This window comes from Corvus cornix, chromosome 2 (genome assembly GCF_000738735.6).
Source record: "Corvus cornix cornix isolate S_Up_H32 chromosome 2, ASM73873v5, whole genome shotgun sequence".
NCBI classification, from domain to species: Eukaryota; Metazoa; Chordata; class Aves; order Passeriformes; family Corvidae; genus Corvus; species Corvus cornix.
In genome coordinates this window covers 105592771-105726739 of record NC_046333.1, presented here as the reverse complement: position 1 = coordinate 105726739, position 133969 = coordinate 105592771, and the positions used below count along the sequence as shown (strand labels likewise).

General features: G+C 41.6%; 1 protein-coding gene across 1 annotated transcript; it reads right to left on the bottom strand.

Annotated features, from left to right (window-relative positions):
• Window positions 1-18782: 18782 nt before the first annotated feature.
• Window positions 18783-111988, bottom strand: COLEC12 (collectin subfamily member 12). Its single transcript, XM_039549336.1, has 10 exons — window positions 111846-111988; window positions 100161-100211; window positions 34704-34826; window positions 28442-28540; window positions 24922-25968; window positions 23013-23501; window positions 22756-22892; window positions 21905-22014; window positions 20064-20209; window positions 18783-18894 (listed from the first exon to the last, which is right to left on the bottom strand). Exons 1-10 carry the CDS (start codon window positions 111850-111852, stop codon window positions 18875-18877), a joined length of 2229 nt encoding a protein of 742 aa, XP_039405270.1. The 5' UTR covers window positions 111853-111988; the 3' UTR covers window positions 18783-18874.
• Window positions 111989-133969: the final 21981 nt, after the last annotated feature.

Below are 133969 nucleotides of genomic sequence, written 5' to 3'. Positions count from 1 at the left end.
ACAAAGCTTGGGGAGAAGGATGTGCCACTGAGAGTGGACACAAAAGAATGCAGAATTTACAGGCCACCAGAACATTTGGCAGAACTCCCGAGATAAGGATGGAATTAACAAAGGCAACGCGGCAACTCTGGTGAAATCAGCTTGAGCTAGGTAAAAGGTAATTCTGACAGGGAGATTGCAACCACCTACTTATGGACCACCAACTCAAGAAAAGGCCTGACCATATGACTAATTAGCATGAGAATTGAGGGAATTATTTAACCAACATAGGATAGAATACAAATGAATAAGAGAACTATGTAACTTGTAGCCAATGAAAATCAATGCCCTTGTCTGCTAAAATGTATAAATAGTGAAACATTTTTGTAGTAGGCGTGCTTGCTTTGTGGATTTGCCACCCAGCACCCCTCTCTGCTCACAACTGGAAATAAATCAAATATCTTGACTCAGTGTGTGGATTGGCCTCTTGAATATCAGGTGAAAGAGCCTGCAACAACCTGAGCCTCCTTTTCTCCAGGCTAAGCAACCCTAGCTCCCTCAGCCATCAGACTTGTGCCCAGACCCTTCACGTTTCATTATTGCCAAAGTGGAAATGGTTTTTTTTCTGATAAGCACTCCTAGGCCACAGTCTGCCACCATTTTCAAAGTATCACTGAAGTAAGAATGATTAGGGATTTTTATATTGTCAGTCAAATCACCTCCGTGCTCACAATTTACAGGTTGAGCAATATCCTATGGATACCTCCTCAGTGACAGAAATATTTCCAGAAGAAATTACACTTCTCATGATCATAGAATCAAAATCATAGAATTGTTTGTGTTAGAAGGGAGTTTGGTGTCTGGCCAAAAGCTCAGGTACTGCCAAACTCTTGTTCATAGGTGGGAAGAAGCTCCAACATCAACTATCCTGTTCATATGGGAAGAGGCAAATAATATTAAAATTAAATTTATTGTCATTATTAAATGCAAATATTTAAAATAACGCATGAAAGGATAGATGAGTGTGTGGGGTTTTTTTTGGTGTGGTATGGCTGTAGTTAGCTTTTTGTACCGGGAGAGGGAAGTGTTTTCCCAGAAAAGGAGGATGCAGTGTGAGGGGCAGCTTGAGCCGCGCTTGGGTGGCTGGTTCCAGTCGCTGCTCCGCTAATGGGGAGATGGAGGCACCCTGCCAGCCCAGAGTTTGTCACCTCATCTATAATTGAAACCATTGTTTGACGCTGCCTAAAAAATGTGGGCTGTGCCAGAGCCATGCCCATTCATTTCAAATCATGGGGAAAGGGGCTTCATAACATTGAAAATAGGCTCCACATGATCTGTCTTTTTGAATGAGTCACCTGCACGTGCTGTGAGACTTGCTGAATGTTGTTCATTCAGGCTTGGGAGAAATTCTACTTTCCTCCCACCCCCCCATTTCTCATCTCTTATTAAATCATATTATCAGCTGAATAAAGGGCCATTCTAAATGAGTAATTTGAGATTATTCTAGCCCCCATCTCTTGCTGTATGAAAGACAACCAAAGAAGAGCTCTCTAAATCGGTTATAAAGTTTTTAAACTTTAAAAAGATGGTAGAAAGTGAAAGTAGAAGTGTTCCAAGGAGATACTGTCAAAGGAAATGGTCTTTTTTTGACTATAGTTATTCCTTAAGCCAAGACTAATGTTTTATATGAACAGAGAGGACTGCCAACATACTGAAAAAAGCAGTACAGTATATTTGTTAATGAGTACAACATGCCTGAAGACTTTTTTTCTTGGGGTAGGAACAAATGAAGAGGAAGAACAATGTTACTACTGCGATTTAATAGTGTTTTATAGCCACCTCTTGTTTGATACCGATTTTTTCCTGTTTGGAACGGTGCTTGTTACTTTCTCATGGATCTCATGCCGAGGGGGGATCAACACTGGGCTGTTAGTGCTCGTGTTGGGTTGTGGATAAATGAGACTGCAGTGCCTGAAAAAGTTCTCACTCCAGCAGCTGCTGTGCAGCCAGGGCAGAGACTGCCCCTTCAACAGCAATGTCAGCAGCGTGGCATTTCTGCTTGCCACGTGGTCTTGTCACCCTGCAACATCTGACAACATTGCTTAAAGCCATCCTCATCACCTCCTTAACAGAGGTGCCAAACTGTGCTCTGGGCTGGCAGGCAACAAACTGGGTTTTGGGATCAAAAGCTCAGTCAGAGGAGTAGTGCTGTGTACCTGTAAATTAAAATGCCACAATTATCCTGGATATTAAGAAGAGTCACTGTCCTAAATTAGCTAGCAGTATGTTAGAAAAAGCTGTGTCTTCTAGTATGTGCTAGGTGGGAAGCTAAGGGGGGGAAAAAAGGAGTAAATATTGCTTTATATAGAAATATTGTAAGCAAAATAATGTTTTAGCCCAGATTTGAATGCTATCACCAGCTGAAAGCTCAGATGGATGAAAGCAATCAGCAGCAACAGTATGTCAGGACACCTCTGTACTCAGAGCTCAGTTGATAGAACAGATGTTCTATCATCTTATGTCAAGAGGCTGTGTAGTTGGAATTACAAAAAAATTCACCCAGATGCTGTATTTTGGAATAAAATCCTATTCCAAGACCAAATTGAGTTTCCATTTAAGTTTCTGTTACCATTCCTACAGAAGGGCATGTTTGGAGACTCTGAAGCCTCCCATCTCTGATGGCAATAGGGCTTAGTGCTTTGTTCTCCCTCTGTCATTGCCCACCCTTGTGCTTAAGTGCTTTTCTTCTCAACCCACTTCCTTCCCCATCGCCCTGCACACCCTCCAGTGTGGAAGTACAGGCATTAAAGCTGGATAAATTGCCTTAGTAGGCTGGTTAAAATAGCTTACCTGTTACTTCCAAACCAGTCATGGGAAGTTGCACAAGGCAGTTTTATCTTTTAAACGATGATGAATACAAGGTGTCCTACCTTAGGCACTTAATTTTAAGGTGGCATCCTGCCAGCCACTGTAGCTTGTTACTGATGGTGCGATACAATTAATAATGTGTGGACTGATGAAAGAGAAGCTAGATTAACACAAAAAGTAGCCCCTCAGGAAAACTTAAATAACATTTTTATAAAGTGAATAATAGAGAATCCTTCTGCATTTTATTATTGTATTACACTCTTCACCAGAACATACATATAATTTTTATGTTTGTTAAATCTCATGATGATGTTCTGGTGCATTTAATACTTTCAGGATTTTATCTCGATTTATTGAATAAATTGCTGGGGAATATATACCATATGATCCCATTCCCTCATACCAGTTACAGCAGACATGTTTCACTGATACGTTTTGGTGGCATTTTTCAAATAATTTGGTAAGAGTGCCTAGAAAGGGTTCATTTACCTCAATTCACCTAGAAGACTGCTTCACATGTGAATCTGAGAATGATTAATTTTTCTACTCTTCATCTTTTTTCTGGGACATGTGACTTGCTAGCATAGAATACCTGGAATACTGCCAGGTATTATACTTTATTTATATAAATTTATATCTGCACATAGGTGGAAATATGGTCACAAATGGCAATGGTTGTCAAATCACCCACTAAGGACTTTAACGACTGAGAGCAGGGATTTGACCTTAGAGTCAAAACCTTGCAGAAGTGTTTACTGTATATTGTTTGCTTTATCCCAATGCAGAGAATGTGTCTTTTTCTTTGCCAAAAGAATTTAACAAAATTAGTATCTGTGTGCTACTAATACTACAGAAATCTGGCTTTTTTCAAAAGCAAGGTGTCACACATTTGGCTGCTATTCACAAAAATCATGCTATCAGCAGCTCTTTTCCTCATGTGGCAATATTTTTTGGATTCTAACCTAACGATACTACTGTGATTCCAGCAGAGAACTTGGATTAGTTGGACATTTTTTAGCTAGAATTTCCTTACAACATACCTCTCATTTTGCACATACTCTGACATGGAACCCCTTTAATTTAATTCATGAGTGCTTTAGAATGCCAAACTTAGTTATTAAAGAATGCAGGAAGGCATCTTCTGGACCACATGCCTATGTTTCTATACCACAAGTGCCTGAGGTTACTTTCACATCTGCCATTGGTATGGATGCTGAAGTATGTTGTTGTTTTGTGATTATGCTACTGAAAAATGATACCATTTTTGTAGATTCAGGTCCTGTGGATTGCACTACTGAAGCTCATTCCTTCCTCCTTGTCATCTTCTTTTTGCCCTTCCTTGTCAATATTCAGAAAAAATACAGCTCTGCCCCTAAGAACTTCTAGTTTGAATATACACATAAAAAAACATATAAAAGCCAGTGGAAGAGGTAGGCAACTAATTCTGATCATAAGCCAAGAAAGATCATAAGTCAAAGAAAATGAGCTTTTCTTTGACTATAAATTTGAAATGAGAGAGCAAAGATACTCAGCAATCCAGGCTTGGGGTAATAAGGAAGAAGTCATAAAAGTGAGAATCCCAGAAAGACACAGGTAAAGAGAGCGAGTGTGATGACCCACCCTTAAGGGGAAGGAAGTGGGAGTAAGATGTAAGAAGGGGTCAGAGTCATGAGTGCTGGAGTGGTCTCAGTGGAGAGGGAGAGAAGGAACCTTTGGAGGAATAAAAGAACCTAAGCAGGGAGAGCCAATCTTAGCTCAAATGTTCAGCCTGCTTTGGAAGAAATCTACCATGCTGCAAATGTTTTTAATTTGGGTGCCCGATAGTTCTCTGTGTGGGGCTTGGTTAATGAGGAAATGGTCCCTACCAGTGTTTAGTCCAGTCCAAATAACCTCTGATGGTCACATGCATAGGCAAGAGGAAAAGAAGGAATCAACTCTTGTAGTTCAAGCTACAGAGATGCAATCAGGAAAAGCTCTGCTGAGGCTGTGTAGCAGGAGTTCATCCAAAAATCTCCCCAAAAGGCAGATTATCTGGGTGAAGTTTTTATATCAGAAGTTGTTGCAATGTCAGCTGCTGTATCTCTTCTGTACTTCAGCACAGGGCATAATTTACAAGAGAGGATCCTCTAGTCTAGTTGCTGCATGATCACTATGTGCTGCACTCACATGGTGGTTCTCCTTAACAAAGAGTGAAGAAAAGAAAGAATGGAAAAATATTTTAAAAACTGTACTGAAATTCAGTATAATATCTTAAAATATGTAAGGCCTACAGCTAACAATTTTATTAAAGTACTTGGAAAAAAACCCAAAAAGCATAGGGAGGACTAGCAGGGAATTAGCAAACTGTATGTGTCACATCTCCCAGCTCACTTTATGAATATGTTCATCTGTGTTTGGGTTTTGTTTTGGGTTTGGTTTTTTTTTTTTTTAACACTGCACAACCCGTAAGTTCTCCATACCCAAATGGAAGTTTGTAAAGTACCTTGCTCTTTGTGGACCTGTGTTTCACCTCAGCCTGCTGCTCTCCAAATGTCATTCTAGATTTTCCCTTACCTGGGGGTTTTGTGTCCCCCTCTCAGATGGATTGTGGCTGGAAACTGCCAGCTTACGGCAGCTGATGACATTCTTTAAGAGACATCTGAAGACAAAGTGGAAAAATCCAGCCATGTCTGTGTGTAAATTCTAACTAAGGCATGTGTCATTGATAAACTTTGCTATTGGGACTCTCTGTTATACTTTATTTATATCAACTTAAAGCCTGAAAGAATGTTGCTTTGGCTGCCTTTCAAAACCTGAGAACTGAGAATATGTGGATTCATTGAAAGGGAAATTAGTCACTCTTATTGCTTTAGAGAAACCAATCACTTTAAAATCCCTGCAACATCAATATGCCTCCCCATGATATAAATGCCCCAGAGGTTTTCTTGTTTTGAACAGTTCCTTAGTGCAACTATCTACTAAAACACAGTTCCATACTGAACTATGGAAAGGCATTTGGAAGTATAGCTTGTTCAATCAAAACATCTGAACAGACTTGGAATCAGCAGAGTGTTTACATTTTTGTCAGTTATCTCCAAGTGCTCGCTACTATTAGAAGCTGTCTTTTTCCAGGCAGCCTTGCTTGTCATACAGTACTGGAGAAAGCTCATGAGGAGACCCAGTGTCCTTTAACGTTGCAATTTGTAGCAAACCTAAGGCTTTTTACCCTCGCTTTCACATGCACAATCACCTTCACCAAGGTGAGCTGTTCTCTAGCTGAAAGAAGACAGTGCAGGCCAGAAGATCAAGTGTTATTGCCATGGTGCAACGCACTATGGTGATGCAACCAAACTCCTTTCCAAGGGCTCCTCGTATCCTATGTGACCATAACATGCGATGAGCAGGTTTCTGAGACTCTGTTATGGAAAGTCCTCTCTAGTCTCCCAGCAGGAGAACAACTAAGTGACAACAAACGAACGAAGAGAATGCTAATACTCACAATGGCAAAATGGCATTGACTGAGATAGCAAAGCCCTCTTAGACTCTGAGACTGCTCAAAAGATGTCCTTAGTCATCACTGGGCAGAGTGGTAAGGCTGTTTTCTTCTTGCATCCCTCCTAGATGAAGAGCCTGAAGCAAAGCTCTTGAACATCACTCCTATAAAAGATGTGGGAATGGCAGGCTCAGATGCATTGAGATGGAAGGTGTAGAAGACCTACTAATCTGTATTCAATTTTATATCTCATAGATAGCTCTATTCCTTCAGTAAGGCCTGGATCCCAGTCATGTGTGGAACTAGGTGAGGAGCCCAGCCTTCATAAACACATCTTCTGATAAAATGAAAGGGTGATTCAGGATTTAGGTGAGAGAGTGACACTGTGGTAGTCTGTTGTCCTTACAGAGAGCCTAGGACAAGTATGCCTATCTCTTAGGCACTCAGTTAAGTACTATGAATTAGGTGGGATGGATCTCAATGACAGAAATAACTTCATGATCTCCCCTACTGCTCTTGTGCTGTGTTCTGGCAAGTGGAGCAGACCAGCATCCTGGCAGGATGATTGCACGCACCCACCCTTCAGCAGGCTGCAGCCTAGGAGTAATGGCTAAATTGACTTGCTCAAGATAATCCCAGATCTGTTGCTTTTCCAGATGACTCCTGACCTTAGATGCTTCTTACAAAACTAAAGACAAATTTGATCAACCTTCTCACTTCTTCTGGGACTTGGTTGTGGTCCTGAGACAGAACCATGAACCTGGTTGCAAACTGCATGTATCAGGAGGTATATCTAGCACTGTAGTATCTGCAGTGTCACTGTGACTCCTCTCCTTAGTTAGCTGGTTCCTCACACTCTCACAAGTCTGGACTCTTTGCATATTCACAGTCATTATATTAACAGTTTCACTTTCCTCACAACATTTGGTATTGAATTCTTCATAACGAGACTTGAATTCTCAAACTATTCTAATAGTTTGGCATAGTTACTGGCCACTGGACTTTTTATTGTTGAGGAATTTCACAATTTTGTAATTAAAACAAGAGGGTTTGTATGGCAGCGTAAGATACTCTGAGCCTCTGAGCTATGGTTTTGGATTTTAAATCAGTTGTTGGAGCTTGTGCTCAGAGCTGTGACAGCAACAGATTCATAAAAACAATTCAGGAACAAGGTTTCACTAGGTCATTGTTAATAATACAGTCTGCTAGCATATATTTGAAGCATGCAGGTAGCTCCAAAGAAAAATTACTAGACAAGTTCCTGTGCTTTGCTGAACCTGGAATCTGGGCAAACAGCTGAAGGAGAGCATTTGCTACCACACGAGAAAATTCTCCTGGCTCTTGGGGAAGAAGTTGAAGGGGGAGGACACACTGGAAGTAGTTTCACTTTCTTTACTTTCCTTTGACTCTAAGTGTCAATTTAAGTGATATTATGGTACATTTTCTCCTTGTTTTCAAGTTGTTTTACTCTCCTTCAGATCAGGTAGGAGGAAAAAAAAGAGAACTCATTACATGGAGAAATATGTGCAAAGAGTTGCCTAACACACCAAGTCAGTCCACCAAACAAAAGGGAAAAATATATTTCCCCCTGAATTTTTTAGAGTAGGATTAGTAATCTGAGGTGCCCCTGTACTTCACAGCAGTAGGGATGCTCAGGTAACAGTGTGGTTTCTAACCTGAAGATAAAATACCCAAATGACAAAATTTAATACCTGACTACAGCTTTATATCAATCACATTGTTTCTTGTTATATATAGCTCACCTACTTAAGTTTCATATATAAATCACTTCCCTGAGTTACCCAAGGGAACAGTAATAATTTTCCAAAGTATTCACCTGAAGGTTCCTAAGATTATTCAGGTATCTATTAGACTCTAGAGAGACTAAATATAGCCACATGGAGCCTTCCTTTAAAATCCAGGGCTGGAAGACTAATTTCTGTTTCAACAACAGGCAGCAGGGCCATTTTCTTTGTGAAGCTGTGGATCTAAAAATGTTTTAAAACCTCTGTGGCTTCTTCACATGAGAAAAGTGTGTATCAGAGAAAGAGGTGTTGCAAGAAAGGCCATCTGAGGCAGAGCAAGCAGTACACACAAATCTTATCCCAGATTTTTGAGCTGAGAGCATTTGGCAAAGGAGAAATTGAGAGGTGCTGGTGGTGGGATCTTCCTGGAGTAATGGTGATGCTGTTAGCAGCCAGTCAGTGTTGCCATATCTCACTACTTCTGTGCCCCTGTTCCCACAGGTAGACCCAGCCTTGGTTCTGCAGTATGTATGGCAACAATGCAAGTTCATGTTTTTCCTCTATAGATATAGCACAACATTTTTGCCACTCTTACAAAAGGAGGGATAGAATCGACCTCAAAGAGTCCTGTTCTTAAATCCTACCCCCTAAATTATTTTGCCTGTCCATTCAGTATAGACCTTCCATTCACTGCCTTATGTGAAGTGAAGCAGTAATTGTTTGGGTCAGTTGCTGTTTTGTAAATGAGGCAAAGGGTGGTTTGCCTTAGTCAGTTACAAATATCTTGTGAACTAGTGCGTTTTTTCTGTGTGTTTATATTTCTACTCCATCTTTCAGCCAACTTTCTTAAAATATTTTGCAGGTGTTTCTGTGGGAATACTCACAAAACCTTTCTTTGGTTGAAAAAATTCATTAGCATCTGTAGTGAATAGTGAGAGAAGCTGGGGTAAAGAATCTTTCAGACATTGATCAATGGGACCAATGATCTGATTAAAGCCAAGCAAAAATTTAAGTGATTTACCACACCAGGCCTTTAGATCTTTGCCAAATGTCATCAAGAAAATTGGTGGTAGTACCCATATCTCCTACAGCTCTGCCAGGCTCACATTTTAATTATTATAGAAAACTACTGTTTTATTTAGTAAAAAACAAAATCTGACAAGCTTGGAAGAAAAATGAACTGGTTTTGTGGCAGATGGCTACACATAGAAATCTTGTGTGACAGCAGCAGGACTGACTCTGGTTGACTCCCCTGGAGAAAGGACTCTATAGAATGAGTGTATTTGCAGAGAATCTGTGAATAGAGGGATGGACATCTGCTGAGTAAATCCTCTGTTGTCAGGCTATAGAGTTTTTAAAACACGAGGCAAATTTCACCTGATTTCCTGAAAGGTGAAAAATATTGAGATCCTCTAACTTCTGTTGCCTAAACCACAGTGGCATTCAGTAATTCCCTATTAGGCGTGGGATGGTCCATTTTAAAACTCACAGCCACAGTATGAGCACTACTAGAAAAAACTGCTTCTCTATTAAATTCAAATGCTGATACCACAATGCTCTCTAAGTTTTTTTCTTCTGTCTCTGGTTGGCATGTAAATGACATAATTTGCTCTATTAGTTGCAGGATTAGAAGGCAATTTGAAAGTCCTTTAGCTGATGTTTCAATTAATATATTTTCCAAGTGCACTTACTTCATGCTCTAGAATTTAATGTTCATGCCATTATAGTTGTTATTATACAGACCACACTAAATCAGGTCCAGGTTGTGTGTGGTGCTGGATGGTGTTAGTGGTGTGTCTGGTGAGCACTCTTTGCTGTCACCTAATGATGCCACAGGTATTGTGATGCCACATCTACTGCTGAGATGTTCACACCGTGGTGTATCTGACACAGCCTGAGACTATACCCTTGGCAGCGGGAGAAGGTGGCCCTGAGCAGTAAAGCACTTAGGAGTAAATGCCTGAATAAATCCCTTCCTCCTGCTTTTTCTTTCTCCTGCAGCAATCTCTTTTGAAGAGAAGTAATGGGTCTGATTCTGTCCTCCCACAGGTTTTTTACTTTGTATCCTTTCAGAAGTGTCATCTCATGTGAAGGAGAAGTGTGTGGTGTGTGCTCTTTTCCGGTGCCTGACAGCCCTGGTCACACTGACAATAAACTACAACAAATACTATATTTTCCCTAAGCTTTACTTATCACATATTTTAACTAATGATCAAAGAATTTACCTGTTCTAGGCTTAGTGTAGTTTCTGGTTTTGTTTTTGCTTTTATTTTCCCAGGAGAACATCAGATTCTTCTCCTGATTTCTTCAGCTTCTTTTTCAAAATGTTCAAAAATTAGGGCTGAACCTTGCAAGGTGCTGCATGTGCATTGGAAAATACCTGACCCAGTGTTATCTGTGGTCTTTGAGCATGGGAACACCTCTGGCTGCAGCATCAGCGGTGGAGGGGGAGAGCTGCCTCCAGCAACTGGTACAAGAGCCAGGTACTTCTCAAATGGTGATAAAACTGTCAAAAGAAACAAGGCTTGCCTGGGCTTCGGGAAGCTTGTTCTTGGCTCTCCACGTGCATGGACTGTCATTCCTCATCCCATATCCATGGCATGAGTAGCCCAGAGCATAGCCAGAGTGCTGTGGGAGTCAGTTCCAGATGGGTTTGTGCAGCCTATTACATGGTGTACACTCATTTTCACTGTCTCTCTGTGCTTGGAAAGAGAGCAGCATTCCTGGCTCTTTTTCCTAGTTTCACAGCCGTATATTCATACATATTTTTACCCTGGCTGGTGTGATCACAAAGGAAATAGTGCAGTAGCCCCTCAAATTGAAGGAAAAGAGCAAATCAAAGCACATCAGTCACCTGAGCCAGAGTCCCAGCTACCAGAGGGTTGGGAAAAATGCCATGCATGTGATTTTGCTGCATGTTAAAATAAAGGGAAGGGAAACAAAAAAATATATCACCATGTCCTTTAAAAATCTGTACCTACAGAGTTGAAGCAACCACAAGTGATGCTGTACAGATGGTTTTACTCTTGCCAGGGAGAAGTGCAGTGAGGCCAGAGTCTTTTAATCTGTCATATATATAACTCAAGATTTACAGTTAGAATCAGACTTGAAAATGTAAATGGCTTTTCAATTGCAGAGTCTGATCCGTCACAAAGGCTTTCATTCAAATCTTTGTCTGGGTAGAACAACAGCTGTTCTGCCTGTGGTTTTTCTTGTTTTATTTTATTTTTAGAATTTTGTCATATGTAAGATGCCACAAGATAGACACAGACTGGGAGACCTCGTGGTGATGTCTGAAATAAATAAAGTGCTCTCCTTCTACACAGAGAGAGTTAATTCAGCTAGTGAAGAGTCCTAATAACCAGGACTTTTGATCACCCTCCCACTCCTAACATGGCTAATCTGGATAAAATGGTATGCAGAGATCCAATCTGCCTTTGAAATTAGTTTTTTTCCATGAAATCACCAGCTGGTGACTGATGAGAGTCCCCAGCTTTTGCATCTTAAAGTTAAAAACTGGGGAAAATCAGTGGTTGGTCATTTAAAAATGCTACCTTCAAAGCAAATTCAAGGGTATTTGGAATTGAAGTGTCTCTGGTGTTCAAATTCAACAACTGTCTGTTTATAAAAACTAAGGTACCTCCTTTTTGTATCCTCTTTTTCAGCATGTGTACATTTCTGCACCTTTTGTTCATTAAAGTTTGTTTATCAAAGATCCATGTTTGACTTCATAAAGTGCACCTGTTCAAATGTCAATACCAATGAGAATTTAGTATAGAAACAGGAGCTGCGAGTCCAAATACTGCTGTGGACCTATTTTCCAGACAGTGTTTTGTTGCTTGGAGACCTACTGTATGTTCTTGCTTTTGTTCTCTCTTCCAAAGTTGAGTTTCATATTTCTAATACAGACGGAAAACTAGAAAATATTCTGTGTTTCAAAACTTGTGTAGGAGGAAAAGGACATGTAGGAAAAACCAACCAACCACCAAAACAAAAGCCTCGACCCAGCTCCCAGAAGACCTGGAGCCACCAGGAATTTTTGTTTGTGCTGGGAAAGTATTACATGACTTCAGGCACCAACTGAATGATATGCCTCTCTTGCAAGGCAGGGATGTGTTCTCTTCACAGCCAAGAATGGGAATTATGAGAACTATGACACTGCCCAGTTGTATGTTTCTGAGAAGAGACCTCCTCTGTGGTTGATCTTACTAGAAACCACAATGAGGACATCAGTGTTCATTATCGTCCTCAATCATTCTCCATATTTTTCTCTTCTACTCCCTGAGCTGTCCCTTTCTCTTTTCCTCTGTTTCCCTTCTGTCATCAGCTCTTCTCTCTTTACCTTTTCTCTTTCTTATCTCCTACAGTTTCTTTGAAACACAGCAGGAAACACGGTTGCCCCAGCCTGTCAGAAGATGGACCAGTGACGAGGCTGTGCCTGTAGTTAAGTTTGCTTCTACAAGTAGATAGCATGAAGCTGTCTGTTCAGATATCAGTTCGTGCTGTTATCACAGGCAATAATCCAGGAACATTATTTGCCTGCTACAGTGAGATACTGCAATGCCAAGGATGCTTTGTCTGATTTCCACTTCCAGGCTTTTATTTTGACATAAAAAACCAAAGTGGACAAAAATACATTGTTGCCATTCAGAAAAATAATTCATCATCCGTTTGATATGAGTGCGGGTAATAGAGATGGAATTAAAGAAATGTCATCTTTGCAATATGCCCAGACTTTTGAATGAGAGGGATTCCTGAACAAAATTCTTCCAAAGTCATATTTCAGACTTGCAGCTTCTATCAGCTGGACCTCTTGCAGGGCTGGCAGGAGCATGACTGCAAATACAGGGAGTTTGGAAGCAATCCTTAGAGCCTGGAATCACACTGATGCCTGAGCTGTGGATTTGTGCCTTGGCAGGACAGATAGAAAAAGTAGAAGTCACATGCTAATCTCTGAATTGGAGATTTTAATCTCTTGAAGATCAAGAACCTAAGTATAACCTGAACTTAGATTCTGCTCTGGTGCAAACCCAGAATAAGTGTGCTTAAGCTCAGATATACAGAGTGATTTTTCAAATGCCTTATAAAATGTGTTACTGCCTTATAAAAAGCCAAGCACTTGTAACCTACTCTAATTTAGTGGGAAACCACTCTTTATACCCATTTTGTTGCTCTCTTTCCTCTTGCAACACTAACAAAAAAGAGTATGGAAACTTCCACCATTCAGCAAGATGCCCAGAGTGTCCTCAGATAATCCCTTGTGGGCCTGGGCGGTGGGATCAGAGCCAGGCTCTGTCATCAGGGCTCCCCAGCTGGTCAGAGGGATGTGTTTGTTCCCAACCATCCCTTACTGTGTCTCAAGATGAATGGCTCCACACTGACCACTACAATTACTTGACAGTCCCAGGAGAGATGCTATTTAAGCTAAAGGACAGCACTGGAAACAGAACAAATGTGTCTAAATGGGACATAATTGCATTCACACTGGTTATTAAAAGAAGATTCCTAATAAAGTTTTTGAAGAGCAGCCAAAATGATTTAAGGAACAAAGCAACCCCTAATTATTTTTGAAGTGTAAGCTGGTATGTTTTCAGGAAGATTTGTTGAAGTTGAGCTGCAGAGGAGTCAAAGGTCTCAGCAGTCCTTAACCTTCTTGTTTCTGATCAAGGGGGTCTCCTGGTAATTTAGTGTCAGGTGTTAACTGTTACCCACACAGGACATTGCTCTACTCTGCTGCTGTTCCTCTGCTGTGATCACACTGAGCTCTGCTCTACAAAACAGCAGCAGAAATGTCTGCCTTCCATATGCAGGGTGATGGGGGAAGGACACCATTCTGTTTAATTCAGCACTGAAAAGCTCACTCCCCTCCTTGAGGTGTATAAAAAATAATTTGCTCTATGCCAATTTTGGTTTCACTGGAAAAAGTCACTTCTAAAAATCACCTCCCCAATAAACAAAAATCTCCAAAACAAGACATCAAAATGAATCATATTCTTGAAAATCTCCTTTTTCTTCCAGTCACAAAATGGGGCTGGCAATACTAACATGCCTCTGGGAAGTTCTCTGGGTAAGAAAATCCTCATGGCATGCAAGATCTTCTCCAAAAAGAGCATTATTTGCCTAGTAATTTGCTTTTATTGTTTTGGTCTAAAAAAACCCCAAAACATCTCCACACAAACTTTGTAGCAGTACACTGAGTTTATTTTGAAAAAGAAATCAAAGAATGTTTTTTCATCTCTGAGCCAGATGGGAAGAAAAAACAAACGTATTCCACCATATGAAAGAAAACAGATGAGAACTTTCAAAAAAGTTTTTAGCCAGTTTTTGTTTTTTTTTTTTTTTTTTTTTTCACTAGACAGCATGAAAAAAATGAGGTGGAGCTGGTGAATGAACAAATAGGCTCTGGTTTTAAGAAGGCCTGGTTTCTGGGGAGCAAGGGTTTTGTCTGTAAAGCAGTGTATCATCGCATTTATAGATGCCAAGGCTATCTCTGAGTGTAGGTAACACTGGGAACTTCCTCCTCCTGCTCCTGCCCAAGCCCTGGAGAGATCGGAGTGTCCCAGCTGGGGGAGTGCCAGGCATGGGCAGCTGCCCCACTGCTCGACTCTCACGTGTGAGCCCTGACACCTGCACAGGGCAGCACAGAGACCGCTCCAGGGACAGCCAGGTGGTCATGGAGGAACCTACATCTCTGGGGTGCACAGACACCAGCAGAAGTGAGGGAGGAAAAAAAAAGTCAGTCTGGAGGCTGGGGCTGGAGACTTTTTGTTCCCTTTGGATGCTACAGATGTGTGAGCTGCTGTGCTCTTAGGCAAGGGGGCTGCACTGGGGAAAAGTGGTTGTGTTTTCTCACGTGAGAGTGGACTCGGCCACCTTTCCCCTACTCCCTGCAGAGCAGTTTCTTCCCACAGGCAGTGGCTGCTCTCTGACCAGCTCCTCGCCTTGCCAGTGATCAGACACCAGTTCCTGCTACTTGCTAAAAGCAGAGTAGCTACTGCCAGGAACAGAAAATTAAAAGAGGAGGTCAGCCATCTGAGAGAGAGAGGAATAGCAAGACCAGATTGGCCATTATAAACAGACAATTTAAGCCATCATAATGGCTAATGTGAGGACTGATGATACTCAATTCAGGCTGTCCTTCACCGGGGGGCCCATCTGAGGTGCTTGGTGTGCTAGGACAGTAAGCAGCAAAGGGCTTCAGCCCTTCTTAAAGGTCTTGTTCAGATCAGACCTTTGAACCCATGTTCCTAGCCCCTATGTGCTGCAAGAACAAGGCACTAAAATTGCAATTACGGGATAAGATAGCCCCGGTCAGGCGTAGAACTAGGATGGTGTAAGTGAAAAGCAAAGCTTTAATGGAAAAAAACTTCATCAGTTTGATTTTTAATACATACGAATGTTCTGGCTCCACATCTCTCTGATCTCCACATCCCTCTTTGTTACACACACATGCACAAAGTGAACAACATTCATCTCCATGTCTCCGCTTAGTGATTCCTTTATTAGAACATTTGCAAGTATTAATTATAGACAACAAAGGAAATGAGAGTTGAGATTTATAAGCTCTAATCAGCTGAAGGCATTTCCAAATAAATTAATGAAACGAGTCAGAAATGACATTAAGAAATCCAGAACTGAATGTAAATCACAGTGACTTTGTACCTTCTCTGCCTTTCCCTCTTTTTCTTCTAACAGTCCCAGTGCTTGCCAGGGTATACGGACTTGAATTTAATTTTATGTAAAACAAGAAGGGTGATGGCAATGTGTGCTCAGTATTACAAGTTACAATACTCATGCATAAGAAGGAAAGCCAAAACTCAAGCTGGGACAAAATAATTTGCTATCACTTAAAACTTTCCATACAACCCACATTATTACTCAAAGCATACAGGAAGATTTGACGGGGATGTTTTCCCCTTAAAGAGTGGCAGGTCTGATTTTCATGACAACATCTTGGCCCATTCTGGTGACCTGCTTGCATTCCTACCAATCTGTCCTTTCTGTGACAGGTTCCTGAGCTGTCTTAACACTCTCTTGTCCTAACACTCAGTGATTTCAATCCTTGTTGCCATTGGACACCTCTGTTTCCTTCCTGCAGGAATACTAGGTCAAAAGGCTGGTCTGTCTCAGCAGGCCTGGCTGCTCAGGCCATATTTTAAGGATGACTGGGCACGTCAGGCACGCAACTGCAGCATCCCTCTTCATCCAGTTTTGTATAACAGCTGCAGTGTGTGGTTCAAGTGTGTGAACAGAAGGTATGAGCCCAGTCACATTTCATTTCTCAGTGTCCTCAGCTTGTCATTCCTCTGACTGTAGGACACTAGATAACTCTTGGATAATCTGATCTCATGTATTTACCATCACTGCTGGTGCTGAAGGAAGAGAAGGATGAAATCTGGGCAAGGAAGCAATACAGCTTGAGCCTAAACAGAGGTTTCTCATTCACTTCTTTTGGTGACAGAAGTCTGTGGCATCAATAAAAAGCATGAAGAACACAATTTTATGTGGCAGATGCTCAAAACTTATAAATAAGCCAACATTCAAAACAAAGGTAGCAGTGCTTCCACTTCAGTGTGGCTCTGCAAGGCTCCACTCACCAGGGTGTGTGAGGCTCTCTGGGCATGCAAAATACTAGTTTTGTACCTCATTACCCAAAAATAGCAGTTTAACATTATCTCCACAGACATTGTGTAAATATAAACACTACAGCATGTGTTTACAAGGCAACTCCTTGGTACAGCATGACAGTGCATGGCAGAATCAAGTTGTATTCAAAACCTTATGAAAAAGCCAAAAGAAAAGTCTTATGAAATCCAGACTGTCTGAAGACAAGCCCTGCCTCCATGATGGTGACACATGGTTTCTGCAGCTGCAATACACAGACCTTTCACTTTTAATTAAGCAGATGCAATTTTCAGGTTGTTCCTGTCTCATATCTAATTTGTACCCACAGGGCAGATTCCCAAATGTAACATTTTGTGTATTTTGAAAGAAAATTATAATTGAAATTTAAAACACTGGAGGGAGTTTGAGATGTAGAGAAAAAAACGCCTTTAACTGGTTGATCTTAGGAGCAATATTTGAAAATCTTAAGTACAAAATCTTGTCTCTTTCCAACAGAGCTGGAATATTTCAACAAATTTATCTGCATTCAGCCAAGGTAAATGGCAAGTCATGAGGCAATGGAAAAACAGTTCTCCTTCCCAAGAAGCCAAAACAACTTCCTTCATTGTAGAGCATGTGGCGATGAAAAGAGTACAAAAACTGGAAACAAATACCAAGATTTCTGCTAATGAATTAACCCGCTAATTTTTAAAATTCCTGATAAGCAACACTGCTGCCTAGACAATGGCTCATGGGACTGTGGAGGAAACTGGCTGGGTAATGATATCATCTCTTTCTGCTTTGCAGCATATTTTATTTTCTACTTTGTTTGGGAGAGAAGTACTGGTCCAAGAAAACAGAGAGATTGATTTTCAAAGCAGTTTGGAGAAGTGCAAGTTTATTAGACTTTTCTGAGTACGGCATGTTTTTCCCACCAAATCTTGAAATCTGTCTTAAAAACAAACATATTTCAGTGTGTGCAGCTTCTTTGTTTCTCTTTTCATAAAGTCTCTCACCTGGGCTTGACCTGCAGTATGTGTGGCACCTTTTCGGGTGGATTTCCTTACGAGAAGGGGGAAGGAATGAAAACATTTCAAAATCATTCTTTAAAATTGGAGATTTACTTCCATTTCTCAGGCATTTTCTCCTGAGTGGAAGGAATGTAGGATGGCAAGATAGCAGGCAGGCAAGCAGGCAGGCCGAAAAGAAGGAAGGCAGGCAAGCCGAAAAGGACAGAAGGAAGGAAGGAAGGAAGGAAGGAAGGAAGGAAGGAAGGAAGGAAGGAAGGAAGGAAGGAAGGAAGGAAGGAAGGAAAGAAGGAAGGGAAGGAAAAGCTTTTATTAAAATTGTCTTTCCATAGTATCCCAACGAAACACTGGCTGTGATCAGAGCTATAATGAGTATCTAGTCCTTAGTCAACTTAATTGTTACACATGCAGACTAGACTGCATACAGTAAGGAAAACACTATCTAAAATCTGCTTTAAAAGTTATTTAACCAGAACAAATCATCTGGGAAAGTAAAAATATTTCTAACTGGAAAAATATTTCTCTATAGCTGAGCTAGGCCTCACAGCAAACCTTAATGAATTATTAGTACCTTTATTGTTTTCTTTGGCCCCTGTGCACTATATTTGTAAAAAAAGTCAGTAAAAAAGAGAACAATTGTAAAAAGCAAATATTTTGTACAAAAATACAAAGTTTTAAAAGCTCTTAAAAGTATATTCCATATTATTGATAAGAGTTGGACTATATATATATATTTATATAAAATCTATATATTCGTGTATCTGTATAATTTTCCTACATTTGGGATTTTAGCAAATGAAGCAACTGTTCACACAGTTGCTTTATATGTTTTTCTATATGAGTGACCAACAGTCTTACTCAGATTGATAGAATGTCTTTTCTCAGAAGACACAAGTTGCTTATGGATGTGGTTACTGGTTGGGAAGAAAATCTAAAACAGAATTAGTCCAACACTATTTCCTGATGCTGTGGGTCAAAAGGCCTTAAATAATTACAGGATGCTGGAGAAGAGTTACTGCTGAATTCCTTGATGCTTTTAAATCAGTTTTCAGTGCTTGCTTTTTTCTTTTTTCATATTTTTTTTTCGATTTTGGAAGTCAGTGTTGCTCTCTCCCAGGATTTTCTTCTTCTTCATGTAAGTTTCCTTAATATGAAGGTATCTGTAAAGTCACAGCCTATTATACTCCAAGTATTTGCCCTACAGTATGAGAAAAAAAAAGAAAAACAAAGAGAAAAAAAATCCTGTAAAAAGCCTGTGAAGATTAAACAAATTTCCAAAAAGAAAACTTACAGAGATCAAGGTATGTTAAAAATTTGAGCAGACTCATATTCAGATCCTGTAGGTCCTGGAGGATAAATATTTGTAAACCTTGACGTTTTCTTAAAATAACAAATGTATGTAGGAAAACCAAGGTAAATTATATTGTTACTTACACACGGTCCTTCAATCTGGACCTCCAAACAGAGTTATACACACAAAGCTTGTTCAGCAGTTTGTTTTGTCTTAGGGGGCTATGGATGGGATGTAATTTTGGCTCTAGCTGACATTTATGTCTGCCTTCACTGAAATTCAGCTGACAAGTTTCCAACTGGAGCAGCCAGGCACCCTTGGCAAAGCAATGTTTAAACAGGTTGTATGGAGGAGATAACGTTTCAGGCAGAGCCCCACCATGAACACAAACAGCAGCTTTGACCACGTTCTGTGATGATGGGGCAGGGCTCTATGCAGCCATGGGAACCACCTGCCCTCTGCTCCTGCAGAAATGCCTGTGTCAACAGAAAGACATGCCCTGTGGCAAACACCTGGCTGACTGCTGGGCCACATGGGCACTTTATGAGTCCTTCACTCCAGCTGCAACAGAGGAGATGCTTATGGCCTGTGGACCCAGCTTCTCAGTCCCATGGGACATCTCCTGGCAGCAATGGGAATTTTAAGATCTCCTTAGCAGTCACCAAGTGCCTCCTATTGCACAAACTTTCAAAACAGAGTCTTTTTGGTTTCTGAAGGCTGGTGCCTGAGCCACCCTAAGGCCACCTTTACTTTGTTGTGTGGCCACTGAGCCTATAAAAACAGCTTCCAGTGTGGGTAGGATCTGGAGCATGTGCCAAATCATGCCCAAAATTTTAGGCATGTGTAAGGCCTACAGGAGATGGTCAAGATGCTGAGCATGCCATGTCATTGAGGCTGCTTTTTCCAAGTGCAATAAATCCAGCACTTGCATCTGGATCTGACTAGAAGTGCTTCACATGTGATTCCCCCTCTTCCTCAACAAGGCACTGCTGTAGCATTTAGCCAAGATCTCACCTCTAGCTGTAGCACATTTACTATGGGCAAGATGAAATAATCCGACCAAGGGCCTTGCTTACCTTTGTCCATGTCTTTTTCACAAATGAAATTGTTAATATCTTCACAGTAGAAGTCATTCCAGAGCCCAGCATAGATCAACCCGGCGCAATCTTCCCCTGGCCCGTGTCCATGATTCCAGTTATCAGGCTGCCCGATTTTCCAGTTTCTTTCCACCAAAAAGCAAGAGATATGATTGCACAACACAGCACACATGGCAGGTTTTCACCACAAGAAATTAACAAAAACATCATGAGATCTGTTCTGAACGGGAAATTCACATTGAAACAAACAATACATGACTCTTGCTGAAAATGGAAAACAGATGTATTACAGAGAAGGGAATCTATTTGGCCTCAGGCTGCCAAGACTCAGAGACCTAAATTTAGACCAATGAACTTTATTTTAGTTTCTGAGTGTACATCCACACACAGTGGGAGTGCTCCATGCTCCATGTGGATTGCTCCAAGCCTGCAAAACCTGCACACTGCATTCCTGGTGGCAGATGGGACTGAGAAGAGCCCATGGGCTCAAAGGTACTGCCAAGATGGCAACAGCCTGCCCTTGCTCACTGCAAAGGCACTCAGCCCTCTGACTGTACAAAGGTGGGCATCTTGGGAGGAACAGCAAAGATGCACGTGTTTTAGGGACACAGGCTCAGATGGGAAGGGAATTCTACTGACTTACAAGGAATGCACAGAGTATATTTACAGGCATCTTTTGAGAACATTAGCTTTGATGGCGAAATTGAATGCAGCAAGTAAGAAATCTTACAGCAAGTGTTTCCTCATCCTGTTTTTGTTTAACGAGTGAGAAATGCTTCCAAACTCAGGACTTAAAAGCTCAGTTTTCCTGAAGAAACAGGTTGTTGAGGGGAGCTTGTGATTGCTGGCTGACACAGTCCATGCTCAGCTAAAAAACATGCCTGCCTGACACAGAGTGTCCAACCAGGCACCTGGGAGGACACACAGCTTTCCAGAAGTAATGAAATGCTCCAAAAATCTGTAACTAACAGCTCTGAGGTTACAACAGAGCACCTAAAACCACAGTGTAGTGGAAATCTACTAAAAGCAGTGGCTGAAGTGGGAATCCATCACAGTGCTGCCATAAAGAGGAAGAAAGATGAAAACGGGAAAGGAGGAAAAGAGGAAAATATCACGGCTCATTTGAAATGAATCTGACTTTTTCCATGTTTTTCATCTAAATGAACACCAATGAGATCACAGCTAATCATTTCATAACATCTGACTGACTGTGTAGCCTGTTTTTCTAAAGCACAGCATGCTCAGATCTATAAACTCTTTAGTCTACTCCTCAGTATTAAAAATTTGGGTGGTTGCAATCTGTTCCATTTAGAACAAATTAGGTGTAGCCCTAGGATTCCTGGAGAGCTGCCAATTCAGTTTTCAGCTGGCCAAAGCATAGACGCCCTCATTTCATGCATTTTCCTTATGTTTAATGCTTTCCACTTGGATTTGGGCTCTATCTAAAGACTGGTCATTTTTTATCAGAACGAGTACTCTATTTATAGCCAGTTGTAATGCAAATAAGGAAAATTCAAACCAAAACAGTAAAACTGTCTGTGCTTTCCATCTCTACTTCGTAATAAAAGTCAGGAGCAAACGTTTTGGCAAGAAACACTGCGCTGCGTAGTTATGTGATTCTTTCATTCAACATTCAGTTTTCTTCCTGGCAAGGAAAGGAATCCTTGTGCATGGAGTAGGGAGAGAGAGAAAAAGCCCAGCACCCCCAGTAACAAATTAAATTATTGGCATCTACAACCATCTGGATCCATTGGATAGTTTCAAGATGGTGCTTTTAGAAGTGTTAGCAAGAGTGGTAGCACTGCTTTTTGTTTACGTACGTGTAAACTGGTAAGGATCCATCCAGCCATCTCCATTCATTTTCCTTCTCTGAATCTGTTAGTCCAATCCAGAAGCTGCCTTTCCCAAAAATCTGCCTTTTTATCCATTGCTGTGAAAGAAAGATCTTAGTCCGTAACAAGGATGGCAGTCTTTGGAGCCAATAAACTACACTGGTTTCATAAGCCTCTTGTTACCAAAATAAAGAGGGCCAGAGAAATTTTTCTAAGCTGAAGGTATGTTTCAGGAGTTGGCCTTGGGATGTGTTGCCCAGACTAGAATCCCTTGAAGTGTTTGCAATGAGGTAGAGAGAGCTAGGCATGAAAATCAGGTTGACATGAAGTCACAGCTAATGTCTTATAGATACAAATCGAAAAAAACCCAAATAGTAAGCAGCTGTATCTTGACATCCCCACTGCCATGTTGAATAGTATTAAAAATAAAGTTAGATTTATAGTCAGATTAAAAATACTTTTGGGTCACACTAGTCCTGGGCTGCATGTGTCAAATCAGATAACTTAAAATTAAATTATATTCACTGCTGTAAAAGATACTGATAATATACAAGGCATAATGGATTCCATCTTTAAAGGTTCAAAACTCCTACAATTCTTAGCAGCTTTTCTGACTGCTCTGTCCTCACCACTTTCAGCATCAGCTCTGCTCACACTGCCCTTCTGCAGATGGAGAAGCTGCTGATCAGGCAGAGGGTGGACAAAATTCTGAGTCAATCAGTGTGTTTACTTCTACTATATGAAGTCATGATGCTCTCAGCTTCCCACTATCTTGTGGTTTCTACATGTTAAACAACTTCAAACTCCCTCCTTGAAAACCAGAAAGAGAAGGCAATTACCTGCTCCTCTTTGTTGTTGATGATAACCAATTGCGATTCTTTCTCTTCACAGAATAACTTTGCCTCTTCAAAAATTTCTCTTTCAACTGAAAAGTAGTAGCACTTTTCTGTATAGTTCTTCCAATGGGGAGAACAACCTGTGGTGTGAATTTTTGGTGTTAAGCCCATTCTTGGTAACTCAGCAGAGCAGTAATAGGGTCAGTAATAAATGGAGGAACCCATACCCATCTACAGCATGCAGTATGTTCATGGCTTACCATTAGCCTCGGGTACGGATGTAGGTTCACTCTGTAGTGCCATTGGCATCCCTGGACCTGGTGGCCCTGGCGGGCCAGGTGGGCCCTTTGGACCGGGCAGCCCAGGGACTCCAGGTAGTCCAGTTAGTCCTCGTGGTCCTGGTAACCCTGGCTGTCCCACAGTTCCTTGCAGGCCTTGAAGTCCTGGTGGGCCTTGAGGTCCTGGTGGACCATCCTTGCCTGGAGGCCCTGGTGGCCCTGGGTCTCCACTTGGTCCAGGCAGACCCGTCTTGCCAGGAGAACCTCTCTGACCTTTGGAGCCAGGCGATCCTCTTGAACCTTTCCCTCCTTTTTCTCCTGGTGGCCCGGCTGGCCCAGGTGGGCCCTTCTCACCTGCAGGTCCCGGTGGTCCAGGCTCTCCTTTCTCTCCTTTCTGTCCTTTTAGGCCAGTGGGGCCAAGAGGACCTTGAGGGCCTCTGTCACCTTTAGGTCCCCTTGGACCAGGAGGGCCTGAAACAATGTAAGCATGCAAAGTGGGGATATGCACAGAAAACAAAACAAAAAGCCCACATGGGGTGGGATTGTTCAATACATCTCAGACCAACACCACTGGATATTTAACAACACAGAAACTGGGTTAACAGCTGTTTTCACCAGTGCTTGTAACAGTGCAGCTGCTTTCCAGGCCCTATATACTGTTGTTCATTCCTTGACCTCCACAAAATACAGGATACAGAAAATACTCTGATCCACCCAGCCATGTGAACTGGACAGTGACACTGTGCCCCAGGTGACCAGCCAAGGTGCCAGTCCCTAAAAGACTCTGTGCACTAGTCTATACTAGTTTATGCACTAGTCCTGTGTGTTGGTGGTCCTGTTTCCTCACTCTGCCACGCTCCCTTCTCCTTCTAGTCTCACCTCTCTGCTCTTAGACCCAGCACTTTTTCTCCTGATCCTGTTTGTTGGTCTTTCAATAATGGGGGGTAAAAAAGAGACAAAATGATGGATAGTGAGCAACAGGCCAACTGTGGGAAAGGCCAGAAATTGCAAATTGGCCAGCTCTAACAAGACAGGGAACAATAACCCATGACAGGAAATGGCAATACTGTGACAGCAATAAACAACAAAACAATTTGGGATTCTGTTCATGGATGAGCAAAACCCTCGTCAATACCTTCCCACCCCTGGCACCAATGTACATAATTCGAACTCCTCCAGAGATAGACTTCCAAGCTGGAATCATTTAGGCCTGGTTGAAATGAGAACAGTTAAGGTTATGGACATATAATCTTGGCTTTAATGCAGCCTTAGTTTATTTGGAGCAATGGATTTATATTTGTGATTGGAGTTTTAGACGGGTTCACATCAGATTGGAAATATGAGTGTTCTTTTCATTTGGGATAATATTTGGCTGGGAGAAACCTCCTAAACCTGATGCTATTTATTTCTGGAGAAAATGAAATATCTCAGGATTAAAAACTAAGCAAAGTAGGATGTTTTCTGGCAGACTAACAACTGGCTTAAAGTGAAATAGCAACTTGTTTTTCAGTAAGGGTGGACCTTTCTGGGAATAGTCCAACATATATTTTTTAGCCATTTCCTCCTTACTGGGGATTGGTTTCTTGAGGTTCCACACCTTCACTCGCTTATTTTAGAAAACTAAATCAAAAGCAGATCCTGTCAGTCAGTCAGACAGAATAAAATTTTGCTAAGTCAGAACCTTCTTTCATAACATCCCCATTTTAGCTATGTAAAAAAGGCATAGAAAAATTAGTAAGGAAAATTCAAGCTACATGTACATTTCCAAAGTTTAGGATTAGATAATGGAAAACCCCAGGACTCTGGACCAGCATGCACTAACTTCCACAGAACTAAAGAACTAATGCAAGCAGGAATTCAGCACACACACATCATTAGGGAAGCTGCATACCTTGTAGGATAGTGAAGTTCTTGATGAGCTGGCCATGTTTGGAATCCACCAGCTTCATTTCTTCCATGATTACTGACAAATTGGCAACTTCAACATCTAACCTTGACCTTATCAAATCCTGTTGCACCTTGAGAGATGTAGAGTCTATGCGAATATTGGCTAGCGTGCTGTTCATAAAAATCAGCTCATCTGAGTGTTTACTTAAGGTGTCTGTACAAGTTGTCCTGACCTCATTGAGATTGCTTGTCAGCGTCCGTAGGTGATGAGCAGTGTAGCTGATGTTGCTGATGATATTGACTATATCAGTTTCAAAGACCTGGAATCTTTCTTCTAGATGGCTGAATTTGGCAGCAGTTCTGTTTTCATATCCTTTATGCTGTTCCTGGAGATCCTTTAGACTTTGTTCATTGGCTTGGGCAACTGTGGTGATGTTCTCCATCTGCCCACTGAAGGAGCTGAGCTGATTGTTCATGTCTTCAAGCGTATCATTATTGGCTTTTGCCATTGCTGAGTTGTTGGCAGCCAAAGACTGTAAATTTTGTACTTTCTCCTTTAGCCAGTCGGTGTCCTTCCGGGCCTGAAGGACAACCTGCTGCAGATTTTGAAAGTCACTCTTGATTCTCGATATAGCCAAGCTTGTGTCTTCCATTGACTTTTGTAGGACACTGATAAGATTTCTTTGCTGTATTTGAGTCAGGTTTAAGTTGTTCAGGTTCATGATGACCACATTGTGAGAATGCACTTGGCTTTGCAGATTTGTTTGTATATTACTTGTGTCTTGTTGAAGATCATTGATATAGCCAGTATATGCTTGAAGAGTCTTATTGACACTGACGATCATGAAAGAGTTACTATCTAAGGCACTTTTCATTTGGTTCTGTCTATCATCTAATATATTTCCAGACTCTTGCAGCTTCTCCAGTGTATCTTTGTTTCTGGTAGTTTTCTCTGCAATGTCATGAAGCTGCTGACGAAGAGCCAGAATGTCAGATCTGAAGCTGGACAGTTCAGTGTTAGTATTCAAGGCTTTTTGTCCAGCCTGGTCATCTGTTGTACAGGAAAAAAAACAAACCAGAAAGGCTTTAGGGTTTTTTTAAAAACACAGTATAAACCAGCACAGAGTATTTTAAGAACAGTCAGGTTGTCAAACTGTTCAACAGAATTTCTATGCTATCTTTTCCAGAAAAGAGAAACCACTGAGCAAAGTTCTACCTCTAAACAGAGAAAAAAAAGCAGAGAGGAATTGATGAAGACCTTGTGTCTTGATGAAGAGAACAAAACGGTGATTCTGTCATCACAAATGGGAAAAACCACAGTTAGAGCATATGCAGTCAAGTAACACTGTGTTCTGAATGAAAACTGAATGGGAAACAGAATTCAAAACATTAAACAGGTATCAGCAAGTGTAGATTTTAAAGTTACAACTGGATTTTGCTGAAAGCTCAGAAGTTTTTTTTAATCTGTTCATGTTTTCTTCCTTCTTTTCACTGCAGGTACAATACCTTCATTGTGATTTAGTACATGTAACTCCAATTTTTTAAATCTTGGGTTTAGTTTTACGTAAGTTTTAAAACAATCTGAGTTAGAGACAAAAGCTTTGCCAGCAGGCTACTTCAGATATATCAGGATAAGATATATTTCTGGTTTTCTCTCTAATACATTACTATTGCTTTTAATGACATTTATTTTTCCATTATTGTTTCCTCATGTTCTGAGTTTGAGGAAGACAAAACCTTTAATCTTTGAGAAACATCTCTGCTTGTGCTTACATTGCCCTATGGAATACTTCTGGAAGCTTGTCTGAGTATGATAAAGCATTTGAGATTGCACAGCCTATCATCCAGGACAGAGAAGCCAAGGAAATAAGCAGTCAACACTTGCTTTCAGGGAAGACTCCCTTGCTTGACCTCAATCACTTCACTAGCCTGCTCACAGTCCATTTATTTTTGTCCTCATCTAAGTGTAGCTATATTTATGAATTACACAGTCTGAAGTCCATAATTTCAGATTATGCTAAGAGAGAGCAGTATGGTTTTTATAAATTACAGTGAATACAGCTGTGTATGGAGCTTTGTTTGGTGTGATTGAATGAGTCATGATGGCAAATGTCAAATGATGGCTTGTGAGACTTCAGCCTGAAGTGTTTATGGAGTCTTTTGTGGACGGACATCTTCCTGAGCACAGTTCCTCTCCCTGCTGCTTGTCTCACTCCCAGATCTTCTCAGCTCTGACTCTATGTTTACCTCTTGGCTATAGCTCAAATTCTACTGTGTTCCTCACACAGCTCTGACAACTGCCAGGTCCACATACAGCTAATCCCTGAAGGCCTGTCTTCCATTCACCACACGCTGTTATCCTTCTGGCCCTACAGCTGTTCTCTTACCTTTGTGTCCCCTACTCAAACTGCCCCAGAACTTTCCTAACTGCCTCCATGGCAAAGCCACTTAAATGGGAACTGATGATCCTGAGCATCTCACTGAGCATCCATCCAGCAAGTGTGTAAAAATGTGTGGTCATGAATGAAGCAAAGGTGCTCCAAGTTGTGAAAATTTAATCAGCTTGATATAATAACCCACACAGAAGCCAAGTGTAACACTTCTGTAGATGTGCCAGTAAGAGAACATCACACTGAATTACCCCATGTCTTTGAACTAAATGCAATGTGCAAATACTTTGGAAGCCAGCTTCTTTTTGGGGGAAAAAAGTTGTAAAAATTTATAATCAAGCTGTAAGCACGTAAGTTTTCCTAGAAACGCACGTCTCAATATATGGTTTATGAAACTAGACAAAATTTATTTCAAGAATCACATGCATGTATGTGTATATTAATACTTCTACAATAAAAACTGTATGTCTGTGGCCAGGAAGAAAGGTAAAAATGTACACTTAGAGAGTAGAATCGTTATCCATGATTTTTTTTTACATCTTCCTGCAAATTGAAAACTTTGATAGCACTTGGGAAATCCAAACACATAACAATCTTATGTCCTGTATTCCCTTACGTCCTGTATTCCCTGAGATGATCAAGAAACATTTTGTGGAAGTAATCCACTCCCCTCAGACATAAGAATTTTGAATAGCTGATTATTTGTGTACCTTGTAAAATGGCCTTCAGTTTTGAATCTTAATTGCTAAAACACCATCAAGATGACTGGGTGACAGATTCTCATTTTATGTAGAATCCCTTGTGCTGTGGAACAGCTTCTGCTATGTTTTCTATCTCTACTTCAGAGAAGGTTCTCTCCTGAGGACAACATTTAAGTGTCTGTTTATTTAAGTAGAAATGCTTTCAGAGTGAGTTCAGTGGAAATTGTAAATTTTGAAGTATTCTTAAAATGCTCTCCTAAGTAGAGCTGATCTGAACTCATTTTAAGGACTTTACCAAGTATTTGAGAAACTGGAATAGAAGTGCTGTATCTTGTCATGGGCAGAGATTTTTCAGACACATTTCCTGCCTCCATCTGCCAGGAGAACACCCCAGATCCATAACACAAAGGGGCTTTGCTTGTGTGTAGATTACCTAATTTCTTCAGATCACTCTCCACTTCTGTGAGCTTTTCTGTGTATCTTCTGTGGGACGTTTCCAGGCCACCTGTCACATTGTCCATTTTTTCTACAACTAGGGGAAAGAGAACAGTATGTTATGGAAAGAAGAAAAGGGAAATGATTTAAAAAGTCTAGTAAACACTAAAGCATACAAAACCTCACACCACTACCATCAAACAGTAAAAAAAGAAAACACCTTAAAATTGCCTTGCTTGTCATTACACTCTGCTGCTGCTCTGTGAAATGTTGGAAGGATGAGCTCCTACTTGCTGGTGGACCCAGAACTCTTCCACTTCTTCAGTCTGCCAGCAGTCCCTAGACATTTTCTTTTGCCCATGAGCAATCTCTCTCCTGAATGAGGAAATCCCTCTTTGTGGGTTTTCCTCATGAACAAAGTCCTTTTCTTTTAACAGTATTTCCACGCTTCAAGCACAGTGCTGTGGCAAAGGCAACCTCGTTGTTAAAGGCTCAGACATATGAAAAGAAGACTTCCTTTAATTTTGTTATGAGCCATTTCTCCTTAAAAAGAACTTCTTTTTCTTGTGCCTTTTCATCATTAAAAGTTGCCACCTGGATAGCAAACTTAGGACTGAGATAGTGAGATAGTAACTACTAAACGTTTTGGGGGGTTTAAACATATTGATAATGGTACAGATCACTCAAAACAGTCTTGAAACGATTCTGTCTCGTTAAGATTGAAAGGATGGTCATTCAGGAAGCGCAGATTTATGACTGATCTGCAATTTATTTTTAATGCCTGAGTACTTGTCGCTGAGACATTCAATTATTTGATGAAATTAATATGGGAATGGAAAAAGCAGAGCAACAAATAAACAGCCCGGGGTGGCTTCCAGTGGCAAAAATGTGAAATGCTTGCAAGGTTAGAGGTGAAAGCCTACAGCTTTCACACCAAACCTTGTCTAATAGCCTTTTGTCTTCAAGCCACAACCAGGGGTAGAAATTGCTTCTCATCATGAGATTATTTAGTCCTTTTGCTATACTGGGAGCAGAATGGGCCTGTAACAACCCTGGGAGAGGCTACATGATTTATTGAGCCAGCTCCCTCTTTCAAACAGTAGAAATAGCGTTTCCCATGTTTTGCAACATGTTTTGTAAACCTGTGTGGGGTAGGGGGTTCCACTCTTTCTGTCTGTGAAATGATCTGCAGCTTGGAAAGAGTCTCATAGAAGTTGTTGCTATGTAAAGATTTGGGTTTTCACAAGAAGTGAAATTTAAGGATCTTTTGTGGCTCATAAGCAACCACATGAATCCCAGACCTTTACAGTGTAGTCCATCAGGTGCTTCTTCTTTATTAACTTTTACCTTTGTTTTTCTGATTCTGGGTACCACAGTTACACAGAAGGCTTTTACTGCTTCCCAAAAACCAACAGGAGAAAAAACAGACCAAGACTATCTGATGCAATGGCACTAAGGTGAATGAAGTTACAACTGGAGAAAAGTCTCAGGGTCTTCAGAGAGACCAGACATCCTTTGGTGAATTACCTGCCTGCTCCATTCTAGGCTGCTAAAAAGGCAGTAAAACAGAGACTTTACTGTGTGTGCAAAGTCAGAGTGTGGCTTTCTGTAGTTGAGATGATGACAGATCGCTTGCTAAACACCAGACCCAGGCTACAATAATGGCTTTGTTTTTTCAGAGGGACAGTTGCTCAATACCTTCTGCTTTAGAAAGAATTCTTCTCCCCATTATAGCACTAATTTTTCTCTGGTTCTTCTGCCCATTAAAGTTGTCAAAAGGCTGTATGCCATTTTTCCTAAATAAAACCAGAGTTGATTCTCTGTTTGTCCTACCCAGCTGTATTCCAGGCTGGAGCCCCGATCAGCAAAGGTCCTTCAGCTACTTCTGACACTCCGCTGATGCATGTATACACCAATGTATCACATGCAGTGAGCGTGAGGACCATACTTGGCTTTTCCTTCTGGCTCTTGGCAGCTCCTTGTTCAGTCTGTGGTGTTCTCCTTTGGCTACAGATAGTCAGTGTGAAGGGCATGGCTCACTCTGGGCATTTAGAGGGACCTGATGAAATCATCTGCATTTAAAAAAGCAGGCCTAATTCAAGTGTTTCTGCTGAACCTGTGCCTTGACTAGCAATGTCACATCACCTACGGCTCTTGTTAATTCAGATTTAGTGTAATATTCAACTGTTTTCCCCAGTTATGCAACACACTTGGAGTCAGCAAATAAATATATATTATCAGTAATTAAATGAAAAATGTAATTTCTTCTTTTTGCTGTCCAAATGAATACCAGTTTGTACTTCAGATCTGAAGTCTGTAAAACTCAGATTTTATACTATCACATAACAAGTATGTTTTCATACACTGAAAATGTATGAATGAAATCTAACACTGGAAACTTGGGTTAAAATACCACCCTGAAGAGTCCAAAGCAAATGAAAACAGTAGTAATCCTATCAATAAGTAGTTGTCTGGCAGTTAGATGAGACTGAACAGTAGTAATTATACAACAGCATATGGTATTTTCATTGCTCAAAGTGAAAAAAAACCCAAACCACCCAACTCCAGCATCAGAAACAGAAGAGGTCTCTGCAAACGTGACTGCAGTGTTAGCTCAAGGCCTAAGCTGCCATCCCATAGATACAAACCAATGCATGTATTTGCTTTATACAGGGGCGGGATCTTAGCCTCCATGGTCAAACAATCATGGGTCTGGGGAACTTGATCCCCTGCCCAAACTCCTTCCCAAAGCAAGTTGTAGCTTATTTGCTTTTCTTGCTACTGCCCTGCAAGTGGAAAGGATGAACTTGGGAGAGAATGAGTAGAGAGAGGCCAATGTTGGGTTTTGCTGCTCTTGATGTCAAAATAGGTCGTATGGACCGATGTCCTGTTACTGGGAATGCCTTTCCTTCCCTGATAGCAGCTCCCACCACCATCTCTGGATGGAGCCTTCAGTGGTAGGTGAGCACGTGGAACACTCTCAGAAGTGAAAGTCAGCATCTAGTGAGTGTCCCAGGCTTGAATAGTCACTTTCCACCTTCTCCAGAAAAAGGCAAAGCAGGCAGAGCATCTGTACTATCCCTCACAAAAGGCCACTCTGCTGCTCCCAACAATCTGCCTGCTCTTAAATAGGCAAAGTTGAGTATGTCCTAAACTTGTTTTTGGTTAGCTTCACCTTAATTCACAGCTTGGTCTCTCTGCATTGTCATCTCAATTTCTGACAAGGTCACAGTGGAAAATGTGGTGAAGATCCTCTAAAGGAAGCCAAAATTTCAAGAAGTTGCTGACCAGAACAGTGAGGACTGTCTGCATCTAAGCCACTACGACAAAATGTGCCATCTCACCAGGATGTGCTGGCCCCAGGTAATGGCAGGCAAACTATGTCTGGGAGACAGATAAAAGAAGTAGATTAAAGTCATGGTGGGCATTACTCAAGAAACTTAAAAACAAGGACTAGAGAATAAAAACTACCAGAAATTCAAGCTGCAAGCACTCCCTTACTGGAACAGGAAGATCATTCATCTTCAGTAGACTAATCTGAGACTGGTTGGTGCCAGAAAAATTATAACTTTGTATTTTTCATTTAGTTTAATAAAGTATGTGCAAAAAATTACAGATTTCTTTACTAATGTTTTAAACAATAATTTGTCTTTTGAAAGCAGAAGAATAGTAAACCTGCCTTGTTATTCCTTCATGTTTTGTTTCCTTGTTATTCATTCATGTTTTGGTTTCAGGTTTCTCCAACATACTATGTAATTTTTACCACTAGTTTGCAGGTCTGTTCTGTGTTGACTTTGCCTCCCATTGAGTTACTTTTTTGCTTGCCATATTTAATCCAGTGATTAGTAGTTTTAATGTTTTAAATCACAAAGGATATCTAAATGCAGTGTAGGAAATGAAAGTTTTAAAAGTAGTTTTGGGCTTTATAAACATTAAGTGTGGAGGCAAATTTAATGGAAACTTAGCTAGGAGACTAAAAGAATCTCTGATGCCAGCAGAATTCCTTCTTTCAGTGTAATATTGCAGTAAAATAGACAAGCCAAACTCTGATGTAGAGAGGAGAGTTCAAGAACTCTATCCTTTTAGTCTGAGTTTTGTTCCTTCTATAAGGCCTAATTTCTTCTTAACAATCAAAAATATTGCAGTAATTCATTTGAATATATACAGTCAGCTGGGGTTTTACCTATCTTATGTTTTACCTGCAAATTAGCACGTAGGCACCGTGAAGACAAAGCCCTTAAACTGCAGGTACAAAGTGCAAAATTAATGCCTGACATATGACCATTTGTTCCTTGGTGTTACAGAAGGAATACCTTGAATTCAACAAGACCAACAAGACTTTTGTCTCTTTGCCTCTTTCCCTTAGCATTCAAATGTTGCAGTCATCAAGATGGTGAGCAGTGGAGCAGTGGTCACCAAAGTGTCTTAGGGTCTGTGAGCAAGATATGCATTATCCACCTTCCTACAATCCTTTTAACATTTATTTGTGGAAGAGAGATTATTTTGTCCTTCCCCTGGATAGCTGTGATTTGGTACTGCTAAGACAGAAAGACTCATCCCTGGTGAGTGACTGCTCATTCACAGAAAGTTTAGAAATGAGTGAAGCAAAGATTGAGCATCAAGAAGAGAGCAAAGCCTGGGGAAAAGATGGTGCTAGGGGCCCCCATGGAGAAAGAAGCTTGAAAACTAGATTGAAATGAGGAAGACAAACTCCTTCTCCCAAAGTCTTGGACAGTTTCCTTATTGCTACTGCTTCCTCCACACATGCAATCATTTGCCAAAGCAAAATAAAGAGCAGTAGTCCCTCCAACTTGATACGCTGATTCTGATGCTGAGTGAGGTCTGACTCTTCTGGTAAGCCCCAGAACTGACAGTCTTATTTAAAACTCTTGAGGGAAATTCTGCTAAATCCCAGTCATTTAGTGGCTGAGTTAAGTCTGGAAAGATCCCATTCTCATCTGATGTAAGCAGATCTCTGCAGCTTTATGTCTACAAAAGGCCTCCACTAATCCATATGACCAAATGATCTATTTATAGATCAAGAACAAATTTTTGAATCCTGGAAGGTTTTTTGTCCCTCAAAACCTGACTTCCAGAGACCAGTTACTTCAGGAGATGTATTCACAAAGATTTACTGCATTTTTTTACATTTGATGTTAATTTGCCACATTCTGTCTGCTTTATCATGAAACAGGATTATCTAAGTCTCTCTATCTGTTCCTCACATCGTCTCTTCTCTCTGGGTAAATCTTCCATCTAAACCAAATAGTTTTAATTCTCTCCCACTCAAAACTGTGCCAAATCCTCTTAAATAATTATTTATCCTTCCTATTTCTACAATTTCCTTTTCTTTCCCTGGCAAAGGACCAGAGGTGATGTCAGCTCTGCAATGAGTGCAGCTGTTGGCGGCACAGGACGCACTGCATGCTAATCACATGAATATTTACCCAGCTCCTTGGAGGGGTTTTGAAGCTACTCTCAGAGCCATACTCAGACAGGTAGTTTAGAGTTAGTTTGGTTTTCTCTGCAGCAAGCTGTGATGTCTTGTTATAATGCTCACAATGATGTTGTTCACTTTCTTTTTCTTACCAGAAATCCACACCTTATTTATTTAACTTATTATAGCTGCACAATAAGCAGGTATTTACATCAGAGCATTTCTAAAAATGCCTAAGTGGCTACATTTAATTAGTGATAAGAATTTATGGGAATTTTAAGCCATGTTTCCCAATGTGCCCAATCAATGACTTGCATAAATGAAATTCTCTCCATTACTGGGTTGCTTAACTACCAGAATCTTTGAAATTACTGTTAAAAACATCTAAGTGTCTTTGTTCATCACAATTATTTTGGATAGGCAATACATTGGGACATCCTGGTTAAATTTTTCTTCTTCCAGATATTTAAAATTAATATTGATACTACAGTTTGTTCCCATGCTAAGTATTCTATTAGTAAGATATTCCTGTCTGCTGCACATGTTACACAGCTTTGAGTCTTCCAGTACTCCTTCTTGGTGGAGGAATGATCATTTTGTTTTAACTTTTCTTTCAAATGTCTAAAGTAGTTTCAAAATTTCATAGTAATTTGAAAGTGAAATTCTAAGGTTGCAGTTTGTTGTTATGTATGTACAAAAAGCCAACATTGCCCAAGTACTGATATTTAGGCTAAAATATGACAAATTGCCTGGCTAGCTAGTAAGCAACAATACGCTTGGATGCTTGTCTGAAAGTGAAATGCTGGTCTCAATGCATACATACCTTTGTATCCCAGAATGGCTACTGTGATTGTTAACAGGGCACATAAAATATATAGTAAGATGATGGAGAACTTCAGTGCCCAGTTATTTTTACACTTGGTACATTGGCTCCCCTCCTGAATACCTGCAAAAGAAGATTTAAAGTAATTTAAAACAATGGCAAAGAACACATTGCTGGGTTTAGCTCCCCATTTCCTTTCCTCTGTTTTCTAAAGAGCAAATTATTTATGTAAGCAGATGATGTTTACATATGGGGTGCCTATTTGCCTAAGCTGCCAGGACAAACTTCAAGGTGGTTAAAACATCAGCTCAGTGAAACAATCACTTTGGGATTTTAGCATGTGTAAGAGAAGTAGGTTCTGCTTCACTGGAAAACCTCTGGCTTTCCTGAGAGATGGCTATTTTCTGATTGTGCTAACAAGACTATGGTGAGCTTTGGAAATAAAACCTTTATTAGCATCTCCTCTGTCAGGCATCACACTGCAGAAGCTCTTTCTTAGCATTTGGTATCTCTGTGGGGGCAATAGGACACAATAAATGCTCTGGCAGAAGGAAAACACAGAAATAAAATAGCACTGTGTAAACCTGGTAGGAGTACTAGTTCTGCTTTGTAGCAATTACCGCAGATAGTTACCATGCAAACACTTTCTTTCCATAATGAGAGAGACTTTTTGCATATTTTTGGGGGATGTTGGAGAACACTATTTCCACAGAAAAGAAGGGGTGCTTTACTGATAGAGCCATTGGTACATCCACAGAAAAAATGCTGGTGAATTTCTCTTTGTGGACAAGCTTGAGAAAAAGGGCCTCAAGCTGATGAGTGAAAACAGAGCTTTACTATTTTATATTTGAGCGTTTTTGCAGAATGGCTTGCTATCTTTGAGTCTATTAGGGAAGCAATTTTTCCTCTTTTGTGCTCCTTGGGAACAACTCAAGAGCATTGGAAGCATTGATTATTAATCAGAAGCACAAGTGTGTAAAAACCTGAAAGCTGGGCCAATGTACTGGAACAAATGGGTGGGATTTGTCCGCCTTTCCAAGGTGCGTTAAGCAGGCCGGGATTAATGTAATTTTCTGTGTCTGTCAGAAAATGCATTTCTTTGATATTTCACCCTATTTGTGTACTATTAGGGGAGTCCCACAGGAAAGCTTTAAGCTCTAATAAATTCTATGTACCAGATTACTTAACTAATCAAAACTTGCTCTGTAGCTTTTTATGAGCAACTTATATTTCCCCCAAGGCCTAATGCACAGATGATTTTACTTTTCCAAACTCATGACCTTCTGCAGAGTGGTTTTTTATTTCTCATTTTTTTAAGAGAAAAGCACGGGCCACTTCCCCTGGGTTAATGGAGGGTGGGTGACCAACATAATGAGTTAAGTCAACTGCATTTCTCTCTCCAGTGACATTTTCCAATGACTTCCTTTAAACCTAAGGTACTTGAAGGAGGAAGGATTACCATATTGGAGCAACTCAGGAAGAGGATTTATACATAGTTTATTTGACAAGGCATTTTCTTCAATTCCCTCTGCACATATACTTGCTGTGGCTAAGGCAGAAATGCGTCTTTTGCAGGTCTTTTCCACATTACATCATCACACATTTTTCCTAAACTCTTCAGGTGTGACATCACATTCTGTTGCCATGTGATGAAAGTGACGTCATAGATCTGGGTTCCTTGGGGTTTAGGCATAAGACCAGTTGGGAACATCTGGTTCTTTTTTCAGGAACATTATGGGAAAATGAGACAAAGGCTTGTAAGCATAAACTCAAGAACAGAAATTCCAGAGGGTAAAGGCTTCTCTCCTGCCTGTGAGCTGGGAAGGGAGGGAGCTGGCGCAGAGACAGGCAGTTGCACAACCTATTTATTGGTGACTTGGATTTGGAAGGGTGGTAACTCCTGCACCACAAAAGAAAAGGTGAAGGGTCCATAATTCAGTAGTCAGGTTTGCTTATGGATCCTGATACGTGGGCTGACTTGCTTTCTTTGCAAGTGTCAAGGAGTTTGATGGTGAGGGAGCTCGAATTGCTGAAAAAGCAGGAAAGGGAAAGTGCAGTTTCTAAAGGTTTGCAATAGGTATTCAGAGACTGACATTATTTCACAGTGGGAACTCGGTGTTGTCTGGACCACCATTTTTCTGGTCTTTGCTGGTACTAATGAGCTCACTGAGCCCCTGTGTCCTAAATACGAGGTTCCTTCCCCGAAGGGTTTGAAATTCAGATTCCAATTTGGATGTCTTTGAAAGTCCCACATATCCAAAAACAAGCTGGGGGGCGGGAAGGGCAAATCTCACATCACATTCACTTTCTAAATCGGCAGATAACAGAAAGCTTGATCCTCCTTATTTTAAAGTTAATTGAGGCAGGCCTAGATCCCTATCTGGGAAGAATGATGGACTGCAGACATACAAAACACAGAGAAAGGCAGAAGTAAAAACAAAGCCTTTGGCAGCAATTGCACTAAGTTAAGTTTCACTTGATAACTGTCTCATATTAAGATTACTCATTTTATGACATGACCTGCTTTCTGTCACTGTACTCTGGCTTCCTGGGTAGTGTAACGAGCTGAAACTTCACCGATGTCACTGGACGTACTACAGTTCAGCATCAAGCATCATGTATGTTCCAGTGCTTCATAGGGATCTAGTTTCACTTGTCTCAGCCCTCTCTACCTCTGGTTCAATAAAACAGCACTTCAGCTTTTCGGAACTTTTAGTTTCAGTGTATTTCAAACTGACATCAGAGCAGCACCCCAACAAAAGCCAGACCTTTCCATCCTGTAACAGTCCAGCACGGTTGGTATCAATAACACAGGCACATCATACTAAAACCATCATACAGGCTGGAGTGATTCCATTAACTGAGCTGGCCTGCAACTGTGTATTGCATTCCTTGCTGGGGCTTTCTGCCTGTCAGCCTAAAACTACATCTGATTGCCAATGAACCCCTGCTACCCTCATCTAACATGACCTGTGTCCAGGACTGGAGTGAAAAGCCAGGGAGCTCTAACAGGCTCCCTTGTTTTCTTTCACCTAGGATGCAGTAAAGTCTTTCAGAGCAATTAAATTTGCTCTTTATTGCAAATATGTAGTGCTTAAGTCTGCTGCTAGTAACACCTGATTTTGTAGTTTACTAAACATATAAAAACTACTACAAAATACCAAAGATATAGGTACCCCTTGAAGAAAAAATTTGGAAGCCTCAGTCTGATGTCCGAGCAGTTAAATAATATCAGGTTATATGCGAAGGCAAAAGGCAGGAATGCAACCCTCTCCACACAGGGACAAACTACAGCATAATCAGGGCTCCCCAACCTCCCCAGCACGCACCCTGACTTCAACTTGCCACGTTGTTCTTCCCCACTACCTCGCTTAAGGATCATGGCCAAAAAAGATTGTTCTGATACAGAAGATGCATTTAGTCCATGTTGTGAGGACACATTTTTATTGAAAGATTGTTCTGAAAAGATGTGACAGCCAAAACATTAAGCAACAACAAATGGGAGACAATTAAAAATGCTTGCTGTGATACACAAAACTCAGCAGGTTGGCATAAAATCATGAAGGTTTACCACAAAAGCTGAGAGTTGAGGCTAGCCTGAGCCCAGGCTCAGGCTTTAAATTCAAATTTAATTTATCCACTAGACTGCTTTCTGTCATGGCTTACACAAAATGCAGGGTTCTTCCAGGAGATGTATCACATCTCATCTAGAAAGCTGTAGACTAAATGGACAGGGAAAGACCCTACACACCCAATATCATTGACAGAACAAATGTAAAGCCTCCAAAAGGCCATTCTCAGCTGAAGTCAGCTCTTCTCCATTTGTTAGTGATGCTCCTAGTGCAGCACACTCCTCTCTGTGTCCTGTACATGTGTTTTCAATGTTGGTCTGCTCCCAGACATTTGTCACTGACTTCCAAACTCAGGGAGCCAGGGTGACTTCCGCATGACGTGCATTGCTCACTGCCGATTTGATCAATGTTTAATAATTATCAGATGGGACACAATGTGCCTCATTTCACTGGACACATGCTTTTTTCCATTCCTTTCCCTGACTTATTTTAATAAGAGCCCTGGTTTTTCTGCCTCACTGTTGGGAAGACATCTGGGCAAACAGACAGCAGCTTAGTACAAAGAGATCCTGCTGGCTCACATGCTTTGGGGACCCCCTTCTCTGCAAACCAAAATGGTCACAAAAAAATATGCAAGTGAGACATCCCCCTGTTACCAGGCTTTGTAGTATTTGTTTTTATAGCATTGCATTCCAGTGACTGAAGTCTTTGTTCTCATGCAGGGGGTATACATCTGCAGATTCCTTTTGGGCTCCGAGAAGAGGTTTTGCTGAACGAAGAGCTGGGCTTTTGGGTTTTTGTTTGTTTGGGGGATTTTTGTTGTTGTTGTTGTTTTGTTCCATGGTTTTAATGGGAGAAAAAATATCTTTGCTCTTTGTAACCGCCTTACAAAATGCCTGACTCCTCAACTGTATTATGCTTCAGGAGCACATCTTTGAACACTGGAAAATGACATGCACACACATTTTTTTTCCTGAGTATTTCTTTTGGAAGTATTTGCCTCTGTGTTCTTTTCTTGGCTCTGGCTGCAGGATCATAGGTGGCCTCATAATATTTCTGCTAGCAAATCAATTTTGACAAAGATGCAACGTTTCCTTCATAACCCTGACAAGAAATGTACTGATAAGATAAAGAAATGCAGTTCAGGAAACGAAAATACATTAGTTTGGAGGGGTTTTCCCCAGGATAATTCACTGAAGAGAGATAACACCCCTTGAATTTCAGAAGGAAGATTGCAAGCCTAGTTTGCAGCCTTCAAATGATTGTTTTCTCAAAGCTAATGTTTTCAAAACAGCAGTAGACCTAATACCTATATTCAAATACTATATAATACCTAATACCTATACCTGAACAAACTATATACATCTAATTCAAGCCTCCTGCCCTGGAAGGTGCCCCTGTCCATGGCAGGGAGGCAGAAACTAGATGATCTTTGAGTTCCCTTCCAACACGAACCATTCTGTGATTCAATGTGTAACTAGGAGTCAAATACTGAGAGATAATTAACCATGCAGAGTTGCAACAAGCTCCCAGTGGTGTCTATCTCACTAGCAAAAGTAGGTGATCCCACAAGGAATCAATCTCTAGGTTTAAATTTCTAAATGCTTTGAAAAACCTGTCTCTAAGTGCTTAAATTCAGGCACCCAAGTGTAAAATGGTAGGTGTTTAGAAATATGCATGATTAGAAATTATGGAAGTAAGTTTGTCTCATAGGAGAGAGAGGATTTTAAAATTCAGGCATGTGTATGTTTTCATATATACATACACAGAAACACACATTTGTGTTCAAATATATGGAAAAATATGTGTGTGTATGTTTTTTACAGAGAAGCTTTGGTAATGACAAAACCCCAGCATATTATATTAGCACAGTCTAAGAAAAAGCAGGCAACAGCATCTTTGACAACAATAACTTTGTATAGGTTTGCGATTACTGGATCCAGCCAGCCACAAAATCCACAGTGAGATTTTTGTCTTCTCCTTTGTATTGTGTCACAGGTTATTAACCTACCTCTCATGAAAACAATTCCCATGATCCTTCATGAATGGTTTTGTTGCAGCGGGCAAAACTGATGATTTGATGGTTCCATATGCTGGCCTACTTCAGAAAGCAATTGCTCTTTATAATGGTCACAAATGGCAAAAATTGAGAGTGGTTCATGCCTTTTTAAATTATTGTTTTGAGATAAAACTGATGTCTTCTAGTTTAGAGTCTATTCTCACACCATTAAAGCTACAATTTGAACTACACGTAAATAGACGCCCTATGCATTTCCTATCTAATGTGTAAAGGTCCACACCTCCTCCCATTCCACAGTCTTTGCAAGCCCTGTCTCCACAGTGGCAATGGTCCTGCTCAGCCAAATAGTGCAGTGCTGGCTTGTGGGCAGGTGGATTGCAACAGCCTGCTTAACTTAATGATCAGATTTTTACAATGCCATTGGAAAAAATATTTAGCGCAAACATGCTGTCATTTGTTCTGGAATTTGCTAGTTTTGCTTCTGGTTTTGTAATCAAATAGGGATAAATACCAGCTATGCTTGCTTTGAAAAAGTTTCTGGTTATTTATTAGGAAGCAATTAAAGCAGCTAAACTTGAAATCTAAGCAGTGGGTATGTACTTGCCTAACTTGTGCCAGTTTTCCTATGCCAGGTGGAAAATCATGAAGCATGGCAGCAACACACAGGCTGAAACAGCCACTCTATATTTCAAGTAAACACTGCAAGACACAGAGCTTCTTTCTTCAAAAATTAATAAATAAATGGACCCAACTCAAACCACTCCATCTTCACAGGTTTCTACAGTGTTCAGCATAATCTGATTGCCCTACTACACAGCTGGCAGCTTGTGCAAATAACCTCTGGAGAGAAGAAAACACCTCAAAAGCCCAATCTGAGAATTTGTGCCTCACGATGCTGCACAACCCCTACCAGGGCCAGTGGTCCCAGTTCCTGTGATTTTATCCTGCACTTCACATTCAAGATTTCTAATTCACCTGGTGCCCTTTTCTTTCCAAGTGCAAGGTTGGGGCAATCCCTGGTATCAATACAGGCTGGGGCATGAACAGATCAAGAGCACCTGTGCCAAGAAGGACTTGGGAGTGCTGGTGTACAAAAAGCTGGACATGGGCTGGCAATGTGCTCTTGCAGCCCAGAAAGCCGAACACATCCTGGGCTCCATCAAAAGCAGCGCGGCCAGCAGTGGAGGGAGGCAATTCTGCCCCTCTGTTCTGCTCTGGAGAGACCCCACCTGTGTACAGGTCTGGGGTCCCCAGCACAGGAAAGACATGGACCTGTTAGAGTGGATCCAGATGAGGGACATGAAGAAGATCAGAGGGGCTGGAACACCTCTCCTATGAAGACAGGCTGAGAGAGTTGGGACTGTTCAACCTGGAGAAGAGAAGGCTTCAAAGGAACTTTACTGTGACCTTTCAGTACTTGAAGGGGGCTGATATGAAGAATGGAGACAAACTTTTTAGCAGGGCCTCTTGTGATAGGACAAGAGGAAATGGTTTTAAACCAAAAGAGGGCAGGTTCAGATTAGATATAAGAATGAAGATTTTTACAATTAGTGTGGTGAAATACTGGAACAGGTTGCTCAGAGAGGTGGTAGATGTCCCATCCCTGGAAACATTCAAGGCCAGGGTGAACAGGGCTCTGAGCAAACGGATCTTGATGAAGATGTCCCTGCTCATTGAAGAGCAATAGGACTAGATGACTAACTTTAAAGGTTCCTTCAAACCCAAGCTGTTCTATGATTCTTGCAGCTATGTAATTATGTGGGACTTTCAGCTTGCATTCTAGGAGAACAGCAGATTCCTAGACTCCTAAAAAATAGAAGTGGTGAGGAGTTGTTCCTTAAGGCTTAAGAAAATAGAGACTCCACCATTTACAGGACTTTCATAATCCCACCTCTACAGAGCAAGTCTCAACACTGAGGGGGCAATGCTGGGGCTGAGGCTGGCATGACTCACCCTGTCCCTCATCCCCTGAAGTGGAAGGGGTGCACTTTGTCCCAAAAGCCCAGGGTATTTCAGTAAACATGAGGGGTTTCCTTCTCTGGGACACCTTGGGAAAACCCAGCCCTTGATGATCTGCACACTGCAGCCTGAAGCTCTGCACACAGGGACCGTCAAGCAAATTCTCCTCCACACACCAGACTGAGTCTGTTGGAGGCAGCGGCCACTTCCCATAAATCAGAATCCCACATCTGACATAATAAAGAGCCTCAGAGGGCCAACACTATTATCTCTGGAAAGCTTTCAGCCTAAGAAATACTTTATTCTATGTAATGTACACAAACCCTTTCATTAAATGAGGGGAGAACCCTCATCATCATCTCTCACTTATTTATATAACCCAGCCAGCATTTTCTCTCTGGCTTTGTTCTTCTTTGCAGCAGTCCAGAGAATCACAATGAATTGTCAGAAATCCTAATTATACACTTCAACAACCACCACCATTTAATTATATACTATTACCAAACAATGTCCTACTGTGATTAAACACTAAATATTTTAATTGAAAGGATACAAAAAGCCCAACCACAACACAGGCTAAGCAAAGACTGCTGAGTATCTGAACTGTATGTTAGGCAAATATTATGAACAGAGCTGAAGAACCAGTATGGTAAATTTTATGAAAAATCACGGATTTGCAACAGCTTAAAGTCCAGCCATAACAATGTGGTAAGAATATCACACCAGCGGAGGGTCCAGCATCCCATAGGCTATTAGATTTAAAGACAAACTCAAACCAGAACAAACCTCGGGAAGTGCTGGTGCTTTTAAATAACTGTCTGGAATAAGAGAGATGCATCTGTCCTCAGTTACTGAAAATCAAGCAAGGGATCACTCAGTGCATGTCTCTGCAACTCAACCCAAAAATCTAATTAGGCTGTTCAAAAGATGAGAGAAAAACTAGAACAGTTAAAAGAAGATAGAAATTACGTATGAATTAAAGACCTGTTCAATGACAGGTAAAACAGCCATGATACATGACAGCAAGGCACCTCTCTCAAACTCTGTCTCAATAGAGAAAAATTTAGACTGACTTGCAAGAAGAAATATAGCCAGATCTATTGGGAGATCAAAGCCAGATCTTTCGTTTGGGAAACAGCTTCTTTAGACAACCTGAAGATATTCCGTTCAATGATTTAAGTAAAACCAGAGGTAACAAAGCTTTAGCACAGTCATAGAAGGGATCTGTCCTTGAGAATTGTGCCAGATGGCAAAGTAATGCCATTTTTGTCAAAGTCCAGGCCTTCCATTCTGAAATAAATATGCTTCATAATGAAACATAGATCCTAATTAAGATTCTATCATTTGATGACTAATGTACATGATTTTTAATCTTAATTCAATTTACATTCAACTGAAAGGATGAAAAAAGGTAACATACCTAAAGTGTACATTTTCCCTAACATTCTCTAATTTTGTAACACAGTGTTTAGATGTTAGTGACCCTAGTAATGGTGTTAACTGGTAGGCAGAAGAAGTGGTTAACTCCATACTTTTCGGCTTTTGAGATACATTTCTTGAAGAGGGCAACATGATCTCCTCCAGGGCTGTGAGTGTGGTAGGTGCCAATAGCCACGGCAGTGACACCTGTGCTGCAGGGCCACTAACCAAGGACATGACGAAGTCATCCAGAGCACAGGTGCAAAAACGATGCTCTTCACAGGAAGCTTTCACTGTTGTTTTACCAGTTTCTGCAACTTTTACCATTAAGGGCAATGCTAAAAACATTGGATTACTGTTTATAGGACAAGAAACAATGGAAACTCCAGCTATGCACAACAAATCAACATTTCTGTATCCACTGATGTTGTCAGAAATGGTATTCCGGTTAACTACAGAGATTAAATTTTTTATGTGCCTTCACAAGTTAAATGGAAATATTTGGCAGCCATCTGTTCCATGTAAGTTTCTGTGCACACATGCACCCCTGACATGGCTGAGGCAGGTCATTCATTTAGGAGCAATGTAAAACACCATGTGTCACAGCAAAGCGTGCTTTTAAACTCTTGTAGCTCATACAAATCTAAACCAATTTTCACTCAGTAGTCAGAAGCACAATCAGCATGCCCTTCTCACCAGGATTTTCATCTCATCTACTACCTAGTGGAGCAGAACAAAATAGAGTTTCAACCATATTTGATAACATAAAAACTGTATGTACCTTTTTTTTGTTAGGGAAAAATACAGAGATATTTTTATGAGGTTTTCAGAAGGAAAAAATTGCCTGCTGACTATGAAAAAGTATACCCAACTTCATGCAGAAAATCAAACCTAGAGATGTATCTGGAACTACAAGTTTTGTTACATGTTCCAGGTGGAATGCTGCAATAAATCCTGGCATTAAAAGAATTGAAAAAAATTCATCAAGATTTGACACCTCAAATTAATGTATAGACCTTTATACACCCTTTTCTGGATTTAGTGGTAATGCTCCTGTTTCCTTCGTTATGAACCACTCTAATATAAAAATTACCCTTTCTCCAACTGAAAAGTCTCTCTGAGGATATTATTTGGAATTTAAAAGACTAATGTGCATAAAAAAAGAAGAGGTGAAAGTGTTTCTATCCATGCTGGGTACTTAGCAGGTACATAGATCTCTTATTTAGAAGGTGACCCTCTTATTTAGAAGGTGACCCCAAAAATGGAGAGGACCACAAGGAAGAATGCAGTAGGACCTCAAAAAAAAGTGAGTTCAGAAAACAATAGGTATAAAGAAGCCTGCTCTACTCTTTCAGTTATGCAAATTGCCACTTCTGATTAGTCTTTTCCCTGTGATATCAACAATGCTTGGCTGAGATACCAATACTGAACTGAGAAGAAAGGATCCCCATAGGCACTGCACTGAACATAGCTCATGGTCACAAATCCACTGGCTGTAAATTCATTCCTAATCTCCTGAGGCTACATGTTCAGCTACAGGAGAGAAATTATGTCTAGGTATAAATGCTGCTCCTCTGGAAGTGTGCTGCCTTACTCCCCTCAGTTGAATTGAGACTTGGCATTAAATCACCTCCACAGGAGAGGAGCTGTCAGGCCCTGGATTTATTTTTCACCTCACCGGCCTTCTAAAACCACTTTCTAAAGGTAGAGCTTTTTCCACAGAAATATTGCAGGCTTGGTGGCAGACAAAATAAATCCTGTTTCTATCCTCCAACCTAACCAACCTCCCCCTCTGCCTCCTTTTCCAGAATCTTACATTTTCAAAGTGGAAGTTTTCCTCTGTGAAGCTGGATCTGTAGGTTAAGGAAGGATTGCGACCCAATGCAGCTCCCATCTTTCAGTCTTCTCACTCTGTTCTCCCCTTTTCCCCCCTCTCCTGTCTCCTTGTGTCCTGTAGCATCTCAGACTCCTGAGATCTCCCTAACCCTGGCTCATTCACACCTCACTAGCATCCAATTTCCTGCATAAAAGGAAGACTTAGGATGAATTCCTCAGTCAACCAGAACATTTTTTTCAAACACTTGTGTCAATGTGTAATGACTGTGCAGTGTAAGGAGCAAACAGCCCTGATAAATGGATTTTTTCCACTTCATACCATCACAATTTCTGGGATTTTTCCTTGCTTAATATTCACCCTTACCGAGAGAGGAAATTTTTGTTCCGTAAATTACTACAAGAAGTTTCCTGTACAGAGGTCAGAGTGTGGTTGGTGAATGTAATTTGTGTTTTCCCTCCTAAGAAAACAATAAGCAAATTTGCACTATCTTGACAAATGCTGGGAAACGATGAATTAAATCTGCTTGTTACTAGTGAGGAGAAGCCATGCAAAAGGACATCCAGGGCACCACCGTTGCAAAGATAAGGAATTAGCCAATAATTAGACAACAAACATATTACCTGCCTACATAGCACCTACCCCGCTGCCTTCTTTATGTCAACGCAATCACTGTGCTAAGTAGGTGAAAACTCTACTGCAATCATGAAAACACAGAAGCTGACAAATCCATTAAACATGAAAACATTTACTACACTTTCAACAGAAACAACAACAACAATAGTAATAATACCTGCAAAAATAATTATTTTCCTGAAACATATATTCCTTGCTATAATCCTTTTCTTGATATCTTATGAAATCTTGGAAAACCAAGTCTTTGAAAAATACTTTTTAATGGAGCTTGGGAGTTTCAGCCTCTCTGTCTTCAGAGCAGTACAAGGGCAAGGCAGCTGCCGTGAGGTCAGGGATCCCACATCTGAGAACTGAGATCCCACATCTGCAAATGGAGGACTAAAAATCTCAGAATCATTTTGGCTGGAAAAGACCTACAAGTTCATTGAGTCCAGCCTTTGACCCATCTCCACTTTGTCAACTATACCACGGCACTGAGTGCCACATATAGGTGTTTCTTGAAGACTTCCAGGGATGGTGACTCCACCACCTCCCTTGGCAGTCCATTCCAATACTTGACAACCCTTTCAGTGAAGAAATTCCTCCTGATGTCCAGCCTGAACCTCCCCTGGCAGGGGACATAGCTTGAGGCCATGTTGTCTTGTCCAGTCACTTGTTGCCTGGGAGAAGAGGCCGACCCCCAGCTGGCTACACCCTCCTTTCAGGTGGTTGTAGAGAGTGATAACGTCACCCTTGAGCCTGCTTTTCTCCAGGCTAAACAACTCCATCTCCCTCAGCCATGCCTCATAGGACTTACAAGTCTTTTAAGTCTGATTTAAAGTCTGACTTAGGTCAAGACTTAAGTACGACTTACTAGTCTTTAGTCTGGTAAGACTCAAATCTTACCATGCATTTCAAGCTCATTGCTACATGCTTTATCAGGGGATTGAGGCTGACAGTGAAAGGCTTAAACAGAACAAAATAATTTTCTTAACCAGAAGACTAAATAAAAAACGTAGAACTTTTCACTATAAAATCTATGTGCTTTAAGGGAGAGAAAATCCCAGGGCATTTTAATTAAGAGGCAGAAAGCATAATATAAATCTATAGTTACAAGTGGGAATTTGTAAATTTTAATTCAGACAAAAAATTGTAAAGGAGACCTTGTGGGTTTTCTTCCCCCCTAGTTGACACATAAATATGTTATTAAAAGTTCCTGTGAAAGGTACAACCCTATGCAATAAAAACCCCAAAAATTAGCTTGTGCTTCAGTGATAGCAATTCCAAAGTAACTGAAAATTTGGAGGACAGCTATTCAGGGAAGAGGGAAGAAGGAAACTAAGTGAACTCCAAACAGTCAAGATGTCTAAACTCATTCTGAAAAATTATTCTGCCTGAAGTTAATGCCAAAGACTTTTGGACTGCAAACCTACATGTCTGCTTTAGAACTTTCTCACTGGTTTCCAATGTTCTTCTACACTTGTAACTTTATCACTCTTTTAACTTTTTTAAGAATGTTGAAATTCTTAAACAATGGCTGTAATAATCAGTCTCCTTGTTTCAATATGATATACCACAAAAAATACAAGGAAAATGGTCCCTTTCTGTAAAAGGTGGAAAGAACTTAGAAAGCTAATAGAATTGACTGTATTTGTGTCAAACCTGAATTTGCCTTTTCATTCTTGTTTTTTTGCCGAACACTAGGATTTATTGCTCCTTGAAGAAAAGAAAAAAAATACTGAAACAAATGTGGGGTCAATATTTGACTTCAGGGTCAATATATCTTGCCTTTTCACTCTCAAAGAGGTCAATATCTGCTGTTATTTATGCCATACTCTGCAGCTGCTCTTTTGAACTCCAGCAGAGAAATACATCACACCCTTAACCCACAGCCTTTCCAGCTAAGTGTGGAGACACTGTAATTTATTTCTTCAAAGCAAGTGTCAAATGTTTTTAGCACTAAACTGCACTAAACACTCTTGTTCCTTATCACAATTTCAGTTACACAAGTGCAACCTCTCTCTCTGGCTTCCACAGACTTACATGCAATTTACATCAGTGCAGGTGTCTCACTCAGCCAGGGAGATGGAAAATGTTTTTTATTCCATGTCAAGCTAAAAGCATAAAACAGAAGAGCAGGTGAAGCTGCCACACTGGCAGCTCAGTGGAAACTTTATATTAAAAAAATTAACACACAGCACTGTAACCTGCTTAAGGAAAATCCAATAAAATACAAAATAACTCTTCCTTGTGTCTTTGGAATCCACAGGCACTTAGTCCCTGCAGTGCTCTAAGGTTTATAACTAATAGGCTGAAAAATAATTTTCACGTATTAAGAGTAAAAATATTTTCTAAAAATTCTGTTTCTTGGCAATTTTATTTGACTGAGTACATTTATTTCTTGGCTAGTTCCTTGTATGGTAAGTTTCAGTCCAGTACAATTTTTTTCCATGGCTGAACTACATCCTCCTGAAAAGCAGAGCTGGAAATGTTGAAAACCATAAACTATAGCTAAAGGCACACATCACAAATAGGATCATGAAAAGCAGAGTTCTCAGTGTGAGCAGAACCTTCTTTTTCAATGTGTAGTTTGTTTGTTAAGCACACTTCATACCTCCTCATACTCTGAATCTTACTCCAGCCTCCAAAAGGAAGAAATGTTTGAACACATAAGCTGTAGCCTTTTCATGTAAGGGACTGAGTTTTCACTGCTTTTCATGTTCTTCTTGTTCCATGCTTCTTTCCACAAGAAAAGATGGCATCTTGTTTGCTCATTTGAACAATGCACCACTCTATTTAAATAGCTTAGACAAGACTTTCTTTAACACTGTGAAAACTAAGAGTTTAAAAAATATTTTTAAGGAGAATTAAGGTATTCAGTTTTTTCATATCCTACTATATGAATACTATTTTTTACTGGTGAGATAAATATCTGTAAATTTGTAGATGAACTGTGTTGCACAGTTTTGCACATGACCCTAAAATAGATTAAACTGCTTGATAAATCCTGGTAGTTCTTGTGCCAAAAGATGAGAGAGGATATGCCCAGCAAAAAGTATTACACCCCTGTAGAAATTGGGAAGCATAATTTGTTATGCAGGATCTTCTTTTTTCCACTTCTTGTTTTGCTGAGTGCTTTGTCAAAGAAATTTAAATCCACTTACAGAAATTTCCTCTAAGTGTTCTGCCAAGGTGCATGAGCAAACTCAGGTCAAAATTTTACTGTACATGGACAGAAGCCAGAGGACAGAAGAGCACTTAATTTTTAATCATTATTTCATTAGTTAGTAAACTGCTTAGCTGCTCCATAGTATTTTGGATTGTCTGAAAATGGCATACAGCTTTGTGTGAAATCCTTCTTTGGCCTCTCTCAGCCGCAGACACAAACCTTATAGGTTTCCCAAGGGAACACAAAACTTAGTGCATAACGAAACATAATGATGAGTTCAGGGCAGCCATTTAAGCAAGCTGAGTCACAGGATAAACTGGGACCACATACAAGAAAGTGAATATCAGGGTATCCAAGAGTATGGTGGAAACAAAATCACAAACCCTGTGTGCTGTGAGTGGAGAGCAGTGGCTCCAAAAAACATAACGAGTGAGATGACAATGAAGGCTACCAAAGCATTCCCACCATGATGTTAGGGACAAAAAGGCAGAGCCAGCTTCTTGGCTTGCTGCAGTGAGCTGGCAGCTGGTCCAGCCTCGAGCACTGTAGCACTGATGAGAACTCAGCTCAACACAGGGACTAGAAAAGCCCAACTCGCTGCTGTGGCTTCCAGCCTTCTTATGCTGGAGACAGTACTTGGAGGCTGGACAACCTTGGACCAGCTCTACAGCTCAGGGCCAGGCCAGTCATTCAAAGACCAAGAGAAAAGGTCTCCTGGAGCTGGTGACCAAGAGTAGCTCCTGATGGAGTCAGGAGTTTTGAGGGCCACTGGCTCCAAGGTAGCACATACAGGAGCGAGCTGCTATTGAGCTAATGACCCTAATGTCCCTAGTGGGGAGGCTGCAAGTCACACCAGGTGTTTCCACCACTATGAGTCTTACCAGGAGTCCGGGGTTTACAGTGACAGGCTTAAATTGAGCCAAATGCTTTTCATACTTGGAAGAAAACAGTAATTAAAAGAAAGCCAGAAGACTTGGCCGCAAACTCGGGTGCTTTAATGGAGCACTGTCACTAAAGGGCACTTTTATGAAGAGGTAGGAGTAACATACACTCCTGGCTACAAGTTGGAGGTAGAGACTCTTCTTGGAAAAAAAGCAAAAATTGAAGCAGTGGGGGTGATTACAAGTGGAACAAATTACCATCACAGGGGATTCCCTGTACTTTAATGCCTTTAGAGCAAGCCCGACTCCTCATTTAAAAGATATGCTTTAGCCAAAAACAAAGTCATTGGACTTTGTACAGGAATAACTAGATAGAATTGCACAGCCTATCACACACAAGAGGTCAGAGCAGTTAAGTGCTTTGGCTCTAATCCCTACATGTGGAAATACGTGTGTCTCTGCTCTGGCCTGCTGCACAGAAAATATATGTCTCATGGGGAAGTTCACAGTGATGACAAGATGCCTCACTGCCCCTAGGGGGATGTGTCTTTCAGATCCAGCTGAGCTCAGAACTAAAACAGGGAGTGGGCAGATAACCCTCCCAGATGTTTCATGGCACTGGATGGAGACAGCAGATGATAAGGTTCAGTGTATGCTGGAACACAAGAGGGTTTGGTTTTTTTCTTTTACAGCAGGTAATAAGTCTGTTCAAGAAACAAAATAAAGTGAATCCAAAGGAATAAAGGCTGGAGGTTAATTAAAAGCCTACTTCTATTAATACAGGGGGAGAAACTGCTCAGGGATAGTTCATTATGTTGAATCATGGCCCTCTAATACTGCCAGAAATTGCTAAGAGCTTTGGTGAGTTATCTTTGACCCGGTTTGTTAAACAAAACTGCTGTGTTGTTGCTTTTCCCAAGAGTGGGGACAGATATCCACCTTGGGAGGCAACAACCAAGTCAAGTATATGTCTCTTATGTAGGGGTGAAAGGTCACATTTCTCATCTTGACCCCCTTTTTTTTTTTTAAAGCTGGTTCTTCCAGTCTGCAGGACTTTCTTCAGAGCTGTCAGCCAAATTCTGGAGGAAAACTCTTTTTGCCAAAGTGCAACTTTTTCCTTGAAAAGTATAGCGAGTATGGAAAAGTACGAGGGAAGAACAATATTTCGGTCAATTAATACAGCTTGGGAAAACATAATCATACTAAATTTTTACTATTTTTACTAGTATGATTTACTATTTAAATCAATGAAAATTTGCTGGTAATGCTAGTGACTACTAAAAAAATCACAATATGGAAAGTAAGGATTTAGGATCAAGATATGAAACAGAAGCATTATCTAGAAAACCTAAAAGGGCTAATTTGGACAGGCTCGTAGAAGCTGTTTACTGAAGTACTACTTAAGATAAAGTTCACTTGACATTCACAGAAAACTTCTGAGATCCAGCTGGTCCCTGCAGTCCCTATCCTGAGCATCGTTTCTGTTGTATTTGCACCCTTACTTCTATAAATAAATTAAATACTGCATTTTGGGACAATTCAGCTGCAACCAAAAAAGGATAATGAATTATATAATAAATCAAACACTGGAAGATTGCTAGAAGTACTGGACAGCCATGCATGAAAGCTTAAGCATTAAAACCAGCTTTCTTGCAAACTTTCCTTTATCCAAATCTGCTGGGAAGGTTCCTGGAATTTGCAAGAGAACAGAGACAGAAATGGTGGGTTTTTGTCAGCTTTTCATGGCATAACGGGTAATCAACACATCAGCCTTTTACAGCCAAGAAAGCTGCCTCCCTCTGAGCTGTAACTTGAATCATTCCCCATGTTAGTCACAGCTGGGGGCGGCTTGTGCTCTGCTTCCAGCCACTTCCAGACTGCTGCGCTGGGGGAAGTGGTAAGGGCGCTTTTGGGAATCTGCAGCGTGGCAGGGACCCCGTCATGGAAGGGGGACAGTCACTGCAGAGAACGTGTGGCCACCTTTACTTCAGGGCACTGCTTGAGGGATGTTCACACTCACGCTCAGTTTTTCTGCAGCCTGTAGGTGTGTTACTCTTTTAGCACCTTTTTCCAGCAGGCAGCAAACTGTGGAAGGCTGAGCACCCAGATATCCTATATTATCCAGTCTGACACTTATTAACCACTTATGCCACTGTAATACCGAGGGTGCTTCTTAAATGAACACTGTTGCATTTCAACAAGGATGCTTAATGTGTTGCAGAAAGGAAGACTGAGGGCCTGTGTCTTCTTAATTCATCTGAACAGTGCCTGGCAATCTTACAAAGTGAAAAAAACCCCATTGCCTCAACTTTTCATTAAGGCTCAGTGTTTAGATTCAGTGTCAGTTCTCATTGACTCATCCCATCTTCAACATAAGTTGCAGACTAATCTGTTTTACTTTCTTACACCAGTGAGGCCAAATTACCTTTGTACCTGCTGTGTTGGAGCCTCACAGAGTTAATGTCATCACACAGATAAAACTCAGCCCAAAATCTGGTGTGCTGACTGATGTCCGTTCCCTGGTTTTCCACCCTTTATCAAAAGAAAGAGAACAGCCCATCCTTCAGCTTTGTGTGAAAACTAGCAAAGACACAAGTTCCAAAATTTATATTTACTTACCTTGAGACTCTATTGAATGTACATTTATTTTAACAGATTGAATTTTCTTAGCAGCTATTACAGACTGAAACTCAGCTCTAAAAGATTATTACCATGAATTAAGACAATTTTCTCTAGTGGAAATCCACCTCATAAATCAGGTCTGGTATTCATATGGCAGCACAGATGCACCAACTCAACTTGCAGCTGTAGGCACTCAGAAAGCAGCAGAATTTGTCCCTAAATCTGCAATTGTTTGATGAAAAAATGAACATATTTTGACTTTCAAGTGAACAGATCATTGGAAGATGTTTTCTAATACAGAATTTCAGGATATCTAGTATAAAACACCACTGCTCATGAAAATGAGCAGACAGTGGAAATTAAAGGGTTTTCCTAGTTCTGCCTGCATTGCAATTTTTCAAATATATGTTCTTCTGCCTCCAACATGCTGGTCAGCAGGACAAGCATTTCTTCAGTATTGACACACCATTCGGCTCTACATCGAATATGGAAAAGGGTTGGTTTTGCCCCACAGGAATGTAAAGCACTTCCAGGTCCAGGGGAGTTACTAAATAAACAGCCTACATTTCAAAATTACCTGGGAATTCCTGCTGAAATTGGGGCCATTCATCAAAGAGACAGTTTAACATTAAATACCTGGGTAGAAGGTTAACTGAAGTCGCTGGTGGTTCACTCTTCTGAAATCTGGTCTATTATTACTATATAGTCAAGGTCCCTGTTTTGAAGACTCTAGACTAATCCCACTTATTTACTTATTTTTGTCATTCAAAAAGTGGCTGAGATCTTGATTTTGACTTACCAGACAGAATGAGACCAAAAGCTCTAAAAAAAGAAGCTTGTCCAAAATTTATATTTGGGATGAACATAGAACTCACAAGAAAAAAAAATTCTGTGATTCAGTGACCACAGAAAACAGAAGATTTTTCCCTGTAATTATGACATTTTTTCCCAACAGAAAATTCTTTATTCACAACAATTTTTCCTCAGATTTAAATTTTTAGCATAATCCAATTTTCAGCCCTAAAATATGCCACATAGGCCATTCTGTTAAGCTAGATGGTGAAATTTTTACTGTACTATTTTGTATTTACAGCTTTGCTCTCAAATACAGACTGCCAGTCATGCTGTCCACCTTAAATAGCACAGAAACAAAATTTGACTCCCATCAGGTAGTAGTTTGAAATATATGGTCCCTCCAGTGCAGAGATACACTGAGCAGAGTCCTAATTGCAGGTTTTCCACAGAATTTGCTGCTTTCCTGAGCAAGTTTTTTTATTTCTGAACCAAATTTTCAACTCTTATATCAATGTGAATCCAGGATAATTTCAGTGTAGTAACTCTAGATCTAAATGGGTACAAGTGAAAACAGAACAGCACTAGAATATAATACTGCAATTAAAATGTTACTTGTTGAAACAGATTGTAGAAGCCATGTCCAAAATCTTTGGTTTTGTTGCTTTAATATATTTTGTGGGATATTCAAAAGCACTTCAAAAAAGGGGTCATCAATTCAGAACAAGAACTGTATTAAAAATCAGCTTGTATCTTCACAGGACCCAATATCCCAATCTTTCTGTAGCCCTTCCTGGTTCCCTGTCAGGGCAGTGCTTCCAGGAACACCCTCAAAAACTCTGAAAACATGCAATATAAAGCCTGGGCTGTGGGGAATAATATCATTAGGAGAAATTGATGCAAAATAGAGTCATTTTGCAAATTTACCATGCTCAATTGGGATATCTCCTGTACATAAAATTCCTGCTTTATGAAAGTGGTATATGAGGAAAATCTAAAAGCTCATTTAACAGTTTCAGGAAGTGATCTGCATTCAGACCATCTCATAATTAATACTACATCATTTACCCAAGTCAGGTTGAAGAATAATGTGATTATGGCTCACATGCCTCCATCCTGACTTAGCTTCCCTGCTACTCCGGTCCCAGGCCTCTCTTCTAATTCAGCTAGTCAGCTTGGTAGATACCAGACACTTATGAACCAGACTGGGATAAATTAGCCCTTTGAAACCAATTTGAATTTTAGCCAGATGAGGTAAAAACTGTGTGACTTGTGTTGTGCAATAACTCACTACTCAGTTATCTCCAGTCTTCTCCACACTTTCCTATCTCCCCCCTCACAAACACCCTGAGAACTTTGCAGGTCTCTGACGCTTTACCTGCTGTGCCTATCACACTCTGAAGTTCCCGTGCATGAACATGTACACAGCTAGATATTACACAGTTCCTGTTGGTATCCCACCTCCTCAGCAATTCCAGCTGTCCCTGTGAAAGCTTGTGGGATGTGAGGTTAAAACTTGGAGAAAGCCTTCCTTTAGGCACCTACAACAAACTGTTAATTTTCCATGATGTTTCAAAGGGGTGCATATCAACGATTCATTCCTTGCTGGTTTACAAATACATCTCAGATTAGTAACTCAGGCTGAAGCTGTCATTTAGTCATACAGGTTCTTTCTTTAGAAGTTTCTACAGTTAGCTTTCACCACACTTTTACTACTGAACTTTTGGACCCTAGGTTGGCCACCCCTAGACTCAGTGATTAAAATCCCTTTGCCACTGGATTCCTTACATGTTTTTCTGACCTCTTCCAGAGGAGCTCCAAGGCAGCTGCTACTTCTGTTTCCCCCAAGTGACTCCCTCATATTTCCTGCATCCATCTGCTATGTCCTGCTGCCCCATCTCCACAACACACACATGGGTCTGTCAGTAACTCCAGATGTCCTGTGGAGTCATCCTCCTCTAATGTCTTCTCACACCCTGGCCTTCCCCTCCCTCTTTTCACTTGTAAAACTTCTGATGCACAAGGGAACCTCTCCATCTCTCAACAGCCAAGCAGCACCTGGTCCTTGTGCAAAGAGCCCCAAACCTGCTCCATCACATTCTTCTCCCTCTGACTCCCCTGCAGAAGTCCCTGGTGGCCCCAAGATTCAGTGGCACATGAGTCTGCCACCTGGTTGCCTTCTGGGTCAGTTCACTGTCCTTAACCTGGAAGCAATTCTGGACAGGGACTGTACTGAGTAAGTTACTGTTTGAATGGTGTGACCTAAAGTGTATTATAAATGACTTGGGGAGTACAGTACTTATAGCCGCTTCGTCTGAAGTCTGGCACTGAGGGCTTTTGAAACACTCCAAAACAAAGTTTGCTAAAAACCCACCCCTCTAAACTTCCTCCTCTCTCAATCCCTGAAAAAGCAGGAGATACAGTTAATCCACCCATTTTCATGGCAATACCGGTTCAACAAAGGCTCAGAGGAGTATCTGCCTTCCCCACATAGCATCGTGTCATGTAAGGAGGCTGTGACAGAAACAGATGTTCACTGTATATCAAAAGGAGGTTACCACCATGCTGATACACTTGTTATCTGAAGGCTGCAGTTGTCAGAAGTTTTGTACAGACTGAAAGCCCACCTGGCTATTGAATGAGGACACATCAAAGAGGCACCAAACCAGAAACAGCCTGACTTGAAACCCGTATTCAGCACCACATTCTTGCAAATGGCAATATAATCTCCAAAAAGGTGCATGAGGATATGGAGAATATGTTTGTTCAGCATAAAATATCTGGCAATTGTGGTGGGTTCACCAGTCTGTGGGTCATGGCTGAAAACCCCACCAGAGGATACAAACTTTGGAAAATACAGAGGAGTCAGAACTACAAAGCAGCTCAATTGTGAGGTAATTGGTTTTGCTCATCAAGTACTGTCTTCTTTTAAAATATTGCCAACTAAATATAAAAGGCAAGAGCCCAGTCACGTAGGAGGGATAGGTGACTGTGTTTCAGCAAGCAGGGAAGGCAGTGTGGGTAACCACCAGAGCCTGACAGTAGGAAACCCTGTAACTGAGGAGAGAGTAAATGAGGAGAGAGTAAATGCAATAGCTAAGTCTGTAAGCAAAATTAGAGACGTGGTATAACTGTGTCTGGTGATGGTACTGGAATAGTTTATGCTGTTTCTGCATCCACTCATTGAGCAACTGAAATGCAAAAATGAATTGGACAGTACAGATGAAAGGATGATAAAAAAATTTCTTTAAAATGAGGGGTTAAAGAAAACATAATTTTACTGAGTTTATCAAAGATGAGGCTAAGCTGACTTACTCATTTTGTTTTGCTCATAAATGAACCCCCTTCTGACAATACATGGCTTTCAAATAGACAAAGACATGATAAAAGCCAATGTGGTAGACAGTGAAGTTAAACTTCTGGAAAGTATTCCAAGCAGACACAAGCTGATAATTCTTATAAGAGATGATGATTAACAATAGGAAACAGCAAAGAAGACAAATGGGATTTTCTGCTGCAGGAAATGTTAAAATTAAGGCTGGGTGTCTTAATAAAATATGCCTTAGCTACAGGAAAAAAAAAAAATATAGGCATTGTTCAGCAATTCTTCTCCCTTGTATTTTGTAAAAGGTCAGGCTTCATGATCATAATGGTGCCCTCTAACTGTAAAGTTATGAGCCTATGCATTTTTAAAGCATTCTACGCTCTTGAAAACCATTAATTGCACCAAACTATATGACTATAAAAAGGAGTTTTGATGGACAGGCTGAAGAGAGTATCTCACAACAGCCAGTAACCAGCTGCCTGTGCTTATGGAAACCAATTGAACAGCAAGGAGCAAACATGTAGCTGCCCCATGGATAATTTTCTGAGTACACAGAGGCTGCCCGAGCCATGCTGGGATCTTCCTCGGGTAGAAGATCAGAAAGGAAAATATTACTAGTATGTCATGCTTATTCCCTTAATGCATTTGAAGAGATGTTTATCAGTTTTCCTGTTGCACCAGGAAAGTCACCTCAGTCACCTCTTTCCTGCTTCTAGTACCTGTGCTTCACCTGGGACTTGTGTTTGGGAAGCCAGGTGTGTCAGGCCAGTCACATACAAACTGTGCCCGAAGACCTGCCTCTTTCCACCCTCAGACAAGGGGTGAGCTCCCACACAGGCATGCGCACCACCAGGGTGCACCTTCAGCTAGGGAGCTCATGTCACAAGGAGGAACAAGTGCATTTCTGTTGGGAAACCTGGGACACAGCAGAAACTGAAGAGGCACCAGACACATATGGCAACTGATGAGCCCCAGTATGCTTTGGTGATTTCATTTCTCTCCCTCTCTGGCCCCTCAAGGAAGGGTGGGGAGAAACTTTTCTTCTTCTTTTGCTGTTTCAGGAAAAAACCAGGTATTGTGAGGCATAAGGGTGAGCCATTTAAGAGGAAACTCCAAAACAACATACAGAAAAACTGCTTTAAAAAAAAATCCATCCATCCCCACAACCATTCCAACATGTTTCAAAGAAGTCACTGTGGATTAATGATGTCTGCAACCACTTTTCTTACTAAATAGTTCACTCTCTCCTTGAACACTGAAACAGCTTTCATCTCACCTTTCAGCTTGCTGTGAACTCTTGTAATTAAGGAAAGAATATTGACATGGTCTTTGGCTTTTTAAATAATGCCAAGAGATGCAGTTTCTTTATATCACTCCACTTGTGCACTATTAGCAAAACTCCAAACCTCCCTGAGAAGGAATGGATAACCTGACTGGGGAGACTGACAGGTTTCCTTTGATGCCTCTCAAATGCACCATCCTACTGCTTGTGCATCACTGCTGATAACGTGAAACACAGGGCTGGGAGCCCCAAGTTAACACTGAGCCTGTCCCTGCACTCCCAGCACCACAGCATTACTGCACCTGTCCCACTGATTATGGGCACATCAGCTTAGCACCTTCATTTTGTGTCCTCCTGTCTGGTATGATGAAATACATCCTTCAACACTTAGGCACACTTTAAATTTAAAAAAAAAAAAAAAAAGGACTTATCCATATGCAAGTTTTGAGGAAGCTTTTAGAAAGGCACTGGCAAAATGTAAAACAGATTTTGAAATTATACAACATTCCTAATCCTGAAAAGTGAGGTGTCACTTTTGTCTTCAGATTTAAACTCAGAGAAGGCTTTGCCTACAGTTATCCCACTAGCTCTGACAAGAACTGGTTTAAAACAGCATTACCTTCATTAGATACAATTGAGTTCCTCCTCTGAATAAAAAAAAAAAAAAAGTTTAATGATCTTCAAATATCAGGCTTTCTGTGGACCATAAGCCAAAATCTACTTGACTTTCCCCTTCAGCCTCCCTGTCTTGAAAAGCAAACTTCACATCTGCTTGTTATCAGTAGTTATCTCACAGCATGCCTCTGAATCATTTAGAAAACTCAAAGCACATGTTTATTCCTGCTGAGGAACCAGTCATTATGATGCTATTTACAGGCCCTTGGTGACCCATGCTCACTACATGGTGTACAAAACTGCCAAAGATTTTTTCTCAGGGGTTCTCACTGCTGCTAGGTTTAATTACTTACCATCAGCTTTCAGCCAGGAGGCTGCACTCCCTCCTTTCAAGCTGCATTGAGGCATGCTTGTGTGAGGACATGTGGGAAAGCTAAGATAAATCAATTAGACATATGAAGCATGTCGCATGTGACTTAAAGCACGTTAAATCCTCATGTGGTTACTCTTATTCAGAAGAATAAAAAGGCTTTCGCTTTCCTGTGCAGACAACTTCAAAGCTGCACCATTTTACAATTTTAGTGTGTTGTTAAAAGCAATGAGGGGCTAGGAAAAGATGCCAACAGTCTTGGGCAAATGTATTTAAACCTGAAAATGAAAACACTGATTGCTCAGTAATGTGGAAGGGTGATATGTCCTTCTGAGACCAAATGTGCTTCTCCCAAGACATTGTGCATGCAAATCCCTCCAGAGCCTTTCCGCTTAGACAGCCAGGAAAACCTTACATTTGTCTTAGCACAAGGATGAATAATTGTGTCACTACAAGATACTCAAAATGAGCCTACTTTTTTTGTGGGACATGAAGGTTCATGCAAGTCTGCGCTTCCCCTGACTGTACAGAGTCAGCAGTTGTGCTCAGTATTTTCAATATTCAAGAAAACCATTTAAAGGTTTGATCCCACTGCTAGTGTCTAGTTTGCAAGTGCTCCTTACTAAATCAAAGGGAAAATTCACAACATCAAACTCAGACCTTTGGCGCTCCGGAACAAAAGGCTAAGAATATTGGTTCCTCCTTGTGCAAAGTGCAGAAATCTCTTCATACAATTCTTCTTAACTCTCTTGAAAATCTGTGCAGGGCTATCCCCACATGTCATTTTTCATGATTTTGAATCAAAACAGAGCCCTATGTTTTTTGCTTTTCATTGAGTAATTTCAGGAGTGAGCCATATTTTTTTTTTTTGCCCAGAAGTGTTTCAACAAGTTAAAAAAGTTCTTTCTAAAGCCTTAGCAGCATTTCAAGAAACAGGAGAATCCCAAAACCACCTCCTCATCTCATTTTGCTAGAGAATCTTTTGAAAAGGTAACAATATCAGACAGGGATGTTTCACCTTTCACTGCTTTCAGAGAATGTCTTCTTCACAGAGAAGTGACCTACAATGCCAAGCTCCAAGTGTTATATGTGAGAACCCATCTGAGGCTACTTGCTGTAGCATATCTGTGTGATGTACCATGTACAGACAGAGCCATCTACTATAAATTCTGTGCAGAAGTTGTGAGGTGTCTGTCATCTTCTTAATTAAAATAAACCCAAAAACAATACTAAAAAAACCCAACCCCAAACAAAAATACTTCAGCAGACCAAGAACAGCTGAATGTCTCCAGTATTTCCATTCCTGCATGTGGGTTAAGTATCTGCAGCTGACAACTTCAACCACACGTTCTGCAGGCTGCCTTGTTCCTCGCTGTTGGGGGGATGTTTATATACCCACTCACATGCGTTCTGTTCTTTAATAACATAATACACAGAACTGGGAAAATTTAAAGAGAAAGCACTTGGCTACACCTAGGTCGAAACCAAAGCTATGTCTAACATAGCTATGCCTCAATTCCTTGTGTTCCTGTCACCAAACTAGCATAAAATTTGACTACACTTACAATTTCTTACTTTATCTTGAGAAAACCATGGAAACTTGGGGTTGGATAAAAAAAAAAAAAGCTTCAACTGCAGTGCAATGTGACACTGCAAAAAAAAAAAAAATCTAGAGGCAGTAAGTGTATACAAAATATCTATTCTGTCCTGTAAATAGATATTAAAAGCTTAGTTAACATTCCACAGTGGTTTGACAGAATAGACTTTGAAGAAATCAAATTAGAAACGAAAAATACGTATGCCATTTATTTTGCACATGCTAGTGCCATAGGTACGGTTCAGTAAGTGTGAGGAGCCTGCTACATTACTCACAGGCGAAACGTGTATTTCAGATCTGCCTTCATTTAAGCAGTGCAGTTCAGTTTCCTCTATTTCTCCAGTTTCTGGCTCACATTTGGACTCTTTTTGCTGAAGCGTAGCTTGAGTTGGAATTCAACTCCAGATGTGTACATCACTGATACACAGGAGGGAAAGACAGTGATGCACTGGAAAGGCTTGTTTCTGCTGCTGTTAAAGGCTGCCATTCTCTTCTCATGCAAGAAGCTCATGATTTTGAGGGGACACTAACCTCCTGGTTAGGTCCCCACACAGTATTTGCTTTGCTGAAGGCTTTAGAACCTTTTGTTCAGGCCCAGGTCCTGGCATAGTTAGCCAAAGCTTTCCACTTCCATTCCATCTTTCTTCAAGATGTAATTACTGCAATGCACTCTGGCTTGGAGCTACCCTTGAAGATCAGTCAGAGGCAACAGCTGCCACACACTGTGGCTTCCCACTTGCTAGGAATTGCTCACCACAGGCGACATGTCACAACAACTCTTTCAACACACTGTACAGATTTGCATTTCTCATGTTCGAAGTTGCATTCATCAAGATTAGCAGAGACATGGGGAAGCTGGCACCACTGTGCTGGCTTGCTTGGGCTGGAAAACCAAGGGCTTGGCTCACACAAAGATTAGGCACTTTTGGGTCTAGTGTATTTCCAAGCCTTTTAAAGATGGATCTCACTGCTTTTGTCTTGTCCTTTGCTGGTTCTTTACTCCAGGATCATCTTGGTGTCGCTTCCAGCACTGACTTCATCAGCAGGCTCCTCTGGTGCCCCTCTGCCTTCCCCCATGTCCCTTGCAGCATCCCTGCCACACAAGGATGAAATACAAGCTAATGCCCCTGCAGAGCTGGCTATCTGTGCTGTGCTCTGCTTGCTGCTGTGTCTCGTTGGACTGGGCAGGAGCCAGCAATCTGTAACTCAGCCTGTGTGTACGGTGCTCACCTTGGGAAACTGGGATACAACTCAGAGGAGGCACGGGGCTGAGCAGTGTTTCAGGTATTCAGTTACCCCCTCAAAAGGTGGGATGTGGTTATCTGTAAGGTTTTGTGCCAGAACCAGAGAGCCAAACCTGAGCCACAGCTTCTCAGGGCTGTACTCTAACCTCTAGTTCACCTAACTGCAGGTCCTAATAGTAAACACCACAATGGAAAGTCTGGTATAGCTACGCAGGGATAGGGTCATTCAGACTACAAACCAACCTCTTTTGCATAAGAATGCAACCATAACTGTTTGAATTTAGCTAGCCCTTGTTTTGCTCTGGATGCAGCCTGTTTATACTGCTTAATTGTAGTCATTCCTGTGGCTTTGTTTGTTTGTTTACAACAGTACTCCAAAGTTTGGGAAAATGTTGCAAAAGTTTTAAATAGCAAACATGGCAGTCATTCTTTAACCTAATGTTTATAGTTTATAGGAGGGCTTCAACATGCATTATAATATTGCAAAACCCCAGCATGTCTTTGCATAGTTTGTCAGTATAAATCTGGGGACAATTTATGCAGTGCTGAGAAACAGCTACTTTTGGTACAGCTGTAAATTTTTGCAGACACACAAGATAAATCACCTACTCAAAGATGATGGAAACACTACCAAGAGTTTCAAACAAGTTCACAATTAATTAATATCTACCATCATCAAAAACCTGTAAAAGCAATTCTGAAAAAAAAAAAAAAAAGGATGTGGTACCACCCTCCTGTTGTCCCCACATAGTATTTGCATCAGTGAAGGATTTACAGCAGCATTGCTTAGTTCCTCTTTTTTCCCCGACGCTAATGGGTTTTCTGAAGATTTCCCGAGCTAAGTCATATGCTGTATTTCTCATGCTTTAGTATATATATTCCAAAAGTGTCCCTTTTCCCAGGATTTGTCAGTCTTACCAATACATCAAGCTAAAGAAACTCAACCTTCTCGTAGTCTGGTTGGAGCAAGACCTGTTCACCTGAAGAAGCAAAGATCTGGCATCTAATTTAGCAAGAATCAATGGGACAGTTTAGGAACAGGGAGTTTGAGGAGCCCTATGATAGTTAGGACCTCCAGTCCAGCAGAATTTGAAGAGGGTATTTTGCTTCTACATTCACTAGGTACATACACCTGAAAATTTTGCTTCTAATGCACGGCCTTAAAACCTACAATTCTCGTACCACGAGACTGGAACAGTTCTTGAAGTGGGACATCTTTCTTCTATCAGCAGGTAAGTGCTCTGAGACATACCAAACCACAAAACCTCCTTGTGGATTGTTTCAGGTGAGATGCTCTCTCCATACCCTTTGATCTCCTCTGGCCTAAATTCTATATTGACACTGTGCAGACAGCTTTTTGCTGTGACACTGATCTGTTAATGTGATATTAACTTACTGTGCACAGTATATTTTCTACAAGGCATGAACATTTAATTCATCTGTTCTCTGTTGCTTGAACCTGGAATTTTAACTCAGAATTGCACAGGGTTTTGCCTTGCCTCCTTTTGCCCTTTATTTTGTGGAACCTCAGTGTGTTGAGATCTGCAACTTCATGTTCTCCCTCAGTATCGACGATTTCACTGGCTTGTGGTGAAATATCCATCTTACACTTTCTTTCCTCTCTGTTCACATCTGGAGCGAGGCATGATGTCATCAGTATAGTATGTCATCTGTCTCATCTCCCCTGGTAAAAATGAGAAAATTTGCTTGATTTTCAAGCATTCATTCAAGAGTCTGAATGCAATATGAAGCTGCTCGGAGTGTCCTACCCACTCTGGCCGGTCTGATTAACCTGCACCATCACACAGCTCTCTGGGAGGATTTTAACAGCCATTGCCTTGTTCTCAGAAATAAAATAACTCATCTCATTCACAAATTCTTATTCCTCTCTGCCCTTCCCCTAGCCTCAAATACCATTTCTGTTCCTTTAAAGGTGAATTATTTTTTTGTTTCCCTTTCATTCCAGCAAAAAGATGGCCCCTTTTCTGTTTCAATGGGACCCAGGCCTTCCTGCCGCAGCTGCTCCCTCCTGGCCAGCGGCCGACTGCCTCATCCGAGCTCAATCTTAATGTAGTTTATTTTTCTCTGTCTTAGTTGTTTCATTCTTTGCCTTTTCTTCGGGTTGGACCTCACTTAATCAATCTCAGTCTTAGCCCTTTTGCCTTTCAATTCAGCCTTTTTTGCTCTGCTGGGTTTGGGGTAAAGGAAACAAGGCTTCCTTAGAGTGATTTGCTTACTCTCTTTTTTCCTGATTTCCTTACCCTTCTCTTCCTCTGCCAGGGAGGTCAGGAGAGCTCTGACCTTGGGTAACAGTGCAAACTGGAACATTTGTGATTGCAAGAGAAACAATTCTTTAATTAATTAAACAATCCAGAAGTTGCAGAAGGAAGCCAGCAGGGCTCTCCTGCCTGCTGGGACCTGCTACACCATGTCTTGTGCTGCCTTCCAGGCTGAAGTACACACTCACGGAATGAAGTCATGACTCTGATACATCCCTCCTTGTCAGTCAGCAGCAGTACAAGTCAAGCATCTTTATTTATGTTTGGTTTTACCTCTTAAAAAAAATTAAAATTACCCCTTAAAACTCAAGTTGTGTTGTTGTGAATCCTTACTTTGCTTCATGTGGCTTTTGTTCATACAGCTGAAGAGTCACAAAGTTGATGAACTTGAAATATCCGAAGAATTCTGTAAGAAGTCATTATATGAAATCTTAACTGGAAAGAAGTAGTCTGTATGTTTGCTCCTACGGATGGCAGTAGGGCACGTACCATTGAGTCCTACGGAAACAGAATGCAGCCCTACAGTTTCCAACTGAAGTGTTTTGTAACTGTCTTGGCCTGAATGGGGTCTGAAAATTTATCCTATGCATAAAAGAAAGAAACTCTCTTTAGGAGGCTTTTTCATGTGTTTAACAGATGTTCACAGAGATCGAGCCACGCTTTCTAGGAGGGTTGGGGCTGCTGAACCACGTAAATGATATGGGAAAACACAGGACAGTGTCAAAACACCATTTGCTTTTAAGGTGGAGGGTTATCTCACCAGCTCTCAAGCATCTAAGACAACTTTTTCAGCAACGCCAGCTGACATAAAATTTAGGGCTGACCATTCTGATATAAAAACATAGTGACTGGAAATCATGAATAATCCATGGAGAAATCCATGTCCTTAACTCATAATCACATTTCTTTAGATCCTCAAGTTTGCCATGTGGTGTTCAGTAGTCTCCTTTTATGAGTAGCCACACTTCATCATGCCATCTGCAGAAGAAAATAACTGCATTTAACAGAAGCCTCTATTTAGAGCTGCAGGGGGAACTAATTAAAGGTAACTGAAACCACAGCTGCTAAAATAATTATATGGCATCTCAACTATTTTGGAAAGCCCTCATTGTTTCTCAGTGTGACAAAGCAGAGTAAGATGGGAAACCTACCATCACCTTAAAAAACATATTTGTGGTAAATGATGTACCTAGAACTCCACAGGATACTCCCTAACTCAGGCATGTGTAGCATCCATGCATGTTTTATGTATACACAAACACACACACACATTGTATATAAATTGACCTTTTTTTGTGCTCTTACTAGCTGCATATAGTCTTCAAGACTTAGGAGAAAGAGATACTGGCGTTATAAAACTGCACTAAAGAGATGCCCACATTACTTTGCAAAGAAAAGCATTTTATAATCACACACAGAACGGATTTTTTGGAATTAAATACACTGGACATGATTCAACCAGTCTTCAGCGAAAAAAATTTCCTTCAACCATTTTCATGTAAGAAAAAAAAGACTTGAACTTCATATATATATATATACATATATATATATATATATATATATATAAAGAATGACAGTACTGAAGCTTGGAAAGAGAGTTTCAGATGAGGTTTGAATTATTCCAAACTCAGAGCTCAGTGGGGAGCTCAGATTTTACATTTGCACAGGGGTGCAGCTGTCAAAAAGAAGTAAAATCAATTGACAAAAAGCACCAGCAAACTAATCTGCTTGTGTCATTTGGAACTTATTCATAAGAAGTTCTTTAAAATTAAGAAGAGGACAGATGTGCATTTGAACTCCCTTCTACTTTAATTTGTTTCTGTCCAAATGATGTTCATCATCATGGTGTTTCAGCCTCTTTTTAAACTGATTAAAACAAGCCAGTCTGCAAAAGGCAGGCGTTATCACAGAGTGACTCAAAGCTGGACCTGGCTTTAATTTTACAAGCCCATTCTTCTAACACCCTTTCCAATGTTTATTACAGATCATACTAAATGTTTTGGAGCAACAGTGTTTCCCCAAAAAAGCCATGACGAAGTGCAAGAGTGCAGAGCACTCCCCTGATGGTGCACACACTCTCTAGCACTCCTAAAACCCAGCTCCTTTGGTCTTTCTAGAACAAAATCCCCATATCCATCTCCAGTTGTTGACTTGTACTTCAGTTTTGAGGAAAGAGATGGTCTACCATAAAGTTACTACAAAGTTTATCAACAATAAGCTCAGTTTGCTGATAGTCCTGCTCTTCTAAGCCCAGCCAACATGCAAATGAAGCATTCAGTTTCACAAAAGTGAAGTATTAGTAGTCTGTTATTAAAAAAACCCCAACAAAGTAATGATATCCTCGGTGACATCTTAGTGCAAATACTACTTGGAAATAAGCATGAATACCAGACATTAAATAATTTCCATACCTTGGAAACAACGTATTGTCCCCCTGGAGATGCAGAAAAGGAGATGAGGCAGGATATCAATTGACAGGGCAACAGCCACATTTACCATTTTAAACAGTATTTGGTCAGCGAACATTTATTTCTAAAAGACCAAAGTACAAATCTCCAACTCAGACATTACTTTTGTCATCGTATGGGGATGTGAAAGACGGAAATCTATTAAAAACATAGGCAGACTCCGAATGATTTAAAAAAAATTGCTTCCAAAAAATACTAGGCACTAAATAGATTCCAGGGATAATATATAACAAGATATTCCAGAGCATCCAACAAATGGTTATGTCTTGAGTGAACTAGAAAAAGCCCCTAATGAACAATGACAGGCAAATGGTGAAGAAATATGCAAAGAATGAAGCTGATTTTTTTGCCATAACAGACATTGCATAGGCCAGTGGGTAAACCCTCAGAAGGCCTGACTGAAAGCATTCCCTCCTTCAAGCCTGCTGAAGGAAGGGGATTGAACTTAGGAACATGCTCAGCATGAAAGCAGGAATTTCAGTTAGTCAGGGGCTGCAGTGACTCTTAAGTGCCTTAAGAAACGTTACATGGCTTAAGGAAAGATTGAGACCCAGGTGTGACAACTTTCACAAAGTCATTTGCCTCATTAATTTTTTCATAAAATGTTTAATTTAATTTTTCCCATTGCCCTCTTGTACCTCACCAGTTTTCCTTCACATACTGAAGGAAAAACAGCCCAGGAGCCAGGATGTTGTCCTGGGATGGACAATGTCCTTTCATTGGCTTTTACTGGGGCTCAGAGCAAGTCATGCAGGCACAGGCTACTACGGGCACTATACTATCTAAAGATGCAGATGCAAACCCCCTGTGACTTTAGGAAGTGCCTTAGCAACTAAACCTTGTTGAAATCGAAGAGGGACTAAAGGGCAAACAAAAACCACCACCCCGTGACTTTGAAAGAAAGCATAAATTAAAACCCCAAAATTTCTTCAGGGTCCTGTAGTCAAATAGTCTGTCAGAGCAAAATGTGTTCTGTACATTTTCTTTATTTTTCCCCAAAGTTCTCTCTTGTTGCTACTCTAATGGACCCTGTGTGAAAGCAGGAAGCACACAGGCCTAAAAGAGGTATATTGAAACTATGGATAGACTGCATGAGGCTGCTCTCAATTACAGCTGAGCTGGAAGGAGCACAAATGAAAACCAGACTGACAGTCTGGCTATTTTATATCTCAATGAGACCTGAAAATTTAGATAGTTTCAAGAATATCACATATGAAGTTTGATCAATAAACGGCTCAGAGACTGAACGGTCTCACTTGTAGTCATCTTCATTTTGACCTGATTGAAAACATCCTTCTCTGTCTTGGATGGTATGTGGGTCACATCAGTGGAAGGATATTAAGTTCACCCTGCTGGTGCCCTTTCACATCTGATGTGTTAAGAATGACCCTGACATGCCAGAAGCGTTGACTGACAGTCTCTTTCACACAGATGCTGGAGAGATTATGTAAATCATGGTGTTTATGAGCTGCTACACAAGACCCGAGCCAAGTTTGGTAGAAACCACCCCTTCATTTTGCTGGCTCATGAGCCCACCCAGAGTAGCTGAAAACCTCAGACAGTGGTTCCTTCCTTATGGAATGAGAAAATGCCACACTGAATTGAGAAACTAAGATTGACTTGGACTTCTGTGCCAAGATCTTTATGTTTATTTCAATTGCTTTTTTAATGGAACAGCAGATAGTTTCCATTTTCCTTGAGGCCTTTTGCAAACAGAAGAAAGGGTCTGAAGAGTGAGTTACAGCCTGTGCCAGCAGCGAAGATTAAGGCTGTCAAGATACTATGATAAAAATTATGTTATTTTACACTAGGATTTGGGATTGAAAGTATTAAAAGAAGGCCCTTACAAAGAAACTTGGATGCTATCCTCATTTTCCTTGCTACACACTGTTCATAGCTGCCCCTCTTTGTACTACGATAATGATCAGAATAGAGAAGCTTTTGGGTTTAGTTTGGAAATCAAGCAAATATCGAAAAAATACCAAGACGATGCAGTTGAATGCATTCTCTAAGTTGCTAAATGTGGAGAAAAAATTCCAGTAAGCTGATAGCACTGAAATGAATGCATACCACTTGTGCAGAGGTAAGGACTGGCACCACTCAGAAAATGTCTGGCAGAGGACACACGTTTATTGTACAAAATACCACTCAGCTCTGCGCTCTCTCCATCTCATCTCATCATCTCATCTCATCTCATCTCATCTCATCTCATCTCATCTCATCTCATCTCATCCATCTTTTCTTGTATTTTAGCTAGAGCCACACCAATGCTGATCAGTGTAAAGTCTCACTTCAAGTGATAGAGTGATAGCAAACAGTCCTATTTATGTGTCACTACGTGAGACATGGAAATATCTGGGCATTCTCCATGCTACATTGGCCATGCCCACAGGCTAATGGACAAACAAACTGAGGCACTGAAACAGACTCTGGCCTCAACCAAACTCAAACCCTCTGAATTACAGTAGGCAAGAATGATGCTTCTAAACGTTTATCTACATGACAAAACAATATCTGAAGTCTTTAGAAAATTCTCTACAAACAAAAAGATATTTTCCTGTTGAGTATCAAACCATGAGGCTGGGATCCTGCATGTGTGGGCAAATGATTAAAACAATCAAAAGAACAGAACAATTTAATTATGCAGTCAATCATACAGCTGGTTGAGTAACCAATGCATTCAGAGCGAAATATTTCTGTATAAGGAGTAAAAATATTGCCAGTATTTCTGAGTAAAGAATCTTTAACAACTAACTTAACCTGTAAATCAATTCCATTAAAAGAGTGACTTGGATAAGTTTGGAAGTCAAAGAAAGTAAAAGACGCACGCAGAAGTTTGGCATTTAAGCAGACTCATAAATGGAAGACACGTGGCCTTAGATGAAAACAAACTCCCTTAATGTGCTGGTTTTCTAAAGAGAAAATAGCTGCAAATATTTGAGATGTTTTCAGGACAGGCTGCTATGGTTAGGGTCTTCATTTTTGCAAAGTAAAAAAAAAGCAAGATGTCTATAAACACAGCATTATGCAGATAAAGCAGATTTAGGAGTGAAAATTCCTCTTGCTATTGAAACTATTAGTGTCTTGCACACCAAGGAGAACATAATCTCAAAAAGCATAAACTCCCTGCAATGGAAAAGGTATAAAAGAGCTGGCAGGATGTTCCAGGCTTATTTGCCCCCCTGGGCTCCACACCCCACACCCTCACCCATGGGCCAGAAGCACCAATAAGCCAAACCCTGGGCCCCTCATGATGGCATCACCTCACACCCAGCCTGCACTGATGGCTTCCGGGCTGGCAACTCCCAGCCCCTGCTCTGTAGCCATGGGCTTGCTGGAGGGCACAGAATCAGTCCATACTTCCTGCACGTGTGCTGAGCCTCACGGGCACAAGGAAGATGGGTCTCACCCAGCCAGATGAGAAACAGGACTAGAGAATCTTGAGAACTTGGCCCTTCCCAGCTTAAATAAGAGGGCTAATAAAGAAAGCAACAGTGACTCTAATGTACGGTAATAATTAAAACATATCTGAATGGTGGCAAACGAAAAGGGTTGTTGAAGATTAAAGAAGAAGTAAAATTATAATTGTAAGTAGCTGAGCTTCCGCTTCGTACAAAAACAAGAGAGACGCTATGAGGGATGCCATATTGCACTTGGCTCCTGTCCTAAAACAATTCCACATTATAAATATTTGACACAGCACTTAAGACTATTGCCTCCACAGGATTTAATGCAGTATAATGTAACACATCTGTTAGCTACCCACATGGCATGAAAAGAGCGAATGGGGAAAATAGGAACAAAAAGTTCAAAAACATATTGTATACTATTACTTCTGTGTTGGTGTTGATCATGCTGCATTCATTACCTATTGAACTAAGATGACAAAAAATGTTTCACAACACCTGAACAGCATGATCTTGTCCACTGTTTTTTTGATCTGTGAGACTACATCAACCCTGTTCCTGCCTTTACTTTCTGTACTCCTGGTAAGTACCATGAGAAGTCATGTCTTGCATGGATACTGCATCTAATGTGAAAAATTAGAGTACCTGTATGAAAGTGCAGCAGCATAAGACACGTAAGGTCAAGTAACTTGGGGAAATGCACCTGCTTTTTATATCTTCAATTTAAGTATTAAAAATCTATTGTCATCAGTTTACATTAGCTGAAAAATTGTAAATTGAAGAGATAAGTGTTAGCCAAGTTAATAAACTTTTTTGTCAACCACATTGCAGCTAAGTGACACTTTCTTGCTCTACTTTCAAGAGTTGCAAGATTGCCATACTTTGACAGTTATCTCCTGTGTGAGTTCCTCTGCTCAGCATCCTTCCTTCTTACATCCTACCCTTCTTAAGGGTATTTTCCTCAGGAGAAACTCACAGAGTATCCTCCTTAAATTGTAAGTCCTGTAGTCAAAGAAAAATGTTAAAAGCCACAGGTCATATTAACAAGTAAACAAACTAATGTGCAGAGAACACATAAGGGTTGACACACACTTTCATCACCGCAGGTCTGTCAGTCTGCTGATAACAAACTCCACATCAGCTTTTTGTTCTCCTTATAGCAGCTTAGATTGGTTTTGGAGTGACCACTCACTGGAACAGATTGCCTAGAAAGGTTGTGGAGTCTCCCTGACTGGAGATATTCAAAAATCATCTGGATGGTTTCCTGTGCCATGTGCTCTAGGATGACCCTGCTTGAGCAAGGAGGTTGGACCAGATGTGGTCCTTTCCAACCCTACCCATTCTGTGATTCTGTGAAAAGAAAGCTACACTGAAAAAGTAATTACAGAACAAACCTTTGGTTTTCTCGTGGTTCCATAATAAAAGTGCCAATCTCTGCTCTGTTCCCAAACTTAACAGTTAAAAAACAAAACAAAACAACAAAGTAAACAAAACAAAACAAAGCAAGCAAATGAAAAACCCAATAAACCAAAAATCCCCCCAAAGAAGTTCTTACTGTGGGACAGAGTTTAAAATCTTTCCAGGAGATGGAGTCTGTCTTCATTCACGTTTTACTTTCATCAAAGCATTTTCATGTGGTGGTAGACCCAACCAGGATTTTCAAAGCTGCAGACCAGCTTAGATGCCCTTCGTGCATTTGAAAAGGTCAGTGATGAGCTCCAGAGAGACCATGCACAACCTGGGCACTGCTTTATGTGCCTGTGCTCCAGCACTACCTGCTTGGGGGAGCCAGAAAGCAGGAGGTGGCCAGGAGACACAGCTCAGCCAGGAGCTACAACTGGGCCAGGCTCCCAGATGCCACCAACATTGACTGACCTCTTTCTGAGGGTTCTGAGAACTCCTAATGGGTGCACTTCGGTAAGCTCAGTATCTCTGTGACCATCTTTCCCCACATCTAACCACAACATTTTGTTTTCTCTGAAAGCTGCTGCTGAAGCAAACATTAGGATTTTTTTGGAAATTGCTTTAGCATTTGTCAGAATATCAAAATGAGTAAATCATTTAGCAGAGAAAAACAGATCTAGGCACAGTTTTGCATACCATTATCTTGACTCCTCTACTGTATAACTTTTTATAACTACGCCTCATCTGGGAAAAGTCACAAATCTGTTGTTTGTGGGAAGCTAGATAATTAGACACTCTAAATGACAACTTACAAACTATAGCTAAAAGCTAACCAGACTGGTAAACAGGAAGTGAAAGACTGACTTTTGCTTCTTTACCCAGAGATTAACACAGATGAAATAAATGCTTAATTCAGCCCTTCTCTAGCAGCAGTTCATGAACCAGGGGAGGTTTGTGAAACCACACAGCTTGCTTGTGGAGCCATGTTAAAGCGTAACATTTCCCAGTTTTGTTTGCCTGCAATAGTCATCCCTCCCAGAAACTTGGTATGTACTGGTTCATTCATCCACAGCCTGGAGATCCATAGGTTTCAGTCAGGTCTAATGACCAGAAATGTAGCCAGTTTTTCATAAACAATTTCCCACTCAAAAGCACAAGAGCCTGACTAGGCAGCCCCTTGAGCCAACAGCACACCTAAAAGAGCTAAGAAATCAATGTAACAGCATCCTGAATAAAGTATTAAGTTTTTTCCACTGGTAAATATTTACATTTTCCCTAACAAATAACCCATGCATATGTACTTGGTTATGGATGAATTTCTGATTTCACAAACACTGTGGGCAAACTCTGTGGTCAGAGGTTGCTAGGAGCATAAATGTGTATAGCTGTTCATCATCATGTCCTCCTGCCTCTGTAGAGGACATAATTAAGAGTGTATCATTCACCTCTTTTGTTTGAATTATGGATGGACCTGGCTGAGAGCAGCAGGAATGAACTCAAAACTTGGGTCATGAATGTGAATGATTGGAAGGATCTCAGCTAGTATATTTGATCTCCTGAGCTTGGAGGACAGTTAGAGCAAAACTGAACAGCTGAAGTTTTTCTTTAATTAGTCTCCAGTCTGCAGTGTATGGAGGTTCAGAGCTTAAATAAATTCTTACATAACTCAAGGTCCTCTTTTCTTTTTCCATCAATATTACTATTTCCATTGAAAAATATTTAGGTTTTAGAAAGGAGGGAAATGTGATAGCCATTTATTGCCCCCACACCACTAAGAAATTCCATGCTTTTATGTGCAGGAAGCATTGTGTTGATGTTGGCTTCCCCATGAGTTAAAAATCTTGTTTAAATGTTGCAGAATCTAAATGCTCTTTGAGGTTTTTCTGTGTTGTTTTATGGAAAGGCTTCTGCCTGATTATTTACAGATGCTGTCTCTGAGAAAGCCAAAAATAGTTCTTTACTAATTCAAAATTTAAACTAGCATTTCTATTATTTTACTGTGTAACCAAGGAATTCTGCTCTGGGGTCCTCCTCTTCAAAGAGGAGAACGAGCCCTTCGGCTTGCTCTTGGCATCACAAGCAGTGACATTCCCCTTCAGCCAACAGCAGTGCCAGGCCTTGGCAGACTACAGGATCCTCTCCAGCAGAAGTGCAGCCTCCAAAGCATTTTGCAGCACAGACTCCCTAGGTTACATGACCATGAGGGACTCGCATTGTTTCCAAAGTTACTTCTCCCACAGTAGCACAGGGTGTTTAAAGCAATTTTAGGAATTACGACAGCCCTTCAAGCCATGCTGCTTTTCCATGGCCACCTTGGCTGAGCATCAGGAAGGGATTTTTTTCAACAGTTCATGAAGTGCTAAGATGTATCTTGAGCTTAACAATCAAGAAATGTCACTCAGACAGCTCAGCAAGTAAGCATTTTGTCAGACGAAACACTCCTTCAAAGTTTCTCTTCACTTCTCCAAGGCTAAGGAGAGTCGTGAACACCAATGAATAAGGGGAGTACCCTTGTTAAATAGAAGCCAAGGAGCTCGGATCTCATCCTTGCCAGTCTAAAGACAGATTTTACTCTTTACTCTCTCAGCAACCAGGGCCAGAAGAGTTGCACTTCCCTTGCTGCCTGAAACTATGGCTTTTCAATCCTAAGTCCTGTATATACCTGGTTGGTGGGTGGATTCACTGATCTGGAGACCACGTGCTGGACTACTCCCATCCTACGGATATGGCAGTCCCAGCAATCCTGGAAAGGGACTGGGGGTCAGCACAAGCTAGCAATATGAGAGAGAGGTGGGTTACCAGACATTACTTCTGCCTCACCCAGAGCATGGTTCAAAATTGCCTTCCTGACCCACGTGAACTCCTCAGCTTCTCCAAATCCCTGAATCATGAGATGGTTAGGAGCGAAAGTGATGTATTAAAAACTCAGCATTGCAGTAAACAAGAAGATATGTTACTGTTTTCATTATGAAAGGTTCTGCATAAAATATTGTTGATAAAACATTTGCAAATGTAATTTTCTGCCTTTCAGCAGGTACTCATACCAGCTGAAAGCTGCTCCTAACTCCGTTTGCACAAGCACTTGCCTACTACAATGTGGCTTTGAAACAAAACAGGAGCTGTTTGTCAACAACTACTTGTCTCAACCCACAAGTAAAGTACCACACAGATACAGGACAAATCTGTGGGGTTACACGGTAGATTTGTCTTCTAACAGACTGGCCTTCAATCTGGATATCTCTCAAACACAGGGCTTGGGAGGCTTGTGTTTATTCCCCCATTCCCCATTTAACTTCTTATCTGAAAATAGCATAATGGATTTTCTGAAAACAACAGCAAACACCCCTTGGGGGATTTCTTTACAGACTTCTCTAGTTGGTACAGCATTTGTAGTTGTTCTGCAGTTTCACTCAAAAAAAAAAAAAAAAAAGGCAAAAGAAGACTCGGCTGCACTTACTCCCTCCAGCTGAAAATTTCCTTCATCTCAGACAGACACAGCTACCAGAGATGACTGGAGAACTTGGTACGATGACAAATAAATTAGGTTCTTATTTACATGCAACAAAGCACTATCATTTACTTTGAATGGCAGAAACCTCTTGACCACAATTAGCATTTTAAGGTGTTAACTTTTTACAAACTATAGATTTCTCCCAGATCTGAAACCACTCGAGAACCAAGATTCCATAGTCAAATTTGATCTAAAATTGAGTTCTCATCTTTCTTTCTTGAAACACATTGGAGCTTGCATTCCTACTGGTTCTGGCTGGATGCAACTCATCTCTAGCACTGATGCAACTGGCATCTGCTCCTTCTAAATGTGGAATTCTTCCACAGGGAAGACCTGTATGATATGTTTAGTTATGCCAAGTTTCTTAGCCATAGCACAAGCTGGCCACATAGTTACTTGTCTTATCCTTTATACCTACATTTGGAAAGACAATGTACATGACAGATAATTTGCACTGTGAATTGGGTTTGCATGGCCTCGCTACTTTTTATCCAATAATTTTACATGCTCTAGAAATGTCTATACATTTTCCTAACAGTGCCATTTCCTACTATTACTGCAATTTAAGAATCTCCCACAGCAACACTAAACTTTTAGTTCTGGCACTTACCTCCTCAGTTATAAATCACTTGTTCAATGTGTTTTGCATTTTCTTTCCATGCTGGGATCATGGATCTGAGATACAGTCAGGTAAATTACCTGGGTGCCCCCCACCAGCCTTGCTCTGTCTCCAGCTCCCTTGCTTTCTCCTGATGACTGTGGTCTGCTGTTCTCAGAGGCAAAGAACCAACCACACAATCTGTAAATTGTGTTTTCTCCTCCTTACTTTTTCAGATGGAGATTATGTACATTTTCCAGCACAACACAGGCACTTGCACTACAGCTGGAAGACCACCAGGACTTTCTTCCTGTCCTGTGTCAGAGCATAAATTAATTGCTAGTTGCTCTACCTGTTCCTCAGAAACACTGATCTGCCATGAACACAAGCAAATTTCTTGCCTTGGTTTCAGTCTCATCTCCTCTACCAAAAGGATGATGATGCACATTTCCCTTGTTGAAAAGATCAGTGATGACTGAGAAATGACCAGCAAATTCCTACTGTTGTTAAGGAAAAGATTTTCATAAAAACTCTTCATCTCTCCTCACCTTGTTGATGAATATGCAGCTTATCCATGACATGATACACAAGAAACCAACATAATTGTGCTGAAGACAGTGTGATTTCTCTTTTTCTAATAAAAAAGAAGAGTGACTAGCAAAATTTTTCTTTGGCTTCAGATGTCTTTAATAAGTTAAATGGATGTACAAGATGTAACTGAGCATCTTCCTCTGCAAGTATGCGTGGTGAGGATGGCATTTTCTGAAATATGGTTGGGTAAAGAAAATCATTTAATCACTTTTGAAATCCGGTTCTGACAGAAAAATTGCAGCATAATGACCTCTGATGAAACAATAATAACAATAATAATAATAATAATCAGTATATTTCCCTAATCCTACCAGTATTATTTTCATCATCCTTGCATTCAGTACTGTGCCTGTCGGCCTTAATTCCTACAACATTTCACTGCGTTGGAACACATGAGGTATAAACTAAAGTCCACAGCTATTTCTTGCTTATTGTCCTGGTTTGGGATGGGGTAGAGTTAATTTTCTTCATAGTAGCTGATATGGGGCTATGGTTTAGATTTGTGCTGGAGACAGTGTTGATAACACAGGGACGTTTTCATTATTGCTGAACAGCGCTTATGCAGAGTCAAGGCCTCTTCTGCTCCTCACACCACCCCACCAATGAGTAGGCTGGGGGTGCACCAGGAGCTGGGAGGGGACACAACCAGGAGAGCTGACCCCAGCTGACCACTGGAATATGCCATAACATATGGCATCATGCTCAGCATATAGAGCTGGGGGAAGACGGGGGCATTTAGAGTGATTGCGTTTGTCTTCCCAAGTCACCGTTACATGTGATGGAGGCCAGCTTTTCTGGACATGGTTGAACACCTGCCTGACCAGGGGAAATAAGTGATCTCCCAGATATTTCACAGAATATTCTGAGTTGGAAGGATTTTCTCTCCCTGCCTTTCAACTCACACATTTATAGGTTTCCAGGTGCTAAGAGGAAATCCGTCCAAAATTAAGTACTTGAGCACAGTTACCTTGGCAAGACTCGCACCTAGCTAGAGCCTAAAACTGATCCCTTATTAGAGCACCTCAGTGGACTGAATTTATTAGCAATCTGAGCCTGAGTGCAAGCCACACACTAGATGCAAGTCAGTCAGAAAATGGGCTTGGTAGGGTTGGGGATTACCCAGCCTGCCTTGGACTCTGCTGCAGAAATGGAGCATTTCTACCCTGGATGCTGATGGTATTGTTTACTGTGTGTTCATGTGTCCCTGCACTGCACCACAGTCACACAAGCAGACTTGTGAGTGCAGTGTCAGCCACCTGCACGATGAGGGGTTCCTGCTGGGGTCTGCTTATAGTGGTTTGTCTGGCTCCTATTGTTCTGTCACACAGGCTCAGAGGATTCCCCAGGACTTCACATCCATTCCTGTGACAAAGCAGAAGCACCACCCTGAAGTATTTTCTGTCTTCTCTTATTTTGGGCATGTGCTCACTACAAACTACAAAAATCTCCTGTTCTTCTGTGCCCGACCACATTTTATTTGTCTTTAGTCAGCTTCTGTATAACCTCAGCATTTCTCTCTCATACCTGGAGAACGTTAAGCCAGAATTAATGACACATGGCTAACAGGCATCATGGCTAATATGTAATCAAGGTTATATCTCCCAAAGCAGCAGTCTCTGCTGAGCATCATCCCTTGCCTTTGTGACTCTGCTGTACTCTCCATGTAGTTTACTAATTCAGATTATGTGTAACATCTTTTGTTATTTAACACTAATAGGATTCAGTTGAACAATGCTTAATTACATCCAGGTCTCCTTCAATGCATGGCTTGTTTCCACTGTCAGTGATTTAATAAGCACTGAGACATACCATAAAATGGAGAATGAGTAATGCACACAGAGGTGATTATTATGCTGTGGTGCTCATGATAATAGCTGGAACAGATCACTGGATTAATGAAGCTATATGGACTTTGGGATAGCCCCTGCAAAACATTTTCAAGAACCCAGAGTTTCTCAGTGCCCAGGTTAACATACCCATCCAGGTTGCTTCATCCTTCTTTCCAAATGACTGTTTCCTTTACACCATTTACTGCATCCTGAGGAAGATTATTTAATCTCATCATGGATTTATCCTCATGAAAACTGGGGAAGACTGAAAGAAGTCTGCAGCTCACAGCCATTCTTAAGTAATAGTTAATGGTGGATCCAGGACATTAAATTCTCTTTTATCAATACCTACTTAGTTTGGTTAGCCACGACAGAAGTCATAAACAGGCATAAAAAGCATGATACCTTTTAGATTGGTGAGATGGATCAAGTGAAAATTCCCCAGTTTGACAGAGCTGGGGTCAAATGTGGGGGGCAGCCCCAAAAGCATGGCTTCAAGGCCCCTGCTGTTGAACCCAGGCATGGGAGGTGGTCAGTCTGCTGCCCACCCTGTCACCATGTTGTCCTGAGCAGAAGACGGTGGACCATAAGTCATGATGCTGGATGTATACACTGTGCAAGTCTCTGAAGTGCTATGACCACCCCAAAAATGCTCTGGATAGAAAAGGAAACGGTACATGCCACCCACGCAAACCCGTGAGGTGTCCACAACGGTTTAATTTACACAGAATTGGCCCATGGGCTACATAACTCAGTATCACCCCCCTGCATGCACAGCCAAGGACAGCTTCGCTTCATTAGTGCTCAGCAGTGAGCACACCCCAAACTCTACAAACCTTCCTCACAATTCAATCCCTGATCCCCTTGGTGATTCCCTAGCTCCTCTAAGTCATCCAAAAGGCTTTGGAGAGGAACACAGCAGGTCAGCCAGACTCCTTCCATACTTCACCAGGAAACACATCCTGTTTACATTACATGTTTTGGGAGCTGGGGCGCACAACACCTCATCCAGAACACTGCAGCTCATCGACGATTTGCAGCCAATTCCTGGACCATTCTGTAATGTGCCCAAGGAGCCCTCGATAATGAAAGTGAATGCAGTCAGCAGCCACCTGAAAACACCCAGCAGGTGTTTTTACGTATTAACCTGCTGAATAACTGTATAAAAAATCCTGCATCATACAGAAGCATGAACTGTCCAGTGTGCTTTCTTACACCCCTCCACATCACATTCAACCTACCTCAGACAAAAAAAAAACCAACCCAAACTAGGCAGAGCTGATGGACTCAGCTGCCTGAATAATCCAAGGGAAAAGCTTCATCAGATTCAGTGGGCACCCTGCCTTTCTCCACAGTGACAGGACAAAGATTTAATTGCTTATCACGGATTTCTGTCAGAAAGATCTGAGAAGATCTCACTTGCTCCTTCAGTTTGCCTACTTCTGCTGAAAACAGTCTAATTACATGAGACTTGGTAAACATACTATAGTAATAAAAAAATGGCCCGTGCCATCATTTCAGATAACAAACAGAATAAGTTAAATATCAGAAAACATGCTAACTTTACAGTTATTTTTCATCAAAAATATGTTTTCAGCAGATTCCATCTTCCTTGCCTTCAGAGTGTTTCAGGAAGAAACAGTATCCCTCTGTTCTGGACAGGTCACACTCCTGTTTTGTCATAGCTGTGAGCACTGGTTCCACCCCTGGAATTTATACAACCTGAACTGGTTTGTTTATATTTGCTTATAAGGAGCCAGGTTAACTCTCACAAATGCTGATGTGGAAGCACAGTGATACCACAGAAGCCTCAAACTTGCTTAACTCCTGCCAGAGACATGTTGAAATAGCTGTAATACCTTCCATGATGCTGCTGCAGCAAGGAGTCTGTCAACAAGTCCTTTTTCAGCACAGAACACTCCAAGCAAATACAGCCCTGATCTGTGTGGGACACTGAACAGTTTTACAGCCACAACCACATCACTTGATGCTAAACCTCTGCTGCACTGAGCAGAAGAAATGGGAGTGTCACATCCCTCCCCGTCCTCCATCTCTGCGTCCTATTCTGCAAGTTTTAGAGAGGTTTTTGTTTGCTAAAGCATAATTTGGATGCATCTAGAAACCATAATTTGAGCTCTACTACATATTCTCTTGGTGATTTCTTAAAATGTGTCCATTAAATTCACATTGTATTCTGATACTCAAAGTGGAAAAAAAAAAGTAACTGGAAATCTGTTAGTAAAATGTCCCTGTGTTAGCTCCAGATTAGGATGTTTAAATGAGATAAAGAAGATCGACACATAAAGACCCTCCTTGGTCTGTACCAAAAGACCTAGAGGTGTTAAGATGAAACAACTCAAACAAGTAAAAAAAAGTGTTTATGAATTTGCTTGGAGCACAGTTCAACCTCATGTTTACTAGCTGGTTACAAACAGGGCTAGAAGCCCTTGCCTGTTTTCAGTAATTTTTGTGGAAGGCAATATAGATGAAAATATGCTTTTATATGACAGCTAAGAGATGAACTAATTTATTTATTGGTCATAAAGACTTGAGGACTTAGTAACCCAGTAGGGAGGGCTCTCCTGGAATCATGGATGCTCCTAAAATGGTACTACTGTCTATGATTTTTACACTTTGAATCTCAAGCCTAGAAGCCAACAGATGTGTGAATTCCTGCTGTCACATCCTTCCCTTGGCTTGCAGGTTATTACCCACTCTTTGCTCATCTCACCTGCTGAGACCACAAGATCTTGCACGATTCTTAGTATGAATTTTTTGTTGATGAATTTCAGATGCTATGAAATAAGCATCATGAGTAACAGCAACAGCCCATCATTTAGACACTGAAAAGGGAACAGTTGTTCACTGCAAGCATGAAACATTTTAGTCAGATCTTCTCAGATTTTCAGATACTAAATACAGAATTTCTGGAGGGGCAGTCTGCAATGTATTTTTGAGCAGGGTACTGCTGATGAAACCACAGTGAAGAATGTGACAAATTTTTTTTGGAAATTAAACCCGATGGAAGTTTTTACTAGAATAATGTGTCTATGGAAGAAGGCAGTTCCATTTGAAAGATTTAATATTTACAAACACTTTCAGATTTTTCTTTAAGGGAAACTAAAATAAGCTGTGGATAATATTTAGATCATGGACAAAGCATAATGAACAAGCATCAAAACATTCTGCAAAACTGAAAAATTGCACTACTCAATTGAAATTTGTTTACTTTGAGGCAACAAAAAGGAAACACTGGGCAGTATTCCTAAATAAACCACTGTGATACCCCATGCATTTCCAGCTTGGAAGCCCAGCCTCCTAGTGAAAAATGAGACAAATTTATCTAATCTGTTCATCCCATGAAATAAAGAAGCAAGATTTTAAATCACACCAGAATAAAGTAGAATAGCTCAGTCACTCAGGAATTCTGAAGCTGCTCTTCAGCTGAAGACCTCAAAATAAAGCTGTATAAGCTTTTCCAAGATGATCATTTCTACAACAGTCCCTTGGAGGGGGAAGGTGGGTGGAAATCACACGGTGCCTTTATTCAGACCAACAAAACAAAAACTTGAAATGCCAGCGTTTTTTTCTGGGACAAAAGAGTCAAAAGTTTTTGACGAGCTCTACTATTAGAGCAATACATCAGCATTGCACTAATTCTGAAGAGAGGTATTTCCATATGAAAACAAACTTATATACTTGGAATGTAACACCAAATACAGCCCTGTGCAATGCAGCCCTATTTGCAGTATGTAATCCCACATACAAAATCTAAATGAAAGAAGCATTTGATGCTTTGAAACTTCCATATCACAAATAGATGGGCCATGAATCATGGTGAAAACAGACAGAAAAAATACCTTCTCTCCCCAGTCTTTCACTTAATTCCTGAATTCATTGCTAAAAGTGATTACCAACCAGTCAGCCTCACCTCCACGGCTGGTAAGGTCATGGAACTGGTAATCCTGGAAGTTATGTTGAAACATATGGAAGAGAGGGAGGTGATTAGAGACAACCAGCATGTCTTCACCAGGGGCAAATCATGCCTGAGTAATCCAGTGGCCTTCTATGATGGAATGACTGCATCAGTGGTCCCTCACCAGAGGGAAGGGATGCCATCCAGAGGGACCTGGACAAAGTCTAAGGAGTGGACCTACATGAACTTCATGAAGTTCAGTAAGATCAAGTGCAAGGTCCTGCATGTAGGTCTGGGCAATCCCCAGTATCAGACTGGGAGGTGAATGGGTATGAGAGAAGCCCTGCAGAGAAGGATTTGGGGATACCAGTGCATGAAAAATTGGGTATGAGCCAGCATGAACCACACCCTGGGCTGCATCAAAGAAACATGGCCAGCAGGTTGAGGGGGGATCATTCTCCCAACTACTCCTCTCTCGTGAAACCCCATCTGGAATACTGTTCATACAGTTCTGTATGTCCACCCAGTTTCCACAGTACAAAAAGACATGGAGCAGGTCCAGAGTAGGGCTAAAAAAGTGGTCAGAGGACTGGAGCACCTCTCCTATGAAGACAGGCTGAGAGAGCTGGAGTTGGTCAGCCTGGAAAAAAGACTCCAAGGACACCTTATAGAAGCATTCCCATACCTACAGAGGGCTTATAATAAGGACAGAGAGAGGCGTTTTAGCAGGGCCTATAGTGATAGGACAAGGGAAAACAGTTTTAAACTGACAGAGGGTAGATTTAGATTGGACACCAGGGAGAAATTTTTTATGATGAGGGTGGTGAGACACTGGGACAAGTTTCTCAGAGAAGTTGTAGATTTCTCATTATGGGACATGGTAAAAGTTAGGTTGGATGGGGCTTTGAGCAATCTGATCTAGTGAAAGATGTCCCTGCCCAGGGCATTGGAGTTGAATTAGATGACCTTTAATGTACCTTCCAACCCAAACCAATCTTTGATTCCGTGTTTCCGTGATTTTAGACATGCAAAAAGGAACCCAAGCACTGAGAGAGTGAGGACCCAGTGGGGTTTTCACTACTTGGATGTTTTGTGCCATCATGGCTGCAGATTTAGCTTTTGGGTGCAAACTTCCTTCAAACCTTCAATTACTGTCCATTTAAAGCTTTCCTCCTGTATTTGATTGGTCAGTCAAGAAGAATATCTGATTTTCTCAGCTTTACAGGGAGCCACAGGACTGTTTTAGTCAGGCTTTGGAAAAACAAGATTCAAGCATGTAATGAACAAAGATGAGGGTTACTGCACAGATGACAGGAATAACGCACATCAACGTCTGGGTGAGGCAGGTGGTATGCAAGAAGGAAGAACATGACGGTTTATTATTTAAATGTGAAAATTGCATTTTGAGAAAGTATTTTCAAAGTAGTAGCTAATCTGAAGTGAAGACCTCTGAATCTGCTTGCTTTCTCTAGAACGTCATAAATATATGTGTTTTGTTTACAGATAGACTGAGAGCATACAGACCCTCCAAAACAAGACCTGAGCTGCCTGATGGGTCTCTGATGAAGACATCAGCCTATATGCCTGTATTTGTGAAGCCCTGATGTCAAGAAAAGGAAAAACACAAATCTCCTAGGAGAAGCTGTGGTAAACTAAAATAATTTATCAGCAGTTGCCTCTGAAAAGCTTACGCATTTACAAGCACAATTTTCCCATTTGTTACAGTACTCTCTACCACAGTTCACTGATCCCAAGTTATGCTGGAATGGCTTGATTGTAAAAAACGTGTGGTGTTTATGAGAAGAACTTGGTAGAGGATTCACCATTTTAGTTGCATGTTATGAATAGAGGCTGCTGAGGACCCGAGTTTGTAGGCATGCATGAACATGGATGTGTATTCCCACAGGTATGGTGCGGCAAGGGCATCCACAGAGCAGTGGGCGTGAGGGGCTCTCTGCTACATAGGCAGCAAGATGAGCAGTTTACATGGAATCTTCTTTGCCCCTTCTCACCAACCACTTGCAGTTCTTTCTCTGAGGTCCTGAATTTAGGCCAAAACAAATGGGGAGAAAAAAAGTAATCCACATTTTGGGATGGGGGATGAGGGAGATAAAATTTCCCTAGACATTTTTTCTTTTCATTGGCAGGCACTGACACTGCTCACAGGTTTGGTATGTCAGACATGGTCCCAGCAGAGACCGCCCAGCACAGAGGCTGCAGGTGAGGCAGCTTTTTCAGCCAGGGCAGTTACCACTACAAACATGTTTCTCTTTTGCAATCTGTTTGGTACTTGCTTCTCCTCCTCTCACCAGACACAGACAACATTATAAAACAAACAAACAAACAAAATAATATTATTAATATATTTTCCCAACCCAGTGATTTATTGTGACCAAAGGCCAGTGACAAAGATCCTACTTGGCCAGTCCTGTCTTTGTAGTTTCTTTAACTGCAGTATCACTAGAGGAAAGTACATCACACTTCCTATGTTCTTGACTTCTTACATAATAGAGGAAAACAAGCTCAGGCTCAAAATAACCCAAGAACCCCATACCAAGGAAAAAAAAACCCAACAGAAAAATTAACATTCCACATGTTTCAAGAATGTAAACAATGTCATCACACAGACACGCAGAAAACTGGTGTTACTCAAACCAGGCGCTGCCAATTCTCCATCTAATGAGTTGTTGAATCCTGAGACAAGCAGAAACCGCTCGTGAGAGCTTAGTGAACAACAGCATTTGTTTCCCCTTCTGATTTCTCCTTATTAAAAGCTACAGGGAAATCACTGGGCTAGAAAGACTACCTCAATTACTCTTAATTGCTGTCCATTCTGATTAGCCCAGGCCACGGTGAACCCGCAACAACCAGCACAGGATACAAAGCAGGTGCTCTGTCTGTTCCCAGTCCCTCCCTCAGCCTGCAGTGGAAATGCCATTGAAGGAATGGGTATGAGCTCACCATCTACAGAGGCTGCTGATACCCATGACCGCATTTTGTGTTAAAAGAAAGGCTTGGCCTTCCTATTTTGGTCAACTGTCCTTTTTGTTTGTGTGTGTCTGTGTTTTGGGCAGTGTTCCAAGTAATCTCATGAATGAAGCCCCACCTTGCAGAGCAAGAGGGGTGCTTCTACTTGGACGAGAAGGTGAACATGGCTGTGGCAGCTCATCTACGGAGCAGGGACATGTGTATGGCCCAGTGGGCCAGATACATAAAGCAGCAAGAAACCCTTTTCCAGAATCAAGAGGGGGACAGAAGACTGCCTCAAGGGAGCTGAGTGAACATTGAAACTTTTTTGAACAAAACAGAGGAAGTAAGATACTGCTTATTCCTGGTTCTTGCTGTTTCTCCTTTGGCATACATCTGTGAGACATTTGGGGCATAACGACAAGTAACTAACAGTGTTCCTTGACACATAAAAATAGTTGGAAAACAGAGGTGCAAGGTGGTAAACTCTGAGTTTTCAGTCTGCTTCTTACAAGGTTTCCCCATTAAAAGATAAGAAAGTGTCAGAAACATACATACTGAGATAATATATATTAGCCAATATAGAGGAGATGGATATGGTTTCAGAACATAAATTATCATATATTAAGTTTAACTATTAGCTGTTTTATCACCCAGTCATCTAGGACCACATTCAACATCTCTATTATTCACTAAAAATTAGTAATACAGCAATGAGGATGTTGGAATGTCCATCCCAAATCAGCTTGCAGTAAAGACCAACTTACTAATTAAGAAAAAGGAAACAGAGCCCCTTAAAACTATCAATTAGTGAGGAGACCAAGTACTGAACAAAATGGTTTTTTTATAAATCCCATAACAACCTGATGCAAAACTACATGGCAGGACTAACTTTACTACTGCAAAACTTTAAAACCTTCACAGTGAGATGCAATAATTCTCTGATGCTATCCAGGTGTTAACAAACTCTTGCTTATGTTCCTCTGACAAGTGTTAAAGGACTACATGGCACATGCAGCTACAGAGGAATCTATTCTTGCTCACTGAGATCCTGGCTCTAATTCACTAAATACAGTGAAAATGAATGAGGGATCTTACTGTGATTTAAAGCAACATACTTATTTAGGCCTTTCAGCTGGCTGCACAAGTATTGTTCAACTCTCGAGCTTCTAACAGTGGGATGACACAAACCTACCCAAATCATTTCACAATTCAACACTGTCAGGGACAACACTGCTTTAATCAGCGGAGCTGTAGCTATTTGGAACAGAATTGTCAGTGACCTAAGAATGTAATTCCTGAGAGATAGTCACAAAATTCTCCACTCTCCTCAGACTTCTAAAAGACATTTAAAATTATTATGAGAAAATTAAGTTAGAGATAGCTTCCATGAATTTCAAAAAGAGCCTGAAGCAAGAAATCCCAGAAAAAACCCCACAATGTTTTGCCTACTGTACTACAGCTGAAATGCATAATCAGAATTTTAAGGCCTGGGAAATCAGAATGGACAATCCCAAATCCTCATAACAAACCATAAGATTAAGAGAATAATGGTCTGCTGTGGGTATCTCATCTACACCAGGCAGAGCTGCAGACAAACTACAGATCATCCTCCTCCCAGCTCTGTCTTTTACCTAAGCTTTCCCCATGACACTGTTCAAATACTTCAAATAAGCCACTTTCACTTAAATGTCTAATTTACTGGAAATCTGCTGGCAACATCCTATGAGGTGTCTGAAAAACAAGCAAAGTAATCTGCAAAACTTTAAAACGAACACAGTTTTAAATGGGGATGTTTGCTGACTGCTTTTTCCTCTCTCTTAGGAGTGGCCAGCTCTGGCAGCAAAATGCTTTAAAAAACATACAGCCCGTGCTAGAAAAAGATCAAAAGCGGATCAGATGTCAGTGCCAGCTCATGTCAGTCTTGCAAGAAAGAGGAAAAAACAAAGTGAGCAGATGAGTTTTTCTTGCCATGCATCACTCTGTGCCTCCCATCTGCACGCAAGGGCTCCTGGGCACAGTGGAGCATCTCTGCCAGGGGACCTGGACCCACAGTGCGAGTGGGATCGTGCTGTCCAGCACTACCCCACCCCTCTCCCCAAAAGAACTCATCAGCCTTTATTCTGGCAGCACCAGGCTTTTCCCACCTGTGCTCCTCCTCATTGGGCTGGCAGTCCTGGAGAAGGCAAAGAAGCCTGGGTGCTGGTTTGAGGTGACATCGAACAGTGACAGGGTTCAGGGTGAGGGCAGCCCACCTCACAGGCAGGCAGTGGATGCACACGCAGGGCCTGGCTGTCTCTGGGAGTGGGGGGCGAAACACCCTGGATTTGTGAGCAGTGGAGGGTCATGGCACAGCTCTCCTTCCCTGCCCTCACTACACTACGTCCCATTTTATCTACTTGCATTTGCAAGACTATGCAGACTGTGCTGGGCTAAAAATGTGCACATAATGCTCTATTTTCTTTAAAAACATGAAGCCTTTTAAACATTGTGGAAGTGGACATGAAAGAAGAGTCCCCACCCAAGAGTCTTAAATGCCATACCCATTTTCAATGGGGTTTTCCTAAAGGGCTGTGTTGGGACCCATACAAAAAGCAGTGAGTTGAGTTTATAGCTCTGTATATCCCTTCTAGACAGGCACACAACGGCAGCTGACCGGGGAGCATCCCCTTCACGCTCGCCCACTGCCTCTCTGTTCTGTTCTCCGGTGCCTGGGGGTGAAGGTGGTGAGCACCCACTGATTTCGGGGCAGGATTAACCCGAAAATCAGCCAGCCCTCCGCCAGGATTTCGGAGGCTCGCTGTGCTGACGTGAGGCGAGCGGCAGCAGTCCATGCCCTGCTGACTCAGCTGGCCAGGCTGGTTGGTGGGCGAGATTGGGTTACATGGCAGAAATCATAACAAAGGCAGGAAACAGATCAGCACTCCCTGGGTTTAACCCTCTCTGGGGACCCTGCCGGTTTCCAGACTGCAGATGGTTTTAACCCTCTCCTGAAACATGCCTGTGTGGCATGCTCTGCTCTGGTGAAGTCAAGCCTGGTACATAAAAAAGAAAGCAAATCAAGCCAGCAGAGGAATGGCCCCAACAGGCACCAGTCAAGAGAGGTCCAAAGGGACACGGCTTTTTATGAATGGGCACAGAAATATGAACCCTGCTGAGCAGCAGTCAAATAAGAGTAACCAGACTGCAACGACTGAGTCCCTTGGCTGAGTTTTGGGATGACCCCCTCGCTGTTGTTCCCTGCCAGCTCTGTGTGGCTTTGCCTCCCCACAGCAGCAGGGCGTGTGTTCCACCCTGAGCCTGGCTCTCCTGTTTTTGCTCTCAGCGCTGGGCTTCCAGCATGGGACAAGAGGAAAACCCCATCTGACTTCATGCAGCTTTAGTAACTCCAGTGCCAAAAAACCAGTTGTGCCCTCAACTGCTAAGTTTTGGTGGCTGAGTTGATGCAATGTGTCCATCGGAGAGAGGATGTCTTTCATAAAACCAGTCAACTCTGCAGGACTGTACTTTGTTTAAAAAAGCTCAAAGGAAATTATATGAACACATTACTGATTCTCTCAAGTACTGATTTGATTTCAGGTGGTGTTTTTCCACTTCGTGCCAGGATGCTTTAGGAACAAGTCCTACCTGTGATGTGAAGTGTTGCTCAGTGTGGGGGAGCAGGGGAACAAGATATACGATCTCCAAACTGAAGGTCTTTGGAGAAAAAGGACATTTCTCATGAGATCATAATGAGCCCAGCACTACCTTTGGTCCCCTCTGGGAACTCTGATGTTCTGGAAACAGCAATCTTGAATGGTCACCTGGAGGCTACGAATCCTTTTCATATACAAATCTGATAGCAAAAGGACAGAAAAGTGCCTGCCAAAACCCCCTTGCTGGGAATTTGCCTGAGTGAAGGTTGCAGGACTAAGGTGATATCATGGCTTCCTTCCAGCGGGATGGCAAAGGGGGTAATAGTTCTATTACATGTCCTCCTGCAAAGCTCCCATAACTGGTGGAATATGGAAGAGCTTCTTAATTTAGTTTCCCCTGTATTAAAAGCTTATGAAAACTATTAAAAAAAAAAAAAAAAAAAGACATAGGCGTAGAATGTTATAAAAACCCAAACAAACCTCAAAACGCCCACCCTGGAAATGTCTCCCATTCACAGCTTCACCAAGTATTTTCTTTCAACTTACCACAAGTCTTCCCAGAAGAACAACTGAAAAGACATTAGACATTATTTATTTTTAAAATATTGTTTTAGAAACCTCCCAGAAGGGAGGAAAATAAAATAAATTATTGTAGTGCCACATCAGCACAATCACCAGGCTCAAAATGAAGAAGGCTACAGTGATCTAAGTATTCCTTTGACGTAAGATGCTCTTTAATTTCATAGTCAGCTGTTCTGCTTCCTTTTACAAAGACACTTTCACCTAATGTCTTCTAAGTCACCTTGAACACCCACTGGACATATACATATTCTTGGTAGCTCTTTTGCTTATTTTCCGGGTTTGTTTTGGTAATCTGGTTTCATGCATGGGAAAGTTCATTCTCTGTAGTAAATGAAAGGCTTTCATAAGGGGTCTTCTTTCCATTGAAGACATGATTAGAGGCCAATTTCTATTCAAACCAAGTGTAATAAAAAGGGCTTGTTGTGAAGAACACAGCTCTATTTCTTTTTATTAAAGCACAGAACTACTCACAGTAACCTTTTGCAAGACAACTGAGAATAAAAACAGCTTCACCATGCTGTATTTCACACAGCAGCTTGCCAAGAATACGAGTTTCTCAGAGGTCAGAGCTGCAGCAGATGTGGCTGTTGCTGCAGAGGTGGGCCCCAGCCAGCACCCTCTCGTCCTGTGGGTCAGCATGCATGGTGGTAACATGCTGGGCAAAGGGGTTCAAACTCACGCTGTGTCTTCATCTGCTCCTGGCCCAGAGTCAAGGCCTGTTGAAGCAAGAGGCGAGCTGTGAAGTTTACAGGGTTTATGGGGTGCCAATTGCCCTCTGACAAGGGCAGGCATTTCCTGCAGCTACCAAATTTCCCTTCTGTATCCTCTCGGTGGGCTCAGTACTGAGATGAGCTTTTTACCTTCTGGTGGACTACTTCGGAGCTAACCCAAGTGGGCAGGGGGAATAATGGACAGACTTACAGCTAAACATGAAAAGGACAGAGCCACCTCTGCCTTGCTCCCATTACCTCTTAAAAAGCAAAAGCAGACCATGACACCACAAACCAGCATCTCCACAGAGCCTGCAGTTTTTTGAACCTTGATGAACTTGAGCTGTGAACACCACACAAAGCACAGAGATCTTTCACAGATGTGGCTTCATGTGCTGCTTTGGACCTTGCAGAAAGGATGGTTCTGATCTGAGACCAGCAGAGATGGAGCAAAGGAAGGTTGAATGACAGGTCTCTGAAAAATGATCTTTGGTTCTCTTTGATGAGGCAAGAGAAAGCCAATGAAGACATGTTTACTCCTTCTTCCTCTTCCAGTATTTCAGCTGATCCAGACCCTCACACATACCAAACTCATTACTTTGAGCCCCCCAAATTTTCTCCTAATTTTAGCTAACCTTGATTAACTATTTAAACAGGTATCAGTATTAAAATTGTCAATATTCTGGGAAGTTTTTTCAGCTCCTTTGTAATGAGCAGAAGAGCGTGGTGCTAGTTTGTTTGCCTCCCCTTAAAACCAAGATATGCTGCTGCTTTCTGCAAGGCACTTGGAGTAAAGAAATTTTGTGTAACACTGAAATCTGCATATGGTCATTTTTATAAATTTGCAGAAGAGGTTAAACATGTAGTATCATTAAACAAGAAGAAACCTGCTTTCTTAAGGAGGCAAGTTATTTTGTTTGAGGCATCCAGAAGACTTGTGACTGAGGCCTTGGAATACAGTGAGCACAAGAACCACCTCTCAGATTTTTGGCTTTCCAGAGCTAGGAAACAATGTTTGGAGCACAAATTTCCAGATGGAATCAACATGCAGTGTAGTCCCACAGATCTGTTTTTGAAGTTGTGCTGTTAGGTAGTCCTATACACTAAGCCAAATCCAGTTGGGAGGTATTCCCACAAAGCACATAGGTTTAAACATAAACACCTGTGCATATAAGCAGGGATGTGTAGTAACTTCTGGGGACAAGTGAATTTAGCTGTGCACAGATGCTGTGCTGAAACCTGGACAGTGTGTGTTTGGATTAATCTGGCTTCAGACTGTGCAAAGTCTTAATTAAGGACAAGATTTCTCCCAGTCCAAACTTGAGACTTACAGGTCAGATTTAAAATGAAATCACCAATTATGTGAGGCATTATACACCAGATTTCCACCTGAAGCAATTAACTTCTAGAGACAAAGGAAGAAGGAAGAAAAATATCCTTTGGCTCTATGTATTATTATTTCTTGTAACCAGACTGTCCTCATATGATAAAGCAGAAATATATGTAAGGAATCTTTCAGTCAACAGTTGTCACTACATACACAGATGGTCTGAAATCATACCTTAACCCACAAACAAAACATAAAAGGCAAGGTTTTCTTCTGCATTGAATACTACCAAATATAGGGTATATGGACCATAACAAGCCTGGCAAGTAAAAGCTTCCATATCCATTCCTGGACTAATTAAAAATATAAAATTTGGTAGAATTTTTCATCTTCCATCTGAAAATCAGTAAGCATTTTCCAAATATTTAAAATTTCAGGTTTTGAAAAATATGCAGTGAAGCCCTGTTAAGCAGACCCTTGTGCCCAGATGTCCTTAAAGGAAAATAATTCTGGTCTGCATCTTTGTGGCATTATGAAACCAGAGAAGACACAAAGTTTTGCTACGCTAGGCCTGAATGTCTGCACACCACTTTAAATACAAAATCTCCTTACAAGCCTCAGCTGGGCTGAAGAGAAGTGGATCCTTGGGTCTCGCACTCCATCTACTACAGAAACTTCAGCTGCCTCCATTAAGAGTCACAAGCCGAATCACAAAAACACATTCACGTTTTATTTATTTAAGGCATCAATCTCTCTCTCTGGCTGAGTGGGTGGATTTTCCAGATGCTTTCCTGACTGAGCTGAAAAGTATCTGCAGGACACAAGCCTCTCCATACACCCATTGCGCAACTCTTGTCCGTGCCGGCTCCGGGCGCTGAGCAAGGCTCCTTCCCGCGCACGCCTCTCTCCCGACCTCTCTCCGCTTTCCAGAGTCTCAGCCCACTCACTTAAACCAGGCTGGAACGGGACAAGTGGTAATTTCTTGGCTCTTGGCTGCTTCACCTAAGGTTTACCCATATACAAAAGTCTAATTGAGACTGGGTAAAATTTTAATCCAGGCTTTATTTTGGCTAATATTTTGTAGAGCAGCACGGTGGAGTTTGAATTGATTTTGACTTGGCAAAGCAACACACTGTTTCCTTGTTAGTGTTTGTAACAGGACAAATCAGCCTAAAACACTTACCCCATTCTTCATTTGTGCTATCCCTTACACCGTTCTCTCTCACAGGCTTCTTTAGCCCTTTATAGGCTTTCCCCAGCTTTTTAATGGGACATAATACAGAGATCTGGAACTGACAATATTATCTATGTAGTAACTCAAAATGATCAGCATGGGGATGCTCTTGCTCAGCATGGAAGTCTTTTCCTTGCTATTGCCATTTTAAGGACAGGTGTCTTTAAAGAGGCAGTTGCCTCAGATCCCTAAAAGTAGCTCATATGACTCCTACCCTAAGTCCTATATTCAGATTTCATATGGAAGTCAATCTTCAGACAGAAAATTTTCTCTCTGAAAATGATCAAGAAATGAGTCAAGTACAACAATATGATGATGTTGCACTCAGAATGTTATTTTGCCAAGACACTGGCCAGGCTCAGGGCTGCTGAGTGTGATGGTGGAGGACAGCAGAGACATTTAGGTCTGGTCCAGGGGTCTAGGGGGTCTAGGTCCAGGTCCCACATTCAGGTCTGGGTGAAACTTATGTTTCACATCATCCTTGCGGTGGCTTCCCCTGGGAGCATGGGAAACCAGGCACCAACCACACATGGAGCTACAGTATGGGTTGAGGAAATGCCTAAGAAATAAAAAGAATCCAGAATATCAAAGTAAGCAGCACATGACAGGTATGTGTTTAAATTTGTGTGTGTTGTTAGGTTCATCCAACAAAATACTCAAGGGAATACGGCCCCCCCTTTCTCATGGTAAGACCAATGTCCCTGTGTTGCTTTCTGATGGGAAATCATTATGAAGAAGGTACAGAAAAACGAAAGATCAATTGCACACATTGAGCACTTGCAAGCATAGAGTTAACAGCATGCAGTAAAGAGCATAGTATAGTAGCAGCTGGCGACAAATGCAGACTTGTATTTGGAATAAAGCTTAAGAGGAGCTCAGGAGTAATGCTGGTGCATTCTACAATCCCATGGCAGTGCTGGGAGAGTCCACTAATGGGTATTTTCAACTATTTTTTCCTTCCATCTCATGATGTCTTCATATCTGAAGTTTTCATTTTTTTCCCCTGTGTTTTGCCACAGTTTTCCTGTGTTACTCCTTTGCACGAAAACATACTGATACCAAGTGCTGAAAACACAGTGCTCAGTTTTTTTCCAAGACAGTAATTTCACAGGTAATTTTGCTATGAAGTTGAACAGCCCACAGTGCAGCTTAGGTGTTCTGGCAGCAAGCTGATGTTACCAAACATCATTATTTGTCCAGCTAGTTTACAGGGAAATAAAACCAAAATCCCCAGGTGTCGCTTGCAGTGTAGCCAATGTTTTTCATTCCATTCGTAAATACAACGTACTGTTCAGCCCACACACCTATTTTATAGCTCTAATGAAAAAGACAGAGCAAAATTCACACATCAGGGTGACCACACTGCCTTTCAATTCACCCCTGTAAAAGACAGATTGATCAAACAGGTATTGCTCCAAGCATGTGACTGCAATATATGAAGAAGCATGTCAAGAATTTTAATTGTACTAAATAGGAAAAAACCCATAACTAAGAGAAAATAGATTGCCTCCATAACAACACACAGCTGGAATGACTTTAGTCCCCACGGCACTGCTAAGAGGCCTCTTTACGGGCTTGGATTAGAAGTGCCTTTAAGCCAGGCACAGCAGGACAGGTTGGAGAGGGGCAGCCTCAAACCCACAGACCTGAATGTCTCAGCTCCTAAGTTAGCGCAGGACACACAGACCCGATAACTTTTTGGATCTTGCTGTTACTGCCTGACACTGATGGATCTCTCAGGGTCCACCAACTATTCTCCATCTTTATGAAGATAGGCAGTTTCAAATTTGTTGTTTGTATATTCCATTTATCCCACATGCCATTACATTGCAAAAGGCCAAAGGTACTGACAGAGAAGGGACATGCTGATGGTACAGGGGCACCTTGACAGGCCCTGAGCACGTTCCTCTGCAATGGCAATACTGCACACATGTCAGCATTCTTTATTTATTTATTCAGACTTCAGTTCCCTGCCAACTGCTCCAGTACTGGGAGCACATACTGGAAAAGAAAAGAAAGACAAAGGAACTGTACATAGGTGGTCCCTCCCCATGCAGCCCCTGATTCTGGGACTGAAGCCCCGACACAAACTCAGGACCTCTGAGGGTGCTGGATTCTCTCAGCGGCTCAGGGCTCACCCCAGGAGAGGGCAGGCTCGGCCCCCTTCCACTGTATTGGCCATGGCAATTAGAAGGGTCACTCCAAATGGAATTTCTTGGCCTAAAATGAACAGCCACACAGGCACCACCATTCAGCGGGGATTTCATACCCCAGGACGCATGCAGGCAAAATCCTCATCTGTCACACATGGCCAGATCAGTGAACTGGAAGCAACGTGCCTGACTTTGCTCTGGCTCTGTGATTATGAGTGACTTTTTATTGAGCCATATGATTACACACTGCAGGCATACATGTGAAAGAATGCCCAGGGAGGTATGTGGTTGTGGCACCTGAAATCCCTCACTGGTCATTTACAAACCATAAAGAAAAGTTGACAAATTCCTAAAGCTTAGAATTTTTGTTTTTCCAAAGCGGCTTAAGGTTTGTGTATATCTATAGCACACCTGGCTGATGCCAGACATTTTTTTGGTGCTTCCTATTAGAGTTGTGAACAATAGCCTGGATTTATCCAGAGACAAGGACTAAAATTATTCTGTCTGTGCAGTGTTAATGAATAAATGCTACTCTTGAACTATCGCAAAATTCTGAGCCATGAATTTTCATCATATCTGAACAATTATTCATAGGCACAAAATCCCCTGTACTTTTTAAAAAAACCCTTTTCTGAAAAAGCTTTGTATCTTAAAGTTTTCATTTTTTCTGTAACCTATTCACATGGCTTTTATCAGTTGTACACTCCTGAAACTCCCTAAGTTGTATTTTATTGAAGGTGAAGTAATTATATATAGCTTCTTACTGTATAAAAGGCTATGAACAGTGCATGGTGAGAAAACAGTTAAATGGATCTAGTTCAGCTGCTCCCAAGCCACTCATCAGGGAAAAAAATTTTACAAATGCGTTTTTAAACCATTTTTTTTCCCCCTCATCTTTTTTTAGTGCATGGCAGGATGATTCATCCATTCCTGGTCCAGAAATTCCTAGACTTGATTCTTACACCTGGAATCATGCTTAGGAGCTAGATTGTTGTAACTGCACAGAAGGGGTATCCTGACCCAGTCATATCTTATATACCCTACAAAAGATACCTAAAGAAGTACCTGCCTTCATTGAGGGGGACCCCTGCTAATTTTTATCCCTCTTTCCCTTTCAGCTCTTGACCTCAGGGGTGTGGAGAAGGCTGGAGGAACAGTGCCTTGGTGTGCACTGGACCTCCCTGGGGACACGGGAGACTGTCTCCTACCAACAGCTCAGCAGGGAAGAGGGGAGGTGAAGGTGAGGAGTATCCTGACTCACTGTCTAGAGCATGGAGGGGACCAAGATGGGTGTTTCTAAGGAGAAAAGGCTCACAGTCTGCAATTCTGGCTGTGTTTGCCAAGGGCAAAGGGTAATTATCTTACACAAGCTGTTTAGTCTTCCACTTATCTACAGTGTACTGGTCCTGTCTTCTGATACCTTGGGAAGCTTCTCTTCATCAGCAGGACTTTCAGCTCATTTCTTTGAAGTCTGTTTTCTAAAATACCACAAGTGTGCTTCGCAACAGTTCAAAGACCATCTCCTCTGCATTCAGCAATTCCATATTTACTGTAGCTTCGAATTATGCAATCAGTAATTTCATGGTGAAATTTCTACTTAAAAGACTCTATTTATTAAAGTGCAGATCTTAAGTTCTTAAACATTAACATAAAGAAACAAAATGCACAATGAATTCTACATCTATTACCTCAGAATGCCATGAGTTAGGAAGATCAGATCTTCTACCTTGGAGTCCATTTGATACCTTCAATTCCCTTGCCTGTGGAGATACCTGGAGCCTGAATCTCAGAAGAAAGAGTCAAATCCTGCCAGAAAGAGATCTCATCCTTCTGTCTACCATCTAGAAACTAGTCTGAGCTCTCATGCCTGAGATTTAGCATCCCCAAAGTGTATCATATTGGAAAGGAAGTTTTGCCCTTTCCTCATTCATTCTTTCCCAAAGTGAGTTGTGCATGGGGTGGTGCAAACCAGCGACACTGATTGATGAAAGAGTTAACACTGATGGCAATCTGGTAGAGGAAAACCAGTGGAGAGGCTTAGCTTGCCATCTGGAGCAGATAACTTTAAAACAGCCTGAGAAATGGGGCTGAAGATGAAGTAACTGGGAAAAGAAACACGCTTCCTCACTTTTTCAGTGCAGCAATCTGGAGGCACTGCAGCTGAGCAACTTCTGGCAGCATCCCTGCACATCTGTAGCATCCATTGAAAAGAAGTAAACAGCATCAGTGAGCTGGAAAAACTGTTTTCCTCATTCTCGCTGACCCCTTGCAGCAAATCTGTCCCAAGCTCAAAGGAGAAAAAATCTGATGTGTATTTTCCTAGGAGTTGTCATTGTTCTTTAATATGTTAGTGTCTTATGCTTAGTATGTTTGGCTTAATATGACCGGTTAATGTTCTATTGACTAAAAAATACAGCAGCTTGACAAATTTCCAGAAATTAACTTATTTGAAAAGGAAGGACAGAATGATTCAGAAAAAGGGGAAGTGGTATAAGACAGTGCATATTCAGTCCTCTTTTCAAAAACTTCTTCCCCAAAATGAGAATCGTTGGAGAATGTCTCTCTCCCTCCCTCCTTCTGCTGATCTCTTCCTTCCTTGAACCAAACTACAGGCTCCAGCAACAAAGCAGCTAATAATAAACTCCTCAGCTGAACTCTAGGAAAGCAGCTTGGTCAAGGTTTTGCCTGCCAAATGCTGACCAACACATGTTCCCAGCTGCCAGCAGTGACTGACTGCTAGCCACATTTTTTACAAACCAGTTATACTTTAGCCTTCTGCCCCTCAGAGCACATTGTGCTCCAAACAAGACCTCCAAGTGATGGAGTCAAAGGTACTTGACTCATGGTCCTCCATGTCTCATGTCCATGGAGCATACAGGGACTTCTCCAGTCACAATATATTAACACAACTGCTCTTGCACTATGACTCCTGAAACAAAAACCCCACTGCTGTTTTTATCCCATCCCACACCAGCAGGCTGTACAGGAGCAGCACTGGCATTTCTACAGTGCCAGCCAGCAGGACTTCTTTTAAAACGACCTTTTATCAAGGTTTGTGTAATAAAACTTGGCTCTTGCCTTGGGATTCCTCCCTGCCTTCTTTTACCATCAAGAACACAGGGCCAAGAGGGAACACCAACTGAGACAGCACATGTAACATTTCCTACTGGTCAGGCAGGAGCTTGATCTACTCAGATGCATTTTGGCCCAAAGAGCCAAGAGTGCTTCACTTGAAATGCTGACCCAGCTGTCCACTGAATTTGGAGTCTTTAAAAGACGTGCACGTCACCTTTCTGTCTGGAGGAGCCCAGTGCCAGGTGAGGAAGCTGCCAGCACTGCTGAAGGCACGAGGCTCCCGCTCCCTCCAGAGGCCGCTAAGAGGCTGCCTGGAAATGCAGCAGAGACTACAGAGGTGGAAATACACTGAGTCAGGTTTTCTGAAGAAGGGGAAATAAACCCTTTAGGGGACACAAAAGCATGAGCATCTGCAGTCAAACAGCATGTATGCTGGTGCAGGGATGTATGAAAACCAGGTCAGCTGAGATCCTCCCTGAGCTCCATGATGCTGGGAAAGATGAGGAGAGTATGGGAGGAAGTTTGGGCTCCAAAATAGTGTGGACAAAGAAGGCTGCTTGGACTGGGACACTATTGAATTACAGCTCTCACCAGTGCCAATGCTATGGCTTCATTCATGATCCTATTCTCCCTTTACTCAAGCAAGGCTCTTCATCTGTACTACAGATATTTGGGATACCTCCCTGACCACAGAAATGTTGTTTTCCTGAGGCATAAGGCAGTTATGGTTGGTTCCTAAGGGTGGAACGACCCTGACTCCTCCTCTTGTGGTGAAATCTCCTCCTACCATTTCCCGGCTGCCAGTCCTCTCTTCCCTCCATGCTGCCCCGCCAAGCCCAACAGCACAAGCATTTCTGGAAATGGTCTTGCATTTCTAAGGGTGGAAATAACTCACCTTGGCAGCATCACAATACCCATGAGAAAGAAATTAATGAGAGCAAGTTAGTATGCAAAAATCCCATCATGTCACAACAGCGCACTTACTATTGGGATAGTAAGGACAATGGAGTACCCACTGCTCGGTAAAATTCTCTGCAGTTCACTGCAAGAGAGTGCTGACCAGGGATAGCCAGGTAGAGGATAACACAAAGGGAACCTATTTTTATAGCTGTTAATGAATACCAATATTTTTTACTCATTTGGAGGTGACAGAAATGAACAGATAGCATTTCTTCCTATTTCTCAAGATTTGTTTTGCTTTTTTGCTATTCCAGGGCTTAATCCAGAACAACAACAACAACAACAACAGCAAAAGTAGGAAAAAACCCTGTGTGCAGCCTTATGGAGGACTTTCCAAGCCACAGATGCTGGCTCTGTGGTTGGCTGATCTATCCAAAATAAAGCTCAGCAGCAGGGAGCAGTGGAGTAGTTCAGGGGGTAGAAAAGGTCATGCGAATGTGATCCCCACCTCCCAAACTCCTCATCTTACGCTGCCTCCCCCTGCTACTTTTGGGATGGAAGGAATTTTTGACTTATTTTTCATTTTTATTTTCAGCCTGCCTTTCCTATCCACTTGCCAGCTGGGGTCACTGAAAGTGACTCTTGTTGCAGCCACTTTCCCAGGACAGAAAAAATGAGGTGAACCATTATTCTGATGACTTATAGGTGAAAAGGCACCAGCAGCTTTGATGATGAGCCCCTTTGGCTCCAACACCGAGCTGGCACTGTGGGAGCTCAGAAGCCACCATGTCACCTTCCCCTTGCCATGGGGACAGGCATTCCCCTGCCCTGGGTGAAATTGTTGACTGCAGAGACTGAAACGTTTTCAGAAAAAAATCACAAGAGCCTTGAAAATAGGGGCCTTGAAGGCTGCTGACCCCTGTGCACAGATGTGTGGCACTGCCCTCCTCACAGGAGAAGACCATTTTGGGTGAACAAACATAAAAAAAAAAGAGGAAAGTGGAAAAAGGGAGGAAAGTGGAAAAAGGGAGGAAAGTGGAAAAAGGAAAGAAAGTGACCAACCTAATTTTAATAATTTTTGACATTAGAATGCATTCATACCGTATCCTTTTCCTTTTCCTTTGAGAGAAGTGCACAGCCTATGTCCTGGCTCAGCTGACAGTACAGTTTCTGCAAGTCTACAGGAGATCCCATGAAACCACTCTGGGGAACACCTACAAACCCTGCTGCACATCTGTCTGGGGGCTGAAGCAATGCCCAGCTGGGAAGAGGACATGTAAGAGGCATGGCCCATTTTTTATTACAGCCTGCACATTCATTTCTCTTCAAGTGTGGGCTTCAATTTCATAATGAAAGAACTATTTTGGAAGCCTTATGTTTGCCAAGAAAATAAACCAAGTCTAAACATCACACCTTCCTCTGGGAGGACATTGAATGTGGATGATGGGACTGTACCTGTATGTTTTGATGCTGCCAGCAAGAAGGTTTTTCATGGCAAGTGTTTGACTTACCCTAAGCACTATGCAAAAGCAAGCTGAAGACTGCTAGCACTTACCAAACCTCTTGTAGCCGAAGGACTGCACCTCCTCCTCCTCTGCAAAGTCGTCTGGAGAAAGAAACACACAGCAGCAGATTATTACTACTACCACTGGAAAAAAATGGGAAGAAGTTTTTACAGGTGCATGTTCATGAATTCGTGTAAGTTTAATTGATTTGTTAGGCATGCTACTGCTCTTCCCCTGTGCTGCTCCTATCCCACCTCTGTCTCCAAGTGCAGAAGGCAGTTCAGAGCCTTTCCCCCAAACAGAATCCCCCGCAGAACTCTGGATTACAAACTATGCAGATTTATCACCTGGCAGCCATCCTGAGGCCTGCTTGGCCAGCTAAGTATAGACCAGGGCTGATATGTCCCTCATCACAATGACAGCCACAACTGTCACCAATGTGCCACTTGGTCAGGCTTGTCTGGACCACAGTAGTCAGAGGGGATGGCTGTCCATCCATCCATCCATCCATCCATCCACCACCTCCCATGCAGCTTGGCCTGAAAATGTCAGATCCGATAAAAAATGGGAAACAGAACTGATAAACTCAAACAGATAAGAAAAATAAAAACCAAGATGGTGAAGACTGTGAAGGCTCTAGAGGAGTGGCTGAGGTCACTTGGTTTGTTTCAGCCTGGAGGAGACTGAGGGGAGACCTCAGGATAGTCTACAACTTCCTTGTGAGAGGAAGTGGAGGGGCAAACATGGATATCTCCTCTCTGGTGAGCAGTGACAGGACTTGAGGGAATGGAAGTTGTGTAAGGGGAGGTTTAGGTTGGCTATTAGGAAAATATCAGGCTCCCCAGGGAAGTGGTCACAGCACCAACCCTGCCTCAGTTCAAGAAGCATTAGGACAATGCTCTCAAATACATGGTGTGATTCTTGGGGCTGGCCTGTGCAGGGACAGGAGCTGTACTTGATGATCCTTGAGTGTCCCTTCCAACTCAGCATATTCTATCATTTGATGATTCCCTCATGCCTTTTGTTCTCATCTTTATAGTTAGCAAGTAGTAATATGCTAATAATCACAAGTTTATTTTGTCAGAAGCTGAATTTCTCTCCACTTCCTTCTGGCAGCAAAGGAAAAGGCTGGCATCAGCAAAAGAAATACACCCATGACTACTTTAGAAAAAAGGATATGTTTGTGTTCATGTGTTCAGCCTCCTTCCACCAAGACAACCCCTCATTCTGCTGAGTCAGGAAAGGCAAAAGCCCTGCCTCATCACCAGCACCAGCCTCTGCATCAACTGCTGGGAAGGCAGCACAGCCCAGGCTGTTCTTCTCCAAGTTCTGTATTTCCCAGAGGAAACATTTAATGACTGGTGGAGGAGAAGCAAGCTCAAAGCAGATAAACACGTGTGATGGAGTAAGAAGTCTGTGTTTAGTTAGACCTTTTTTGCCCACAGACTTACTGCATGATTGGCTGCTCTGCATCACAAAACTGGGCTAACTGGTGCCACAGCTAACTTGGGCCTGCACAGAGCCTTGGGGGGATGAATTCAAAGGTAAAGATACAGTCTCCATCCAGGCTCAACAAAGCCTAAATGATTTGAGTGCATGTCTCCAGCAGGAAATCTGTCTTGTTCCTCCTTTTGACCTGCGAGGTGCCACGAACAGAAGTCTGGAGGAGACTTTGCCTGAAGCAGCAGCAGAGTCCATGAAATGCATAATTTTGCAGAACATCACCCTTTACTGAGGCAGAACTGTTGATTAAACAGCTAAAAACACTAGGTAAGACATTTTGCTTACTGCCAGCAGTGCTCCTGTCCGTATCTTTAGCTAGACCCCCAATTCAGATGTGCATTTAAGAAGTGGAAGAGCCAGTGGATGTTCCTTAGGCAAATAAACATATCCTGATTTTGAAAGCAGAAAGAAGCCTTTAAAAAAACCAACCAAACAAACCCTCACAATTGTCCTGAATGCTATCTGAAGACAAGGCCCCCCAACTAAACAAGACAAATACCAATAAACCATAAACAGTCAACAACCAACTTCTCATCCCAACAGTGAGCTACTTAGGAAAAATCTTCCCCTCTTGCACAAAAGATAAAATGCTGCACAAAATAAGATAACAGCTCCAGAGCCCTTAGCTTCCTGCCCTCTCCTGCTATCAGGCTGCAACACAATCGCCTCCTTTGTTTCTCAGGAGTGTAACCTGGCTTATCCCATCCGTATCTGATGTATACAGCCAGGCCACCTTTAAATCCTGCAGCTTCATCCCACACCATATCTCCAAGACCTTCCTCCCAGGCTGACAGCCCCTTCCCTAGTTGTCTTGTTTTTCACACTTAGACCAACAGCATTGGCTTTTACAACTTTAATCACATTTGTGTTTCTTTGGCCTTTTCTGTATTTGCAACATATATTTATATAAATACATTTTACATATTTCGATACACACATGTACTTTTAAATATATATATGCTTTTCAGTATTTGTGATGCTGCATGGTATTCATGCCAGGGATGTTTTTTTTCCTTAAGCTTTGAATACTTATTCATTAGTTATTCAATATAATTATATTATATATAATTCTATATACTAATTATTCTTTATTCAGTAATTATTCATTCACCTCCTAATTTTGAAGAGCACTCATAGTATTTGAAACAAGTGGAAATGGGCAAGGACAGCTATATCAAGTGGTGACCCATCTCCCCGCTCACAAAAATCTCAAACATCACATTAAATGATTTTCAGTCTCTGTGAGCTGATCTTGCAAGGGGCAGTCAATGCAATTTTAAGGGAAGTCTATGAAAATTATTTAACAGGCAAAGCTCAGTGTTCTTTCAGTCACAACTGCAACTTTGCTGAAATCATGTGCAAATACAATATTTTACAATATTAATTGTAATGTTAGAAGTTTAAGGAAAATAAAGATGGAAGAAATTAATAAAGTAAGCTTAGACTAAATATTCAGAAATTACCAAATTCAGAAATTTCCAAATTCAGAAATTTGGAAAAACAGACTAAGATGGGTTGAAAGTCTGACCTCAAAAGAAGTCTGTGTTTGAAATATTAAAAATTAAGCCTAAGGCAAAATTTAAGTCCTAAGGCAAAGCCCTGCACCCAGCCTGCTCGTCCCATGCCTGTTGGGTAGCATTGTCCTCACTGGAGGCAGCAGAAACTTGACCCTCAGCTCCCTGTTCCAGTGAAGGAAATGTTAAACTTTTGTCACAAGTTCTACAAAAATCTCAAAGCTTCCTGATAGCTTCAAATCACGAAAATACAGGAGAACTTAAGTTTTCATTGAAAAAGTAACAGCTTTTCTAGTGAAAACCATGAAAATGTGATCTGTTATGAATTACAGAGGTTAAGAAAATATACACCAAGTAGGAAAGAAAATACTAAGAACACCTCCAGTACATTTTAATGGCTTATGCTTTTAAAGGCAGTATCAGAAATCGGTGTGACAGAAATTCATGAGCTTTGAGCACCAGTGGCTGATCTTAGAAACAGAAATTCTGCATTTTCACATCAGTGGTGCCCATACTTGAGTGGGGCTGCAAGTGGTGTAGGAGGGGCTTGTCTGACATTGTGAAAGCCTTAAGTTAGAAATATTTCTCTTTAGTTTAAATCCAGTCCTTCTCAGTTGCAGAGGACTGGAATGAATGCAGTATTTCTGTTGCATACACATATATTAATATGTAGGCAAGGCTTATTTTCATGGGTGAAAATTATGGAGGGCAGACTCCTCCTTGAAGCAGACAATCAAGCAGAATTTGTTGTTATGTCCTGGTCACAAGAATTAACTCTTTAGTACTGGGAAGACCAGCCCTAACTTAGTTATAAGATGCTCAAGTGAGTTCTCAGCTGTGAACCAAAAGATAGAGAATCCAGAATAAGAAAGATGAAGAAACATAAAAAGCTGGTCTCTTATTCCACTGACTTGTACAGAACTCTGGCAGCAGGAAGGTCCATAAAAAAGGCGAGCTTTGGGCAGAACAGAAACATGTGTGAGCAACCAATTGTATTTAACCATGTAGGGGAAGGGCCACTGGAGATCTCCTTTTTTATTGGGTTTACAAGAGTCTCTTTGGATGCTAGAACAGATTGTCATGGGGAGCTTACAGCAAACTGCTACAAATCACTGTCAGACTGTAGCTGAGCAGCAGCAGTAAGTCAAATGTTTTAGGGAGTCAGAGCAAAGCAAGAGTTCTGGTCTAAAAAAAAAAAAACCCCAAAAAACCCCTTTGAGATATTTTGGCAATATCCATGCCCCGTTGAGTATCAATGCCAAATTCCACTTGCCCTCCAGTTATAAGCTATTACTGCAACACCTCTAATAAATACAGTTGTAGAGTTAAATAAGTTACAGTACAATGCTTCAAGGGAGTGGGAATTATAAAAAGGCAGTTCAGCTGGGGATTAACGCAGCGAACAGAGGGAATTCATTTAATCTAAAACAAATTAGACTCTCATTTGATTAATTTGCTAGAGGCAAAGCAAATCTGTGGAGCAGAACTGTTTAATTTCTTGTTCTTAAATCTTAAATAAATTAATCATGGATCACTTATGAGTCATTCTGAGGTCAAGTAAGAAAGAGCTGGCCTGGAGCCAAAATGGATGCTAAATCTGCCCCTGAGACAATACAGGGCATAAAACCACGGCACCAGATCTGAGGAGCCTTTGGTGCAAGGTGATTTTAGGGAAGTTGTTTCCATTTTAGCCCCTTCCTTTCGCAGGTGTCATTGTTGGCATATGAAAGGTGTTACAGAAAGTACACCACTAATGTACGTGTCCAGCTGTCTCCTTTTAAGAGTACACCCTGCTCAGCCATTTAAACCTAATTAACTAACGAAGCAAACAAGACCTCAAAACCATTAGAGATGCTGGGTCATATGGTGGCTGTAGACATGTGGTATCCAATAATTTCTCGAACACTTGTGTGCTGCAAACATGAGTACAAAGTCCTTGTTTAAAGACTTTGTTCAAAGTCTTAAATAAAGAAAACACACCAATATTCTACACTGCATTTCAAAATCTGGGAAAATCTATTCCAGGAGAGAATGAGGCATCTGGGCTGAAAATTGTCATGCCAAGTTTCAGATTTTAGAAGTTCCTTTATAGCCCCCTGAAAACTTGAATTACAGTACATTAGAACTTACCCCTAAATACCAGGCTGGGAACTCAGACTGTAAGATTAATTTGTAGTAAAAATGCCATCCAGTGTAAGAGTTTCATCTAAAATAAATGTCTCTCTCAAAGGGCTTTAATGGCTAGAGCCCTACCTTTCCTACTGACTTAATGGGAGCTGTAGAGCTATATCCCAGTGCAACTCTGTAAAAATCAATCTAATATTACCAAGGAGAGATTTTTACTTGTACCATTTGGAAAGAAGCTGTGCCCATTAGATGAAAATCACAATATTCCTCTCTTTAACCCATGAGTCAGCATGGATGAAGAACTCTGCTCAGAACTGTGTAACAAGTGCATCTCCATCATGAGAGACTGCTTGCAGTGTCAAAAAGCTGCTTCTGCCCACTCTCTTCATCTCACCACTTTCACTGAAAGGCAAAACTCATCCACTAGTGAGGTTTCTGTAATATTAACAACTGTTCAGACAGATGAGAACAGCGACACCAATATCTTTCTCATATCACATTTCAAAAGCTTTTTGAGCTGCCACCAGATTTATATGCATTTCTGCTCACTACTAACTGGGTCTACATTCAAACTGCTGACCTAGAGGTGAAATGGAGCCAGCAGAAGCACAGCAAGCAGCTGTGGCCTTCAGATCTTGATGACTTCATCAGTCTAATTAGTTTCCACTGGTTTTCACAGTTTTTTTTCTGGACAGTCTCCTGCTTGTGCTAATGGGCTGCTCATTCCCCTCTCTCTTCACAGATGCTTTATTTCACTTGTCCTCTTATTTTGCCTTTTCTCCACTACTTTTTCCTTATAGGCCCTTTTCATAGTCAAGTCTTACTCTCTGCCTCTATTTTGATAAGCCCTCCCTTATAAAATCCCACCCCACACTTAAAGCACATCCTGATGGACAGGATCCCAAGCTGACATGTCAAACTAACAGTCACTGTTGTTTGCTGAGTGTGTTGTGTCCATATTAGCCACCCCTTCCTTTGTCTGGCTTGACAAGCAGCAAACTCCTCTGGACAGGGATTACACGGATTCTGCACTTGCAGAGTACCTGGTCTTTAAGGCAGCCATGGCAGAGGTTCAGCTGAGGCTGTCCTGGAAGAGAGCCCACCTCCCTGCATCCCAAAGCATCCTTTGTGATGTTGTTTGAGCTTGGATTCTGGCAACAAAACTGAGGCTTTTCCTCAGCTCTGTCCTATCCCAGACTGCTGATTTGGGAAATTTATCTGTTTAACTTAGTGACTCAAAGAGGCAATGTCCTAGATCAGAGATCCTCCCTTGGTACTATCCTGTGACTTGGCTGGTGTCTCTCATCACCTAACACATGCATAAAACAAGCAAAACAATAATCATGACAAATGGGTGCAGTTTAGTGTCTTTTCATCTATTCCCCCACTGCTATGCCCAAAAAATGTGAGCACTTACATTAAGAACACACAAAAAAAGACAGAAGATTGTGAAATTTAGAGGTATAACAACAATCACTCTAGTTTTATTTTTTAGGCACAAGGGGGTTTTGAATAGGGGTTAAATAGGGGGTTTTGAATGCAACTTGTTAGCCCATAAGTGCCACACAGCATCATTACCATACCGGGGTCAAGAGCAGCTGCGTGGTGTGGAGGATCGACCTTAGAAGTCAAAAGTTTAAATCATATCGTATTTCAAAATAATGATTTAAGAGCAAACAGATCTGTTCTCATTAGTGCACTGAAAAATCGTGCCTCCCTGTCCGTATGTCAGAGGAGGCAATCAACAGCAGTATTAAAATGGCATACACATTCCTAACAACACATGTCTCTATTACCTCCCATAATTCATTCACTTTGTTCCCCAATGATGGCCCAGTCTGCACCTCAAATTTATGCACCAAAAGGGATTGCAGTTTTAGGTGGAAGTGGTCAAACTCCAAAGACAATTCATCTGAGGTTGCTCCCTCCCTCGCACAGACCACACTCACATTATGAAGAGGATCGGGTTCACTTTCCATGCCTTGTAAAAAGCGTCTTTATTTTGCTTTCAAAGGGGGAGGGCTGGAAGGAGAGATTCTCTGTTCTGACACACAGAACCTCAGGATAAGGAACGTTTTGTGAAGCTGAAGATAACTGGGCATGCATCCTTTGCAGTACTGAGCTGCTTTCATCCTTGACATTTCTCCCAGCTCCCTTTATTTTACTCTGTTTTATCTCTGCAAGGTCTGATCAGCTCTATCTCTCTGCAAGATTACCTTTCTCTCCTTATCCTAGCAGGCAGAAGTGTCTGAACCTCTGGGCACAACGGTCTTTCCGTGTAGATCTAAGTAAACTGTTTAGTGGTTGTGACAAAAAAGGGCTCTGTTCAGCCCTCAGCTGCAGCAAAATCAGTCTAAAATGAATCTACGTTATCCAAAGTAGGAGAAGAAAGAGCCACAGGAGATTTTAAACTACTCCCTTCCTCACAGGGATAGGCTTGCTCGTGCTATTCTTAGTCCTATTCAGTCCTAGGTGGCTGGAAAAGTAGAATTGAAGCAATGATGAACAATTACAAGTTCTTACTGAAAACGGTCCTGTCATAAATGGCTTATATGCTAATTCTGCTCAATATCCTTTGCAGTTGTATAGTAATATTTCTATCTGTGCAATAATAGGTTTCTCTTGTAATTTCATAGCTCTGTTTTCCTCTATATTGTTAATAAGAATATCCTTTGACACATGCTTGCATCTTTCTCATCCATGTATTTAAAATCCTCTGTGCTACCAACTAATTCAGGACACACACAGACTGTAAAGTAGCATTGCTCAGGATTTGTTCTGTGTTTTATCACACATTTATTATAACTGCTCATGCCTTTGAACTTCTGCTTTAGGGTCCTGTGACATGTCCAACACACACCACTCAGACCACCTGCATATGTTTCATGTTTATGTTACTATTCATATAAGCTCTGTTATATCTGGACTAAGGAAAGGTTACTGGATCACTCCACTTCCAATCCTTGATTTTCAGATGCTTTCTAACTTCTGCAAAATGCTCTGGACTGGATTTTTTTGAAATTCTTGGTTTGAAGTTTCTAACCAGGAAAGACCTATTTGCAGATGACTGTTCATTTGATTTTGTGCACACAAAGGAGAGACTTTCCTCCAGTGTTACAAAATTATAACTTTTATTCCTTTATTCTTTAAAATTAGTAGTGGCATCAAAACAAAGAGAAATACAAAACCTGTCAAGAAGGTAAACATCATATAAATAGATTATTTCAGACTTTTCAAGGTAGTCAAGAAAGAACAACTGAACTTGCATGCACAGTCAGCTTTTGTAAATGTAGGCATTACTTGCAAATTCCATCCAGGCTCTAAGTCCCACAGAAGAGACAATTTTATCAACACAGGCTGATATGTTAATTAATTGTCTGATAAAGTGTTCACTGTGTAAGGCAAACTTGGGGTAAGCTGAACTGGCATATCCTGGCTCAGTGTACTCTTATCTACTGCGAACTGAGCATGGAGCACACTGAGCTGCCTTTGAGGTGAAGGAGCGATGCTGAGAAAGGCAGGCGTTCAGGCCAGGCTGCTCCTGAGGCACTGTGGGCTTCACTGGTTCCAGTGGAACACAACCAAGGACAAACCTGCTTCTCCCCATGCACTTTTTTTTAGCATATGAGAGGAATGGCACAAGACAGAATATTTGGTCACATTCCAGGCTCTTGAGCACATCCCAGTACTCACAGGATCCTAGATGATTTGTCCTCCAGCACCATGGCTGTACAAGTACATAGCAAGGTGCTTGTGATGGCAGAGAGGGAGGAGGAGGTGGGGGAGGCAGAGGAATGGTGGAAAGAAACAGCTAAGCTACTTTGAGCATCATAATTAAGAGCTTCTCTGTCATCCTGGAGCAACACTCCCAAAATGACCACCTTGACTTTGCCATTGCCTGAGTTTGGGCATTAGTATTAACTGGTTATCCAAACAGTATCCATATTTCACAGGAAAATACTTATCACCATGACAGTAGTGGTTACAGACAGAGTTTAAAGTAGTAATTACAAAATATATTGCAGATATATGGGAAGAAGTTCTCAGTTTTAACGATGCTTGTCCCTGTCTTAAATTAGGGCCAACGTTTTTGAACATGTGGTGGTGTTTGACTATGAGGAAGCTGTTTTCATTTGTTTCCCAGGCAACGAGTACTCCTTCACACCCCAATAAATAACTACAACTTAGAAGTATCATTTGATAAAGATAAATATGACCCTAAAGCAGTCAGATCCCCATATAAGTCACATGAATTATTACTAAAAATAATCACAAAGTTTGTGAGCTCAGTGTTGTTTGCTGGAAATAAAACTGCCAGCATATTGAACATAAACTTCAATTTGTTTTACTGATTTAAAACATAACACATTACAAATACCAGCAATGGGAAATATAATTTATTCCTTACAGATATTTAGTGATGTAATTATTTAGATATTCCTCCATTCTCCAGAGAGAATAGATACAGAGACAGCTGCAATCAAGAGATCTTTTTGTTTTTATTGAGAAAAATGTGTAACTTGGTATACCAAGTTCTACAGTCCTACAATTATCACTACCATCAGGTTTAAAGAGAAAATATGAAAAGCCAAGTCCATACCCAGAAAGGGAAATTACCGAGTCAAAATTTGGTTTGGCTCTCTGACTTCCCTAACAGTGGCAAAGGCACTTGATGTGATGATTTGTTTGAAGCTTTTCTTTTGCTATTAGCACAGTCATTCAAGTATTCTTCTTTGCATATTTTATTACTGATTTCTGTAACTCTCTGGGGAAAAGAAATAAAGCTGGCTGTGATCACTCTTAGGGAAACCAAATGGTAAGAACTAGCACTCCCTCTTGATTGAGTGTGGGGCACCAGCAAGTGCTTCCAGGAGCAGGAATTATATCTTCCCTTTGAATGCCACTTCTCTGCTTTGCAAAGAGCAGTGGAGGCAGAATGGAAGGAGACACAGGCTGCATTATGTGTTATTCCCGTCCTTTGCATCCCACCTCTCCCCAGAACCCCAAAGAATGGAGTGCAAGGCCTTCAGTGATAACAGGCACAGGTTTGTACTACCAGATCCCCATTGTTTTGGTTTGTTCCTGCCCTTACACTTACACTGAGAATGACAAGCTGATGACAAAATTTTTGGCATGAGCAGCCTATAAATAAAGAACATTGTAAATACATTATTTCTAATATGTTGCATGGCCCTGGAGAGACACCATGCCACAGTGTCAGAAGTAACTTAAATAGTGTATGTGGGCTTGCAAAATAAATGCCCCCCAAAAGTTTTTCCTCCCTTCAGGCAGCTACTCTGGCAAGTGAATAAATAATCACATCATTTGGTGTCCTAGACTCTGGAAACTCAGTGTAACTATCATGATGTTTACTGGCCTCCTGGCATCTGGAATAAAACTCTGCAATCCAAGAACAGGCACACTGGTGCCCAAAAGAATTTTCATATATGTACGTCTTTTCCTTAAGCTTATTTTTGCCTCTGAAGAAAAACTGGATTCAACTCTCACAAAGTCCCAACTAACTCCTAAACTTTCCATAATGTCCTTTGATGTTTTCATTGTAAGTATTCCCCAGTGAGTAAAGCCTCTGCCTTTTGCTGTAAGGCTATCAATTTTCATAAACAGAAGGCTTTCTTGCACCCCACCCCCCCATACATCTTTACTAGGTTACAGTGTAGCAATTTGGAAATCTGTTTCCTTATTTCGTTTTAAAGTATGTAATACCTCTCAGTCACAGCTATGTAGGATGGGGTCAAGTGTTTCACTCATTTAACACAAAAAGAGAAGGAAGGGAGGAAAAAAAAACAAAAAGGAAAAGAAACATAGTTTCAGTTTGAACAGATGCAAAGCAAAGACCAAAAATTTTCCAGTCGGTGGATGTAGAGGAGAAATACGCCAAATACATTTCACAAGCCAGTTAAGCCTCTACTGGCACCTAATCACTGCCAGATGTTTAGAAGCAACACCAAGAACATCGCAAAACGCTGGCAAAAAATAAACAAATAAACCAGGGAGAAACGCAAGTCTTCTCGGAGCACCGGCGAGGGAGAAGATAAAAGTTGGGTGTCGAGAGAAACCGTGCTGGGGAGAGCACACATGCCGGGACACACTCACACACATGCCGGGACACACTCACACACATGCCGGGACACACTCACACACATGCCGGGACACACTCACACGCTCAGACAGGCACAGCCCGCTCCCGGTCCGGGACTGACCGACGCACGCCGAGCCGCGGCGGCGGCGTAGACCCCGCAGACCGGGGTCGCGGTGAGAGCCCCGCTCTGCCTCTCCCGGCACCGGCTGCCCGTGCCCTGCCCGCAGCCGGCGTGCCCTGCCCGCCACCTGCCCGCACGACGTCCTGCCAGCACCTTGCCGGGTACGGCTCACCCCGCGGGCACCCTCCGCACAGACCGCCCTGCCCGCACTGTGCCCTTGCTGAAGACCGTCCACACGCGGGCACGCTGCCCGCCGCCTGCCCGCTGCCCGCACACCGTTCCCGCACGCTGCCCACGCCGCCCTGCCCTGCCCGGTGCCCGCGGCACACATGTGCGGGCGGCGGAGCGGGCGCCCCGCTCCCGTCCGTACCTTTCATGTTGGCGCCGGGGCGGGTCACATAGGACGGACGGGGCGCGGCGGGGCTGCCGCCGGGAGCGGCGGGCGGCGGAGCGCTCCCTGCCTACTGCCGGGCCATGCCCCCGCCGCGGGCCCTGCTGCGCAGCCCCGGCCGCTGCCGCTCGCCCTCGCTCCTCGGCCGCCGGCGGCACCCAGCTCTCGCCGCCAGCCCCGCGGAGCCCGACCCGGCCCCGCGGAGCCGCGGCTCGGCCCCGCCTCCCTCCCTCCGCCCCGGGGAAGGGGCCGCGGCCGGGGCCGGCCGGCGGGGGCGGGCTCGGGGTCCCGCCGGCGGATGGGGCTGGGGGCGTCGCACCCCGTCCCGCCGCGCCCCGCGGGACCGCGGGGTTCCCGGGTTGCGGGGCCGTGGGCAGCTGGGGCTGTCCGTGGGGAGCAGCCCGGGACGGGACATACAGGGCATCCCTCAGTGACCGGGGGAGCTCGAGTGGAACGTGGTGTTCCCGGGAGGAGAACGGTCCCGTCCCTGCGCTCCCCACGTCCATGGCAGGCAGCCGGGGGTTTCCTCGTGAGTGTAACCTCTCCAGGCTCCCCACACCAGCGTGCCTCACACGCGACACGTCGACCGAGGGATCCTGGAGCGGGGGTGAATAGCTGCCGGCTGGGAGGAGGCTGCAGGATGTACGAAATTCACCCTGGCGCTGAACGAAGGGCCACGAGTAGTCCTGTTGGATTCAGTGGGACTGCGTGCACTACAGGCACTGGAGAGTGTGTGTAAATATTTGTGGGATTAGGGATATACAGGCCAGTCATCTTTTATTTTTCTAGTTCTGCATGTTGCCAGGAATAAGGGATCATTTACAGGCTCCTCCTTTCATGAAAGGCATGGTTTGATTTTCTGCAAAGCTACCAATTTTTAGGCAATTGAAGACAGTGGTAAATGTTTATGATCCGGCTTTGAGTATTGACATCAGTGCTGATGAGGCAGGGCAGGTGCAATCAATGTGCACCAGTTTGTTCTGGGGATGAACAAAATAGTGGAGGCACCAGAGAGTCCTTCCTGATGCAGTGAGAAGATGCACATGATTTTGCCTTTGCAGTTAGAGGTATCACAGCCTGTTGAATGTAGAGATGCCCAAAATAATTATTATAGTACATGGTCTTTTCAGAGGTTCTATAGCTGCAATAGGGACCATAGCGTACCAGAAAGGTCATGGCTCAGGGTCACAGCATTAATTTAACACCAAGTCAAAAAGCATTGGAAACCTATCAAGTATGATCTCATATCAGCAAGGAATGGAGGCTTAAATCCACTGAAAGTAGTCATTCTAGAGCAAAAAAGAAAGAACAGATTCAGAAATCTGAATTCCTTCGGTAGGTCTTATTACCTGAGTTGACATCAGCTTGAGCATGCTTTGCTGATTTGGAGGCAGTACCTTTAGTTTGGGATTGATGAAAATATTGGAATACCAGCTGCAGTAGCCATTTGCTGCTTTAAAGCAGGGCTCAGATATCAAAGAGACTTGACTTAGCTTTTAGTTTACACTCTAGCAGTTGACTGCAATATTATGAGTAAAACACTTAAATCCGAATACAGTCATCAGGTAATTATGGGTGCCCTGTAGTGTTCTGTTGGATTAGGACCACAGTGTTTATGAGACAGGCTCATCCTTAGTTGGTGGTGTAAATCTCCTAAATTAATTTACAATTTTTCTTTTGAAAAATCAATAAAATTCAGTTTTCAAAACTAAAAGCTATCAAGACTCCGATCCAGAGCCCATGAGTATGTTTCCAAAAAGAAATCTTTCTTTCACTTCTCATGGATTGGACAAAAGCAAAAATGAAGCCCCATTTCTCCATTGGAGGGTACTTCTGTTTGAAAACACAGTGCAGAAGGAATGCTGTAAAAAAAGATGAGGAGAGAAGAATATTGCTTTAAACCTGTGTCATCAGGGGATGTCCAAGGAGCAGGACTGTGCAGGAATTTAGAAAATTACTCAAAAGCAGTAAATGGAAACACTTTTCTAGTTTTTCATATAGTAACCTTAGTGAACTGAAGGGTAGCAACCAAAATTGCAGAGACTGATGAGTGAATTGCTGCATCTGCAGAAAATATGTTCCTTACTAATTGAAAGAAAATGATTGGTATTTTGAATTCATATAGAGCTTATGATTGATTCAGTAGGCCTGGGATCTACCTTCATTCTTGTGACCTGAAAGTATTTATTAATTTGTGAGCACAGTGGGATGCTTCATATTTCTAGAGTAAGCTTCTATATAGGCTTTTAATCATGGAAGTTGTATTCCACACTGGATTTCTTACACGTATGTTAGGAATGTGTAAGAAAGTATATGTAAAAAAATATGTTAATTTAAATGGCTGATGAGCTTCTGCTAATACTGCTATAAAAATCTAGTGTTAGTAAAGAAATACAGGAAATTCATGAACTGTTTCATATGTCAAATCTTTCCTCTAAACCCAAGTATTTTATGTTTTCGTTTCTGAAGTGAGCATTCCTTTTTCCTTCCCACAGATCCATGTCTGTCCACCAGAGGAAGGTGTAGGTATTAGACACCATCACCACCCTTAGCAATCCTGGGATTAATGAGGGGGAAGACAGATTGTTGATGGTTCATGGAGATGGGGTAATTGATCAAGCACACTTAACGAATATCAGTGGATAATTGATATTATGGAATATGTAAATTATTGTATATGTTCAGCTGAATAGATACATATTTAGGGTGCAGTACACTACATAACATAGGGTTGTATTGTGCTGGGAAACATAATACTGTGTTGCCCAGTCACAGGCCTTCACAAACTTTAACTTTTATACACTCTTTCATATTTTTCAAGTTTCATTTAAAGCTATGGTGAAATTTGCCAAATATAGTTATATTGCCTTTCTGGTGAAAACCACTGATCTTCTCAGAAAAAGTTTCAAGTGTATTTTCATATTCTCTTATTTTTAGGAAACTTTAGACCACATTCTAGGGAAACTAATTTCACAAAATACTTCATTTTAGGGGCTTCTTTGTTACCCTAGTTCAGGACATAAATTATGAGGCCTGTTTTTTCATCCAACAATAGTAATGTGACAGCAGTTTACTACCATGACGGGCTGCCTGTCACAAAGTGATCCCATGTTGCAGCCAGATTCAGACTCAGAGAAGGACTAAAGGATCTAAACAAATCATCCTCCTTTAGAAATGTTTACGTATTGCCTTAATATGGCTTGTTTATATGGAACTATCACAATTTATTCATCAAATGCTGAAATAAGGTACCCAAGTGAGTGCTTTGCAGTTGCTGTGGCACAGTGTGACTTTAAGCACTTACCAACCACATATGAATTGTTTATTTTTCCTTGCTACAGTCTCCTCTTGAATATCAAGGATATTTGTTTATAATGGGTCTCACTCACTTTTACTCTGCAAGATGTGTTCAAATTCAGCAGTAATCCAAGAGAGAAAGATGTCAGTGTTTAATCTCTCTGTATGCACTTTAGAATAAATTGGGCAGGCTGTGCTAAAGTGATTTAAACCACAGGTAATGTGCTCAGTTCCTGTTCGTTTTGATTCCACTTCACAATGGACAATTACCTTCACCTGGCTAATTCCCAGGGCCTAACCTACAAAATTGGTGCTCTTTGGCAACTCTTGGAGATACTGGAAGCCTTGGTCCATGCACATGGAGGTATGTGTGACATTCTCTTTTGATTGGCAGCCTTCTCACAGCCTGAACCCACATACAATAGAAAGGGCAGAAATTAAATTAAAAAATGTCTGAAAAAGAATTGCATGCATCATTGAGGAGAACTGCATGTGACATGGGAACCATATGTGGAAGATCATTTGTCTGAAGTAAGTACCATTTGGGTACAATACAAAATGTGCATTTGAAAAATAAGACTTGAGTATTATAACATATTTTAATGATAAATCTTCTTCTGCGCAACCATTTCATATTGTTGTTAATGACCATTTTGGAGCTGTGCCCAGAGTGAAGACATTATCCTTGGATCTGGGTAATGAGTTTGTAAATGATCCTGAACAAATGGTGAAGTTATTTGCTAATAATTTTGTTAAATCTGCAGATGAGCCTTTTCCTAATCTGGGTAATTAGCATCATAATTTGAAAATATTTAGTTATCTGGACTTGTCCCTGGCAAGTGAGGTTGGTTCTTGTTTTTCCTTTCCTATTTTTTGATTAACTGTGAGACTGAGGGAGATTCGGAAAGCAGCAAAACACCTGGTTGTCTTTTCAGTATGCCAGAATTACTCAGAGATACAGACTTGTTCTAGCCATGGTTTAGATGTTAATGCAGAGGCTCATGTGCTAGTTCTCTTGTCTTTCAGTTGCTGTGACCTTTTTAGAAACTGACTTTTTTGGAAGGAAAAAAGGAAGACAGGTCTAGAATAGGGTGGATAGTCACATTGCACTAAATTTAAAGAAAAGCAAAATGCTGGAATGCAAGTAGAAGTACAGCTATTACGATTATCTGTGGATGAGATTGAGGGACTACTCTTTCATATTTTCGATATTTGATAAAACACATCATTGCAGTGTTTTTTCATATTTTGAATGAAGAGGGACTGTTTGCAGTTCAGAAAGTTTGTGAAATTTTATTCTGGCAATTCACAGACCCATTTCCTTGCACAGTTTTTTGTCCAAATTTCCTAAAACAATTGTAGATGTTGTATCTGCTGAATATCCAAACCAATGAAATGTTTGACATTTGCACTCCAAAATTTCCATAATGAAAAGTAATTACCTTACTGCTAGAGTGCTTAAATGTTGAAGACAGTAAAACCAAGACCAAATAATTAGTGCTAATTTTATTAGGACCTTTGCAGAAGCAGATTTTTATACATTACTTATGATTTTGTTTGCTCATAATATGTGTTTCTTTCAACACACGGAAAAATAATTCTGATTGCGTCAGGAATAGATTCTTGTTGCCTGAGGTCTAACCAGGTCAACTCTTCAGCTGGAGTTTATCAAAATGATACTGGCCAGAGTTTGATTTATGTTGATAGAAAGCAGCAAAGATCTCTCCATGTTCTTGAGACCGTCCAAATGCCAATGATGTTCAGCGTATGGCTATCTTCAGTGGGAGCAAGCCAGCAGGAACCCAGAATTGGGCTGTGTCAGCCCAGAGAAGCATCATTCTGCTGTCATTACATGCCACACATCTGGGGTTCAGCTGGGTGTGTTCTGCATGCTCCAGTCTGGCTGTGCAGCTTCTCCCAGAGGTAAAGTGGTGCACAGAGCTGTCTCTGTAAGGGCATCTGGCACTAGAGGGAGTGGAAGCCGGTGTAAACTACTTACAGACACCAACAGAGCTTGGTTCAGCTGTGTCCACTCACTGAACTTGCTGGTTATGTTAGTAGAGACTCACATGGTAAGTCCAAATACATGATACAGTTATAAAATCATAGAATAGCCTGGGTTGGAAGGAACTTCCAAAGATCATCTACTTCTATCCCCCTTGCTGTGGACAAGGACACCTTCCACTAGATCAGGTTGCTCAGAGCTCTAAACAACATGGCCTTAAACACTTCCAGGGATGGGGCATCCACAGTTTCTCTGGGAAATCTGTTCCAGTGCCTCACCACCCTCACAGTAAAAAATAATTTCCTAATATCTAATCTAAATCTATTGTCTTTCTGTTTGAACCCATTCCTCCTTGTCCTGTCACTGTGTGCTCCCGTGAAAAGTCCCTCTCCATCTTTCTTGTAGGGTTTCTTCAGGTACTGGAATACCATATGTGGTCTTCCTGACCTCTTGCCTGGCAGTGCAGACCTCAGAGACTGAGTGTGGCTTGTATATTGCTTGGTCACAGGAGAGGAGCACAGCAAGGAAAGCACATAAAAATACAGTGAATCCTCCCTATATTAAGTTAACATTATTGCAATGTATTTTGGCTCCTCAGCCTGTGAGTTCCACCCATTAGGATTCCCTGAAGTTTCAACAAGTGGGTGTAAGTAGGTCCAGGGGAATATTAAATTACAGCTCTTCAGCTCTGACTTTGGCCCAGAAAGTACAGAAAGAAGCCCTTTGAAAATCAGGGAACATCATGACTGCAATTGTAAAGTATTTTGGTCACTATGTAGAACACGTCTGTAAATTATGTAAATTAATGTTTATGGAGAATGTTGAGCCTTTGAAGTTTTACTTGTTGGGACATACTGACAATAAAAGATGGCCACTCTGATTAGTACTTTTAGTAGCATTTACCAGGTTTACATTGACCTTTCTTTTTACAGTAAATGGACTTCAAAAGGAACAAATGTACCAGAAGATAGGTAGTGAAAAAATAGCTCCTCATATATTGCTTCTGAGACCATATGATCGACAGTTGCTTCTAATGCAGTGCTTCTGTCTTCTTTCAGGTAGATTACAGAGCATGAGATACTCACTGGAAATATTAATGAAGATTTTGGAGAGATACCATGGCTTTTTCATTTTGTCAGACACACACAAATAGTTGTGGTCAAAGAACACTACTGAGGTGGTGAGATCAAGCACTCACAAGATAGGAGATGCCAGGAGAAAGATTTCCCGTAGGACCTCAATTTACCTGCCGATTTGGAATTATTGACAAGACATATATTCCTACTGACAAAAGGTATCAATATGGATACTAGTTTATAATGGTGTATTAATTTTTTTCTCCAGTAATTCCATTTATTTGGTACAGAGAAGGGGCTGAACTCAGGGAGCACCCATTCAATATTTTATCTTTTCTTCATTGCTCCAATAAGTCCCATTCACTCAACATTCATGCTCTTCTCTAAAGATAAAATTATTGATTTCCTCTATTCCTGTCATCAGGGTAGCATTTCACAAATGTTAATTAAACTTAGCAAGCAGTAAGGAGTATTACTACCTCCATTTCATAGGACTGAGCCACAGTAAAGCTTTTCTCCCCTAAGAAGTGAATCACTTGAAGTGCAATAATTTCTCAAGGTACCCAATGTTATAGTTAATGTTTACACTACACACCTGAGGACACCTTCCAGTTTCTACTTTACAAGCCTGGTTAAAAGTCCTAGTGACAGCCCCACAAGGCTCAGCTACACACAATGCTGCCTCTGACCTTTCTCTCCCTGCTTTCTGTGTGTGTGAAACCTGCAAAGAGCAACCCTGGCAGGCTCTGAGTGAAACCCCATGTGTGGATGATTGAGACATGAAGCTACAGGCATGCTCAGTGTTTACAAGCTGGAAGGCTACATCCCATTGACTTCCATGTCAGGGGACAGTGCTCAGTCCTTCTGCAAATGAAGCCATACAGTTCCTATCAGGATTGTTGAGAAAAACATGGGTAGTGACAGACTAGGATGAGCTGGATGTTGCTGAGTGGCTGGGATGGGTCAAGGCCAGCTGGTGGCAGCTTGGCTCCCACCCAGTTGCTCACTCAGATGTTCTTTTAATGTTCTTTGACCACTTTCCTCCAGAGAGACAGGGGAGAGAGTTGGAAAGCCAGAACTGAGACAAACTCATGGGTCAAGATGAAGGCGGTTTAATAAGTGAATGGGGAAAAAAAAGATCCCAAGTGATGCAAAGGCAATCACTCATCACCTCCCACCAGCAGACCGATGCCCAGCCAGTCTTCAAGCAGCAGTTAAGCACAAAAAGTCCCTGTTTTATTGATGAGCATGATGTATATGGTGTGAAATATCCCTGAGCAGTTTGGGTCAGCTGTCCTCTCCCAGCTTCTTGCATACTCCCAGCCTACTCATGGGGCAGCAGAGTTAGAAACAGAGAAGGCCTTGGTGCTGTGTAAGCACTGCTCAGCAACAGCAGAAACAGCACTGTTTTGGTCACAAATCTAAACCACAGCACCATGCAGGCTACTTGAAGAAAATCACTTCCATCCCAGTATAGTTGCTCCCATCCCTGGCAGAGTCAGTCTTGTTCTCTAGCTTCAGCTTTGAAAATCAGAAATTTCTGTTTCCCCTGCCTCTTCTCTGACCTTTAGAATAAGTGAGGCAGAACTCTTAAAAGACCTCAAGTTTTCTTCACTGTGCAAATCTGTGGTTGACATCTTGCTTCTATGCTGTGTAGACTTCCACTGAGAAAGAGAAAATGTTATTCCAGGCACAAAGATCATCTATCCACCAGATTTCAGGATTGTGATGCAAAGCCTGGGAAATGAGAGTTTTTAAAGGAAAACATCTACAGGCTTTTGACATAGGCAACAATATATACATTTTCCCCTCGGTTCTTTCTTGGAAATGACTGAAAATTTTCCAAAAAAATTATCAAAATAAGTCCAAGCGAAATCAGCCAGAGGCATCCAGCCAGCAGGAGAAATTACAGCTAGAATGACTGAATTTTGGCAAAGCTATAAGGTCCTTATAATGGAAAGTATTGGGTAACTTTAAGGAAAGGCCAAAACCAGTTCGGGAATGAAGAAAGAATGACCATGGTGGCCAGTGATTTTAATCTTCCATCTATCATGCAACCCTGTAAAGGGAAGACATAACTCAAAATGTGTTTGGAGGTATCTGTGGAGAGGACACAGGGGAACAAGCTGATTTTGATCTTTCTTCTGTCACTCCAGGCTGTCAGGTCTTTTGAAAGCTCTACAAAGCTTTCTCCCACAATAGAAAAGTCCATTTTCTCTACTTGAGATATTTGTGAGGAATGAAACACATGCATCCATACCTCTCAGATCCACATAAAATTAGCTATAAGCCCAGGTGAGCAATAAGTTACAGCCTTCAGCTTCCAGGCTCAGCATCTGCCACACAGACCTCCCCAGACAGAGTACAGACCATCGTTTTCTCAACTTGAAAGATGACTACTCAGCATGCAGATGGCTTCCAGAGTCTTGTGTAAAACCTATTCCAAGCATTTCAGTCTAAAGCTCAGCAAGTAAGTGCTGTTATTAGCCCATTTCAGTGCAGGTGTGTCTTGGGATGACTTTGTAATGTGTATCCCCATGGCTGCCCCATGCCCAGAAATTAATTTTGTGCCTTTCTGTGCCTTTAAACTGAGCCTGAGAGGGGGGAGGAAAACCTGAGAAAAACTTCTTCAAAGCAGTTTGCAGCTTGTTCAAGGTCACATAAAGATAGAGACCTTTTTTTTTCAACTGCTTCAGCAGAGCGAGAGTGGGGAAGGCACCCTGCTTGCTTTCGGCCAGTTTTTCAGCTCCTTTTTCTTTCTCCGGAGAGAGATGGAGAGTTGAACTTTTGTTTGTCCTGGGACTTTGTTTTTTCCTCTTTTCCTCTGCTGGACTGTTTCAACATCAGAATACATTGGGAGGAATTTCCACTGAGGCCTTGGCCCTGGAGGTGGGCCCACCACCCTGTCCCAGCTCCAAGGAGGGACAGAGAGAGATCTACGGAAGGACTCTGAATTTTCCCCCAGGTTTCTCTCAGCAGAGCGAGAGGTTTTATTATTCAGCATCATTATCCTTTTCCTGTGTGTTTGTTAAATAAATAGTTTTTATCTCTTTCACTTTCCTTCGAGGAAAAAAATTCTTTTTTCCCAAAACTGGTGGAGGAGGGATGGTTGTAACCTGTCTGCTCTCAGAGGATATATTTCTAAATTTGGCCAAATCGGCACAAGGTGCTAGAGCAGAGTATTGAGATTGAAAAAAACTCACTCCTGCTCTAGCACAAGCACATCTGCTGTGGCTGACAGAGCTCAGTGAGGTCACCAGCTCTGCCTTCCAAAAAGGGAACAGCACAAAGATCAGGAGCAAAGCTCCATGTTATTCACCAGCTTTGTTGTTCCTGCAGGGACAGTTGGGATGGAGAGGAAAGAGTTCTGTCACACATTTATAAAATAACCCTTTGAAGTGCAGAATTTTCATGCTGTCATTTGTAATGCTGTTTTCTTCATGGAAAAAGACCAGGCATGCCTGTTGACAGAACAATTTTTGGTCAAAATCTGTCAAAATCAGCATGAACTGCAGAACAACTATATAGATACACCTGTTTGTTCAAATTTTTCCCTTATGACCTGGAGATCTCTGGGATTTCTTGGGCAATTGATCACTGCAATGGCAGGGAGAACTGTGAAGCATGGAGCAGCAGTAGACACTGAGTTCAGTCCACATGCCACATGTAATACAAGCAAAAAACATTTCCATGGGGAAGGAGAATGAAACAAGGCACCAGAAATACCACCTGACCATTGCTCCTGGGAGATGTTTATAGGTTTAAGTAGGGAAGAGTTTGCTTCTTCTGTTACCATGTATTTTTCTGAGTTTAGGAGTGTTACTGGTTTTGCTTTGTATTAGATTTCAGAAAATGTACTTCAAAATTGGTAACAGGCAGCTGGTCTGCTCATAATGTTCCTTCCCCCCTCCCCCCCGAGATACTTGCCTGTGTAATAGAGTTCCATTTTTTAATTTATTAAATGAACATAGTCAAGGTTCTCGCAAAGAAATGAATATCCAAATATATGCAGAAGTATCAGAGAACAAAACCCACTTGGATAGCAAAATTATGACACAGAGTCATTTATGTTGGAGGGAACCACAGGAGGTCTCTAGTCCAGCCTCCTTTTCCAAGTAGGGTCAGCAGTGAGACCAGACCAGGTCAGATTTTCCTATTTAGGTCTTGAAAGCTCCAAAGGCAGAGACTGCACAGCCTCTCTGGGCAGCCTGCAACCCTGCCTGCATGTGACTCAGGCTGAGGGCTCAGGCTGAAAATCTTTCTTCTTATGCCTTGTCTGCACCTCTCTTGTTTCAACTCATGCTTGTTATCTCTCGTCCTCCCAATGCAGAGCACTGTGTAGAGCCCAGCTCCATCTTCTCCCTAACCTCCAGCAGGAAGCTGCTGTCCCCTGCTGGGGTGCACCTCTGGCTCATGTTCGGCTCACTGTCCTCCACAGCCCCACAGCCCCCATAGCCCTTCCTGTGGAGGTGCTCCCCCTGCTCCCAGTCCCCAGCCTGTCCTATTCCAGTAAGTTGGTCCATTCCAGGAGCAGAAAATTGCACTTGGTCTTCAATTTCAAAACATTTCTGTTGGCGCAGTCCTCCAGCCTGCCTAGATCCCACGACTGCTTCCAAGCACAGTGAATACACTCCCCAGTTTGGTTTCATCAGCAAACTTAATGAAAGTGCACCCCATCCCCTCCTTCAGGTCAGGAATAAAGGTGTAAGATGGGACAGATCTTGCTTGTAACTAGTCTCCAGACAAGGTGGCAGGAATCATTAGCCACTATCCTTTGAACCTTTTTCAAACCCTTGGACAAACCCTATCTACTACCATGGACATAGATTTAGTTCCTAGAGTCAAGGAACCTCTGACTCAGTTCTTTCTCCTTTTTCTTTAGTTTCCCTCTCCCTGACCATTACTTCTAGGCATAAATGTCTTAGACATCTTGTTGGTGAAGACCAAGGCAAAGAAGCCATTGCTCAGCCTTGCAGCTGCTGGTGCTGCTACATTCAGCCATGGGTCCAGCTTGGAGTGTACGAGGTGCTCCTGACAGTGGTCTCCTTCCCCTTGACCTTTCCAGACAAGTCCTAAGAAGAACCTGCTGGAGATATGCCCAGGTTAATGTACATTAGGTGTGGGGTGTTTGTGGCAAACAAGGATGCTTTGAGGCAGTTTATCTTGGCCCAGCTCATAGGAGCAGTAGTGTATGTTGTACTAAAGGCAGGACATCTGCCATGGAGCCACTTTCTGTCCACCCCTGCAAGCCTCCATCAACCCAGCCAAACAGCCTAACTTCATGTTATTGTCTTTTATTTTACATATTGATAATATTTGTGTTTGCAATTAAAGAAAGCTGGAACTTGTAAGCCATTTTCCTGTTCTGTTGGCCCAGATGCTACTTCTTTCACAGAACTAAAACACAGAGTGCAAAATTTTGCTGGTGGTTGATGTGGCCCCTCAGTCTCACAGGAAAAGGGAGGGAAAAGTTTTGAGTCATTCAGCAATAACCACAGGGAAATATAGTCCCATCCACATTCATTTCCAGAGAGGAATTTGAGGTTTGGATCATACAGAAGAGGAATTACTGTGGGGAAAGGACTTCCCAGGCTTTGCTGGTAGAAGGACCTTCCAAAGTGCAGAGGATTTTTATAGCCTCTGTAATTCTTCTAACTCTGTGTTTCTCATTTTATGAGTGTGAGCTGTCTCCATTTCCCTGCCCTTTCCCTTTGGGCTCATTCGTCTTTGTGTAACCCTGATTCAGCAGCAGCTCGGTGCCTCGTGGGATGAGGGTGAGAACTGGCCGTGTTTGCTGGCTACAGGAACAAGCATTACCTTGCCTGAGAGGGACTGAGCTGCTGCCAGCAAACAGACTCAGCTAGCAGAGCCTTGGCCATAATTGTAGCCACCTCTCATTTCCCCCTCCTGCAGGGAATGAGCTCCTTGTGACTAAGAGTGTTTTCTGGTAACTCTTCAAGACCTTTTTGCAGCCTTGGGGTGAAGAAAAGGGATGTGAAAGTGCAGCCTCCAATTTCAGAAAAAGTGTTCAACATAGAATCATAGAATCACAGCATGGTCTGGGCTGGAAGGGACCTTAAAGATCATCCACTTCCAACCCTCTGCCATGGGACACCTTCCACTAGACCAGGTTTCTCAAAGCCCCATCCAACCTGGCCTTAAACACTTCAGGGATGGGGCATCCACAGCTTCCCTGGGCAAGCTGTTCCAGTGCCTCACCACCCTCACAGTAAAGAATTTATTCCCAATATTTAACCGAAACCTACCCTCTGTCAGTTTAAAACCATTCCCCTCTGTCCTATCACTACACGTGCACATAAAAAGTCCCTCTCCATCTCTCCTGTAGCCCCATTTAGGCACTGGAAGGCTGCTATAAGGTCTTCCCAGAGCCTTCTCTTCTCCAGGCTGAACAGCCCCAACTCAGCCTGTCTTCACAGGAGAGCTGCTCCAGCTCTGTGATCTTCTTCACCACCCTCCTCTAGTGGTTGTGATGAATTACTGGAGCTCAGCTAAATCACAAACATGACTTTTACATAAGTTATTTGGGAAAATATGGAGTCTATAACCCTCATTCTTCTCGAAATGTATTCCAGTCCCAATTCAACTTTGAATCCATGAAATATGAAAATCCTCTGCACTGATAGGAGGTACAATACATAGTCCTGTGTTACATGGCATGGCCATGATCCAGCTTCTTTCACCCAGTTAGACGCAGACTGCCCTCCATTTGCTGCACTTTGGAGCTTCTTTGCTGACTTTGGTAATTGCCCCAGAAAAACAATTGCTTTAAGAGGTGATAATGCAGGAGATGAATTCATCCACTGACATAGCTGTGTGGGCATCTGATCACCAGACAAGAAATCTTGAAATGGATTTCTTTTATGGTGGGGTTGAAATGTGAAGAATGAAACCTTGGACATGATCTGCTCTGCTAACTAAAGTAGGCTGCAGCATTTTATACCAGTGGAAGCTTTTTTCGGGGTGGTGGCAGTTCTTGTAATCGGTTGCTCTTGCCAAAATATTGAATTTTAAGAGTCTTGTGAAACAAGACTGCAACTAATAACTGCAAAGAATGAAGGAGAAAGCTGAAAGTTTATAACCTGTATGTGTCCAGGTGGGCCCTATCGAGTGGATTGTTTTGTGACATTTTAAACCCAGGGAATTGGTGGAATCAGCATCCCTGAAGGTAGTTAAAAGATGTGTAGATGTGGCTCCTGGGGACATGGTTTAGTGGAAGACTTGGCAGTGCTGGGTTGATGGTTGGACTCGATGATCTTGGAGGTCTTTTCCAACCTAAATGATTCTTTAAAAAAGTGAATTCTAAATTCTACATTAAAGTCTCTGTTGCTAGTTTTATGGCAAGTTCATGCTGGTCAGGCAAAACACTGTTACAAATGATATATTCAGATGTGTTCACTCAGTTGTAGACCCTTGTATTACCAAATATTGCAGGTGAAGAGCCTCGTGCACGGTCCGATGCTCTCAGCCTTCTGCAGGAATTAATTGGTCACGCAGACAACACTTTTGTTAATGTTTTTTCTTGGCAAGGGTGAGCTGAAATGGTTTGTATATAATTACACAGCTTTACTTGGACTTGTGCTTCCTGGTTGTGCTGAAGGGCAGCATTTTTGGCTAATAAGAAATCTATATATAATCTTACACTGTACATGGTGATGATATATGAATTGATATTGGAACAATAACTGAATTCCTTCATGGTTTATTAATACCACTCTGACTTTAAACAGTTTTGACTAAATGCTCACTTGGGCTCATGCTGTTATATAACATGTGGCACTTTTTGAAAAGAGGAATTTTCTTCTATCTTGTTTGTGTAAATATCAGTTGTGATCAAAAGATGGAATTTATGTGTTCAGGAAATTTTGCTGTTGAAAATTTGTTTTTATTCTGAATTAAAGGAAAAATGACATTTGAACCCATTTTCCCTACACTCTATGGTGTAAAATGTTTTTTAAAAAATACTATCTACTTAGAAGACTGTAAATTATGGGTTGGAGTTTGAAATTCTGGGTTAAAATATTTTTAATGTTTGCTGTGCTTATTGGTTTACATTTTTACATTTTGATATTACTTTATGCCACTTTTATTGCTTTAAAATCAGTTTATGACTTCAGAGCAACTATATTTTCTTATATTATTTTAAATAATCATTAAATTGGGCTTCTGTTTATTACACATTAAAGCATTTAATCTTCTCAGTGTAGCTGTCTCTGATTTCTGTTGTGTTGAAAGACTTTATCAGACTCTTTAGTTCCAAAACAAACAGGAAATACTTGGATGGGAGTGACATACCAGATCTTTGCAAAAAATGAGACACTGTGATCAAGGAAAGAGGTTTCATTCAGTGATAGAAAGCAGCACACAGTAATGATTTTAAAAGATAGTAAAACCCAGTAAGGAAATAAAATATTTCAGCTGTGATGATAGTTTTTATTGCATTGTGCTATGTTGTCATCTGCTAACTGTAGTATTGTATAACATGCCATAAGTTATAAAATTTATTTTAAAATTAATAGAAGAGAAATAGAAACATAATTTCAGAATGCTGAAATGAAGTTTCATAATGTATGCTGAAATTTATTTTCTTGAAATACTGCTTTTCTTGAAACATTTGTGCTGAAAGACTTTGGGGGTGGAGTTGATTTTTATCAACATATTTTAAAATGTTTCAGTTTTGATGAAAAGAGCACTACTGCATTGGCAAATATTTTGATGAAAAAGTCAGCCTGTGTTTTAGGTACTGTTCTAAGACAGGATGGCAGTTTATTAAAACCTGCATAGGAAGGAAATGAACATATTGCCAGGACATGTGCAGACATGGATGTAGATATTGCTGCTTGTTTCCTGAGGGATGGACTGAGCTGCCATTAACCTTAATGGGAAAGATGCTCTTTACTTTTCATCTCTTACAGGAGTGGCTATTGTTTAGTTCTTTAAAAGCTATTAAATATCTGCTTGAACTTCAGCTGATCGTTGAATATGCTCTTTTTAGAGTAGTCTTACTGCTTTTGCTCTTTCTGATGGTGCCAGCTCTAGAGAGCCCGGTAAGGAGGCATCTTTGCAGACATCCTTCGCTTTCAGCTTTCACATTCAACAGCTTGGAAGACACGAAGGCATCGTTGAAAACTTGGCCTTTCTGAAATCAATGGGATATGTGCCATTGCCTTCAGCAGAGTCAGGATTTCACTGTGTGTCGAGAAGATTACCTTTTTTTTTGTATTTTATTGGCAGAAAGGAAAGCCGGGCAAATCCAATACAGTTAAACAAACATCTGATGGGTTTGGATGTGTAACTACTATTTTATGCTATTAGAGGCAAATTGTGCTGGAACCTGCCCGTGCTCACTGCAAGCAGGCGGCAGAGCAATCGCTGATTCGTAACAACACACTAAGTTCTTTGAAAGCCAGAAATTCCCATACATTTGTAAGAAATAATGTTGCAACACTACCAGTGATCTATCAAAAATCAAGGCAAACCTTTAGAGAAGGGAAGGTGATTTTATTTGTAAAATGGAGTAAATTTCACTCACACTCTTGTGTCCATACACTGATGCTGACAAGCACCAGGAGGAATATACACCCAAATCAATGCATTCAGGCATCCAAATACCAGTATCCAGGCAGTCTGTCTGGGACTCCTTGGCCGGTAGGACAAGGGTCACCTGTTAAGTCTTCCCCACATGTCCTGGCTTCTTCTTGTATTGGTGACAGTGATGTGGGTTTGTGTGTGCCTTTTTCAACCCATCTAGAAGTTGAGGCATCAGTTACTCAGCCTCGCCCACCTCCGTGTCTCCCAGTCTGGGTGTCCTGGGAAGCTGCACACAGACCATCTGGGTTCTTCAGTGCTGCCAATCCAGGTATTAACAGCAGATATTGCACTCATAAACCTTTCCCTGTTGCTTCTTTGGGTGGTTGCCCACCCTGACTTTTCCATTCCTGCTCCACTCATAACACTCCTAAGGTTTTTACTGCAGTTCTCTACATGTTGATGCAAAATTCAACAGACATTTTTTTCGTTTGCAATTTTTTCAAGGTCTATACAAATTTGAACTACTTGTGAACAAGTAAAGCCCCCCTTTCACTTACTTTACTTTGAAAGTGGCTCTGTTCTGATGCTAAGAATAGCTTTCCCTCTCAGGAAAAAGATCCAACTTTAAATGGGTAGTTTGTCAAGATTGCAAAACCTCTCTGAATAATTCCTATGTTTATATATATATTTTATATTACATCATATTGGGAGGCCTCAACAAGACATATTTTTGTGAGTTTATGCTAAAAAGAATAATCCCTTTGAGCCTAACTGCTTGGCTGTGTGATTAAGAGACACCCATTTGATGAGGCCCCTGGTGCTAAAGTCTCTAAGATGAGTAAAAGGCATTACTTTCTGTCAAACTGTAAACATCACATACTTTTTAAAAAAATGTTGGATAAAGAGAAAAGATAGCAAAGAGGTATCTTAAATCTGTTGTCTAATGGTAAGTGCAGCTTTTGCTTTTTATAGACTGTTGCATGTAAAAAACTGTGTGAAGTTGACCAAATTAAAACCAAAACAGATAGCATTCTATTGCAGGAATGAATGAAGGCTTTAAAATGAAATACAAGAACAACCTTCCACCCACAGAAACCAGTCCAAAAGCAAGATTTTGATTTATTTGATTCTACACATATTTTTGTCATTAAGCTTTGTAGCATATTCTAAACTTTTGCTGCACTGTTATGCATGTTAAGACACTGATTCCCACATGGTGAGCTAATGGCAAAGAAAACACTTGTGTCACCAGGAAAAAGAGAAAGTCTTCGGCACGGACACAGAAGATTTCAATGCTCTCTCAGACACGTTCCCCTAAATGAAGATAACACCATACAGGATTTCTGAACCCTTCTCCTCTGTCTTAGGACACTTAAAAGAGCTCCTTTCAGTCACAAGAGCAGAAACAATGACAGATTCTAATGAAACCACATTTTTAAAAAAAGAGGGGAAAAAAAAAAAAAAAGGAAAAGCCAGCTAAGATCTTTAATTTTAGATAGCTAGGCAGAGTTAGCTGCACATTTTTGGAATAAATGAGTCAAAACCACAGATGGTCATGAAAAAGAAGAAGAAAAGCTGTTGATAGTATCAGCAGAGTTGGATTAGCTGAGCATGTGTGTGTGTGCGCAAACATCAGGATTCCCAGGGCAAGAGCTCATACCCTGGTACAGATCCCACTCACAACTGCTGGAGTCCCACCACTGCTGGTGCCTGCCCCTGGCTCCTCTCTTGGAAGGCAAGAGGCTCCTTGGACTTCTTTTTTTAAGAAGCAGGAACAACATACTGCAATTTCTAATGAATATGCCAATCTATTCTCATCTTTTGAAAGGCTCAAATGATAATTTGTGGATGCTATATATGAATTAGGAGTTCAACATATCAACATTTATTAACTAATTTATTTGTTTATTTTACTTAAATCTTGGCCATCCTATGGATTTGCTTACTCAGCTGCACGTGTCCGGGGCCTGAAGAGGTGCAGAGATCATGACAGCTGCCCTGCAGAAGCTCTTATGAATTTTCTTCTATCTCGAACCTGCAGTTTCCTTCAGTGGTGGGAGAAGAGGGATGAAAGGATCTGCAGCAGCACAAGTCCTTGGCCATTACCCATCTCTTCTGTGCCCCCAAAAAGGGACAGTTCATTGTATAGCATACCAGACAGGTACCAACTTCTGGAGGAAAATCCAAGAGAGATGCAATTCCCTCCTAACCAAAATACAGTTGCAGCTACAGAGATGCCCATCTTCACTTCCAAGCAGAGCTATTTCATCAAAGCTGTCCTACCTCCTTGTGGTGGAAGGGCCAGAGTCATTGTGTTGGCCTATGGCTCTACAGAAAGGAGCATTAAAATAAGCATTCCCAAACTGACAGGCTTGTCCATACAAACTCTGTGTCTATTTGTGATGTTTTTCTGTGAAGCCCTTTTGTGCTTGTGTGAGCACAAACTGTTTATTGGTGAAATTTGAGTCTTCACTAAAGGTGTTTGCCACTGTTATCACTGCTCCTTACTGAAGTACCATCTAATGGGTCGGGGGAGGAAAAAAGAAATCCAAGGATCACCTTGCTAAAATAGTTTTCACTACAGTCAAATACTAAGGCTAGACTCCATACAGGATTTTTATTTAGCTAGTTTTATATATTTAGTTTTATTTTCTCCTGTTTTGCCTGCTTGCTTGTTTGCATCTGTGGGAATATGTGTGCGTGCGTGTGTTTTTAAATTTTATTTGCAATCATTTCACAGTCTCCCTTCTGATGTCTTGGAGACCACACATTAAGGAAGACTGGGTGTAGACTAATTGTGAGACTTTCCTAGTAGCATGAATTTAAGCTTGGAATCCCTTCTGCTCTTTTCTTTTTCTTCCCACAAGCAATATCAAAATGCCAACAGGAAGGGAGACATTTTTCATATTTTCATGTTTCATATTTATCTTGCATCATCCAGTGCACTCACATACTGGAAGTGTAAACCCATTACACTTGGGTATGGGACAAGCCAACGAGTTACTCTGAAGTGAATTAAGGCCTTCATCCTGGTGATAACTGCATTTCCATTCTATTTTCCCTTCATGTGGAGTAGTTTACCTGCAGTCACGTCTGGACAAACTGCCTTCTGCTGGGCTGCAAGGTAGGAGCCCACACCAAGTGGAACAGCAAGATCATGGCTTTGATAATTTTTTTTTTATTTTTAAGGCTCACCACAGTGGAGGCAAAATTGCTGAAGCACAGGCAAAGAAATAGTGAAATGCCATGGTAAAAAAAAGGGAAGAAGCACGCGCTTCATTTAATATATGCATGTTCGTGTCATGCTTCTTCAAAGTGAAGTAAATGATCACGGCACAGAAATAGTGCTTCATGTTTCCTTTAGATGTGGGATATTTGTTAGCGTTGTTAGATGGACACAAAGCCAGATGGCTTCACTTTGAATTGTTATATGGTGTTCTTTTTCCACTGTGCCTAACAAAAAATCATTTATGAAGCAGAAGTAAAAAAAACCCTCCTTATATTACGTAATTGTTAATTCAGCCTCAAAAAGAAGAAAAGAAAAAAAAGAAGCCATTTGGGATCCCAGGGAAATATTATTGGATTGTTGCTGAAAATCTATTGCTTAAGACAAACATTGGATTAAATGACAACTATTATAATGGCACCTTGGTGGCCAGCACATGTATTCATGAGAAAGTGGTTAATATTCCCTGCAAAGCAGCTGAACTTTTCATTATCCTTTTCAGAGAGGCAAAAAAAAGTACAGTTTTTTTCAGAGGCAGACGATGTTTTTTGAATCTCCACGCTGCTATATGTGCCCAGGAGTTCTGGATGACTGTGAACACCTCGTGCTAGCAGAGCTTTCCCAATGATCCCCAGCATGCAGAGCACAGCCCAGAGTCCATCAGGACAGCACTGTTGTATGAGAAATAATGAAAATGAAGCAGAGAGGAGCTGTGCATCATGTAATGTAATGGTGACAGGGCCAGGAATAAACCTAGACCTCCTGACTCCCTACCTTGTGATCTCCCCACTAGACGTCTTCCTGTTTTCCTTTGAAAATGTTGACAGCTTACTGGAGAGGAAAATCTACAAACATTACACATTCCACTGTCAAAAAAGGGGCTTTGTTATTTGATATAGGAACTCTTTTAATTATTGAGGTAACTTCACAGCATGAGGTCACAAAGGGCAAATTTGTTAGCAGCACTTATGAGTGATCTCTCCACGAGCAGCACACAAGTCCAGAAGAACTGGCTTGACATGCTAGAGTTTTTTAGGCAGTCCCATTCAAGAACATTTTAAGAATAAGCATCATAACTTCTTTGACTGGAAATAGTGAAATTGGTACTGATCCAGTGAGAAAAATGACCTGAATTCTCATGCACCACTTGAATCAACACCAAAAACTGTTCCAGCTCCTGTTTCTTTGGATTTTAGTTTCAGATAGAAACAGATGTACACAAATCCAAAGAGACACTTTTTCCCTGTAGGAGCCAAGAATTTAAACAAAACTCTGTACTCTTCCATCACACTGACTGTGCTTCAATAGCTTAACTTTTCAGACAAATACAAACTTGTTATTAGCAGGACCTTTTAGACATCTGGATAGTTAATTTGAATGATTTCATTAGTCACAGAACATTTTTGTTGTTTCTTATGAATATTTCTATTAAATTTGTTCACAATAGGCCAGTTTTGTCTCTTCATTATGATGGGAATATTAAAGGAGTTAGAACTAAAATATGTCACAGGCTAAAGCTCTTCACTTCATGTACACCAAATACACAGTAAAAAGAAAAAGTATTCAGCCATGTAAAAATATGATATGAAAACTTAATTGTTCTTGATCTGTCACCTTCTTGTCTTATAACACTTAATGGTACAAGGCACACTGAATTCAGCACTGTGACAGATTGTGAGAACCTGGAAAGCATTCTTAAAAAACCTCAAACATCAGCCTACATCTAACCAGCCAAAGCACACATCTTTGGGAATTCTGCATCACACTCAAAACTTGGTTCGGGCCTCAATAAGACTCAGTGGTTTAATAGAGCATCATGCCAGGGTAAGTCTGGAATCACTGGAATTTGTAGTGAGCTCTGCACCCCTTTTCAAACAGGTTATACAGTGACTGGGATATTACAGTGGCTGTGCTAGAAAAGGATGCATTATTTCCATGGCTATATTAAACAAGAGCTACAGTAAGCAGTGCTGATGCAAATAAAACCAGCAACTACAATGATGACATCATAAATACCAGCTCTTAAAGAATTCCACAAAGGGAGGTATAGACCTGTAACTTCATACTGGTGATGGAAAAACCCCCAACACATAATATAGCTTTTTATGTTCATTCAGAGAGTGAAAGATGGAAATTTGGTCCATCATCCTTCCCATTTCTGGCCACAATATTCAATATATATGTGTGGGTATGTAATTCCTGGAGGTGATCCTGCACTTCAGATTCCCCTCATCATCTGCCTTGTCCTGGATGTTCGCAGCTCTTCTGCAAGGCTCAGAGGTTTGCAGGGTTGGGGCTCCCAGGCACCACAGGCCATGCAGTCTGCTGTGCCCATGTTGCTGCTGTGCTGTCCTCATCCGAGATCACGATGAGCTCTTCAGAGCTTGCTCGTATGCCAGGTTGCTAGGTCCTGGCTTGTACGGCCAGAGAAAGAGAGTTCTGACATCTCAGCCAAGAAAACCCTTCTCTACAGGCACTTGTGTTAGTGTCACCACTACAACTATGGCATTACATTCAAGAGCAGTAGGGCAGTTGGTGCTCGAGACCCTATGTTAACCCAGCCTGCCCTGAAAGGGTCTCAGAAGAGCAGTGGTGGGCCACACTCAGGCTGACCATTCCAGGCTTTTAGACTAGATTTCATGGCTTCATCTTCCCTTGCATATAGAGGATGCTAGGATTTTGCAGCCTGAGGTTGTAGGTGGTCTGCGGGACTCATGAAGCTCTTGAACTTTGACGTCAAAGTGGCACCGGTGTCCCTCTTAAGCACATTAATAGAGGCTCTGAATGTGGCCTGCATGTCCTTTCCTAGCAACACGATCTGTAAGGGTAGACCTTTATAATCAACCTTATACATTCCCAAAGAAGCTATGGGGTCTGCACGTGAGCCTAAGAGCCTGAGCTTTAAATAGCTCGCCCTTGCAAACCTTCATGGTCCTCATGGATGTTTGTG

Bases quoted from the DNA above. Each gene is read 5' to 3' on its own strand.
- COLEC12 (XM_039549336.1), bottom strand. The intron at 34,827-100,160 runs GTAAGTGCTAGC...CTTCTTTTGCAG, and splicing joins CTTCGGCTACAAGAGGTTTG to GTATTCAGGAGGGGAGCCAA. The intron at 25,969-28,441 runs GTAATCTACACA...CCTGTACAACAG, and splicing joins GAGTGATCTGAAGAAATTAG to ATGACCAGGCTGGACAAAAA.